At 45.2% G+C, this 125937-nt stretch overlaps 1 protein-coding gene, 4 long non-coding RNA genes and 1 pseudogene across 8 annotated transcripts; 5 read left to right on the top strand and 1 right to left on the bottom strand.

Annotated features, from left to right (window-relative positions):
- Nucleotides 1-15136: 15136 nt before the first annotated feature.
- LOC309333765 lies at nt 15137-37028 on the top strand. Its single transcript, XR_014152681.1, has 3 exons — nt 15137-15273; nt 33115-33225; nt 37001-37028. It is a non-coding gene; the product is annotated as an uncharacterized lncRNA (long non-coding RNA).
- On the top strand, nt 37029-41745 carry LOC309336385 (hyaluronidase-4 pseudogene; annotated as a pseudogene). The gene is made up of 3 exons (XR_014161653.1): nt 37029-37964; nt 40000-40089; nt 41187-41745. The product of XR_014161653.1 is annotated as a hyaluronidase-4 pseudogene (transcript).
- An 8-nt stretch (nt 41746-41753) lies between these two features.
- On the top strand, nt 41754-46691 carry LOC309333792. Its single transcript, XR_014152690.1, has 3 exons — nt 41754-43807; nt 44235-45465; nt 45755-46691. It is a non-coding gene; the product is annotated as an uncharacterized lncRNA (long non-coding RNA).
- Nucleotides 46692-47258: 567 nt separating this feature from the next.
- TWF2 (twinfilin actin binding protein 2) lies at nt 47259-112187 on the bottom strand. Of its 3 annotated transcripts, XM_081847409.1 has the most exons (12): nt 112031-112187; nt 92999-93076; nt 76907-77085; nt 73645-73740; nt 70929-71033; nt 66178-66192; nt 61313-61345; nt 57154-57210; nt 54111-54236; nt 53816-53966; nt 53103-53224; nt 47259-52090 (listed from the first exon to the last, which is right to left on the bottom strand). In XM_081847409.1, the coding sequence occupies exons 1-12, from the start codon at nt 112053-112055 to the stop codon at nt 51923-51925; spliced, it is 1155 nt and encodes a 384-aa protein (XP_081703535.1). In that variant the 5' UTR covers nt 112056-112187; the 3' UTR covers nt 47259-51922. The 3 variants fall into 3 exon arrangements, with proteins under 3 accessions (XP_081703535.1, XP_081703536.1, XP_081703537.1); XM_081847410.1 differs by lacking the exons at nt 57154-57210; nt 61313-61345; XM_081847411.1 differs by lacking the exons at nt 57154-57210; nt 61313-61345; nt 66178-66192 and having other exon boundaries at nt 112031-112186.
- Nucleotides 94666-98586, top strand: LOC309333798. Its single transcript, XR_014152692.1, has 2 exons — nt 94666-96705; nt 98260-98586. It is a non-coding gene; the product is annotated as an uncharacterized lncRNA (long non-coding RNA).
- LOC309333783 lies at nt 110860-117267 on the top strand. Its single transcript, XR_014152687.1, has 3 exons — nt 110860-111442; nt 115391-115528; nt 117191-117267. It is a non-coding gene; the product is annotated as an uncharacterized lncRNA (long non-coding RNA).
- Nucleotides 117268-125937: the final 8670 nt, after the last annotated feature.

Below are 125937 nucleotides of genomic sequence, written 5' to 3'. Positions count from 1 at the left end.
ATAGCTAAGGATTTGGTATGTTTGAATAACTAAAAATTGCATAACAGTAGGTGAAAAGGAATTAGTAAAGGGTTTGTCAAATCTATTTAGTGGGAAAAAACATTCCAACCACACATTGTCTACTTGTATGCTGATAATCCATGCATATATTTGACCCAGTGCTCAAGGGTTGGGGGGTGGAATCAATGGGGGCATGCAGGTGGAGCTGGCACCCACAGCCCCCTCCTCCTCTCACACCCTCTCTCTGCCCCCACCTTTATTTCCCCAGGTGTTTTTTTGAGAACCTGGATAAGATTATAGTCAGACTATAAACCCTATCATCCATTGCTTGGCTAATTTCCCAGCTCTATGACTGCTTCAACAGCTCAAGTTTTCAAACATACTTACCATCCAGAGTCTTTCATTATCTGCATTCCCAAATCAAATTCCTAAGTGGAGGGTGGATATTGGTTAGCAAATATTAGGACTTATATTCCTCCCCCCCCCCCCGCACATTTTTGAATTCAAGTCAAAAAGGATGCTAGCAGCTGTTTTATAAAACCTGGGCGGATTGGCCTGAATCCAATAAACCAGATATTATTTTAACCTTTTGTGTTTTGCCTTGGAAAAAGGAAAATCCTGTGAGAAATTAAGCTGTGTTCTGAGGGAAGATGATCACATTTCTAATGCCAACTTTCCAATGAACTCAGAACTAAGCATTGTTTGAGCTTTATAGTGATCCTGTGAGGCAGCTTGTCTGAGGGCCATTGTGCCCTCCAGTCACAAAATGTTAGTGATAAATAGCAGGCCAAAGGACATCTGTGCTCCTTTCTTGCATTCAGTTTTCTCTGTGCTTACGAAATATAATTTGGCAATATGTCTGACCTCAGATATCAATGGTGAAAGGCCAGCGACAGCCCTGCCATTAGTGAGGCAGCCCGTTTGGGGTGTCATGAAAGGCCTGCACATTAGTAGTGATTTAACGTATTGCTTTATTCTTACTTCCTAGGCGAGATGCTTGTGGGATTTTTCTAATTCAAGCATCAAAGTAACTTGGTCAGCTTTGGGTACTATGCACCTTGCTTGGGGGGAAAGGGGCAACCATTTGCCATTCCATCTCAGGCAGAAAAATGTCTCGGGCCAGCCTTGTTAAAGGCACTCCTGAATCCAGTTTGGAAACCATGCTGATTTCAAGCATGTGGTCTTGTCTATGGCATAGAGAGGACCCTTTTCAGCTGTGTTGCTCTGCAGCTCAGTACACTATAAAGGCAAAAAAGACCACATCAACAAGGCCCCAGAGTAGGTTTGTGTGCAGTATCTTATATTTCAGAGTACTGCAAACACTGGTCCCTATTGGTTTATTGGAGGTGGTAGAGAAACGGAACAATGTTCTGGCCTGACCACTGAGGGTTCTGCATAGGACCCCTATGAATACTAGTCTGGCAAACGCTGAACTTAGGAAACCAGGTAACACCCACCCCGGGGGCACTCGCCCCAGTGTATGTATTGACAGCATGAGCCATATTTTCCTGTTAACAAAATAAACTACAGTCTCAACTAAACCTCCTTCTGCCAGTGTCAAGCTTCGTGGGAAGAGGGGAACTGAGGGAGCGTGTATTGCGGACCTGCAACTCCCTTTGTGGAAATATTTCTTCAGTCCTGCACTCTTTAAACTTCTCTTCTGATGAAAAAGAAAAGAGCAGCTAAAACAGTTTAGATTTGTCTTCGCTATATAACCAGGCAGATGAAGGTAGAAATTAGAAGCCATTTTTTTTGGCCTGCTGTTTCTTTCCTAACATGTGTGGTGCTCCTGCCTTGCTTATGGTATATTATTTGCACTGCACCTGCCATTGGAAATTGATTGGTTCCAGAACACAAATCACTTGTCGTTCTTCATTACTAGATAAGGCACTGAACCCTACATTGTTGCAGGTTACAATGACTTTGCATCTCACAGCTGCTATAATAATAATAATAATAATAATAATAATAATAATAATAATATTTTTTGTTTGTGTGTTATTGTTCAGAACAGTCAAACAAAGATGGGAAGGACAGATGACAACTCTGACCCCATTCCCACCCTTGTCCTCCCTCATCTTTCTGTCATAGTAGCACCAGAAGCTGCTTCTCTTCAGGAGAGGGCCTGGAATCTGGACAGCTGCCACGGTCTTCCAACAGGTCTTCCAAGGCATCCTCCACATTTCAGATATCAAAGCCAACCAGACTGTCACATGAATCTTACTTCGACGCTGGCAATGGGCAGAATCCTCTGCTGCCCAGCAGTCTCACTTGGGGGCAGATCATGTGACGTACAGTTCCTCCGCTCCTCAGCATCTGCTGCCATCTCACTCTGCCTAATAGTAGAGCCGGCCCTGCACTTCATGGATTTCTCATTTTCTCCTCAGGCGGCAGTGACTGCGCACTTATCAAGTGATCCTCTCACTCCTAAACTGTTTTAAAAGCGTGAAGAGTCCCACTCCTTTCTGGTCTCTTCACCCACCCAACCCACATTTTCTCTCAAAAATATTTTGTTTTTCTCCTTCCACTTTGCTTCTGCTTCAGCATGGACAGAGGACAGAAACTGGCCACACTCCACGCCTAGACTACAACTGAGGAGAAAAGAAAGGGGAAGGAAGCACCTGCTCTCTCACACTCTGCTACTGCTACTACTACTAGGTGGCTGTTCCGGGCTGCATGAGCCCAAAACTTTCTGTTATCCCTTGGTTGGGCAACAGCACCAATAAAATCATAAAATCAGAAATGCATCACATTGGCCAGCCTAGCGTATGTTCCCACTTACGATCTTGCTTGACTCAGGGTTGACCCTATCATTAGGTCAAATGGCACAGCCATCGCAGGCGGCAGATGCTGAGCAACTTAGAGCAGAATGGGATGTTATGTGCCATAAGCCAGTCTGCTGAACTCAGGTATGATGGAGGTGCTGCCCATAACCTGTGCCAGAGTAACATTCAGCTGCAGTCTTGCCGACTTCTATACATGGAATAAGGAGAGAATCTTGCCTTTTGCCTCAGGCAGCATAATGTCTTAGGCCGGCCTTCCTTGGGCTTCTTGTTACCATGCAATGATGTACAAGTTGAAGGCTGCAAGAAGGGGCTACAGCCCTCCTCAAAATTGGTTGGGAGGTGGCTGAGCACCCCCAGGAATAATCAGGGAAAGAAGACTGTTGTTGAAATCAGGGTTTAAGTGATGCTCTGTAATGTTATTTTAGTTGTACTCCAATCAGTTACAAGGAACATGATGCCATTCTTTCCTTCTGCCAATTAGCCCTTTCAAATTGACTCAGAATATTAGTTAGCCATTTATTTGATTTATAACCCCTACTGTCCCAGTGACAAGTGACGTGTTTATAATTTTTTAAAGATAGTGATGAAACCCTTCCCATTTTAACCAGAGGGGTTCAACAATCCCTCTTCCCAGGCAGCTCTGGAAAATGTAGTTGTGTGAGGGGAATCGGGGTCTCCTAACAACTCTCAACACTCCAAACAAACTACAGCTCCCAGAATTCTTTGAGGGCAACCATGACTGTTCAAAGTGGTATCATACTGCTTTAAATGTCTGGTGTAAATGTGGCCCTAAGTTAGTCATGCTTATTAACCATGTGGGTGCATTGAGGAAGACTGCAACACTATGTTGTAAGAAGTGAGCTTCTCTCTTCATTACATATTTGAAACGTGCAAATGTTTGGAATATTATGACACTGATGAGGCTGTTCCTGCAAGTCACTTATCTGATATACAAAACACACACACACACACACACACACACACACACACAAATATAAATATAAATAAATAAAATAAACACCTGTGTTTACACGAGAGCCTGGATGTTATGCATAGCTGCCTCAAGCTACAGATGTATTATTTTTGACATAGGGCTGATGAACTGGGAACAAAATTTGCAGTCTGAAAGGGGGTCCCCATGATCTGTGTCCCCCCCATAATTTATTGCTCCATTTCATAAATGAAAATGCCCCTAGTGGTCATTGAGATAGCTTGATTTATCAAGAAACCACTTGTCACAGCCACCCAGGTGGGTCCCAGCTCACGAGAGACCTTACTCCGTTGTAGTTTACTTACAGGAAAAGTTTATTGAAGATAATTGCTTCTTTCACAGTTCAGCATTGTGGCTGTACGTCTGTCACGTTAGACCGCCGAAGTCCCCCTCTGACTCCTCCCCTCCTCCACACCAACTTAATAGCCTGGCTCTAGACCACCTCTTCCTCTCCTTTCTTTTCCGCAGGGTCTTTCTGCCCCCCTGGGTTCTCTCTTTCCGGGATTCGCCTGAGGCTGAATCCTCTGCCGCCTCCTGCCCCCTCCTTCTGGCTTTGGGGCCGGGCTCCTCCTCTGAGCTTTCCCCACTTCCGCGCGCCTCTATGTTTGAACTTGGCGCGCGTACGTTGCTTTTGACCTTTCCTTCGTCCTCTATACTGCCCCCTGTTCCACTCTCTACCCTTTCCGGCTGAACACCTTGCTCCAACCCCCTCTCTCTGTTTTCTCCTGTTCCTCCTCCCTCCGAGAGGCTGACAACTCCACCCCCTTTACTCCGTTCCGGCTGAGACCCCTCTGACAGCGTCTGTGCTTCACTGGGCTTTCTCCCCTCCTTCCCTGACTTTTCACAGCTTCTCTCTTCTCCTGCTTTTCGCCTGATCATGCTAGCTCCCTTTTGGGAATCCTCTGACTCACTGCTTAGGCTCATAGATTCCCTTCGAATTCCGTCATCTTCTTCCTCGTCTCTCTCTCCCTCCTCCCACTCGCTTTCCGTCTCCTCTGCCATCTCCTCACTTCCCCCAGAAACCCTGACATCCATCCCCCCCTCGAAGCCCCCCCTTCTCCCCTCCCGGTCGCTGGGTGCAGGTTGAGGGAAATGTGGTTCTTCCTGGGTCGGTTCAGGATACCGGGTGTCCACGTCAATCTTCTCCTCTGGCAGCTCCGTATACGTGTGTTCGAACTCGGGTTCCCCCCCTGAAGGCATCACAGTCTCTTCCTCCCTCACTGCTTCTCCTGGCGCTGCCTGCCAAGGACCTATCATCCACCTCTGACTCCATACCTCCCTTGGCTGATCCACCCACCAATAAGGGTTTGTCTCTCCCCCCCCCAGGCGGGGATCCCTGGTCGGGCTTGTTTTGGGCGTAGAGCCCTCGGGCGAGGAGAAACCCCCGAACGTGCTGCCCGACAAAGTGGGCGTGAAAAGCCAATCATCAAAATACTCCTCGGGCATGGGTTTGTGCGGAAAAATTGCATGAAACTCCTCCTTCAACAGGGGTTCGTCCAAAGCGTAACCCGGCACCCAGCTATTTGCAGAGACTGGAGTGCCTTCCCTGGCGAGAAAATATTCAACTCCCTCCTCCCCCCATCGTGAATCCAGTATCTCTGTGACCTCATTAAGAGGTTCTGGTCTTGGCGACTCCCCTCTCTCAGGCGCCCTTCTACGTGGCTCTGGAGGTGCTTCTGACTCTTGAAACCTGTGTGGGGCTTTGTAGGGAGTGAGCACCGACCTATGAAAGACCGGGTGCACCCTGGAGCCCTCCGGAAGGGCTAGGCGAAAAGCCACCGGATTGATCTTAGCCTCAACTTGATATGGTCCTAGCTGCCTGTGTTCTAACTTCTTTTTGGCCAACGACCTGGCCGGCATCGCGTGGGCTGCTAACCATACCCAGTCCCCAACCTGAATGTCTTCCCCCGCCCTTCTGTGTTTATCGGCTTGCACCTTATACGCCTGCTTTGCCAGCTCCAAATGTCTCCGCAGCTCCTCGTGCACCTCTTGCAACTCTGCTGCAAACTGGTCGGCATTTTGAGGTCCCCCCCCTTCAGGTGCTGTAAAGCTCGGGAAGGTTCTGGGATGACGTCCATAGTTCGCGAAGAAAGGCGTCACCCCGGTGGATGCGTGCTTCGTGTTGTTGTAGGCGAACTCAGCCATCGGCAGGTAGTCCACCCACGCCGCGGGTCGCTGGTTGGCGTAACACCGTAGGTACTGCTGCATGATCGCGTTGACCCTCTCCGCTTGACCGTTGGTCTGTGGATGCCTCGCCGACGTCAGGTTGATCTTGACGTGCAAGATACCCAGAAGCTTCCGCCAGAAAGTGGAAACAAATTGGCGCCCCCTGTCGGACAAGACGGACTGCGGTAGTCCATGCACTCTGAAGACGTGATCGATGAAGAGCTTTGCGGTCTGTTCTGCCGTCGCCACCTTGGCACAAGGAATGAAGTGCGCCATCTTGGTGAACAAGTCCACAACCACTAACACCGCCGTCTTACCTCTGGAGCTGGGCAGGTCTGTAACAAAGTCCAACGCTACCCTCTCCCACGGTTGCTGCGGTGTCTCCAGCGGTTCTAACAATCCCGCCTGCTTCTGATGCACTGGTTTGGACCTCTGGCAGATATCGCACCTGGCTACGTAGTCCGCCACCTCTCCTCTCATCTGGGGCCACCAAAAGTCCCTTGCCACCAACTCCATCGTCTTCTCTTTGCCGAAATGGCCCGCACTCGGGGCATCGTGCAATTGTTGCAAAACCGTGGCGCGAAGCTCGTCGGTGGGCACGTAAAGGGCGCCCTTGCGAGTCAAAAGTCCATCCTGCAACTGAAACTCATTGTTGTCAGGCGACCCTCTGCGGAGCTCCTCCATCTTGGATTGTGCAAACTGATCCTCTTGCAGCGCGCGTCGCACCGCGTCCAGGTCGACTGCGATGGTAGCGCACGTCCACGCCTGCGGTGCGAAAATGTACTTCGCTGCGATTGGAGCTACTTCCTCCAGGTATTGAGGCTTTCGGGACAGCGCGTCTGCTATAACATTGGAGTCTCCAGGGATGTATTCTATTTTGAAATCGAAATCCGCAAAGAATTCCGCCCAGCGCATGTGTCGTTGGGTTTGCAATTTAGCCGTCCGCCAATACTCCAAGTTCTTGTGATCCGTGCGGACCTGCACCGTGTGCTTGGCTCCTATCAAGAAGTGTCGCCACGCTTTGAAAGCTGCATGAATGGCCAACAACTCCCTGTCCCATATGGTGTAGTTGCGCTCCGTCTTGCTGAGCTTCCGGGAGTAGAATGCACCCGGTCTCCAGTTGCCTTGCGAATCCTCTTGCAAGAGGACGGCCCCAACTGCTCTGTCTGATGCATCTGTCTCTACCCGCATGGGCCTGCCAGGATTCACGTGCAGCAGCTGCTCCTCGGAGGCGAAAAGGCTTTTAAGCTTCCGAAAGGATCGCTCTGCTTGTTCGGTCCAGACGAACTTCTTCTTCTTGGAACTGAGGGTGTCAGTGATTGCCGCCGTCGCGTTTGCAAAACCTTTAATAAACTTGCGATAAAAATTGGCAAAGCCGATGAACCTCTGGACCTCCTTCCGATTTCGAGGGCTTTTCCAGTCCAACAGCGCTTGGACTTTAGTCTTGTCCATGGCCAGTCCCTCGTCGGACAGCTTGTAGCCAAGGAAATCTACCTCTCTCACATCAAACTGGCACTTCTCCAACTTGGCGTACAGCCTGTGTTCCTTCAGCCTCTGCAGAACTTCCTTCACGTCCTTATCGTGATCCTCTGGCGATTCCGAGAAAATCAGGATATCGTCGAGAAAACAGACACACTTCTTGTAGAGGAGACCTGCCAGGACGTGATGCATGAATGCTTGGAAAACATGGCTGCCATTTTGTAGACCGAAGGGCATAACTCTGTATTCGTACGTGCCCAAAGGAGTGAACATGGCCGTCTTCCACTCGTCGCCCTTCCTGATGCGGATGAGGTTGTAAGCTCCACGTAAATCCAGCTTGGTAAAAATCTTCCCCCTCCTGACTGTAGCCAAAAGGTCGTCAATTTTGGGCATGGGGAAGGCCTTGGGCTTAGTTAGTCTGTTTATGAACCGGTAGTCCACAATGAGCCTCTTCTGGGGCGTGTCTTTCTTTTTCACAAAGAAAACAGGACTGCCTCCCGCTGCTTTAGATTCCTGGATGAATCCGCGCTTGAGGTTGTGTTCTATGAACTCCCGAAGCTCTTGCAGCTCGTCTTCCGACATGGAGTACAGCTTGGCAGTTGGCAACTGCGCGCCTGGCACTAAGTCAATCGCGCAGTCGTAAGGTCTGTGAGGCGGCAATTTGTCAGCTTCCTTTTCGCAGAAAACCTCCAAGAACTCCGCGTACTTGTGAGGAACCGCTTGCACCATACTCAGATGCAGCTGCTGTTCGGCTTCTCCTCCTTGATCGGTTTGGATGCAATTCTGGGCGCAATACGATGAACAAAAGGTGATCTGCCTCTGGTACCAAGCAACCGCGGGACTGTGCCTGTCCAGCCAACTCATGCCCAACACGATGGGCGTGTCCGATAAGTGGGTGACATTGAAACTAATAAGCTCTCGATGGTCTCCAATTTGCATCATCATGGGAGGGGTTTGCTGCACCACTTGCCCCCCCAGCAACTTCCTGCCGTCTACCGTGACCACGTTCAGAGGCGTCGTTGCAGGCAGGAGCGCTATGTTATGCTGCTTGACGAACTGTAATCCCACGAAATCGGCGTTGCTTCCCGAATCGATGGTTGTTGGAACCTCGAGAAGTCGCCCATCAGGCAGCTGGAGTGTTGCTGTGAGTAAAACTGCTGGTTTGGGAGGTAAAGGGTCCATGCGCTGCAAGGATGCTGGGGACTTCTCTACAGATCCGCCTGGCTGAGCCCCAGTAGCTCTGCTTCCAGCCAGGCACTGCAGTTTCCCTGAAGCTGCTCCTCTGATTGCACCTCTGCTGTCACAGTTGCTAGTGCTGCAGTGTGCTTCTGGAGCCTCTGGGGGCACTCTTTCGCCATATGGTGTGCACTGTCGCAGATGTAACACTTCCTGGTCCCTCTAGGAGGCTTCGCTTTGGCTGCAGCAGGGATGGGGCTCTGGGATGGCTTTTGAGCCCTAGCACCACCAATCTCCATTGGCTCTTCGCCTTCCTTCCCCATTGGTGAGGGGTGCGCACGGCTGAAATCCCTGTGCACAAAAGGGAGAGCTTTTGCTTGCGCGCGCGCTTGGGGCCCCCCCTCCTCGTGCCACGGACGTCCCTCATGTCGAATTCCTATAGCCAAAGCCCGTTGCACCACGTCTTCCAGGGTCTGGGGTCTGTCCCCCCTTGCGATCTCATCCTTGACGGAGGGGCTCAATCCCTCCCAAAAAAGATCCCTGACCGGTAGACTGTCCTTCGGCCAATCTAAGGCGGTGAGCAATGCAAAAAATTTAGAATGATATTGGCGTACAGTGGCTCTCCCCTGCCTCAGCCCGTGCATCTGCCGGCGCGCAATGTCCTTATCCACAGAGGATTGAAAACAAGCATCCATTGCCTTGATAAACGCATCTGCATTGCGACGGGCTGGTCCATCTTCGCGCCACAGATTGCGTAGCCAAGCCCTGGCCTCCCCATGCAGGTGCGAAACAATAAATCCCACTCTCTCCTCCTCATCTCTAAAATCATGACGGAGTAAATGCAGTGCATACACGACATCTGCCCTGAAGTTGGGATAGTCTTGCAAGTTGCCATTAAAATGCGAAACTAGGGCACCCCCCCCTCCTTCCAAGCGCAATGCCCTCCGCTCTGGAGCCCGGGGTCCCCGCCTTGTCCGCATTTTCCCACCTTGCTTGCAAATCCTGGCACGCTTTCTCCAAGTCAGCATTCTTCTTCTGCGAAGCAATGACTGCCGTTGTGAGAGTGGTAATCTGATCCCGGAGTGCAGCCAGCTGTTCCTCAGCACTCATGGCTGCCCCGTTCGTGAGCTTCGCAAAAAAAAATTTTTGCTTTCAGAGGGAGGGGGACTTTCTGTCACAGCCACCCAGGTGGGTCCCAGCTCACGAGAGACCTTACTCCGTTGTAGTTTACTTACAGGAAAAGTTTATTGAAGATAATTGCTTCTTTCACAGTTCAGCATTGTGGCTGTACGTCTGTCACGTTAGACCGCCGAAGTCCCCCTCTGACTCCTCCCCTCCTCCACACCAACTTAATAGCCTGGCTCTAGACCACCTCTTCCTCTCCTTTCTTTTCCGCAGGGTCTTTCTGCCCCCCTGGGTTCTCTCTTTCCGGGATTCGCCTGAGGCTGAATCCTCTGCCGCCTCCTGCCCCCTCCTTCTGGCTTTGGGGCCGGGCTCCTCCTCTGAGCTTTCCCCACTTCCGCGCGCCTCTATGTTTGAACTTGGCGCGCGTACGTTGCTTTTGACCTTTCCTTCGTCCTCTATACTGCCCCCTGTTCCACTCTCTACCCTTTCCGGCTGAACACCTTGCTCCAACCCCCTCTCTCTGTTTTCTCCTGTTCCTCCTCCCTCCGAGAGGCTGACAACTCCACCCCCTTTACTCCGTTCCGGCTGAGACCCCTCTGACAGCGTCTGTGCTTCACTGGGCTTTCTCCCCTCCTTCCCTGACTTTTCACAGCTTCTCTCTTCTCCTGCTTTTCGCCTGATCATGCTAGCTCCCTTTTGGGAATCCTCTGACTCACTGCTTAGGCTCATAGATTCCCTTCGAATTCCGTCATCTTCTTCCTCGTCTCTCTCTCCCTCCTCCCACTCGCTTTCCGTCTCCTCTGCCATCTCCTCACTTCCCCCAGAAACCCTGACACCACTCTTCTATTTTGCTGCTTCTTTTCTTCACAGCTTTTGCCAAAATAAAAAATATTTTTAAAGTTCACAAAACCTAAAAGCACAAGCACCATGCGTAACGCATACAGTTTCTACAGAACGTTGTTAAAAAAACAAGAACCGACGATGTTATTCTCTCTCTTGCACATTGAGCAAATACTGTACCCCAACAAAATATATTAGAAAAAATGAACTGCGGTGTAACAACCACAGTAGCACACTTTTGCAGCCTTTTTCCAACACATCAAGCCATTTCCACACATAAGGGCATCACTTTATTTGGCACACATGTTCCGTCATTTGACATACATTTAAGGTGAACAGGACACTGCCCCAGCAACCTCAGTCTGCCCTTTGCCAATCTCACCTGCCAGTCTTCTTACTTAAAACCCATCCTTGGGGGGACGGGGGGAGCACTGGCTGTGTGCTTTCTCATTCTCCTTAATCTCAGTCCTCCTGTCCTTGTAGAACTCAGCAAGGAAGATGACGAGACAAAGGTAGAATTAGTTGGCTCTGCCTCTCAATGACTCTGGCTCCACCTACTGTTGGTTTCTCTGCCTTGCACCCTACTAGTCCCAATGGGCTGCAGCCGAACAAATACAGCTGTCTTTTGACTATACTGTAAGTCACCTGGCTGCAGTCCTTTCATCAGAGGGATGAAAAGGAAAGCAAGACTATTCAGAAAGTCATTTTTCTGTTCTTTATGCATTTGGACACCTCTCAAGATATCATAACCAGATTCTGTGTGATAGTTCCTGAGCTCAAGAAACAGGTTTTCATCTAATTTTGGGTACAATTGGACACTACAGTGGTACCTCAGGTTACATACACTTCAGGTTACATGCACTTCAGGTTACAGACTCCGCTAACCCAGAAATAGTACCTCAGGTTAAGAACTTTGCTTCAAGATGAGAACAGAAATCGCACGGCGGCAGCGCAGCGGCAGCAGGAGGCCCCATTAGCTAAAGTGGTGCTTCAGGTTAAGAACAGTTTCAGGTTAAGAAAGGAATAGGTTAAAATTGATTTTTTAATTGGTGAAAGACGAGAATTACAGTATATTAAGATAAATTATTAGGATAAGTTGGAAAGAATTTGCTGAAACATCTAATTGAACTAGAATACAAAAAAGGGAGGTGTGGAGAGGTCAAGGAAATAAGCAAAGGAAAGAAAGTTATGTAAAGGTTTGAGCTGGGGTTTTTTCTTTTTCTCTAACTGTATTTTTTCTGTATTTTTTCTTATTTTTCTTATTTTTTTGTTTTTTCTAATTTTCTTTCTGTAATCTTTAAAATTTGAATAAATACATTTAAAAAAAAAAAAAAAAAGAACAGTTTCAGGTTAAGAACGGACCTCCGGAATGAATTACGTATGTAACCAGAGGTACCACTGTATTGTGAATCAAGATACTGGACTGAAACTTTCTAAACTGCACTGATTTTGTTGTTTCTTAGAATACCTAAGCAATGCTGGGCATAAGGCTGCTCATTGCTTATAAAACAATACTGGAGTAAGCTGTTCCACAAAGCACCTTGTTAGTTATTTTCCCCAAATTGTCTATTAATTCTCAACAAGGCAAATACTAAGTGCTTAAGGGAAGGGTTGCCCAAATTCCCGAGGCATAAGCGCTTTGGAGAAACTCCCTAAACTGAAGGTCTAAACCTCCCTGTGGTCAGCCCTTGTGGGAAACTGATAACAAGGTACGCTGTCCTTGCATTCCTTTGCCTTTGTCTATTTCTTTGTCTCTACAAAGAAAAAAGAAACGTTTTCCTGCAAAACATAGGATTAATATTCATTTTAGTAAACTATGGAGAAGCATAATTGCCCTTTTACTCATGGCTGAGGAAATCTTAATAATTTGCATAGCAATTGTGTTGCCATGGCTACACCAGAGTTTCCTGCAGCCAGCCTGTGTAAAGTGGGGAAAGGCAGAGCACATTCCTAAGCTTCCGTTTCCACACTCCTGATATGCAGAGAGGCCTAAGGTTCATTACAGCCTTATTAAAGCAGAGTGGCACAGTGGCTGAAGTGCTGAGATGTGGATGCGGAGGGGGGGACGGACAGACTAAGGCTCAAATTTCTGCTCAGCTGTTGAGGCAGAGCAGGTGGCTTGGGCAAGTTACTACCACTCAATATAAGCCACCTCACAGGGTCCATTGTGAAGATAAAATACTTCTCACAGCTTTTGTGAGAGAGAATGGAGTATAACTATACCAAGCAAATAACCAATGCTCCTAAATTGTGTTTTTGCAACAATTTATTTCTGATAAAATGATCTGGCCCACAAGAGCCTTAAACCGACAATGTGGACTATGGCATGTGCAAGCTTCTGCCATAATAAATTTGTTAGCCTTTAAGGTACACCAAGACCTAGTTGTTGCTGTTATTTTTGCTACCACAGGATAACATGTGGCTACCCTTCTGGAAACTGTCAAGGTAAAGGTAAAGGGACCCCTGACCGTTAGGTCCAGTCGTGGACGACTCTGGGGTTGCACGCTCATCTCGCTTTACTGGCCAAGGGAGCCGGCGTACAGCTTCCATGTGGAAGTCATGTGGCCAGCATGACTAAGCCGCTTCTGATGAACTAGAGCAGCGCACGGAAACACCGTTTACCTTCCCGCCGGAGCAGTGCCTATTTATCTACTTGCACTTCATGCTTTCGAACTGCTAGGTTAACAGGAGCTGGGACCGAGCAACAGGTGCTCACCCCATCGCGGGGATTCGAACCGTCAACCTTCTGATCGGCAAGCCCTAGGCTCTGTGGTTCAACCCACAGTCCCACCCGCATCCCTGCATGCCAAAGTTCACATTTACCATAAGATGACTGTCCTGAAAAAAGGTCAACTGTCTTCAGAGCAGTCCTGTCAAAAGTAACTGACCCCGATATAAAATTACAGTATAACGAAATGTTCCATAATTTATAAAGGGCTGTGACATGACACGTCAGCAGGTGGCGCTGCAGAATCACAATATTTAGGACTCTCAAGTCAAGACCATTGATACTTTTCATTTTGAGCAGCTGAAACAAAAGTCCTTGCAGGAGCCTTTGAACTACTCTAATATTAATCCAGTACTGTCCCCCTACTGTAACTGGTGTTTGCTTCCTGGGGGCTCAGGAAGGGAATCTTTCCCAGTGCTGCTTCTCTTCATTGGATGTGCTATGAGTTGAACCTAGGACCTTGTGAATGAAAAGCTTACACTCTGTCACTGAGCTATGATTCAACAACTGCTTTCATTCATGTTCTTTCTGATACTTCACACTGGTTCAGGTGTGCCTGGGTGTGCGCAGCCCCCACCCCATTTTCTTTTTTTTCTTTTTATATAATATTTTATTAAGTTTTCCAAAGAAAAAAGTTGACAAACCAACATAAAAATCCACAGATATTACAGAAAAAAACAAAAGAAAAAGAAAAAACACATAAAAAAGCAAATTTAGCATAAAAAACTCACTTTCCAATTTATAACCTTCAAGACCTTATTTCCCTTACTTCCACCCACCTCCCATTCTTGTATTCCACTTAAAAATAATTCAGCAAGATCATTCGTTATTCATTTTCATCCTTTATCCCTCCCTTTGTACTCTTATTTATCTTAATCACTAGAACCCCTTCGTTTCATTTTCAATGTCCTCAGCATTCATATATTTTACAATGTTTTTGTAAGTAGACCTTGAACTTCTTCCAGTCCTCTTCCACCTGCTCTTCTCCTTGATCTCGGATTCTGCCGGTCATTTCTGCCAATTCCATATAGTCTATTACTTGCATCTGCCAATCTTCCAGGGTGGGTCCACCCCATTTTCTAGTATGGGGTTGTTCCCTGGATTCAGGTAAAACACAGGCTGCTCCATCAAGCTAGAATTCCCCCTGCCTCTTCTGTTCTCCTGGTGTCTTAGGAGGGTGCCAAATGCCCTATGGTGGGTGCAACTGCTAGCGGTTGCTGTGGCTGAGTGGCCAGTAAGCGGTTTGGCAGTGTCTGCAATGTGGGCCCGAGTCTCAGGGACTCCATCTCTTTTACCCTGAGTTGACCTCCCCCCCCCCCAAGAGAAGCAAAAGGTGAGTGTTGCCCCCCGCCCAATTCCCCTGGTGGGGCTGAACTGTTTCCCAGACCCATACCATGCAATGAGTCATGGTGGGGTGTGTCGGGATACCCAGATTGTCACAACACCGTGGGCTGCTTCTGCATCCATGTGTCATGGCTGTAGTGTCAGCGCTGATTCCTGGTTAGTTGGCTACGGAGCAGTTTCTTAAATTCAGTTTTGAAGCTTTCAGTGCACAACTTTCCTGGCAGGCAGCCCCATTTATTTTAGGAAGCAACCACCCCGGGCAAAAGCCATCGAGGCACCTGCAGTTGCCACCTTATTTCCCCTTGATCTTCTTCTGTGACTGCCTCCCTCCCTTTCCCCATGTCCCACCCTCCAGTTCACGAGCCTTTTCCTGCTTACTCAGAGATGAGTCACAGGTGAAGACATCGTTGAGCTGCTCCCAGAAGCACCAACTTCTGACGACTCCCGGGCCTGAGCGGGCAGGGTTCGCGGCCAGGTGAGGCGGGGGGCGGGGCCGGTGCTGGGTGGGCGGGGCCAGCAGGTGAGGGGCGGTCCTGTGCCCTTCTCCCCCAGGTAAGAGGCGCCGGGGGATCCGGCGGGACTCAGGCAGCGGTCCAGCCCTGGATGCCTGGACGGGGAGAGATGAGGACGCGGCAAAGGTACGTTTGCCTCGCGGCGTCTGCTGGGTTGGGAAGAACTAAGCCGGTCCTTCCTATCTGTTGGGAGCGGAAACCTCCCCGCTCCCTTCCTCTCTCGAGTTTCTCAGTGACTCCTTTGTTTGCAAAGACTTCGGGCAATAGAAATACCAGCGTCCTCTTGGGAGCTGAGTTCAAATCCAGGGGGTTGCTGTTCTACCGGTGGGCTTCGAGCGTTGCTTCGCGGTGGGTCAACTTTTTGGAGACCTCTTCCTCTTCCTCCGCCTGCCTTTCCACTTCCTTCCTGCCTTCTCCGGGGCTGCTTTTCCTAAGGAGCCCCTTCTCCCCGCGCCCCGGGTCTTTCCCTTCCTGGTGTGTAGATCCAGGTGTGTAGGTCCGCTAGCGCCGCGCCCTTTGACATTTGCATCTCTTAGCCCGAGAGCAGCAACTCCCTTGTCGCCTCTCAAGATCGCGGCGAGTGAGATTACCTTGCTGGAAGGGGCTGGGGTGAGGGACGGGAGAGAGAGAGAGACGGAGACACGAATGAAGCCCACCCCTCAGTTTGCTTCTGGAATCAACTGGCAAAATCAACGGGGGGGGGGGCATCGCAGCAACCTGTTGAGTCTCTGCCCTGTCCAGCAACTCCACCCTAGGTATTTATTTCATTATCTGTGCTTGATAGTTGGAGTGATTGCCATTCTATAGAGAAAAAATTCACCCCATCTCTTCTGAATATTGATGGTTCCCCTGACCACAGCACCTGAACCTTGGTATGTGTGTGTTTAAGTCTTGTTTTAGTGAAGACACCCTAAAGCTGTTGGGTAGGCTTTGTATGCTAGATGAATTTCAAACATGTACTGGTTGCCTGTGCATCATGTTGTACCCATTACCGAAATGACCAAGCCTACTCAATAATGTCCTGATTCAGTCAAGCAAAGATGGCCCTTGATGGCCCTTCCAACTCTGCAATTCAGTGATTCTAAGATGGGGTTTGCAGGTACCTTCTCTCATCTGGGCATTGGGCAGACCAGACCTCCTTAGCTTCAGCAAAATCATGACCTCATGTGCCTTGAGCACAGATACCTTGGGGGAAACTTGGATATGTAATTCCCATTTCCCTCTCCAGAGTTCCTTCTGTGCCAATCCTTACATGCTGTCCTTGTTCAAGTGTCCTCTCTTAAAATACTTCTGTGGAGATCGCCACATATGTGAGCAAATACTCAAGGAGGAGGGGTGGGGGGAAACTTCCCTAAAAACCCGGCATTTCTTTTCCTTCATTATGCAACCCCCAGGACTGCAGATGATCTGCCAATCAGATTTTTATTTGCAGTTTACAAAGGGTTTGCAGCAGCTGTGTGGAGCTTGCTGTGTAGAAGATGCTGTTCATCAGCTGAACAGTTTGTGGTGGCTTTTGCCATCACTGAGTGCAGGGCATGGAGTAGAACGGTTTGTCTGCCCCAAAACACCATGTACACAGAGAGTGCCATTTTCAGTGAAGTGCCCAAAGCTGATCGACATGTGACATCCACAGGTATCTTGAGCTCATGCAGCTGGCCTGGACATCACCAGGAGCTGCCTGAAAAATGCTACTGCTCTAAGCACAAGGTTCTTATGTGCACTAAGGATTATGGACTGTGGAGTTCATGGAGTGTGCTGGACCAGCTTAGACAAAAGTTCCACTTCTCAGGCATGGTGATAGCTAAAATCAGCTTCTGTTGGATATAAACTTGCTTGTTTGACTTCTCCCCATGATGATCAAAAACCCTTTCCTATCAACATAAGCAGACCTGCCAACATTCTCTCTAGCTCTTTGGGAAATGGGCTGAAATGCAAGTTTTACTGGTTAAAAAAGCATTCACTCTAATCTTAGGTATTTAGTGCTAGTAGCATTGCCTGGTAGTATACTATAATCAACTGAAAATGGTGAATATAACTGCAATGGTTATGAATGTAGATGGTTATGAACAGAAATGGTCCTGCCAAATTGAGCCTTGTTTCCATTTTGGTGCATTATTGTCAACTGGCAGCAGCTCTCCAGGGTGTTAAAGCAGAAAGGTGGTTTTGTCCTCAACATTCACCCAAATGTCTAGCCAAACTACAGCCAGAGGCAGGCGCCGCATGTGAGCTTCATGGCTGAGTGGGGATTCAAACCCTAGTCGCCGAGGTCCTAGCCATGACACCACACTGGCCACATTTGTGGCCATAGTCTAAGTATTAAACTACAAGTGATGGCAGCAGATCATGTACTTTTACTCTGATTCCCTTCCTCAATTTGGGGCAATTTAACCACAGCTGTAGAAGCGGCCCTGCAAACATGCCCCCTTTCTTCCTCTCCCCATATAAACTCTGTGATTGGGGCAAATCCATGTTTTAAACACATGAATCTATGGCTGCCATGTGTACTTTGAGCCTTAACTGCTCTTTTGATCCATAAATACTCCTTAGTGTAGGAATGCAAACATTCACAGGCATTTTACAATATACAGTATATATAACGTTATAGTCCTTTAACAACCTCGCTAAGCCAGGTTAATGCAAGCAATTTTATCATGAATGAGAACAGGCTTACAATCTGGGTGTGCATCTGTTACTTTTCTTGTATTGGTTTAAGAGAGGAAACAAGTTGACTGTTGGATTTGTCTCCCACAAATTGCTGTACCTGTTCTGTTCTGTGAGTAATGAACACATCATTGTTTAGGTTTTAAAAGAAGCCTGAAATGATAAAAATATTTACAACCCGAGTAAGAAATTAGTATTTTGGGATATGATCAAGGAAAAACCTGGTACCTTTTGAGCTCCTGCTGAAAAAATGTTTTGTGCAGTCTTCTGAAATGTAATCGGCCATCTGACAGATTAGACCCAGACCTGGAAACTGCTAGATAACAGCAAGGCAGGCTGATTGAGCGGAGTGTTTCAACATTTGAGCTTATGAATCCAGCTGTTTAAATCATTGCAGGATTTGTTTAGCTATGAACATGAAATTATGATGTCAGTTTGCTAATCCAGAGTGAGTGCTCTTTCCTGATGCATAACCTAAATATATCTGCATGAATTCATTTTCTGGAGAAGTAGGCATGCTTAGGAGAGCTTGATATTTAAGGGAAGATCGGTTAGCAGTACCGCCTCAAGCTGGAGAATATTATTTGGAGATTAGTGTCAGCTGCTACCAAGGGCAAAACTAAACTGACTGTAGCAGCATTGTAGTCTTTGCTACATGGGTGGAAATCTACAGCAAATGAATGCTAGGCAGCTATTCCAGACTGAAACCAATTTGACCTGAAATCCAACTGAAATCTGCTGTTGTCATATCTGCTCAGAGTTGCCTCCCCATTCTGTCCTTTGCCCGGATCCTTTAATGTTCAACGGATTCTATACCGCCTTTTATGGTTTGTTTACTTCCACGCATGTCAAAAGTGCCTTGCAGTGCAATTAGAGATGTCAAAACAGTTCAGAGAATGGGGTTCATTATCGTGGTCTCCTGTGGATGGCTGCCTCTGCAACGAAGCCAAAAGAGGAGGAGGAAGAAAGAAAAGGAGCTGTTGTACAGTACAAGCGCAGCCCATTAATTCCTCCGTGATGGTGCTAGCCAACTGAAATATGGCCATTTTTCTTAATAGGAAATTTTGAATTGGACGCAGAACACAAAGCTACCTCTTCTAGCTGCTCTTTATATGTGGGATGCTTCACTAGAACCTAGTTGTGATGGAAAAGTTCACTGCAACTAGGGAGTTCTGCACGCGTTCCTTCGCACGTATCCACATTTTCACCTACAGTTGTTAGTCAGCTCAAGTGTTGGCAAAGCCTTGGGCTGCTTTTCCCCTATCAACTCACAACAGGTTCTCGGGGCTGGATAGGCCAGTCCTAAACCTGTATACACAGCAGGAAGTTGTAATGAGTTCAGTGGGACCAAGTTTCTAGTAAGCATATGGTTAGGATTGCTACTTGACTCTATTGGGTAAGGACAAAGAGAAAAACAGGCTAGCTTGGGCTTGTTTATGGATTAGGGTGAAACTTTCCACTTTCTACAAATCTTGCCTTTCTAAGATAAATTAGAGCCAAACTAGACACGCCACATAGCTCGCTCTTTACAGTTGGTTTTACAAAATAAATAGCAAGTGTGTTTCCTCTCATTGTGAATGGCAGGTGTAGTTTGTGTGTGTGTGTGTGTGTGTGAGAGAGAGAGAGAGAGAGAGAGAGAGAGAGAGAGAGAGAGAGAATCTATTGGATCCCATGAATCTTTGATGTGGATGGTTATCCCATTTCTTCAAGGAGGAGCTGCCAACATGTGACAAAACCTCAACAGGAAATGGTCTAACCCTGACAGCAGACTTATTTCGGCTCACACTATATGCAGATGCTTTCTCCCACACCTTGAGGCAAAAACAAAATAGAGGATTCTACGCATTGGGCCAGTAACAAATGAGAGGGCCCTATGGTTGTCATGGTTGCCATGAAGTCTCAAGTCTGCCCATCTAAGGCAGCCTTGGAGTGAATGTTGAAGACCCACAAGACAAATGTCTTACAGTTCTCCAGTATCACAACTGTTCCTTGCTAGTACTCTACCAGTTATGTTTAGTCAATGCTTGCTGATGTATATTTTGATACATCAGTGTCGCTGGCTGGTGGGCAGGAGGAAAGGCTTTGCAGAGAACCTTGTATAGTAAAGGATAAACGCATCTCTCTGTCTCTCCTTTGAAAATTGCACATAGAAAGCTTTGGGCTTCTGGTGCTGTTTACTTATTCTCTGGGCCATTTCTAAATAATTTTTTTACCAGGGTGTCCACTGTCCACCTACAATGAAGCCATGTTAGATTGATAGTCAACAGATGTAGGTTCACTCACACTCTGAGGCTGGCAATACAAGGAGTGGAAGCAAGCAGCAGAGCATCATTCAGGGTCTTTTTGAGCTTTTACTGCAGGAAACAACTGAGCAAGGGGAAGGTTTCTGGGCACTGCACCAGTGGCAGCCTTAGAACGCACCTGTGCAGACAGCACCAGTTTCTCTGAGGCACAGAAGTCAATCAGGAATAGCTGCATAGAGAAGAGCTCTCCCTTTCAAGTCTCTTCCTACTCCCACCCCACTAAGAACAACTGGGGAGGATTTGGATGAGTGGAAGTACAGGATATTTCCAATGTCCCCACCAGTCAGTCAGGAATAGCTGCATAGAGAAGAGCTCTCACTTTCAAGTCTCTTCCTACTCCCACCCCACTAAGAACAACTGGGGAGGATTTGGCTGAGGGGAAGTACAGCATGTTTCCAATGTCCCCACCAGTTCTCATAAAATCATAACACTTCTTGGTGTGCAGTAGCACCTGGGGCACCTAGCTAATGCCACAGAAACTGTGCCCACAAACAAAGTCACACAGCAAGAAGGTCCAGCGCCGAGGGCCTTCTGGCAGATCCCTCCCTGCGAGAAGTGAGGTTACAGGGAATCAGGCAGAGGGCCTTCTTGGTAGGGGCGTCTGCCCTGTGGAACACCCTCCTATCAGTTGTCAAGGAAAGAAACAACTATCTGACTTTTAGAAGACATCTGAAGGCAGCCCTGTTTAGGGAAGCTGTACACTGTATTGTGTTTTTAATATTCGGTTGGGAGTTGCCCAGAGTGGCTGGGGAAACCCAGCCAGATGGGCGGGGTGGAATTGATAAATTACCATTATTATTAATAATAATAACATTACTACTACTATTATTAGTGAATCCCACCCTTCCAATTAACATTTAAAGGTTCTCCCTAGACCTGAAAATTTAGCAGGTTTCTTATCTAGGGTACCTTTCTCATGTCTGCTGTTTTCAGACTAGTTTTCCTCATAACAAAAAAGGAGAACCGATTACTCCTTTTTTTAACTAACCTCAAAACTGTAAACACCATCCTCACAGGAAAACCATGGCAGTTATTCACCACCTTGGATGCCTGAAAACTCCATCAAATTCTGCCAAAAAAAAAGTACAGATGTGATGCTGATAATACCAAGGTTACAAGTTTGACTCCCCAATATGGGACAGCTCCCTCCCTCCCTCTGTGCATCTGAAGAAGGCCAGCTGAGAAAGGAACATGGGAAACAACCCTCAACCTGGGCAAACCTCAGGTTGTTTTACAATCTCTCCCTGCAATTGTGTGAAGGAGATTCCCCAGGCAGCTGCATTTCTAGGCATTTATTAGCTAGCATTCTGTATCACAAAGGGAATCATCAGGCACACAAAGGTAGTGGAGACGTCCTTGGTTGCAATCTATTTGGAGGAAATTCTTCCATTCTGCTTTGCATGACTGTGCTCTCCAAGGTGGCCTCTTTTAAGAGTTACTGGCCACAAGAAAACCCTGTAGTCCTTCCCTTTGGTATTTTTATTAGTCAGGAATCTCTAATCCTTGCTCCTTTCCTTCCTGAAGAGAACACCAGTTGCTCCTATTTTGCTGTAGCAGGGCCTGCAAAACAGGGAAGGCTAGTCTTGATTTTCCCCCCATTTAAAAATATTTATTTTATTACTTATTCCATAAAATGTATACACCGCTTGACTGTTAAAAAGCAGCAACAACCTCAAAGTGGCTTACAAAAATATAGAACCAAAAAAGTTAGGAATTTCCCCCCAGGACATTAAAACATATAAGAAGTTAAAATACTAAAAGCAGATTAAAATCCACATCAGCATTTCTAAGCATCTGGTAGGCCAGTCTAAACAGGAATGTTTTTCGCTGTACTCCTGATGCTCCATCATCAGGGTCTAATGATGGCGTTCTTGCTATGTTCTGTTCACTTCCCTTGTTTCCCAACCTGTGTGTGTGTGTGTAAGACTCTTAACTGAGACATTCTTCTGGTATACACTCATAGAATCACAGAATTGGAAAAGACCATGGGGGTCATCTAGTCCAACCCCCTGCAATACAGAAATCTTTTGCCCAATGTGGGGGCTTGAACCTATGACCTTGAGATGAAGAGTCTAGCTAATGCCACATTCACAAGATCCAACCCTTGTACTCTGCACAATTAATTAATCTGGGGGGGGGGAAACTATCCCTGATATTGTATATTCTATCAAAAATTGAATTAAAATCTTGATGAACTTTGAGGTTAACCAAATTCCCAAATATTTAATTTTTTTAACTACTTTTATGCTCGTTTGTTGTTGCATCTTATCTACCATTTCTTTATCCATATTTTTAATTAACATTTTTGTCTTTTTTATATTTAATTTAAAACCTGCTACTTGTCCAAATTCTTCAATTTCCTCTAATCCTTTCTTAGCACTGACTAACGGTTCTTCTGTTGTTACTACCAAGTCATCGGCAAAGGCTTTAACTTTATGTTCCTTTCTTCCGACTGCAATTTTTTAAACTTCTTCTGTTTTCCTTATCTTCATCAGGAAGACTTCGAGTACCGATATGAATAGTAGTGGTGACAATGGACACCCTTCAGGGTCATCAAGTTTTAGGAATAGCTTGTCATGGCTTTGTGTAGAACTATCACACCTGTAACCTGTATTCCAGCGGCAAAGGAAAATGGCTGTGGAAAAGCCATCACTTTTTCTTATTTTCCAAAAGCTGGCTGTTTTTGCTTCTTTTGATCACCACATATTTTCTGATTTCCAGAGATGTCCCCCAACTCATCTAGAGCCCAGTTGGAACAACTGCATATAATTGTTGCCTTTTGAAATTTGTTAGCCAATCGTTGCCAGAGACAATCAGCTTGATTTTCATTTTGCTGCTATATCCTAGAACCATCAGGCTAGAACCTCCTTTGGCTTTACTGAAACGATAGTTCAAGATGGTGGGTACCTGAATGAGGAGGAATTGCTCAGCTGCCAGCGCTGGGTATGGGACAAATGTTAACATTACAGTTTTCAAGTAGTAACCTGCATGTCAGTGCAAAAATCTATCATGCGCCAGCTCCTCTCCGCTTGGTACATGTTAATGAAAAAGCTGTAGGGGGTATTCCTGCCGCTGAACAACACATTATATGCGTGCCAAGTTAATCAAAGGGAATTGCTTTTGTTCTGATGAAGCTATAAATAAATAACGAATGCACATCTGGCCAAATTTAAATTAGGAATAGTTTTGGATCAAATATAGTTGAGTGCATTTGCCTGGGACTCCTCTGGGATGTCAAGGATTCAGTTAAGGCAGTTTTTATCACCGAGAGCTGGTGAAACGTAAGAAATCACCTTATACTGTCAGACTGTTGGTCCATTCTAGAGTAAAGGCCAAAGCCCTGAGGTCCACTAATTGGGTGCAAAGCAGTGTATTGAGGAAGGAGAGGGGAATGGCATGACTTGCACTTTGAATTAAGGAGAGGAATGTTCCTGAGCATGTGCTCAGGCATGAAATGTGGCCTTAAGAGCAGAGGTGAGTGCACAAATTCACACAAAAATCCACTCCTGCCCCTCCACCCCAGGTCTGATGTCAGCAACCTAATTGGGGAGTGGTGGGGGGGGGAGGAAGCCATTTTGTTTCTGCTGTTGTGAAACCATCCAGCAACAGCTACCACAAGATGTAGTGATGGCCACCAACTTGGTTTAAAACAAATTCATGGAGGATTAATCAACCACGCATTACAAGTTCCGGTGGTTAAATATTGGCTCCCATTATCACTGTCGATATGCCTTTGAATAATGAGGAACGAGAATGGGAGAGGGGCCTATTGCATTCAGGGCAGGCTTTTTGTATCTGGATGGGTTACTATGAGAACAGAAGGCTGGCCTAGATGGGCCTTTGGTCTGATCCAACAGAGTCCTCCTTACATTCTTACTTGCCAATCCTACTGCAAACCACCCAGTCAATCCCAATCTATGTTCTACCCACCACTGACCAGGGCTGCAACTGAACTTCTTTTCTAGTCTTCCTGCCTGAGACTTGTCAATGGAGTGAACCTGAGACATTCAGCATCCATGACATGTGCCTCTGGCCCTGAACTCCGGCCCCTTTGTAAAGCTAGGCGTACTGAGTTAAATCTAAGCTCCCTGATTCAAATTGCACTACTGCCGCTAATGATGTGCCAAACCTTGGGGAAAGCATGATCCACAATACAGGGATGCTGCAAACCTACCTTACAGGTAGGTTGGAAGAATAACTGAGCAAATTTATGCGAAGTGTTTAGATTGCTCCAAAACACTAAATATTATCATAATCCATTAACTAAATTAATCGTACTGTTTGTATAGCAGGTGGTATTTTCCATTGTGTTTTTAAAAGGGGATAGTGGCGCTATTTCCTCCCCCCCTTTTTTGGGGGGGGATTCCATTGGAGGGAAAGCAGCAGCAGCCCTGGAGTAGTTCTTGGATTCTTGCGGCTTCAAACTGCCTCTGCTGAACTTGTACTGTACATGCCTTCTCTCCCCCACTCCCGCGTCTTCCGCTGTCGAAAATGTTTTGAAGTCTGTTTTGCTTCACGAGAACCGCGAGCAAATCGGGTACCCAAGGGAAAAAACCAAATAGCTACCGTTTCGGTCTTGCTGGATTGTGAAACGAACCACAGCAGGTGGGATGGGACTGTATATGCTTCGGGAAATTGCAATTCCCAACGGTTCATGGGGATTCTCATTTAACTCAGCATATTCAAGAGCTGCTTTCGGAGGCAAAGCTTTGGAATGAGCACCGTCCCAGCAGAGCCAAATTATCACCAGCCCTTTAGCCTGAGTCTCGACAGCTGAGGACCAGGGGAAACTGTCTGGTGAAATGAAAGACTTTGGGATTGGCAGCAGCACTTGCTAGCCTCCAGATGTCTGCCTGTCACTTGCCAGTATTTGCGACAGTGAAGCCATCTGCACTGATAACTGCGAGAACTACAGGAAGACAACAGGAATGTAAAATGTTGACAGATCTTGCACGAGATGGGTTCTGTGCCATTTAATTGTTGCATGGGATGGAGTTTTGTAGCAGGCCTGGCTTTTCTGCCATAGTTAAGTTAAGAGAAATTACATCTGTCAAAGTTCTCCTTTGTACACAACTGTTAACAGATACAGGAGCCTTATCATATGTAGAATTGGCAACTTAAAGCGTGCCTCCCCATACATCCGTAGTGAGTCTTCTAACTTGTTAGTATTAATTAGCTGGTTTAAACCAATCAGCCTTACCAACCTAACTGTTTCTGTGTTATAGTCTTGGCCCTAAATTTCTTAATACGGTTCAGGAAAAGAGCTGGTCCAAAGAGCAGATTTTTCTGTCCTTGCGCACTCATTTTAATAACTCTCTGGATTCACCATGTTGCAATCTCTTGTGATTCTTCTGTAGAGTGTGACTCCTTGTTTTCTGATCAGAATGACCAAGAAGCCGTTTGGGTCAGGTTTCCCCAATTCTCTCATATGCTAGATATCCTTTGGGACTAGCAAACTGAGCAGGACACATCGCCAAAGTGATGTTTCAGTTATGCCTACGCCTGGGACCGCACCCACACACTTTTGTCACGCTCACTTTGTTTTGTTACTTGCCGTTCCAGAACAGACCACTTCCTGTTTTTCCTACATCTGCTGGAGTGGCAAGCTTGGGTTTTTAATTAAAGAGTAAATTTGAACAATTGCACGCATATACCAAACCACCGCCGCACAAGGATTTGCAGAGTATATACATGCTTTCGGAGAATAGGCACACCAGGCACACATTCACTGTTTAAGCATAAGGAATTCGCCCCTTTGCATTTCCACTGAAGCATTGCACAAATATTGATGCCTAACGGGGCTGGCCCTACCATTAGGCAGAGGAAAGCGGCAGCCTTGAGCAGCTGATTTGGGTTGTGTCAGGAAAAGGCAGCAAATTGTCAGCTATTGAATTTATTATGACTGCACTTTTACTGCCAAGGAGCTTGAGAGGCACTTGTGGGATTCTCTGCCTCAGGTGCCAAAATAACTTGGCCCCTCTTTGGTGATGTGAACCTTGACCAGCGGGGAGGGGTTTCCATTTGTTGCTTTACCTCAGGCAGCAAAATGTCATGGGCTGGCCCTGATCACTAGCTGAGATATGGACTATCCTTCCTTGCGCCAACATGGCAGATTGTAGATAAATCAGCCATACTGGAAACTCACACTGATCTGTGTAACAACCTGTGTAACAAGAGAATATTAAACTGAGGGGGAAAGGGGGGTGGGGGAGACCCACTATTTTAAGGAGATTTAGAGATGCATGCTTATGCTCCACTCTTTGGCCTGTCAATCTTTCAGCCTGGTGTTGTTTGTTTCACCAATTTCCTGTGTGTAGCCACTAGGTGAAGCAAGGTAAACTAAAATGCTGTCATAATGTATTCATTCATGCTTTGGGTTGCTGTTATGCCTTGAAGAGAGGCAGCAGAGCAGTTAGGTAGCTTTAGACTCTGGACTGTATTGTCTTCCACTCTGTAAATAGTATGGTATGGTGTATTGATAAACCACCTTTTAGCCCCAAAGAAATATACAATAAAGGTATAATACGTAAAAGACATAAATGAAAACCATATAAAATAGCTGTTGTTCTCACTGAGGTTTTTTATGCATTGTATTTTTCTGTATTACTTTGCTATGGTAATGTGTATTACTTCAGAATGTCCTAAGCCAGTCCTACGCTCTGTGTGCTTTATTGGCGGGGGAGGGCTACTCATTCTGCAGAGTGAGGCCCTGGATTTCTGCCCCAGAGGCTCTTGCCCAATAGGCACCACTGCAGGGGAGGGATGCGCCTTTCTTCCTGTTGTGGTGGAGCAAACGTATTATGATTTGTCACTAATGCATTATAACACCATTACATGTGCTGGGAATCTCTGGCAGAGCCGTTTGACCACTCCTCTTCCTCTATGCTGCGCTGTTCTTTCCCTCCAACCAGATGGCACCTGATGCCTCGGGGGACTGGCAATGGGCTAAGGTAGCTTTTAGTCCAAGTGCCGTTTCTCTGATCCAGACAGCCAGTTGTGAAATATCTGGCCGTTGTTTCCTGTCAGTTTTGCTTCAGTTGCCTACTTGAAATTCATTGGAAGGTTTGGGCTTGATTCCCACCCTGCACCATTTGGTCCTCCCAGAAATGCTCAGGCATGGAGGCAGTTTTGAAACTGAACTCTGGAAAGACATTCCATTTAAGTAGGTCCCAGGATCAGAAAGCAATATAAAAGTGGGGTTGTAGTTAGTTTTCGGTGCCAGTCTGGGACATTTTGCTCCCTGAAGCAGCGGGGGTCTTCTCCTTCACCCCCACCGCACCAGGGCCAACACTTAAAAATCTATACCTTGGCTTTCTAGAGCAGCATCAGTAGCCTTTCTTGCTCTGCACCTGTGTTTAGGTGTACCTAAGAAGAGCCCTGCTAAGTCAGACAATCGATCTAGTCCTGCATCCCATTTTGCACAATGGCCAACCAGATACTAGGGATCCCACAAGTAGGGCATGAAGGCGACCTCTCTGGTTACCTAATCCTAACATGTGCAGTAGCTCTGACAGATTCTACCTCCAGAATATTCCTCCTTTGGGGACCATCCTATGAATGATCTACTGTTTCTGGAGAGGGTAGGGACAACCTATAAAAGACTGTCTGACACATTCCCAAGACAACCTCATTGTCGTGCAGTAGCAGAAGAGCAGTGTGAGCTTCTTTGGGCTCATGAATTCTAGACCAAGATTTTCCTTTAAAAAACATACATTCCAATTCTTATCTTAACTGATCCTGGGACTTAAAGTCTCAGACCTGTTGTCAGAGTTGGCCCACATGAGGCAAGGTGAGGCAATCGCGTAGGGTGGCAGGACCCACAGGGACAGCAGATCCTGATGTAGATCTTTATTCCTTTCTCCGTAGTTTCTGATGTAGATTTCCACTCACCCCTTCTTCCCTGGCAGGGGGTGTGTGTGTGTATGTGATTATGTAGTTTGCTTCAGGCTCCAGATGCCTTAGGCCAGGCATGTCCAACAGGTAGATCTTGATCAGATCACCAGTAGACCCCTGAATGTCCATTGTAGATCACTGGTAGATCACTGGCTTCCCCAAAGAAGCTCAAAAAGTTTGCCCTGCATGCCTAAGAAACTGTGCTTTTTCTCCTCTCAAAAAAAAAGCTCAACAACTTTGACCTGAACCCCTCAAAAGGGGGCGTGGGGTAGATCACTGCCAGTTTGAGTAGATCGCAGTCTCTTGGGAGTATGCCACCCTCTCCAAGGTTTGCAAGTTAAGACGCCGCCTAGCACTCCTGTTCCGAACTGGCAAGCGCAGCCTATTCGGTTTGGAACTTTGGAGCGACTGTCTCTCTTGGCAGCCCGCTGGGTCCCTTTGCACATCACAGCTGCTTTGGGACTGTAAAATGCATCGGAGCAAAGGAAAACCAGGGAGCTACAAAGGGCAAGGCTGCTGCCGTCTGCTCAGAGAGGCTGTGAAGACAGGACAAAAGTGGCTGCCGCTGCCGCTGCCCGGCCGTCCTTTCTCACGGGGTCGAGCGCAGGCGAGCTTTCTGTTTGACTGAATGAGCACACACGGCACTCGAGCACGAGGTTAGCCTGGAGGAGGTGCTCACAATAAACACAGCTGTCCACAGAGCACACAGACATGGGCTGTACCACTTCAGATGCAGGGGAGAGCAGCCACAGGTAGTTCCCCCTCCCTTCCGGGTCCCTTGGTCTAGGGAACCACCTCCTGGGTGTCTCTGAGCACAAAACTGATGTGCAAATGCATCTGGCAGGGATGCAGGCGAGAGGCACTGAGGCACCCTGAGCAGCCTGAGCAACTAGAGGGCTTGGTCCTAGCCAGAGGGGACCCACTGAGGGCGCTGGCTTAGCAGGTGCCCTCATCTTCCAGGTCTGAGCCTGACTCTTAGGAGGCAGACAGAGCACTGGAGGGGCCAGGAGGAGGTGGCTGGGTCCCATGGCTGCAAAACTCTTCAGGTAGGTGCCCCTTCCCCCCCTCCCCACATGTTTTCTTTTGTTTGGCTGAGCAGTTGTTTTTGTATTGTTCTTTGGAAAAGAGGTGGGAAATCCATTAGGGCTGCGCTGGAAATTCACCTGTCAGAGCTAGCAGCCAGCCAGAGCCTCGTCTTTAATCCAACCGCTCACATGGACATGGGGGGGGAGGGAGGTTTGAAGTCATGAATTGCAGAGATGCAAGTTTGCCACAGGCTCTTTAGTCTTCTGAAAGCCTGCCTTTTAAAATCAGAGTGGGTTCCCATTCTCTTCATTCATAAAAGTGGCTGATGGAATGAAGACACAGAAGGAGCTTGGCGAATTATAGCTTTCTGCTTCTGGTGCAAGCAGCCAGGATATCTTGAAGCCTTTGGAAAATTGCTGCTTCCTTGCTTTTAAAGTATCTGTACTCTTTTTCCTCTACTCCTATAGTCTAATGATGGAACATCCAGGAAAGAGAATCTATGTCTCACTTTCTGATCGCATTCTTTCTGTGGCTCGTCCTACTGCTTATTTAATGGATAATTGTAGTTTGTAGAGCTTCTGGAATTTTATGTGACTTCCTTCCCTTTGAAATGCAATTGTTAAATGACTGAGGTAAAATAGCCTGCCTCTTGTTTGCCATGAAATGCATAAGAATGAGAGAGAACAATTCTTCTGTATACACGTGTGTACACACAAAGACACACGCCTGACTTGTGTCCTCCTATAAACAATTTGGTAAACAACTCCAATTTTTAAAAGCAGTTTTAAATGTTTAAACTGTAGCATTGTTGTGAGTAAATTCCTGTTTCGTAGTGTTTATTTCTCTGCCTTTTACTTCAGAGGGAGACCAGAATCTATGAAAATAAAATACAAACTTCACGGGACCCTCATTTACAGACATGGAGATGCTTAGCATTACTTAAGTGTGCCCCCCCCACTTTCATAGAATTCAATGCATCCCTTGTTTAAAACATTGATAATTGAATATTTGTTATTTATATTCTTGCAAGCCCAGAAAATGCTGGAAACGTGTGAAGAATAAAAAGAATGTGATGGTGGTGAGAGGAGTAAACTGAGAAAGAAAGCAAAATGTTTTCAAAGGCATCAAATGTATCTTGTTTTTTCTTTATTCTTTGCATTACACCAGTGATCCTGCTCTGTTTGACATGTGTGGTTGCATGAGTCCTTAACCTTTGCTGGATCATGTCCTAATTTATTCTTTAGCAAGCAATTTCAAAGCACTCATCTGGCAGGCAGGATGCTACCCTAGCACAGGGGGGGTTGTTTTTCTTACAAAGTTTCTTCACAAAGTTTTCATACCGTTCAGATGTTAACATTTTTGCTATATTCTACACCTGAGAATACTTACTGTTACCTAGTTTTCAGCATGATGTTTCAGGCACAAATGTAATATTAATTCTTTTAAAAGGATGGCTGAGGGCAATGTCTGATGAGCTAAGAGCTTTATGGAAAACAGGATCATGTGGGAGGCAGTCTTCTGTATCTGTCATAGTCTCTCCAGAAACTCTACCTGGATTTACAGCTTAAAGAATCAATAGCTGCCCCAGAGCATTGATGCTACCATTCTCTAAAGAGCAACTGATGCTGAACACACACCCTCCTATATATCATTGTATAGGATCCACTTAACGGCCATCAGAACTAAGTGCCTCAACACGAGGCCCCTGAGGGTCAGTGGGCCCACACAGAATTGGCAGGAATAGGTAATGGCCATTGTGACAGAGTAATTATTATGACAACCTGTAGGTTTGTGTTGTAACTGTAAACTTGGCCCAGGAAGTTACATTAGCACAAAATGCTGGTTTGCTGCTATGGCACCAGTAACACAACTGCCATTCCATCACAAGGCCTCTTATTTTTCTCACAACAAATTTTCTCATTAATTTGTTTGAAAGGGGAGAGTTGGCACAGGCCAGGATTTAGGGATGACTTCACCATAGACTCCTGCAACAATGGTTTTGGCACAGCCCTATGCACGTTCTGTAGAATAGCAATTTTATAATTAACGATGATTGGCATGGGACCTTTCGCCTCGAGATGGAAGTGCGCATGATGCTGAAACTGTCACTTGAAGGTGCATCTTTGTGCAAAACCTTAAAACAGCTGGTGGGGGGGGGGACTCGCCAGGCTTGCAGCATGGTGGGCTCTATCCATGACCACCATCTACAGTTCTATGATCCCAGTGAAGGTTCTTCCTCTCCCCCAGGCTGCTGATAGTCCCAGAAAAGTGTTCCCATGGGCGCCACTTCTGTTACACTGGGAGCAAGTCTTTCTGGCTGCTCTTGTAACTGCACACAGAGAAGGGGCCACGGCTCAGTGGTGGAACATCTGCTTTCTGTGCTGAAGGCCTCCGGTTCAATTCCCATCAACTCCACATAAGACTTGGGACTCAGCTATACAGCAGCAAATAAGGTGTTTTGAATATGTTGTAAAGTGCACTATACAAATGTGACACAAGATGGCGACCGTGAGCTATGCCAAATTCAAAGTATTTTTCAAAACGTGTTGTTGTTTTTTCAAAGCATTTTCACAGCATTTTTTATATGTGTGTAGGTTCCACCTTGGAAGTACACAAATAATCCGGCTCTTACAAGACAGGGAAACTACAACTTTGCATGTGAACACCCCCCCCCCGACCCCCTTTTCTGGTTCTTTCACTTTCCTGTAGCAAAGTCTTATCTTTGCCTTGCAATTACATGGCAGGTGGCTCTCTGCCGCTATTCTCTTCCATGATCCATTTCTGCAACAGGAATTGAGTGGTCCAGGAAGAAGTGGTGGGCTTGGCAGTGGAAGCATTACCAACCCTTTCCTTTTGGCATGTTTCTGCAGTGGCATTTCAAGCTGCGATGCTGCTTTTAACTCATTTATATTGTCACATTATCATTTAAGCCTCTGTTGATTTACAAATAAATATCACAACTTCGCAGCAGTGTGGTTATTGCTGGCTCTCTGGAACAAGCACATCAAGATTGGTCTGTGTTAAAAAATTTCCCCTGAATTAAGCCAGGTTATCAAACAAATGCAATTCTGTCTGCCCTCTCCAGTAAATATCCCAAGAGTAGCATCACAAATCCGTCCCCTCCCCCGAATACCTGTTTACCCGTGTAAGACATATGAACATGCATATGTATGCATTGGCACACTAGGGAGCAACATGTTATCCTGTTTATTGCTCTGCCACAAAGTTGCCTGGCATCCTTCCAGCAGCCTTCTCAGAACTTAAGTGAGCTGGCATCTACAGTAGCAAGAGCATGAATTATGAGCAGGAAATCTCCTTAAGCTCTGAGCTCACTGGGTGGCCTTAGGCATGCCCTCCTCTCAGTCTTCGCTTTCAATCTGCGAAATGGGGATAATAATGCCAGCACTTACAGGGGCGCTGTAAGGATTACTGAGATACATGAGAAGCACTTTGAACATTTCAGGGGGGAAAGCACTATAATTAAATATTAGTGCATTATTAAATAAAATTGGTGCATGGGATGTGAATCACATACACTACCCCGGTGAGGAGAAGAAACTAGCTGGCAAGTATTTAAATGCTGTTTTCATGGCTTCCCTGGAGTAGATCCCTCTGGTAGATTTACTCACTGTTTAGGAACACTCCTGAGATGTAAATTATGTCTTGGGAGTCAAGTGGGTGAATTGCTATGCCATTGAGACCGAAGGCTAGGTAGTATTTAATTATAGTTTGTTCTCCATCCCCACTGCTTAGAGAGGAGGAGGGGGGAAGTCTTTCTTTTGGGAACAAACCCCCCCCCCACTCCCTCCCATACAATCTGCTGCACTGAGACCTTTGACTCTCCAGAAGGAAGTCTTAGCTCTGTATCCAGTGTTGCCATTTAATCTTCCCTGGAGGTCTAGTTAGTGCTTCTGAAGCTTGGGTTCAGATAAAAGCAACTTCTCCTTTACAGCTTGGGGGGGAAAGCTTATTCTGCTCCTGGGTTGCTTGGTGAAAGTGGTGCTGCTGTCCTTAAACAGAGGGCAGCATGGCACACTACGCTGGCGCTGCTGTGAGCTTGTGATTTTTGATGATTTCACTGTAGATCCAAGGGCTGGAGAGGTGCTGAGTGGCTTACAGGATTTATCTGGGAGATCTAAACCCCAGACAGAAGCAGGAAAAAGGAAGGCCCATTTACAGGCACTCTGCTCCCCAAGTAAGTTAATTGGTGGTTTGGCTATTGCTTCCTATTTTCTGGTCATCTTCTCTGAAAAAGCCACTAAACTCCCATTGTGATTGCTTTTTTGGCATTTCCCCTTCTAAATATGCAAATACACCTTCAGGGCCTTTTCAGGTCTGGATGAAAGATCTGGTGGAGATTATGAGAAGAATAAATAGGGAGGAGACAGGAAGAGGAAAAGAAGGTATTGATTTTTCCTTTCAGGCACTATGGCATCATCACTTTTCATCCTGCCTTTCCTCCTTCTTTACAACAACCCTGTGGAGTAGCACTCAGGAAAGTGGCCACATGGCTAGCTCAGCAGTCAGGCAGGATCTGAACCAGGACCTCCCTGTACAGCAGAGTTACAACCACCACTGCCTTTGATTTCTCTGTGCCCCCTGCCCAGCCTCCCTCCCTCTGTCCTCTGCCCATGTGCAGAGTTTCAGGCTGGGCACGCTCCGCTGGCTCCTACCCACCCAGAGGCCTCTTTCTACCCTTCATCCTGGTTGATATTCTGCCCCCCCCCCAGTCCCTCAATAAGCCTCTGATTCCCCACTCTGCCAAAGCTCACATGGGGGCGCTTTGTTCCTCGCCCCTATCTTATCAAATGTTACGAACTTTCTGGCTTTCACGCTGCTTCTGCCCTGCCATGTTATACAAGGTTTTCTGAGAGCTCTGGACATTAGTGGGGTAATGCATTTGACGAAGAAGCGCTTCACCTCCAGGGAAATACTAGGCTTTAATGCAGGTCAGCAATGATTGAAAGCTGTAATCATCAGATGTCTGCTCTGTGGCCTATGCAGAATGAGGTTAATGTGACTACTCAGTTCCTGGTGGAATTGGCCTCACTGAGCTGGGGAGCATGAGAAGGGGAGAACGGGATGCTTGCAGTGGTAGAAGGGGGAGGGAGCACCTTGAAGGTGCCAACAACAAACTGGAGCTTCTGGGGCCTTCGATTCAGAATGTATATCCATGTTATTTTATAAACCCTAAAGTTGCATCAGGATTTTTTATTTTTTTTAAATCAATGGATTAAATTATAAACTGGGCTAGGGAACATAGAATCATAGAATCAGAGTTGGAAGAGACCACAAGGGCCATTGAGTCCAACCCCCTGCCAAGCAGGAAACACCATCAGAGCACTCCTGACATATGGTTGTCATGTGGCCCTCTAGGCTGTATTCCAAAGGTGGTTGTTGGACTCAAGCTCCCATCATCCCTGACCACTAGTCATGCTGTCTGGGGCTGATGGGAGCTGGAGTCTTGCTAATGCAGGTTCTCCATCCCTGTTTTAAACAGAGAAAATGACAAAACAGACAAGGCTATAGCGACAGGGCAAAGTGAGGCCACCATTTAGGCACTTGGATAAATAGCACTGGGAGCAGATTTGTGACCCTGGAGCCGGGTGGCCTCTAAGGAGTAGCAGCAGCTCTCCTTCCCTCCCTCATGTATGCTGCAAATTGAATTACTCTGCAAATTAGCTTGAGGGAAACCTCTTGCAGCCGTGGCAATTAACAAAAAGGCAGCTTTCCTTTCAGACCTGATTTGGAGACAATGGAGCCCTTAAAAAGCCACCACTCACCCATTGTCCTGAGCTTGCCACCATTTTCCTACCCAGTCTGCTTTTGACCCCTGACCCCGGGATGTCAGACAAAAGCAAGGGAAGGGGCAAGGTTTCATTTGTGCTTTTTCCAGCTGGAGTCTTCAGAGGCTCTGTGATGCTCAAAAGTGAAAGGAAGAACTTTATGATGAAAACAAAAAATTCCTTCCAGTAGCACCTTAAAGACCAACTAAGTTAGTTCTAGGTATGAGCTTTCGTGTGCATGCACACTTCTTCAGATACAAAGTGTGCATGCACACGAAAGCTCATACCTAGAACTAACTTACTTGGTCTTTAAGGTGCTACTGGAAGGAATTTTTTGTTTTGACTATGGCAGACCAACACGGCTACCTATCTGTAACTTTATGATGGCAAGAGCTGTTTGACGGTGGAACAGACTCCCACAAGGGGTGGTCAGGCTCTCCTTTCTTGGAGGTTTGCATTCACTGCCTTCCAACTCTACAGTTCTATGATTCTATGTAACGTGGCTGTCAGATGAAAACATTTATGATAAAGAAGGCTTTACATATATAGCACTAGTTAGTGAGGCAGGAGGCAGGGTGGCCAACAGCAGGCTGAGCCAGGGCTGAAGACAGACAGAGCAAACTAATTCTAATTTTGCCCCATCTTCCTCTGCTGGGTTCTAAGAGCAAGGAGGTCGCTGGCAGCCAGTGTCAACCACTAGACTGTTTGCAAATAAGGAGGCAGGCAGGCAGGCAGGCGGTGGTTAAGCGTGGTGGGGCAGTGCCCCACTTGCCCTAATGGATCAGCCTTGGGATGACGGGAGCAGTCACACTCTGTGCAGTGTTAGAAACTCAGTTGCGCCAAATGGCACCTTAAACTTAGGTTGCGCTTGTCTGTTTGCCAGAAGGTTGCTACAGTTCTACATTTCTGTGATCTCAACTACTTTGCTTGACTGTAGCTTGCTCTTACAACAGTTCATTTGTCCCAGTATGCAAGAAGGAGAAAGACACACACAAGGGAAATGGAAATAGTATTAACTGTGGGCTAAGGCAGAAGTTTTTAAACTGTGATCTGAGTTCCATTTGGGTGACTTGTGGAAAGGCTGCAACGCAGTCACATATATCTGCACTGACTTTCCTTGATGGGATGATGGAGGCCTAAGATGCCCAGCAAAGGGTTCATGGTTCGCACAGAGGAACAAGATGCTTGTCTTTTGCTGCACACAAGTTAGCTGGCTCGATGGAGATGTCAATTGCCAACATGGTGCCCAGAAATCTCCACGTAGATTTCTGCAATTGGGCCTGCAGTTGTGGGGGAATTAAACACCTGTGGCGTTTGACCCTTTAATCACTTTGCTTTCCCCCAAAACTATACAAGACACACTCTTTTAAAGCTTAAACAACGTATAACTTTTACTTAATGTACTCGCAACTTGCAAACTAAAATATGCAACGTAGGTAGGTGTTAACTTACATTGCTAATACATCTTACATATCTAAGATAAATACTATTACAGACTAACTCTGAGACAGTCAGCACAACAGTTCAGCTGCTCTCACATGAAAGACTAACTGCCATAACTGTACCAACTGAAATAACTGCCTCTGGGCGTGTGACAGCACAGATTTCTATAGCCCTTGTGAGCATTAACCCATATAATTAGCATGTTGGGTGCTTCCATCCCACAAATTGGACCCGTGGCAGTAGCAAAATGCACCTGGGGAGTTCCGAACATTGCTGCATGGGGAAACTGATTTGTTAGCTGTTAACCAAAGTTCCAAACTGGAATACAGTTGGGTTTGTTTTAGAATACCTGGCCAGTCAACATCATGTTCATGTAACTCTTTTTTTTATTATTATTAATATTTATTGAAATTTTCCAAATAGTACAAAGACAAAAAACAAAAATTAAAAGAACAAAAAATATAAAAAAAGAAAACAATTAAAAAACACATAATATTTAAAAAACCTTATTTTCCTTCACCTTGTTTCTCAGACCTCCTCCCCCCTCCCCTTCTTGTATTCCAGTTTATGTTATCCGCTCAACAAGTTCTTATCTTATTTCTCAACCTTAACTTAATAATTTGTTTAAATCATGCTATTATTTTCCTTTTCTTCTTTCTTCCGTTCCTCAATTTATTTTTAAGAACCTTATATCTATTCATGCTCATGTAACTCTTGACAGGCCTCTTGTCTTTCCTGCAGCATTGCATGCGACGCAGCACCCTCGTGCCAGCCCTTCAGCCGCCATGCCCTCCTGCTGCTCCTGCTCTTGTTCCCAGACCTGCCTGTGGCATCTCCCAACCTGAAGCCGTCCTTGCCTCCCATTGTCAAAGAGAGCCCCTTTCTGGTGGCCTGGAATGCGCCCACCGCCCGGTGCTCGGCTGCCTACGGGGTGCCCCTCCGCTTGGACTCCTACAGCATCCTGGCAAATGCCCAGGAAGTCTTTGTGGGCGACAACGTCACAATCTTCTACTACGACCAGCTGGGCTTGTATCCCTACTACTTGAACACAACGGTGCTGCCCACTGCTGTCAACGGAGGCTGCCCTCAGAACGCCAGCCTGACAAGGCACTTGGAGCAGATGGAGAGGGACCTGACAGCAGCCATGCCCTCCAGCTCCTTTGCGGGCCTCTCTGTGATAGACTGGGAGAACTGGAGGCCCCTGTGGGTCAGGAACTGGGACAAGAAAAATGTCTATCGGAACATGTCTGTCCAGCTCGTCAAGCAAAAGAATCGCCATTTGTCAGACGCCCAGGCCGAAGTGCAGGCTAAGTGGGAATTTGAGACGGCCGCCCAGGAATTCATGTCTAAGACCCTGCAGCTGGCCCGCTCTCTCCGCCCCCAGGGCTGGTGGGGCTACTACCTCTTCCCAGAGTGCTACAACTACCACTATTTGGATAGCTTTGAGAACTTCACAGGGCACTGCCCTCCGCTGGAAGTGCAGCGCAACAACGAGCTGATCTGGCTCTGGGAGAACAGCAGAGCCCTCTACCCTTCCATCTACATGGAGGAGGCCCTGAGGACCTCTCCGCAAGGAAAGAAGTTTGTGTGGGCCAAAGTGGGGGAAGCCCTGAGAGTGGCGGAGCTGCCTTCTGTTCAACATTCCCTCCCTGTCTTTGCGTATGCCAGGCCGTTCTACACCTACACGCTGAAGGAGTTGTCTCAGGTGAGATACTTGCCCTCTTCCCCACCCTTGCTCCTAAACTGCACAGTGTGTGTGTGTGTGTGTGTGTGTGTGTGTGTAGTGTCCATGCTTTGAGGCCCAGTAGATTTACTGCTCAGCGATGTTGTGAACACACCTGAGTCTTAGTTAGAGCTCTTGATCAATGGTAGCCAGTGAAGGAAGGAGCCTTGTGGCAAAGAGGAATAGAAAAGAGATAAGGTGTTAGTTGATTTCTGAGTTTATCTCAGGACTGTGTGAGTTGCCACCAACTTCACTCCTGGCCATGGTGATGCAACCAAATAGAGGGTAAGAGGGCTATTGGGAGAGACCTTTGGATTAAAACACAATATTTATTGCAAACATTTCAATACCCTCTTCATCTAAAGTGACTCCATGATGAATGGCATCCTTTTTTTTTTAAATGTAACTATTACAAGGGGTTGGAAGAGATGACACTTCCAATATTAAAACACACACACACACACACACACACACACACACACACACACTTCCTTCAGCATGTGAACATCCCTTCTCAACATACGCTATTAAATCTGATACACATGGCACTAATGTTGAACATTTAATACCTGCACTCAGATTTCACACCACTTTACTGGCCATGCTTGCCGTGGTTTTCTTCCCCTCAAATTACATGCCAATTAAGTGTTTCTGCATGAGCAATTCTCAAATATTTTGGGCCCTGTGGCAGGAGTAGAGATCCATTAGGAATCTTGATTTTCTATGGTGGTGTAATACTCAGTCATAAAAATGTTTAAAATGTGTGTGTGTGTGTGTGTGTGTGTGTGTGTGTGTGCGCTGTGTTGGGAAATGCCATTCCATCTCTCTTCAGGGCTGGAAATTTTACTGTTTTACAGGATAACAAGAACTGCTTCTGTTGCACAGAAAGCAAAATGGATTAGGTTTATGGTTTGACAATAAACGTACTCGTACTCATGCTCCATGAACACACACACACACACACACACCAGTCTTCCCTTACACTGTGCAGTGTCATTTGCATCAAGTGAGACTGATATTCCTGTCTAGCCATTCGAGCATCAGCAGTGGCCGTATTGGGCTATATACAATGGTGCCATTCTGCTCATGCAACAGGCTTCTGTTTGCTCAGTCGAACTTCCTTCTCCTTTCCTCTGCAGCCCCCGTGTACCCTCAAAATCCACCCAGAGGACCTTCCAGAGCATTTTTTTTTTTGGGGGGGGGAGGACGTGCAGGGAGAGGATAGGATGCCCTATTGTGTTGAGCAGAGTCCCATTACTGCAGCACTGGACACAATACACAGCTTGGGTGTTTGTTCTTGACTACAGCAGGAATAGAGGATATCCAAACTGCAAGCGAATATCAGATTCCTGGTGGTCTTTGCTTTTAATTCAAAAGGAGCTGCGATCCAGAAGTCGCTTATCCATGGGGGCAGTACCAAAGAGAAGGCAGCAGTGGAATGTGGTGCCCTTGCTAAAGCTTTAGTGAATAGCTGGGAACTGCTACCAATACTCTTGGCCATTCTTTCCCAGCCCTTGCTGCCTGTACTGACTACTTCTGAAAAACATGCATTAGAGGGCTTGATTTCATACAAGTAGTGTGTGAATTGCCTGTATGTTTGTAGCCCTCATGGCTGAACAAAGAGAAATACTGGTAAATGTCTTGAAGCAGGGTGGCTAACCTGGACCTGGGCCCTCCAGACCTTATTGGATTACAGCTCTCATTATACTGACCACTGGCCATGCAGGCTGGAGCTGAAGTCCAACAATATCTAGAAGGCTTTGTCCCAAAGCTTCAGAACGAGAAGTCAAACCTGGATTTGTAACTGTGTTTATTCAGTTGAGCATCATAATTCATAAACTCATGTAGAAGCTTCCTTTCTTCATAAGCCAACTGACTCAGATCTTTGTATGTATGGGGAAAAGTTCTATGAGAAACGTTATACCAAATATATTCTGGTGCCCGACATCCACCAGAAACAGCTTAGGTATTTACCGTAAACTTGCAAATTAATGTGTGCTGGTTTCTGTTGTTCTAGACAGACTTGGTGTACACCATTGGGCAGGCTGCAGCCATGGGGGCTCACGGCATTGTACTCTGGGGGGAAGCAAAGTATTCTCGCAACCGGGTAATTTTAATAGTAGCCCTTGAGGCTGCTTTTCTTACTCATTCTTTTATTTTATCTGTCTTGTTTATTTTTCTGCATCAGGTTGATGGGCAAAGGGAAGAATCAGAGGTTCTACTTTGTAAACTGGCTACTTAAAAGACTAGCAGAGAGTACCATGGGGTATTTAAAATGTTCTAACTTCACACACTGCTGCTTATTCTGAAATGTTGAGCTTGTCAGTCTTCTATATGCACATCTGCAGATGCACAAATTGCTTGCATGTTAAAAAAAATAATGTCAGGGAGAAGGTTTCTAGACTAGTCTTTTCCTTGACATCCTAGCTCCTGATATGCAAGGGGTATTTAAAAAAACAACCCTTTTCCTACAGTCTGAAATGATGCACCCCTGATACAGATTTGCCACTGTCCTGAGAACTTTTGGCCTAGGCATTGGTATGCAGCCAGTGTTCAGGTGCTATATTTAAGTTACAGAATGAATTACGAAACCTCTCCTGTCACAGACCCTCCCATGTAATGCTAAAGGAATAATTTTAAGGCAGAATCAACCCCTTTGTGAGAATTTTGTGGCCTCGGTCCTGTATACCTGAAGGAGCGTCCCCCCCCCCCCATTGTTCAGCCCAGACACTGAGATCCAGCACCGAGGGCCTTCTGGCGGTTCCCTCACTGCGAGAGGCCAAGTTACAGGGAACCAGGCAGAGGGCCTTCTTGGTAGTAGCAGCTGCCCTGCGGAACGCACTACCACCAGATCTCAAAGAGAAAAATAATTACCAAGCTTTTAGAAGACATCTGAAGGCAGCCCTGTTTAGGGAAGTTTTTAATATTTAATGCTGTATTGTTTTTAATATTCAGTTGGGAGCCGCCCAGAGTGGCTGGGGAAACTCAGCCAGATGGGCGGGATATAAATAATAAATTATTATTATTATTATTCAATTCCACAGGACCCCAGCCTCAATTAGGACATTTTAAGCGCTAGTCAAATAGGAATAAACAAGTCCCCAATACAATTAAATTCCAGTATTTTCTAATAGATTTATTTAGTTTTGCAGACTTTCTGGCATTTGTAGCTATTAACTCTTTTAATAACTGTTTCCCTCACAGACCAATTGCTTAAAGATTCAGGACTACCTGAACAGCACCTTAGGCCCTTATATTGTCAACGTGACCATGGCGACCAAACTTTGTAGCCAGAAGATCTGCAACAGCCACGGCCGCTGCATTCGCCGATGGATGGACTCGGACAGCTACTTGCACCTCAGCCCTGACACCTTCCAGATCCAAACAATAGCAGAGGGCAACCAAACCCGAGTGCTGGTGAGGGGGCAATTGAGACGTTGGCAGGAGGACAAAATGAGAGAAGAGTTTGTGTGTCACTGTTACCAGGGCTGGAATGGAGAGCGCTGCTCTGCCCGGGGGCGGGGCTTCTGGCTGCGGACAAGTGATTGGTTAATTCTTGGGGTGCTCCTGTCCACACTGTGGGGGTGTTGTTTGTGAGCCATTTGGACCAGTTGTGATACATGTGGATTTTTTGTGTGAAGCCCACAGAGGTGAAGTGAATCCCATGACCCTCTGCATAGTGGTGAGAAGGGAAGACCAAGACAAGCATAGCGTTTGGTGACAAAGGTGTTGTGAAGTGATCTGTGGCTCCCACTGATGTTCCTTCTCCAACAACTTCCATGACCTATGCAGGATTCTATTCTTCCAACACACTGAAGAGTTTCTTTTAAAGTTTTGTAACTCTCTTCACCAGCATAGCTGCAGCTTTAATATTCAGCGGTGCATATTTTCCTAAACTGTGACAAGAACAGTAGTTTTCTAATTGTTTTTTCTTAAGCAAAAGTTAATTCAATCAGGATCTGATATTTATAACAGTTAAATAACGGCACAGTCACCTTTAACAGCACTGTACTGTATTTAAGCAGATTATTTATACAGAAGAAACATTTCCTACTTGAATCAGATAGAAGTCCTCCAAATGTGATTGGTACTGTTTAACTGATGTGTGTCTGTCTGTCTGTTTGTATACGTCAAGCTACCTCTCTTATTAAGCGGGGGCAAGATTAAAAAAACTTTTTAAATTAAATATTTTTCATGTGACACCGATTGACCTAGCATTTCAATATTGTCACCTACTGAAAGCCATAACCACCGCTGTTCAAGATCAGTGGCTCTCAGACCTCCCCCCTTACCACAAACCCATGGACCATGTAAAAATTGGGTGCATGGAGGTTCTTGACAGACCGTAAGAGTAGCCTTTGTTTTCCAGCTGCGATGGATGCGCCTGTTTTTCTGAGCGAAGTTCTGTAGTCTCAGGTGTCATTTTTTTCAGCTGTAATCTCAGGTCAAAAGCCTTAATCTCAGTTGCCACAAAGAATAAATCAATTGCAGAGCCAAATACAGATACTCTAAACCGTTTGGCAACCTGAATGGAGTTTGTGGAGCACCACATGAGAAACTATGATCTAGACTGGGGTGGGCCACCTGCAGACCTAGCCTAATTCCAAAGGCCTTCTGCAAGAGAACCAGGTTAGACTCCTGGTAACAGCAATCTACTTCTCCAGCAGCCAGCTGAGCAGGGAGAAAGGGTGGAAGAAAAGAAGTGGTTCTTCTCCCCTGCTGGCCTCAGCCCTGCCCACAGCTGCCCTGTTTCCCTGAACAATTACCTGTAAGAGAATGCAGCCCTCAATAGCAAATGTTCCCCATCTTTCCTTTAGGGATATGGATCGTGTAGTCCAGAAACATTTGCAGGACCACAGCTCTCATGATCCATGATCATTCGCCATGCTGGCTGGGGCTGATGAGACTTGTAGCTCATCAACATCTGTAGCACAGTTTTCAGGAGCTGCTGCCACTGCCATCGCAATCTCTGTGCATGGTGCTGACTCAAATCTAGAGAACAGGCACATAGCTCTAATGTTGCAGAAGAAGCACAGACACAGCTCCCTTCAGCAGGTCCTCTCCTGGTTTTATCAATTCTCCCCCTGCCCAGGCCCAGCCATTTTTGTCTGTGCTATACAGCAGGGATGGGAGCAGGAACAAAACAAAGGGTCATGAAAAGGAGGAGTGAGTAGAAGGATCTTTGCTGCCACCACCTTATCCTTTGGTCCTGGGCTGCTGCTACATATAGGAAAAGAGGCAGACGGGGTGGGCAGCAAGATGCTCCCCCAAGGATCAGCCGCAAGATTGATCTAGATCAGATAGTGGAACCTTGTGGCCCTCCAGATGATTAAAAGCTGCAACTTAGATTTACACAATATTTAATCATCCATTTAAGCCATGATGGGAGAATAGTAACACATGAAAGATGGCCTGGAAAATGTTGAGATAGCAAGCATTCACGTTCAACCCATCGCTATTTATTTTATTTTTGGTTGGTTATACGCCACGCAATTTTCAGTATTCATTCAGACAACGTTGAAGTAGTTCCTCCGCCTGCCTTAACAAGTCAAACTTTTCTGTCCTATGCTTATGAGATCAAAAAACAAAGGATTAGAGAGGAGGTCCAATCCTAGCTTCCATTTTTAACAGGCATGGGAAGGGGAGGGGCTTACCACACCTTTTGGTCACAATCGCCAGGGAAAGTCAGGTATTTATTTTCCAACACAAGGCCAAAAAGGTATGTTCATTTCCTTGCTGGCACTGATATACAAACATCATCAAATGAATTATTCTTCCACTTCCTGGATTTTGCAAGAATTGTTGTTGTTTAGTCGTTTAGTCGTGTCCGACTCTTCGTGACCCCATGAACCAGAGAACGCCAGGCACCTCTGTCCTCCACTGCCTCCCGCAGTTTGTTCAAACTCATGCTGGTAACCTCGAAAACACTATCCAACCATCTCGTCCTCTGTCGCCCCCTTCTCCTTGTGCCCTCCATCTTTCCCAACATCAGGGTCTTCTCCAGGGAGTCTTCTCTTCTCATGAGGTGGCCAAAGTATTGGAGCCTCAGCTTCACAATCTGTCCTTCCAGTGAGCACTCAGGGCTGATTTCCTTCAGAATGGATAGGTTTGTTCTTCTTGCAGTCCATGGGACTCTCAAGAGTCTCCTCCAGCACCATAATTCAAAAGCATCAATTCTTCGGCGATCAGCCTTCTTTATGGTCCAGCTCTCACTTTGCAAGAATACATTGGCAAAAGCTGGGAAAGTGGGAGGGGGGGGGACCCATTACAAGGCTGGCATTCTGGGACATGATGGTGTGCGAGTGTAAAACCTGGTCAGAATACAGAAGTTGCATTTATCCCTGCATTAGAAGACAGCAGACTCCCCCCCTGCCCCTAGAGAGCATCTGTCCCCTGTAATCATGAAAAATGGTTCCAGGGCCTTATAACCAATTTATGTAATCTAAGGGGCAACATTATTTTCCACAAGATGGAATTACAATTTGTTATCTTTGCTGTCTCGTGGATAAAGTCTTCAAGCAACTAGGTCATTACCTTCAAGACCCAAAAAGACTGAGAATGGAAGGTTTTGCTAAATACCAATAGGATCAAGATGCAAACATCTGGTGTGTGTGTGTTGCTTAAAAAACAACAACATGCAACATACCTGTGTCTTCAAAGTTTGAAGTCCATTCATTTGCAAAGCCACCTTACCTCCTTCCAGTGCTCCAGCTGAACTGATTGATATTCAGATTTACCTTCAAAAGCAAGCTAAGCAGCACCAAAATCTACCCAGTAGGCAATGATTGCTATCTCCTTTTAAGCACCGAGAGACCCCAGGATAGAGACTGAGAAAGGGTGGCAATCCCAAATGGAAAACAGAAGCTTCCATAGCTGTGTTGACAGGCAGGAATTCAGCATGTTTCGCATTCCCCATCCTTGGCAAAACCTATTTAATGCCTGGTTATCACACAGCTGCTGAAGGCATGGAGGCTCTCACGAAAAGAAGGTGGCACCCCCAGTTATAGCCATAATACAACCAAGGCATGCAGCATCAATGAAAACAAGAGTCTGAAGCAATGGGCAGGAAGACTTGACTGCGCACAAGCCAGCACTTGCTGTTTTGTGGAACTGGCAATCACATTCCTTTGGCTCTGGCCCTCCCACAGAGTTGCAGCGAAGTTAACGATTATACACTGCTGGTTAAGTTTAGAGCAATTAGGGTGATCTTACAAGCTGCCTACAGACAATATCTCCCTTTTTATGAGGGGTCTGCATTCCTGCCTTTGCTCCGACTTGTCCCTTGCACATTCCAGAGACACAAACTTGTATTCTTGTCATCAAGCTGGCTACCACAAACGCTTAAGGAAAAGGCTTGACTAACTCAGTACAGTGACCTTTATCTAGAAACTGAACGCATGCTTATTGGCTGGCGTTGATTCATAATTTACACACCTGCTTGCTACACACACATTGGGGTTTGCAAGGCTGAACACCAGAAGGGGTGATGGGGAGACGTCCATTTCCATACACACAATTAGGCAAGTGGTTGGGAGTCCCAACCTATTGGCACACAGTCATGTCCTGTTCCCCCAACCGATGGGAGATGCACACTGCTGCTTCACCATAGGGAATACCAGTAGATACACATGGTTGAAGTGTAATAGGTGAGCGGACATGTTAGCTTGAAAATTAATGCCCCTGGAGGTAAAGCACACTTTTTTTTCCAAGAGTAAAAGACAATTTTTTTACAACCAATATGAAAGACAACAAGAGTGCATTTTCCAATCTAGAAAACAGGCCACCATGCCACACATAATAGTTTACAGGAAGATTAAGTAAGTAGGTAAAAGTGGAGGGGATATTGCATGAATTGAGCCCTCAAAGACCCATGGCCAAACTGGGGTGGTAAGAATGTGGGCTGAAAATAAGCTGGGTTGAGTTGCAGTCCTAGCAAAGCAGTTGGGGGGTAGCTTTGCTATGAGGAGACCTTGCCACTCAACCCATATTTCTTATGACCTCACCTGCCAGACTTGCTATCATGTGCAGAACATGTGAACTTCTGTGTCTTCCTCCTAGTGTCCCCCTCACTCACCTCAATGTGCCAGAATGTCACATCAAGCTTATTAAAGAAACCCACATCCTATCACACCTATGATGAAGTAGACTGGTCTACAGTTGCCTAAAACTAGTTAGCCACAAGCTGTTCTTAGTGCTGAGAATAAAGAGATTCAGAATGAAACGGCTCTCATACAGGAACAAGAACAGGATCCATAACCGTGTCCCATTATGTGCATGGCAGCTCTGGCTTGATTCTGGGAACATGAACAGGATTCATATTATGTATTTATTTATACCTCACTCCCCCCACCCCCCAAATGGGACTCAGGGCAGCTTATAGATAAAAACAATAATTGCTAAAAACAAGGGGGGGACTATTAAAAAACAATTAAAAATTAATAGAATTAAAACTTGATAGATATATATAATTGGTTTTAAACATACAAATAATCACACACAAAAAACCACAACACCAGCCCTTTCATTAAAAGCAGTCAATTTTGCAAAACCTGTTGGAACAAGGTCTTCCATTTGCTAGTGGAAAGACCGCTAAGAGGAGCCAGTCTACCTTCTCCAGAGTCTGGCAGCAGCCACCCAGATTACATGGGTGAATGCCTCCATCCACTCACTTAGGAACTTATCTTACATATTACAAAATTCACAGCAAATAGAACTCTCAGAGCAGGAATACTCATCAAAATGTCAAGTTTCAGCTACTATTAAGTTAAGTACACTTGGGGTCAAGTGTGTACATTCTATTTTACAGGAATATTCTTCCTCCTCATGCTCTTGCAAAACACCTACTCTAACTTGGGCAAGTTGCTCTCAGCCTTAAGCGCATGCTGATGATGAACAACTTTTCTATGCAGTAAATCAAAGGGATATTTTGTGATTTTTCTGAGCAGCTGCGAAACAACAAAGAAACAGATCTCACATTTCTCCGCTTGCTGTACACTCTGCTGTGCTGGAACCAGCCAAGAAAGCAGAAGAACATCAGCAACATTCTCGAAACGAGTCAGTTAACTGAGCAGTGACAGAGTTTGGGAGATGGGCTGTTAGAAGCAAGTGGAGCACCATCTCCCTTTGGTGCACGGAAATAGCCACCGGAAGTACCACCTCGGTACCACCAATGACTGAGTCTCTGCCAGGTTGTGGTCTTTGCATAGTGAACTTTCAAGTAGCCAACACAGGGCAGGCAGCTGCCTCAACCTACTAAAGAAATACACAAAAACCAACTGTTTTAAAAATACTTTTTATTTTTTAGAAAATACAGCATTCAGTACAGTGTGCCCTGCCTCCCCCATAATCTACAAATCCACATCATCACCCAGTCCAATCAGGAATGTGCATTTCCTAAGTTTCTCCAAACCTCTGGTGCTCATGTTAAGATTCTGCATGCTGTTAGTGTGAATAAGGTAGTGGTAGTTTCTGGCCTGCTTGTCACTGTGGCAAGTTACAGTCAAGTGACGGCTGTGATCACTTTTACCACGCTGTCCATTGGCCCTGCCTTTCAGCCACTACAGCTAAGCACCTGCTAGAGCAGTGTGTGCACTAAACCTATCGCAGCCTCCACTGAGCATGTGCAGGAATACTCTACCGTTCTTCAGTAGTAGCATAGTCTCAACGCTCTATGGGCTCCTGCCACTTTGGGGCCCTTCAAAACATTGCCCCTGGGCTTCCATATAGCGCTAAAATGATTCAAGTCAAAACAAGTTCCAAATGAGAGTACAGCAACTACCTAGGCCACCATAATGATGCAGTATTAGTGGGCCCACTAAAATAAACTGAAACATTTTAAAAGGGGAGAAACCATGTCTTCTGTTTCTCTGACTTGACTCCTAGATGGCAAAATTATGATGTTATATTGACTCATTGATTCTGATCCAGCCTAATAAATTTGGAGACTGTTTTAGGGGTGGGAAATTTCCACAGGCAGAGATACCTGAGGATACCCATGGGAGGAAGGATGTCCCATGCTCTGAGTAATATTCCTCTCCAGCTTAGAAGCGTTCCAGTGCTGGGGTGTTTCTTCCAAAACAGGTAAGGAGTGTGGGGGAAGCTTTCTATTGTGCAGATTGGATGGATACTTGTGAAGGATGGGATGGGGGAAGGCTGGATATTTATGGGATTGTCACATGATTGTGATCTTCATCCAGCATGGCTGACTTTGAAAGTCATCTCATCACCTCGGAAACAAGGGTTACCCCTCCATAAAAAAGAGAGGCTCCAGATATTTAGATCGCATAGTGGAGTAACCGCAGGCACCAGTCATGTTCATGGGTCAGTGGGTAGGCGGTGGGAGACACAACGATTCTGTAACTAGTCTCTCTGAAATCCTGAGATTTGGCCTTTAGTGTTAGTGGAGAGGAGAAAATGAGACAAGAAAGAGAGTACTGAGATGTAGGCTACCAATTCTTTTTCCTTCATGGAAGTTCTGATAGGTCCTTAAATTATAACTGATAAATCTGACCAATCTAATGGACTCCAAATATCACACAAGGCCAAGCTAGGTCTTGGTTGCTTTAGCCACCAAATTCCTTTGGGACATGTTGTGGAATAATGAACATGGGGCTAATCCATTAAACAGAACATGGCAAAGAACATGTCAACAGTGACCTTGCTAGACAAACTTAAAATGGAATGAAATCCTTGTTTTATTAATCTTTGGCAGTGGTGGGGGATCCCAAAGAAATGTATCCTCTGTGACATGCTGGTTACCATCTTCCAGCTACAGAATGGAAAATGCGTCTGAGTCAGCAAATGCTCACATCTGGATGTCCCTTTGCTTGGGCCTTGGGTAGATGCTCTTAAAAATGTCTGACTTCTTGCACATTCCTGAGGGAATGGGATGACAGAGGCACCAGTATGCATTATCTCAAGACAAGAAAGCTTTTTGCTGATTCACTATGTCTCACAGTGGCAGTAAAAATGCCGACAGAGGGTGGCAACATCCAGAAGCACATGAATGAAAGCACAGGTGGGCTAGATAACCCCACACGTGCATAGCACACTCCACCTAGAATGCAGACTCGCCCCACAGGATTGTTACCGGGAGGTGGGGGGTTAGGGATAAGCCAAATAATGGCAGCTGGGGAGCCTAGAGCAGGGACAGCCAGTGTGGTGTCCTTCAAATGTTGTTTGAATGCAACTCCCATCATGCTAGCAGGGGCTGATGGAAATTGGGAGTTTGACATGTGGAATGCACCAGCTTGGCAACTCCTGGCCAACAGTTACGGTGTTCCAGGAACAAGAATTGGGGGTGGAGGAGTGAGACAACCTACCACTGCAGTCCCTGAATGTAGCTTGACAGTTTGGGTTTTGGTCACAGAAAATATAGGCAAATGAGAGAGGAAACCCCCCAGTAGAGGATTTCATTATCCCTATTTGAATCTGGATCCTGCTGGCTGAACATGACATGCTGAGCTAGGCCAAACTTTGAACCTCATCAATGTCTTCTGAGCGCTACATACTGGAAGCAAGGCCTGCTGCCCAATGTGGAGGAAATTCTTAAAAGTTAGAAGAGACTGTCCTTCCAATTCCTTCCAGCATACCTCTCAGGAAAATAAAAATATTATGGGAGAGTTAAAATCTAGGTTTCTCCTCTGAAATTATGGCATGAGCTGTTCTGTATTCTTTAAATCATTTTTAAAAAGCCAGATACTTGAAACTGCCCTAGGGCAGTGTGCTTTGAACTTGGAGAAACCTGCCCTTCCTTTCTTGAATCGTAGGCCCAAGTCCCAGCTGTTTCCACCATGGGAATGAGCGAGCTAGAGAAAACCCAGGCCCTTTCCTTCACAAGTGTTGCAGCATTCTTTGCTGCTTAACTTATCTGCCTCTTCTGTAGACTTCAAAAGAATACACTGACTTCATAAAAGGGGGGTGGAGGGAGGGGCAGGGAAGAAATCACGATTCAAAGCCATCAAGCTAACACCACACAATTGGCTATGTAAGAAAAGAAAAAATGAAAAAAAGGGAGAAAAAAGGCTTAGCATTTGTGTGGAGTTTTTGGGTTTTTTTTTTTATGAGATACAAAACAGACCACTAAGAAGCTCCCCAGGGGTCATAAGGAGAAGTTTAATCATGCACGTTAAATTCAGTGACCCCCATGGAATGAACACATCGTCATCTACTACAATGGTTGTCAGAAGTCCCCAATCCGGGTCACATTGCTGGCTTGAGCTGAGTCAGGGCCTACTTCTACTCTTGCATTCAGAGCGGATCGAGAAGACTTCTTCCACCACCAACACCCCCTGGCAATGCAACTGCCCTTCCATCATGAGCTGCTCCAGCCCCCCTGCACATGGGTAACACCGTCACACCAGCAGCTGCCCCTTCCTTCCACCTGGTTTACATGGATCTGCAGCAACCACTCTGGGGCACAGAACATTCCTGCCACAGTGAACAACATCTGTCATGGGGAAAGTGCATCCCATGAAGAAGACAACCCGTTCAGCGTTCAGTATCCTGTGGAAGTGCCAATATTCCCTTAGCTTGGCAAAGCTTTACTGTATAGCTAAGGATCAGCCTGGTTTTGCATCGTAACCTACAGGTGCCAGTGCAGGTGTCACGATTGAGGGAGGAGGACGACACTTGAGCAAATACATCACTGGGCCAAGGAGCCCAAAGGCTTCATAGCCAACAGCCAGCTGAATGCAATATTTGGAACATTCTAGCTTGAGAAAAGGCAGTTCCTGTAAGTCAGAGCAACAGCTAGGTAAGTTGACATGGCCATTTGGCTGGGAGCCAACTGCAAGGTGAGGCGCTGGTGTGGCAACGTGTGGTAAACCATACCAGAGCTATACATGGAGGTGACACGAAAAGAAGAAGTGGCAGCCTTAAATTAAGAATGTCAAGGAGCCAACCAAGAGGAACTGGGCAGGGATTGCACTTCCTGATTTCTAATTGCTCTCGTCTTCTCATGTGGCTGCAACAGTGTGAGGCAATGAGCCATCAAAGTGAGGCAGAAGAGGTTGGGGGAGAAACAGCTTTACAAAACTCATAAAAGTGGACAGTGACATCCAGGACCTGTGTGTGGATTTGTGGCGCCACAAACAAGGCTACCTGGTAAGGCCTGGAACTGGACGCCAAGCCTCTTCACTGGTGAAATGAGAGCCACTATCAGGAACTATCAGCCTCTCCTTCAGCTGCCTGGAGATGAACAGCTTTTCTACATCCAAACAACACACCTGTGTCGTTTGAGCAAATCCCACTAACCTCTAGCATCTCCCCCACCAACTCCATGGTTTTAAACAAAAAAGGGGGAGGGGAGATCCTGCTGCAGTGTTAATCCCTGGAACACACTCCTTAAACCTCAAATAGTGAGTACTGAGTCAACTCCTAGGCAAACGTGCCATCTTGGTAAAACATGACATTAACGGTATGGGAATTTCCAAAGACTATTGATGCACTGTTTTGTAACGGTGAGAGAAAAGGCATTTGGAGGGTTTTTTGTGGGGGGTGGGGGTGGGTAGAGTTCTGCTCTTTGCGTGTGAATACCCCACCCCAGATAAGTGGTGAAGAAAATCCTTTGAGTGGTGCCGTTTCCAAGTAAACCAGGTCACAGCATGAAGCAGTAAACAGGAGCATCAGTTTTAAGAGTCATTTCAATCTAGAACAGTTATGGTTTCCCCCCCATCCCAGGATTTACACAACGACAGAGCAAAAAGGAAGAGAAATGGCTTGGGGGTTCTCTCTCTTCCTCCCTGCCCCCAGATTCCTACCCTCCCTCCCCCTAATGAAACCAGGTGGAGACGACTTTGAAAGAAGAGATGGAGGAAACAGCTCTGGAGTTCGGTGGACAGGCTCAGATGCCGAGAGGTGGATTTGGTTGGAGCTGCGATTCCGGAGGCTGGTAGGCACCCGCAGCCCCTTTCCTGACCCGTCCTCCTGTCCACGAGGGTTTAACTGTCTTCACCATTCTCGCCTGGTCCTTTGATAAGTCGCTTCTGTCCCCTCTTTCCCACAGGCCCCTTGGGTTTGGCAAAGGCCTGCTTGAAGGCATGCTGCTTGGGGTGGACCTCATCATACAGGAACTCTGCTGTCAGCTCAGCTCCATCATCAATTTCAATCTGGCAAAGAGGAAAGAGGAGATGCAGTCCTCTGCCTTGGCCTCTGAAAACACCTACATCTCAGATGAGACAAGGACTGTCTTCCTCGTAATGCCACTCTTACCTCCCTCGTCCACCTCTTTCCCCAAAATCATTTCTACCATCCAGCAGCAACTCTAAAATGTTGCTTCCAACCAGATCTACTTTTCATCTCCAGAATCTGAGTATCACAGCTCCTCATCTGAGCAACGAGCTTTTCATCATTTCATAGGTCAGCCATGCAATTTTGAAATTTCTCTTGGCCAAGAGTTCCTTCATTCCTCTCCCCCCCCCCCCCGTTATTCCTATTCTCCAGTTATTATTATTCCAGTTATTATTACTCCAGTTATTATTCCTCCAGTTATTCCTATTCTCTGCTTCCTTTTCCTTAAACCGTTACTCATCTAAGAGAGGACCTGTCCTCTCATCCCATGACTGCAAAGAACTCTTTTTTCAGATGCTTGGTAATTCTATCCTTAATAATGGTTTCCACCAGTTTCCCCAAAACACAAGTTAAGCTAACTGGCTTGTAATCCCTTGGATCCTTTTTTAAAAAAATCAGCAATTTTCCCATCTGCAATCTGATCTTAGGGACAAGGCACAGTTTCCTTAGATGGCCAGGATCTGCCCTACATCTTCTGCTGGGAAGACAGATGCAGCTGATTCATTCAGCTTTCCTGCAGTCTCTTTTTCCTTCTTTAACACATATTTGACACCCTGGTCATCCAAAAGCCCAACTGCCTCTCTAGCTGATCTTCTGCTACTAAAGTATTTAATTTTTTTAAAAATGATTGGTCTTAAGGTTTTTAAGACCAACGTCGGGACACTTCCCCAAGTTATATACTGGGTCCTGAGGAATTCCTCCGGAAGAATCTTCATCTACTGTCCCACCAGTCCTTCACACCATCCACAGCTCCTAGTGTCCATATGGAAGGAGGAGGATTTCATCAAATATAAATTTAAGGGTCAAGGGGTGGCGGCAGCCTAGGCTTACCTTCTTTGCAATCTCTAGGCAGAAATCTTGTTCCACCGAGTCAAGCAGTCGGCTCTTGCAGCTGGAGTACAACATGCGCTCCTTGATGCTACATTTGTAACCAGGCATGGAGTAGATAAATACTGCAAGGAAGAGAAAACAGGGCAATCAGTCATCCCTGGGTCTGGCCATGATTAATTCCACAAAACTATAGGGAGCAAAACCATGCATGCAACAACTATAATGGGAGGAAGTGCAGAACACAAAGAGTAGGAAAAAGTTTTGCAGGATTCTTTGCACTAAACCAGTGATGGCCAAACTTGACCCTCCAGCTGTTATGTGACTACAACTCTCATCATCCCTAGCTAACAGGACCAGTGGTCAAGGATGATGGGAATTGTAGTCCCAAAACAGATGGAGGGCCAAGTTTGGCCATCACTGCACTAAACCGATGGCTTATGAGGCTTCTGGCACTGGAGAAATTGCATGAGCAAATACATATCAACAGAAAGGACTTAACAGGCACATTCTCACAGTTCCCCAGATTCATGGGCAAAAGAATCTGCACTGGTGGGGAGAACCCTTTGATACATTCAGAAAATAAATTCCTATGCCTCTCTAGAGGGAGGGAAGGAAGGATGAATGAATGAAAGAAAGGACAGGCACAGATACAGAAGCAAAATTCTGGTCTGTAAAAAAAACAAAGACAGGCTGTAGATTTGGCCAGAGCTTACCAACGGACTCCAGATAATCTCCCTCGTGAGAGTGCTTATACAGGAAGAAGTGGTAACGGGCCGAATCCTGAGGAATTCTTTTAGGCAGCTCTGCTATCTCAGTGGCGTTGGTGTGGACCAAGTCTATGGTCTCCCGTTCCAGGTCCAGCTTCTGTATAAACAAAGGCAAGAGGACACAGTTCAGAACAACATTTGGCTCGGGGGAAACCAAGAGCCTTTGAACAAGCAGGGCTTGCACAGAAGTCCAAGAGATGTTCAAAAGGCCAAACTGAATAGTGAAAAACGGACTTCTCACCAGCTGGATGTAATTGATCTTCTTCTGTTTTAGTAACTGGATGGCCTGCTGAGCTTCTGGCTGCAAAGGAAAAGCCAGTCCCTGGAGGGTCTGGTGTTTGCTTTCGACGCTGATTTCAGTCTTGACCTGTTTAACAGGGGTGGGGATGGGGGAAAAGGAACAGAGGTGAAATGAAGGAAGGAGGAAAGAAACAAAGGTGACAGCAAAACACAAGCCATGCTGCTGGGACTCGGGGCGCTCAGAAGCTGATGCACCCTGGAAGGGAAAGAGCCTGTGGCAAGGGGCTGCTAGTAGCTGCCATGGCACAAGGGGATGGAGCCTGTCCACAATGCTGGACCAAGGAGAGGACCAGTGGAGAAGCCTGGTGCCCTGCTCCCTAGACTGATGCATCAGTCTGGAGGCCAGAAGAAGAATCCTGGGGCAGGATTTGCATTGAGGCACTGGCAAAGTTTGCTTTCAAAACACCACCACCAGGTGGTGGTGTTTCCTGCTTGGCAGGGGGTTGGACTCGATGGCCCTTGTGGTCTCTTCCAACTCTATGATTCTATGATTCTATGATTCTAGGTTTGGTAGGCAGTTGCAAGCAGGGGCGCTTCTCAGTACCTAAAAAACCCTCTGGTAACTGGAATATGAAATAAATTTGCGTGTGCTCTATATATGCACAAATTTAGGTCTCTGAGCAAATTAAGACGGTGAGTGGCTGGGGTCTCGCCAGCACTGTGCTTTGCAATAAAAGCAAAGTTTAAGTTGAGGAAAGGGGCAGAAGATATGGGGCCCAGCACAAAAGACCCAGAAATCAGGCTTCCTGAGCTAGCCCCTAACATTAGATCAGCTGAAAAGAAAAACACATGCAATCCCTCCCCAATTTTTGGTCAAGTGTATTCCATAGGTTCTGAATAGAAGCATTCATTGAAAATCAAATTGTACATCTGTTCCGATCTTTATCCAACCCCTCTCCACCACACACACCATATTCTTTTGTACCTGCCCATATTTTATCTTGTTTTTAAATCAGAGAAGTTTTTTGTGGAGGGGTAGGACAAGATTTACAGAGGAGAAAGGAAGTTTCTCATTAGATTTATGAAACTGGTTAATTGTTGCAGTTCAAATGTCATATTTTTTTTAAAAAAATAATTAAAATACAGTCTTAAGAAGGGGAAATGTGACTAATTCTGGCGACTTTGGTGCACTAACACACACACATCCTCGCAGTCTTAGCTTAAAAATAATAATAATAAATTCATTCCAAAATAACTGCAAGTGGCTGTAGACCACAGCCTTATAAGGCTTTGCACAGTGTCACCAGAAAAAATCATTAGCTGTTTGCTTCCTGCTTTGTAGAAGAGCAAGAAATAGGTCACACGCTTCATTGAGTAACTATCAATATTTCACTTTCATTCTTGATAAAGGAGTGAAAGCGAGGCTTTGCTTTTTATCATGAGAGAGAAATGTCATTTTCCAGTAGATGAAAAACTATTAAAATCCCCGCTCTGACCATATATAATTTGGAATATATTAAGTATCAGAATAAGGAACTGGTCTGTAGAAGAATCCATGAGTGACACAGTTAGAAAGCCGGAAATGTGGAATGCCTGAAAATAATACTACTTAAAATAGATCATGCTATATTATTTCAGGAGTAGCCAGTTGGGTCACGTTGGCTGGGACTGAGGAGAGCTGGAGTCTAGCAACATCTGCAGGGCACCATGTTGGCTACCCCTGTATTGCTTACTACAAAGGAGGCAGAGAACCCAAAACTACAAGACAAATTTATGAAAACGCCGTTTAGGACAGACATAAGAAAGTAGTTCTTCATTTAAGGAACTTGCAGCCACATGAGATGGTGGTGAATGGCACTTTAGATGTCCTGAACAGTCCTATGTAGTATACACAGAAATTACAGATCCTGCCACAATTGGGATTCCTCCCCACTTCTCAAGTTGCAATCCCGTCCTGCGAAGGAAGCATCAACAGAAGCTTTCTTCCTGAGGGTAGCAGCAGATGTCTGGGGACATTTTCATTGGGACTGCAGCACAGGAGAGGGTGAAATCTCCCTCTTCACATGGTATAGTCTCAATCCTGATCACTCACTTCCATCTCCATGGTTGTTTATTCAGAAGGTGGTGGTGGTGGGGATAGATATGTTAAACACAACCACACATTTAACCTCACTTCAGTTTGCTGCTAGCTTCTAACCAAGGCCTGGAGCTTCCCCCAATCTTTCGAAAATGCTCTGAAGGCCAACATTTTGTCTCAGCCAGCCCCAGCGTTCGGATGAGGATCAGGATTTAAAATGGAAGCCAGGAGATCACATAGCAATCTGCTTGGACTTGAGACTACAGGGATGGTCTCATTCAATGCTATGCAGTAAATAAGTAAGTTAAACTCTTGCCCACGGTGTAGGGAACACTCTCCCAATCTCACCTGCACAAATCCTTACTATACAGAGGCATTATCTAAATTTCCAAAGCAGCCTACTAAGTTTATCATCACGAGACAGAAACTGGGAGAGGCTTCCACATTCTTTGGCAGAATTGTAAGGATTGTCCAGATGTCCTTCAAATTCAAAAATAAACACCCCCTTTAACATATTTATCTTGAATTCCTGTGGTTTGTTTTTTTATCCAGGAGCACTCACTCTGTGCCACATTTATCACGATAGCATTTAAGCAATTACATGCGTTACAAGGAATCCTCCACAGAATAGGCCCTGAATTAGTGAAGATCTCTAATGCCCTATTAGCAAAACTCGCTCACCAGTATATACCAAAACCACTCCAAAAAGGAAGGCGGGGAATCAGTTTCTTTCTGTTAGAAATCCACATCTCCCATTAGGGAACTTATTTCTCTCAAGGCCATTTAGAAAAATGGGACCCACGCTCACTTGGTGAGCATCACAGGAACGGAACTCTGGTTTGTTGGGAATGTTTGTTTCTTTGAGAGAACACAGAGAAGGATGCAACCAAACTGGCAATCAAGAGAAAGAATCCCCCACCACACCCCCAGCGAGAGCAGAAAGCAAAATGCAGGCAACGCCGCCTACCTCCTCAAGGTGAGGGTATTCAACCACTGATGGGCAGCAGCAACAGCCCACTACCATCTGTCATGCAGAACGTAGGGAAACGGAGTCACATTGTGACAGAGACAAGAGAAAAGAGTTACCTGAAAGTCTTCACATATTGTGGGCTGAGCTAATAGCCAAGAAGGGCCGCTAAGCACTCCAGGAGAACACAATCCTTAAAAAGGGGGTGGAAAACATCTGCCCCATGGGTTAAAAATGCGGCCCTCTAGGCCCTTGAAACTTTCCCCCAGCTGTGCCCTCCCACCCATCTCACTGCTCTGCCTCACCACAAGAGTGCCTTTGCCTGCCTGGAATGTGTCCTTGTTTGCAGGATGATAATAATAATAATAATTTATTTATACCCCGCCCATCTGGCTGGGTTTCCCCAGCCACCTGGGCAGCTTCCAACAGAATATTAAAATACAATAATCTATTAAACATTAAAAGCTTTCCTAAACAGATAGAGAGCAGTGTGGGATAGTGTCAAAACCTCTGGCTTTTGTGAGGCTGGAATCCAGCCTGCTGTTACATCCATTGCTCAGTCTACCTTTGCCTCTGGCCTGACCCACCACTGGCATGTGCCCACCCTTCCAAGGTTGCCTGTAAGGTAACATAGTCTTCAGGCTGAAAGAGATTCCCCACTCCTGGTCTGAAATGTTGCCAACAGGTATACCACCTCAGATACAGAAGAGCTGCTTCACTAGGCGCAGATGCCCATTTTTTGGAGGTGAAATTTCTGCAATGGGTTCTGCCTTGACTTTGGGGGTGGAAGGAACCAGCCAGCTTTTCAAACCCCCGCTGAACTTAAAGATGATGGCTTCAGTCCCACAGTCTTGAGCATGCACTCAGTGGGGCCAAGCAAGCGTACGTGACTGATTGCACAATGGCTGGGGAAGTGGTTTCGAGTGTTGCTTGTAGGTTTTTGTTTCATATTGTGTGCAAAGAGGATGTGGCCATTTTTCAATGGAAAGCACACAATTACTTTTTCTGTTGACCAGTATAATAAGAGTCAAACATGGGGGGGCAGGGAACGCCATCCAAAAATGTTGCCAAATGCTTTCGGTTGGACAATGGCCCTGGGAAGCCAAAGAGGCTGAGGTTGTGTCTGCAAGGCTTTGCCTACATCTGCATGGTGCAGAAGTGCAACAGGAGGGCAGCATTAACATCTTCCCACAATACACACTCACACTAAATGTCACATTATGCACTTGCATAAGAATGCCATTTGCTATTCAGGTCAGCATTCCCTTTTCTAGAAAATTTCTCAGTTGATATTATAAGAAGGCAGCACTAGCAACATAATCTGTCCCACTTTCACAGGGAAAGACCAGCCAAGAAAATGTACAGGCATTCAGCCACATATCCTCCACTTCACTGTATAAACAAAATTCCCAAGCAAATGAGAGCCAGTGTGGTATGGTGGATAGAGTGTTGAAATAGGACTGGGAGCCCAGGGTTCAAATTCCCATTCATGCACAAAGTTACTGCATGATTTGGGGCCAGTCACAATCTCTCCGCCTCCGCTACTCTACAAGTTTTGATATACCGTATTTTTCCCTCTATAACACGCAGATTTTTTCTCCTAAAAAGGAAGGGGAAATGTCTGTGCGTGTTATAGAGCGAATGTGTGGTCCCTGGAGCCGAAAAATGAGGCAAAAATCAAATCGCGACGCTTCAAGGAAAAGCGAAACCTGAAAAGAGGAAGCGGCTGCTTTCCTGCATTCTGCCTCAGGGTCTTACTGCCCACCCTCCTCTGTTTCGTTGCTGTGTTTGCTGAAACGGAACAAAGAGCAGGGAAAGCCCCTCCCCTCCAGGCAAGCTCCGGTGCTGCTGGGGGAGAGGGAGAGAGAGGGGGGAAGGGAGAGAGAGGGGGAGGGGGAGAGAGAGGGGGGAAGGAGGGAGGGGGGAGGGAGGGAGGGAGGGGGAGAGAGAGAGAGAGAGAGAGAGAGAGAGAGAGAGAGAGAGAGATGGCTGGCTGGCTGGCTGGCTTGGGTGGGGGAAAACTTTTGCCTTTCTTTCCTCCAACCGGTTAAATCCCTCTCCTGCATTCTTAGCCAGCTGCTTCTCTGCACACCCCTCTAATGTCCCTTCTTTGTTTTTCCTTCGCTCCCCACTTAAAATGTGGTTACAAAGCATAGATCCACATAGATCCTCAGGATCCTTGCATTGGGTCACCCCAAATTCACCATCAGATCACATAGCATGTCCATGGCTACAGCCTGCCCCACCAAAATCACGCACCCACTGTTGCCTGGGGCTGCAATGGTGCAAAAACGTGGTTAAAAAGCATGGATCCACAGGGATTCTCAGGATCCTTGCATTGGGTCACCCCAAATTCACCATCAGATCACATAGCATGTCCATGGCTACAGCCTGCACCAAAAAAATCACGCACCCACTGTTGCCTGGGGCTGCAATGGTGCAAAAACGTGGTTACAAAGCATGGATCCACAGGAATTCTCAGGATTTTGGCATTGGGTCACCCCAAATTCACCATCAGATCACATGTCTGTGGCCACAGCATGAAGCCCAAAAATGATACATCCACTGTTTCATTCAGAATGTTTTTTCCCTTGTTTTCCTCCTCTAAAAACAATGTGTGTGTTATGGTCAGGTGCGTGTTATAGAGCGAAAAATACGGTAGTTCGCGTTGGGGTGAAGACTATGTATACTACTTTTGAGGTGCTTGAAGTAAAATGGACTATAAATACAATCAAATGAATAAACAAACTAGGTAACTTACTATGATACTTGGTAGCTCAGAAGTGAGTTTGTACTTACTTTAAATGTAAGGTAATAAAAACAAAGGCTAAAAAGACTCTTTAGCCATCACCTTCTTGCAATGGCACAAAAGAGAGCCAGCAGGCTGAGAAATAAGGAAGCCCTAGAGTCCCACTGATTCCTGACCTCCCCACCCCCCAAATTACTCTATAGTTAAATGATAAATTAATTCCACGACTGTCAATCTTATATATACCCAACATGGCAACATCCATGCACAAGGGGGGAGTGTCAACAGGCTTGGGGAAAACTCAAGGTTTACAAAATATTTTAATGAGGCTAATTTATATTTCAGTATTTACATTGCTCTGTGCTCCACAAAGATTGCATCAGTAATGTTTAGGAAACCCCAATAAGGCATTTGGAGAGAGAAACAGAGGCACAGAGAGGGGGGTGGGGGTGGCATGCCTGAAGAGACGTTGGCTGACTTGAGACTGGAACTTCTCACCACACCATGAGGGACTACAATGGATTAACTCAACACACTGCTGAGGCAGGAAGGAGGCAATAAGTGTTTACTATTTCTGAAAATGGTTGCATTACAAGCTGCTGGGTGAAGTGGCTTCTATAGAACGACAGTAGCTCTTCCTCTTAAAAAGAGGCTTTGAGCTTGAGGTGAGAGTTGGCACATGCAAGAGAAGGAGCTCCATAAGGAAAACATAACTGTGAGGGAGGAGGAACACACATCACCAAGCCTACCATCTTCTCAGTGTAAGACTCCTGGGAATCTGAGTACCGTATTTTTCGCCCTATAGGACGCACCGTCCCATAAAGCGCACCTAGTTTTTTTGGGGGGAAATAAAGGGGGGGAAATTATTTCCCCCCCAGGCGTGGGGCTGGGGCGGGGGAGGCCCGAGCTTCCCCCGACCCCAGTCCCCAAACAGGCAGCTCTCTGCAAGCCGTGGGAGCCCAGGGCTGGCTCCCGCTGCTTGCGGAGAGGTCCGCGAAGCCTGGACGCGCTGAGCTCAGCGCGCGCAAGCTTCGGCATGCAGGCACCTCTCCGCAAGCAGGGGTAGCGCTCCGCTGCTTGTGGAGAGGTCCGCGAAGCCTGGAGAGCGAGAGGGGTCTGTGCGCACCGACCCCTCTCGCTCTCCAGGCTTCAGCGAAAGCCTGCATTCGCCCCATAGGACACACACACATTTCCCCTTCATTTTTTGAAGGGAAAAAGTGCGTCCTATAGGGCGAAAAATACGGTACGTACTGAGGGCATGTGAAGAGAAGAAACAGGAACAGCAAATAAATGCAGAACCATTTGAGAAAACAGTTCATTGTAGAGGACAATGGATAATGCTATATACAGTGTATTGGGGAATTGTCACCAAAAAAAGTGAAATAGACTTTGAGGAAGACAAGGGCCTACCATCTCACTGCTGGAGGCCAGGGAATGAAGATCCTTGGAGCACATGCAAAACAAAATGGCAACAAGGTTAGCTCTGTACTAAAGCCCTCCAGAAAGGAGGTTCACCAATACAGAAATGGATCAGAGTTTGAGCCACGCTAAAGAAAGTCTTTGCGGTATCTAAACGTTTTAGCAAACCCTGACATTGTGCACAAGACAGTAAAATAGTTTCATGCATTTACCACAGGCCTTCTAATGGAGTTCATTCACACAGGGTTAATTTCACAAAAACTAGAAGGAATGCCACACAATTCCTTCATACAGAAATATGCAGAGAAGATGAAGAAGAAAGCAAAATACAGAATGGCCACATTCAGATTATCTTATTTGGCTTAATAACAATATTATTGAAAGGACTTGATTGCTATATGAACATATTATAATTGCTAATTCCATGAATAACTCTCTTAAATTAATGATAATGTTTGGTTTTGCTTATAATATGTGTATGGTATTTTCAGGCCTTCAGTAACCTATACTTTGTTTTGTTATATTGTTTCTTTGGGGGAAAAGGTATCATTGAAGAAAGACACAAAGAACAAATTAAAAAATAATGAGCCTTTTGGCCATGCACACAGCACTTTGCTCGTCCCTGTGAATGGACTACAATTAACCAGGAAGTCTCTACTTAACCACAGTTTCATGTTTCCTCTGATCCAAGAAACTATGTTTACCAGTTACAGAACAAGTCAGGATCATAAACCACAGGTTGCAGTTGGTTTAGAATCTTCCATAACAGATAAGATGTGGTTAACCTGCAATGGAAAACACTGGGATCTACTTTTTGGATAATTTCCAAAGAAGACCATGTTTGATATACTGACTTGTGGACTAGCACAGTACAATAAAGTACTGACTTAAATTGAATAAGCGAAGCCATCGTGCTTTAGGGTTCAGAACCACCTGTCAGTCACAGACTCTGCAGTGGAACGAAGAGGCCCACTTGGTTCAAGCGACAGCATTTATTGACAGAACAATGTTTTTCGAGGCAACATGACCCTGAGCATCAGCCAGTTTTCCTGAACGGAGACATGGACTATGGGTCAGCGCATCAACCTCCATCTCCTAAAAAGAAATCTGCCAGCAACTTTTGTTACCATAAATGCTACTTTCTCCAGACACATTTCACATCTAGTATGGCAAGCGGGTGAATGGGTGGCTGGTTTGGGCCCCTAGTTGTTCACAGTGTGATCCTATGTACCGTATTTTTCGCACCATAACACGCACCCGACCATAACACGCACATAGTTTTTAGAGGAGGAAAACAAGAAAAAAAATATTCTAAACGAAACAGTGGATGTATGATTTTTGTGGTTCATGCTGTGGCCACAGACATGTGATCTGACGGTGAATTTGGGGTAGCCCAATGCAAAAATCTTGAGGATCCATGTGGATCCGTGCTTTGTAACCACGTTTTTGCACCACTGCGGCCCCAGGCAACAGTGGGTGTGTGATTTTTTTGGTGCAAGCTGTAGCCATGGACATGCTATGTGATCTGATGGTGAATTTGGGGTGACCCAGTGCAAAAATCCTGAGGATCCATGTGGATCCGTGCTTTGTAACCACGTTTTAAGTGGGGAGGGAAGGAAAAGCACTCAAGGGACAAGGTGCACGCGTGGGGTGGGTGGAGAAGGATGCTGTTAATAATGCAGAAGAGGGGTATAAGAGAAGGCTCCTCTCCTCTTCCGCTTTGCTCCTTTAAAGGCTCTGCTTCTCTCCCTCTTCCCCAGCTCGCTGAAAAACTTTGCTGCTATTTAGCCCGCTGAGTGGGGAGGAGAAGGGACAGAGAGCCTGCTTGCGAAAAAATTTGCTGCTATTTAGCGAGCTATTCTCTCCCTCCTCCCCAGCTCGCTGAAAAAAACAGCTCCCTCCTCCCGGCTCGCTGAAAAACTTTGCTACTATTTAGCCAGCTGAGTGGGGAGGAGAAGGGACAGAGAGCCTGCTTGCGAAAAAATTTGCTGCTATTTAGCGAGCTGTTCTCTCCCTCCTCCCTGGCTCACTGAAAAAAACAGCTCCGGACTCGTGTAAGCGGCTCCTCTCCTCTCCCGCTTTGCTCCTTTGCAGAAGCAGGCTCTCTGTCCCTCTCTCCTCCCCACTCAGCGGCTCTTCTCCCGCTTTGCTGTTTCAAAGCGAGCCACGGAGGAGGGAAGGAAGGGGAACCATGGATCCTCTGCTGACTGCAGCAGATCCCCCCGCCATCCGTAGGCATTCGCTCCATAACACGCACAGACATTTCCCATTACTTTCTAGGCGGAAAAAAGTGAGTGTTATGGTGCGAAAAATACGGTATGTCTACTCAGAAGAAAGCCCTATTGACTTTGGTGGGACATACAACCAGGGTTGCAGCCTTGGACCCTGAAAAGGAAATGCTAAACTGTTCTCTCTCTGTCTCTGAAGATAAACATTGCAATAAAAAGTTCTAAGAGAAACTACAATTCTGTCTTAAGAAATCACTCCTATGTTAATTTGAGCTAAAGAACTATGCAGGTTTCAGATGGGCTAAAGAACTTTCAAGTGCATTTTTATGTTCTGTTACAAGAAACCAGAATAAGATGGAAGGGTTTAATGCTGAAAGTCCGAAAATTCCCAAGTCTTAAGCCTGCCCTTGGAACTCAGCCGAATATGGTATCAGTCATTTCTCTACTTTGGTAAACATCCACAATCAGAGTAATCTTAATGGTATGCACTAAAAGCACAAAATATTGCCTCCCCAAAAGAGTCAGTAGCACCTTTACACCCAAGATTTCAGAAGGAAATCTGCACTGGTGTAACATTTGGATTATTTGACAGCCCATTTTTTCTAACTCTATTGAACAAGGTATACGACTGAAGTCTTCGCACTCACTCTTGGGTATTTCTGAACTAACACAAATTACTGCCATTTCAGAGACACCGTCCAGTACTGCGTGCCACACTCCAAATACCTTGCACACTTGCCTTGACACACACATTGAAGTCCCCATTTTTATTTCTATGCCTCTCCAAATTAACAAATGTTTTAAAGTGATATAATTGTCATAATTGCCAAATGATTTATTATACAGAGTAGAACATTTCAATGGTGGCCGCATTCAAAAACTTTCCAACCGGGCATGCACATTCTAGTGCATGTGAACACACAGCCGTCATTCAAAACGGTTTTTAGATACTACATAGAGTTTTCATATATTCATTGTAGAGAATGATCCCATGAAAACCTCACAGCTTTCTCTATGATGCATTTTAACCTCAGCTTTTTTTCCAGAGTGAACTTGGCAGAACGCAGTTTCAGCACCTCTCAGGTGGGTGCCATTGCCATTCTAAGAGAAAGAAGGAGGCATTCATGGTGAGTTCCAGCACCTCTTTTTTGATAAAAAATAGTACTGATTTTAACCAAATCCATCCTATGGAAGGCAGGGGTGCCAACTTGAATGAAATATTTGGCGGGGGGGAGGGGGGGAGCTAAGCCTCACACCACATAACTGATCACAAAACACGATACATGCCCACCATCTGAATGGCAGTGCCCATCAACTTTTGGGGGATGGCCCCCTCAATTATTTTATTAGAGGGGTGTGCAAAGGTACCTTGGTCTCTAGGAGTTGGCTCCTATGATCCATGGGCACTTCTAATTTGTGATTTACTACTGCTTTCAAAACCTTTGAAATTTGTATTATATTTAAAAGTGATGTGTGTGGGGGGGAACCCTCTTAACGTCCTTTGGATTTGAAGAACAGGAGTGCAAAAGGATTTGGCCTTCAAGCATTTCACATGGGCAAACAGCCATGCACAGCCAAAACGATCTTACGCAAGAAGACTGACGCCTTTTTTGCTGCACAGGGATGAAGGGATATTAAGAATAAAACCTGGGAGCAAGTTTTTAGTGAACTCAAAGGGACTTAGTTCTGAGTAAACATGCACAGGGTGGTCTGTTAAATTGTCCCATTTCTTTTAGGCTACTTACACAGCTTGCTTTTCCAACACTGATGTGACTCTGATGCAAGAACATGACAGAGTACTACGACAGAGAGCTTTTGAAAAGAACAAAACTAGTTTTGAGAGCATTCAACCTGAACACTAGAAGGTTGGGAAAGAAACGCCGAGATGTGCCTAATGGGCCACCTGAATGCCGTCCTGGGAAGTCAGGCAAGTCACAGAAAAGCAACACTCCAAACACTCAGCAACCTCTCTCTTGGGGTGAAAGAGCACAGAAGCACTGCACAAACAGGCACTCATGCATTAGGCACAGAAAGGCAAGTATGGAAGAAATACAACTCACAGCACACTGATTTCCACCACCACCCTTTAAAGAAGCAGAGCCCCCCTTCTAGCACCAGCTAAAATCCACTGCTTGATTATGAAACTTGCAGTCAATAACGTGTGCCATTTTCCCTACTGGTCCAGAACTGTTATCACCAGCCATTTGCCTCCAGTAAACAAACAGGTCAAGGCTAGCAGAGGCTTATCAATGGGGATCTGCTAGCGTTCTTTACCTAATTGTCGAGTCTAATAAATTCTGCCCCTCAGTCTACTTTGACATGCCAAGGGCACTTGAAAACTAAGGCAGAGGGAGAAAGGGGCAATCTTAAGTTTTAAAGGGCTTAGCGAAGCCGGGGACAGGGATGGGCCCTTACATGTTAAATGCCTAACATGATGCTAGCACCTTGAGATACAAAGATTGCCCAGTTAAACCTCTCTCTGTGTGTGCGTCACTAGTACTTGAGCCTATGGAAAAGATACCAGTACTAATACGTATTTCAGGCTTTTGTCGTCAGAGCTCTGCCCTTCACTCAAGGAAATTGGAAATACAGAGAAATGATAGAAAGCAAGCAACAAAAAGCACTTACCTGGGCTGTTTTACCCTGCAAGACACAGGCAAAAAGCAGCTTAAATCAAACAAAACTAAAATAAGGCTCGTAGCAAGGCAACTCTGAACAAGAACATTGCTACTTCTGTAAAACAAGACAGAAGGCACAAGCCTGCCTGGACCTGGGCTTTCTACCCAGGCACCTCTTAGGCCAGTTGTGATGGCACAGTGGCAAGAGAGAGATGTTCTGTATGTGCTCAGAAGTGCTGTCTTCTGTAATAACAAGTTAAGGAATAACAGGAGACTTGGTTTCTGGACTGAAAATCCATTCCAGAGCAGAGTTACATAGCTGTTGTCTCATTAAGCAGCAAGGCAAGAATTGTCCTTAATGAGAGGCATCTCCACCCACTAACATGCATCAGGAGGCAATGATACCCGAGTGCTTGCTGGATGGGACAATCCCTGCACCTTGACAAGGGTGCAATAAATCCTTGGCAGTGCTAGAAAAAAAGGGGCAAAATGGAGCATGATAGGAGGGATTTAAGAGAACTGTCCCTTGGCTTTGTAGCATCAGTTCCAAAATGGAAAACTGGGAGGATGGAATCAGAGCTTCTGATCCCCACAGCCCAGAAATGTGGATGCTTTAAACAATATCTTGTCCTTACAGTTGGGCCACCAGCATGAATGTCTTTCCAAACGGAGAGCATGTGGTGCAGCACAGCGCATAAGCTCCCAAGCTCAATTCCTCTCTCGAATAGAGGGTCAGCAGAGACCTTGGCTCAAGAGCTGGGAGAGAAGCTGCAAGGACTCGCTAGGCAAAACGGAGCAATGCCTCAACTCTGTACCAAGCAGCTCCTTGTGGGTTGCATCCAGTTGGTGTCCCCTCCACTAATAGAAGGCCCCTTCCCCCCGTGACCCCCTCAAGCTGGGCAACAGTCTGGGAGGTGGAAACTGCTGAGGATGGCGTTGATCCCTCTGACGCTGACAGGAGACTCTGGAGTGTCCCAGGACAAGGGGACAGAGAGAATGTATCTGCCTGACCAGGGAAAATTCATTTACTTCTGTTTGCGCATTATGGCATCCAACCAGGAGCACGAACAGTTGCCATCGCAGACGAATTCTGTCTACAAAGTACTCTCTCTGTGTTGTCAGGAGATGTGAGGGAGGCAGGGAGAGATGCCACTGTTTAGGCTTTCACCGGTGATAACCAATTCTGACATCTCTCCTGCCACAGTGACAACAGAGGCCCTGCACGCTGACCCAGGAAAAAGAAGCTCTGAACAGAGAAGGACTCTCTGTCCTAACAACTCAGCCGTGCAGGGATGGCGATGGGCAGAGGCAGAGCTGGGCGCCTGTCAGCAGAAATATCGACATGCATATTCAGAGAAGGGTGCAGAACAAGAGGGGATAACTGGGCTGGGATAATTTCGACTGACTTGCTGAACAAGGAAATGAGAGGTGGGTGGGCAGAAAGAGGCTGTAGGGCTGTATCTTTTGTACATGGGTCTGATATGTTAGGGGGCTGGTTGTGATGGAATGGTGGTGAAATAATGGTCTTCTGCACATACTTGAAGATATTGCCTTCTGCAATATGTGGAAGTGTAATGGGCAGGGCAAAGACAAGGATCGAGGAAGGCAGGAACTGCTGGGGTGAGCTGCATTTTTTAAAATGGCAAACTCTAAGTTGTGTGGAGTTGATCAGATTTATCCATTCTCTGAGTGTCAGTCCTTATGCAGCCAAAACAACCCCATCTATGCACAAAAAAGGACCTAACATCAGGTCTGGGTGAACCCCAAAAGTTTGCAAATGTACAAAAAAGGGTGCAAAACTTAAGCGGGGAAGTGAATCTCAAAAAACAGCCCAATGAAAACTAAACACGCTCAGTGGCCATGGAATGGGGGAGAGGAGGGAAAGGAACTAGGGGAGAAGAGGGAGGGGAATGGCACGGCCAGCATCGTTCCACGCTGCAACACTTTGCTGCGGATGCTATCTGCATATACTGTGAGCGATCTCAATTTCTCCAAGCTCAAGAGAGAAACATCAGTGGGCTTGGGGAAAAGTTTGCAGAATGACAAAATATTTGGTGGTGGGAAGGAAACCCTTGCTAGGGAAATCCCTAAACAAGATTATGCATGCTTAGTCAGCTGGAATGCTTACTCCGACTATGTGGAGGGGGGGTGGGTAGACAGAATACTGGGGGCAGCGAGGGTGGAGTGGAGTGCCTTGAGAGAGCGTGTGACTAGAAAGGCTCACTCCACACCGCAACATTTAGTGCAAGCTCCAGTAGTCTACATAAAATGACATTTGGTTTCAATATTTATGGAACTTTCCCAACATACAGAACGTTGAAATCAGGTACACACGAAGCTCTAGGTAAACTCTGATTATTAGAGAAAAATGGGTGGGAGGGAGGGACATTTGTATGTTTGGTGCCTAAAATGCACACCCCCACCTCTAACTTAGAGGCAAGATTGCTACCCAACTATTAGCATCCCAATCCTCTACGTGGTTAGTACAGATACTGAGGGGGTGTGGCAAACAAGTAACACAGACAAGAAATAAGTCACTATTTGGAGCACTAAGTTTAGGGAGGGAGAAATTATTCTGCATTGGTTTTTTCCAGTCCACACCAGCTGAACGTCAATCCAAGTAACATCCCCCAGAACAGCAAATCCTTTTCAGCGTTTCCAGCAAAACACGATACAATTTGGTGCTTCTCTTGCACTCCTAACACCGAGCAAAAGGTATAATTTTTTTAATGATTTAAATTTAGACCATGACAGAAGCTTAAAGACGGAAACAAATGCAGAGGAATTTGGGAGACCTGACTTAACGAAACTGAATTTAGAGAGAATCCATTTTTGGGGTAGTTCTTCCACATCCTCCCTCCCTCGACTCCAAAGCAAGTGTTCCTTTGCCATCCTCCCTGCCTTCCCATGTATTCCACCCACTCTAATTCTCTGCTTTTTAACAGACAGAAACCTTTTTCTTTCTTTTTTTACAAAAAAAAAAAAAAAAATGACTTCTCCAAACCAACTCTCTTCCCCAGTCCATGTCCCTCAATCTCACTGATGTGGTGCAGGCGTTGTTGTTTTAAACACCTCTTGTCCATTCCTCTGGCTTATTCCTGGGGGGAACCACTGGCCCCACCTCAGTCCATGTCCTTCATCTGCAGTGGGGACAGGGCGTTCCTGGCTCTTCCCTGCTTTCCCTTTTCCACCCACTCTCACCTTTATAAAAACACAATGTTAAGTCTCCCGGAAAGTGCTTGCCGCACATTTAAGTGTTTATCTTACTGCACTTAAAAGCTCATTTTAGAAACAGCTGAAAGCAATTTATTTCTGCCTGTTTTCAGGCTTCTGCGTTAGCCCTTCTGGGAGAGAACGATAACATCCCAAAGGCTTAAGTCAGTGCAAACGACAACACTGGCTGCCGCACCAATAGCTGCTAAATCACCATTTGAGCTGACCATCATCTGTGGCTGGGAGATTGGAGCTGTCAAGAGTCAAATCCTGTCAGTTCAGAAAAACTGTCTGTATACTGTATGGACATATTATACTAAAGAAGCAAGTGGCAATGGAAAACAATGCATGGAAGACTCAAATGGTGAAGGCGATAATGAAATAATACAAAGTGAGAATTCTATTATTGAACAGATACTGCATTTGTGTAAGGTAATGGCCCATATAACTTTCTAAATCCCTGTAAAGTGCTGTGGCATCACCTTAACTTGGATAGCATTTTTTGCTTAACCTTGGAAGGCTATCTGATTCTACACCCCACTCTCAGGCACAGAATAGGACCTCAGCTCTGAACCAATTGATAATTTATATCAACCGCAGTTCCATGAAGGTCTCAGATTGCCTTAAAGCAGAGATGGGGAAACCTGTTCCCTTCAGATGCTGTTGGACTCCAATTCCCATCAGCCCCAGCCAGCATGGCCAATGGTCAGAGATCATGGGAATTCTGCAACAACTGGAGGGCCAGAAATTCCCTGCCCCTCTCAGGATTAATTTCTCCTTCTTCACTGCTTACCCCACAGGAGTAGGATGCCAGCATTATGGCTGTGAGAAGGGACAACTGTACGGGGAGACTACTCAGTAGAGTAGTCAGAATTAACTGATTGACTACCAAAAATGATCTTGGCCGAATAAACCCAGAAAGCCATCGGAAAGCTACAGGAGCACACTTGTCCCATGTTTGGTTCAGGCAGATTAAATGCTGTGCCCTAAATTAGTGCTGACATGATTGCTGTGTAGAATTTGGCTGCACAGTGGTTGCAAAGCTCCTACTGGACAGCGCCTGTGACGGAAACTGCACTGGGTGGGGGCACGGATTCATCTCCCCATATGGCTATGGTCTGGGACCAACAAAGGTGGGCAGCTGAGAAAACACAACAGCGAGGCATGAAGCAGATAAGGAGAAACTGCAGAAACAGACTCTGCAAGGGGGAAATGGCACAGGAATGGAAATTTGGAGGCCGGGAGGAGAAACTATACCCATAGTAGTTTGTGCCTTGAGAAGCTTTCCAACCAATACGTATTGCAAATTTTCAGTTTCCTTAGCCAGTGTGCACAGCCCAAAGCGAGGTGGTGGTGGAGGGGACACTGTTATGGCCACCCCTCTCTGCCACCAGTAACAAGTCTTTATCCCTCAGTCTAACAGAATGCACACTGGAAGTCGTTCTGCTTGCTCTATGAGGCACAATAGTGCCAAAGGAAAACCATGATTAGCTGGGCAGGATCACCAAGCAATCGTTTGGATCAGTGCCACGATGTGCTGCCTCTCACCTCATTGATGCGGATCTGCTGGAGCTCTTGTTCAGCTGCAGTCAGAGGAGCCGGAGCAGAGTAGGACGACACGTGCTTCTGGTAACCACTGAGCGAGATGTCTTCCTGTAGTCAGACAGAGGTGGTGATGTAGCAGCCACAGATATGGTTCAAAGGACAACAGAGATGAACGGGGGCACATTTTCTTATGGGCTACATAGGTCAGGCAGCCCATAAGCTTACACACAAAGGCAACTCCAGTCAATGCTATCAGCTGGCTTTGTTGTGCAGGGCCAGGAATAGCAACTCACTGTTAGCATCAACACTCTTGACAAGCTCTCATTTAAAACTGCAGCATAGCACACATTGCTAAAAGGGGACATCACCTATTTCCAACATGAGTTAATGCATTAACTCATGGGTAGGCAAACTAAGGCCCAGGGGCCAGATGCGGCCCAATCGCCTTCTCAATCCGGCCCACGAACGGTCTGGGAATCAGCGTGTTTTTACATGAGTAGAATGTGTCCTTTTATTTAAAATGCATCTCTGGGTTATTTGTGGAGCATAGGAATTCATTCATATTTTTTTCCAAAATATAGTCCGGCCCCCCACAAGGTCTGAGGGACAGTGGACTGGCCCCCTGCTGAAAAAGTTTGCTGACCCTGCTAACTGATGAAAGAAAAAGGAGCAGTAGTGGCTGGCAGGTGGTGAAGGCAGGATAGTGTTGCTTACCTGGCTTCCCAAATCTGTGCATGACGCCTGGTTACTGAGAGAAGAGGGGCAAGGAAGCAGGTAGCTCAGCACAGTGCGGCTGCAGCAGTGGAGTCGACCCAATGCTCCGGCCACTGCCCCTACACAGAGCTCTCCACTTCTCAGTAATTGGCAGCGCCATGAGCCACTGAGAAGTCAGGTAAACAATGTCGCCCTGCCCTGACAGCTGCTACTGGAAAGGAGTTCTTCGGTCAGTTTCACTACGATTCAGAAACAAGGGCATGGAATGCATTTGTATGAAATGCTGGACCATGGTGTGGTGCAACAAGACTGAGCCTGTGCAAGTCACTGGCACATGTGTTCTCCCCCCCCCCCCCCGCAGAGCATCCATGAGAAAAAGTGCAGAAACATCTGTTCTTGATTAACCAGGGTAAGCATAGAAATCTAAATGGTGGTTCAACTTAACTATGGCTTTCTAAAACAAGCCAGCTTAATAAACCATGGTTCATCAAGCTGGTTTTATTTGGAGCAAACCACAGTTAAAATCAACCTGCTGTTTGCCCAGGTTCAGACCTAATGCTAGGCTGCGCTTAGAGAAAAATGGAAGCAAAAGCTTTCCAGTTCTTCCCTGTGGCCAACCGCAGAGACTCCTCCACCCAAAGAAGATTGCAGGTGTTGGCAAAAAGCCCATACAAGTTCGACTCTGCTTCTGGAGGCATGGGTACCAGCCAATGCTCAAACTGGTTAACAGCATAGAATCACAATGTTTTCAATGTAAAAGGCATAGCTTAAAAGAATAAATATGCCACCACTGAGAGGAACTTGTCCAATGTTAGCTGGTCAAGTACACTGGGCTTAATATTAGATTTTCTGTCAAATGACAGGCATGTCTTGAGGATTTCACAGTTAGATATAACTACTGAAAGTTGCAGACAAACAAAAACGCAAGATTCCTCCCACGCAATATAGTGTGATCTCATTTCATGAGCAATGCTGCCACCTTATGGTGCTTTCCTAGAAAGCCACAGTGCCATGAAAACCATGGCTAGCAAACCAGGGTTGGCTATTGCATCGTGTGTAGAATCATGGACTACCCAAGTTTCATATCAGTACACCCACACAAAAGGAAGTGCTCAAACTTGATGTTAAGCCTATGCACCTCCTTTCCTTTCTGTCTTTCATCCATCTATCCATCCACCTAGGAGTACTGCTCTAATTATGGAGAGGAAAGGTAGAGACAGGGCCTTAATGAAGACCATACAGCCCAAACTCTGACCCTCAGCAAGTGTGGATCCAAAAGGATTAAAAATAATAATCATCACAAATTAAATAAATCTGTGGTGGGGGGAAATGGTAAACACTGACAATCTCAGTTAGTTTAAGAACTTAAGAAACCTGTTGTATCAGGCCAAAGGTCCATCATCCTGTTCACACAGTAGCTACCTTGATGCCCATGGGAAGCCCAAAAGCAGGACATGAGAGCAACAGCGCTCTCCCTACCTCTGCCAGAGGAATACCGCCATAGGTTTTTTTTACCTATGTCATTTTAAACTCTGATATGAATGGTGTATTCTTAGTTTTAGATTTTGATTTTTGTGGAAATTGTTTCCCATTTGGTTGTGAATTTTTTTTTATGTGGTTTATTTATTGTTTATGACTTTTGTAATTATGTAAATCTTGTTATGCTGTAAGCCGCCTTGAGCATTGTTTTTTTTAACTGTGGAAAGGCGGCATTCAAATAATAATAAAAAAAGATGATAACAGTGGAGGTCAAACACAGCCATCATGGCTAGTAGCCACTGATAGCTTTATCTTCCAGTTTCCCAGAAAGCTTTTATTATTACTATTAACACACTTGATTTTCTTCTGCCTTAAATACCCAAAAACTACTCAAAGGGGGTGTGGGAGAGGGGGTTAAATTGACCCAGAAAAATGCCTGCCTTCTAGATGTAAGGTTCTGAGCAACACGGTACAAGACAACAATGGCTAAGGCTCTTCCTGACGGCCCTGCTGCATATTGCCGTACCTTAACTGTTCCAAAGAGCTCGTCCTTCACATGTCCTCCTCCAAACTCTTTCTTCACTGTTGCTCTGGTTGCTGCATAGAGCATCTTCAGTCTAACCTGGACATACAGAGAGAAACATCAGTGACAAGGACAAGTCACTCCATGACTATGAAAACATAAGAAGAAGAAGAAGAAGAAGAAGAAGAAGAAGAAGAAGAAGAAGAAGAAGCCGCCTATCAGACAACTCTGGGTGGCTCCCAACACAATATTAAAAACAATAAAACATTGGCCATTAAAAACTTCCCTAAACAGGGCTGCCTTCAGATGTCTTCTAAAAGTCATATACTGAATTATCTGTCTGACATCTGACAGGCACCACTACCGAAAAGGCCCTCTGCCTGGTTCCCTTTAACTTCACAGCTCACAATGAGGGAACCGCCAGAAGGCCCTCAGAAATGGACGTTGGTGTCCAGGCTGAACGATGAGGGTGGAGATGCTCCTTTAGGCATACAGTGCCGAGGCCATTTAGGGCTTTAAAGGTCAGCACCAACACTTTGAATTGTACTTGGAAATGTACTGGGAGCCAGTGAAGATCCTTTAGGATTGGTGTTATATGGTCCTGGCTGCCGCTCCCAGTCAATAGTCTAGCTGCCGCACTCTGTATGAGTTGTAGTTTCCAAGTAACTTTCAAAGGTAGCCCCACATAGAGCACAATGCAGTAGTCTCCCAATTACAATGGTCATGGAATGCTGTAACTGCAGGGTTTTACATTTGTGGGTTCTGAGCACATTCTTTATTAAGGAATATGTCCCCTTGCTAATATTTTTAGATAGCCATCTTCAAACTACTGTTCCAAAATACATTCAGACAGACTAGAAAGTCAACCATGTGAGGGCTTGCAAGTATAAAATCTATAGGGCTGCCAATATAAGCAATTACACAGAGTCAATTGAACTGGCAGCTATTCCCCAGGAGGTATTATGGATGATCTTATCACAGAGTTCAACATCAGGACTTGGGGGATGGTTAGCAACTATTGTTCCTATTACTGTAACCTTTTTACCTTAACTGCCTTCACAGCTAGCAGGGTTTTATGTTTTAATAACTGGGTGAAATATTCAAGTTTATTGATACTTGGGTTAACCTCCACCCCCGGCCGAGGGGAAAAAATCCCTTGACCCTCTCTCATACTGTTGGTGGCTATGTATGAATGCTGTTAGCACAGGTAAGACACAGAAATATACGTACTGTTTTTCAATATAAAAATATTTACACTCTGCCATTTGAATTAAAAATAAAAATCTTCAAAGCAGCTCAAATTTAAAATCCAAATATTTTTTAAACTATGAATAAGGCAAAATGCCACAAGCAGAACAGAAGAAAATTAGTAACTCATTAGTTAAATGGTAAAAAGATAGTCAGCAGGACACACCTATTGTATTCCCTCAAACTCAGTCCTGCAGACCTTCTGAAAAAAGCACCTCCTTTGCTGCCTGTCTAAATGTTAGCACAGTAAAACTTCCCAGGAAGGAGTTCCACAATTCTGGCAACATTTTTGGTGCCACTGTTAAAAAGACCTTGTTCCAGAGAGTAACCATACACTACACTGAAGAGAAGAAAAGGCTCCAGATCAGAACCTCCACGGAAAATCTCAAAATACAGGCAAATTCATATGGGAGCCCCAAGGATTCACAGCAACCTTCCCCAACCTGAGGCCCCCTTAGATGTTGCTGGACTCCAGCTCCCATCATCCCTATGCTCCAATAGGATGAGAGTGTTGGAGATACGTGCAAATGTGTATGTGAATCCGGTCTTGGGTGTTTGATTTTCGTTGTTGTGTATACTGTGTATATACGGACAATGACAATAAATTTATCTAATCTAATCTATGCTGTCTGGGTCTGATGGGAACTGGAGTCCAACAACATCTGAAGGCCACAGGTTGGGAGAGGATGATTTAGGAGTTTTATGATTTTGTATTATTATAATATTTATCAACTTCACTTTCATAGAAAATGTAACGAGGTGGTGATTTAAACACGGGTGCCGATTTAAACATGGGTGCCATATGTTCCCCTTCAGCTAACTATAGTCAGAATTCTGGTGGTGTCAATCTCCACACAACCCCTCCATATTCTAGCCATCGAAGGTTTTAACTATGCAAAAACAATTTTAGAGTAATGTGTGGTCTGTGTTTTATTTGTTTATATTGCCCTTCCTTGTGTGTGTGGTGACCAGGGTCAGGGCTTTACTTGTGGTGTTACTTCTTCAGCAACTGTGGAACTCCTTCCCTCTTGAGATATGGCTGGTGCCACCATACGTACCTTGCTTTCTGCCACCGTCTAAAAACATACCTATTCACCCCAGGCTTTTGTAGGGGAGTGAGCTTTTAGGTGGAGTTTTGCAAACAGGTGTTTTTAAAAGGCTGTCTTATTTCAGCTGGCTCTGGTGTTTAAATTGTTGGCTTAAGTGTACAAATTGTGTTTTTACCAATTTTTATTGTAACCTGCCCTGTAATGACTTTTTGATGAAGGGTGGCATAGAAATGCATTCAATACATAAACAGGGGAGAATGTTTCCACTGATTTAGCTGATGATCCTTTAAAGAAACCTGGGGTGATCTGGGAAAGAGCTAGGGAAAAAGAATGGGAGCACTTCTCACAGAAATGACAAGCCATGTTAAAACATTGCCTCTGTTGGCCTCCAGATGGCATGCTAGTCTAATAAGAGCAGAGATTATAGGAGCAAGAATTCTGCAAGATTCTTTCAGAGTAGTTCACAACACAAATGCCTGGGAATGCAAGAATGTGTAAATGGCAATAGATAAGTACAACCCTCCATATTTACCCTTGTCCACAGAAATATTATATGATGAAACAATAGGATACGTTAAGTCCCTAAGGTTATCATCTCTGTTTGTAGGGGTTTTTTTTATCAAGTGATGGTCCATTTGACTGTTCTTTGAAGTCTGTTTTGAATGAATGCCTAAACATGGTGAGAAAGAATCACCTCCAATTTTCACATGATATTAAACCAGGGGTAGGGAACCCCTGGCCTGTGGGCTGATCGCAGCCCTCTAGGCCATGTTCCCCAAACTGTGCCCACCTGCCCATCACTGGTGACGTCAGCTGGTGGGCGGAAGGACCGTGTTCAGTCTTGCATTGGCTGCACAATCCTCTTCCCAGCAGGGAAAAGGACCTACCTTTTCACTTACAACCCACTGCATAAACCAGCTACCCATGCCACTTCAGCTCTGAGCCCTAGGAGAAAAGCAGAGGCTTACAGGAGAGTTGTCAGGAGACCAGGAGATGAAGAGCCACTCATAGCCCTGTGCATTCTGGGTGTCCAGGCGGTAGAGGATGTAGCATGGCTGCAGCTCATCCAGCAGCGGCAGCACAAAGGAGTCGTAGTCCTTATCCCAACGTCGAGACAGTTCTTTGTAGGCTCCAAGCACCAACTGCTCTGCAAGTTGGAGGGGGCGGGGCAGAGAAAACGAAAGAACTGTCAGCAAAAAGATGCGGCACTTAAACGCAGCACGGGTCATTTACAACCAGGGCTAAGGGAACCTTCTGCAGCCCCAGAACCACATGCAGGCAACTTTCTGGAGGTTGCAGTACAGTGGTGGGCAGAGCCTTTGTCTTTGTACAGTGGGCTGTATACATCTCAGCCATGCAAGCCAAAAGTTTCTACACCTGCCTACCCACCCTGCAAAAAAAAAAGGGGGGGGGAATTATCAAGGATGCATTCTAGCCAGGCAAAAGCACCTGAGGAGGGTGTGATGAAGAGAGCTGGAGAGAGGCTGGGAGGTCTGGGGGGCTGCAGTTGGGCCACCCAGGCCTGTTCTAAATCAAGGGTGAGGAACTTGCCACCTTCTCCCGCCAACCCAGATTCTTTGGTAAGGCCCACACATGCTTGGTTCATCATCATCATTTGTTGAAGCTATGCTCAAGGCAGTTTACAACATGACAAGATTTACATAATTACAAACATAACAGAAGTAATAAACAATAAATAAAATGCATCAAAAAGTACACAACTTAATGGAAACAATTTCTACATAAATCATAAGATCTGAAACTAAAGATACAACAACATCAATAACAGCAACAGCTGTCTCAACTCCCCGTAAACAATACTCCAGCCCAAGAATCTGTTCAACAGCCTCAGCTTTTGTAGCTGGAGTCAGTCAGCACTCCACTCTCCCAGGCCAGATGGGAAAGGAACAGTAAGGCAGGGTGCAGGTCTTACAAGGCTTACAGCCAATATGGTCTCATTTAAAACAACACAGATAAAAATTAAGAACAGTTGAAAAGAGGAGTCCTCGGTGCTAAGCAGCAGCCACAGTCCTTGTGAAGCCTGTCAAGCCAAGTGGAAGGAGGCAAGGGCAGGGCAGTTAAGGCCCTAGGCAGGCAGTCCTCCTTGGTTGCAATTACAAGCATCTTGGCTTTCCTTCCTTCTGAGAACCCCTGCTCACTCTTTTTGGTCAGAGAGACAGATCTGAGCACTTTGTGGGCAAAAAGTTCTGCCACGTTCCCTATGGCTGAAAAGAGGCGATAGTTCTGTTTCATGGGTTATGGAAAAATAAAAGGAGTTGGGTGCAAAGACAGAACGTCTGCATTATGTATTGGTCTTCTTCACTCCCAAGAGCACAACTTTAGGAACACAGCAGGAATGGCAGACCTGTGATCCTAGAGCCGCTCTCCTTCACTGTTGGGACCCCTTGTTCTCCATCACGGAACTGAGGGGGGAAATCTGTTCATGGAAGTGCCTCTTCAACGGACTGCATAAGGTTACAGAAGAGATTGGAAGGGGCACAGAAGAGATGCAGAAAGTGCAAGGACTGTGTGCCTCCCTCTTCCCCCAACCCCAACATGCTGCTGTCAGACTGCAACTCTGGCAGGGCAAGAGTTTTCAAAAGCGAGACCCATCCCTGACTGTGTTTCTTCTCAGCATATATTGGAACACCCATTTTATGTTGACACAGCTGTAAGGTTCTGGACAATCCCTTTTGAAATACAAAGGGCCATCTGGCAATGATAATAACCTGGCAGTCCTATAGATTACATAATGAAACCAGCTCCTATGTATGCGTATAAAAAAGAAGCCCGGCCTAGAGACTTTGCCACCGACAAAGGGAACACTAATACTCCGAGTCAAGACTTGCTTTGCTACATGCAGAAAATCTCAGGTTCAAATCTAACACTGCTAATTAAGAGCATTGTGTGCCTGAGACCTTCCAATCAGGATAGACTGTCCAGTACATGGGACAACAGTTGGCTCCAATATAAGGCAGCTTCATGGGATTTTATGTTGGGGGGAAACAGAAAACCTTTCTGCTTGGGCTAGATTTCTACATTAGGGAGAAGGCAAAGCAAGATCCCAGAGGGGTAAAGGATGTACCTATCAGCCTATAATCAGAGCTACTGAGTTAGGCAGAAAATATGAAAGCACTCCAGGCCCTGAGACAGTGACCACTTGGCTGGGTAAGTGATAGCTGTCTGTTGCATCATTTGTTTTGTTTATACTGCAGACCCATTTCCCAAGGGCTATGTTTTTCGGGAACCCTCGAGTGCCCATGTTAACTCGCTCTCCGACTCACTCATGATAAACAAAAACAAAAAAGGGGCCAAGAAGGTCACAAGGACCTCTGCCAGAACTTAACCTCATAAAAACATAACAAAATGTTTCTGTTTCAACACAGAGGTGGCCAACTTGAGGCCCGGATGTTGCTGGTCAACAGCTCCCATCATCCCTGATCACCAGCCATGCTGGCTGGGGCTAATGGGAGTTGGAGTCCTGAAACATCTGCAAGGCCTGAAGTCCCATGCCCCTAGGCTAGAGCCACCCAGGCCTCCTGCCTGCTTGCCAAATCTCCTCGACCATTCTTGTCCTTATAAAGCTATCCCCTGTAGTTTCAGGTCAGCAAAAAAAAGGGGGTGGGGAAGAGAGAAATTAGGAATGTGGGTGTCACTGTGGGTGTCACTCAGGCTGTGGAGACAGCCCCGGAAATGTCCACTTCCCTCTAGGATGCAAAACATGCCCTCAGCTAGCAGTTATTTCCTGCCCTTTCATTTACTGCTATTTATGCCACCTTAGCAAGTTTTTGCTTTTACGGAAAGTCGATTTAACCATCTGAGAGCTTTCAGTCTGCTGCTTAAAAACTGACTGAAAAGGTAAGTAAATATTGCAGTTCAATCAAAGATAAATTCTAATTTGACCTCCCGAGGAATGATGCATCCAGCTACACACACACAACTTTGTGGTTCAATTATCTTTGCGAAACACTGTGTGATGCACTTCTACAGTTTCCTGTTCTGACAAGTTTGCCACAACCCTTGATCCCACAATGAAGCAGCAATGCAAACCATCAATGGCCAGCACATGATATGGTGGACCCATGTTTCTGAAATGGAAATATGTATAAAGTTGATGGTGAAATGAAAGGAGCAATTATTAATGAACTAAATGAAAATTCTAATTTGGAGTGCATCCAATCTAACTAGTTTTGTTTGTTTGTTAGGAGGTGGCTGGAGAACCTCCAGTGAACAGCCATATAACTCAGCATCCCTAGTTTAATGCTCTGTTTCTAGATTTTCTTGCACGCAAATTTGAACCTTCTTAAAGACCTAAAAAACTTTCCACCATTAGTTTGGATAGATACAATTATTACCAGTCATGATGCCTCTGTCTATCCTCCTGCCTTTCTCTTTTACTCCTTAAACACACACACACACAGGTATGCAAAGGTACACATGCCCATTTAACATTATGGGAATAAACATAGATGCACTGCAGATACATTACAAATCAGGAACTGCCCACTCAAGCAAGAAATGACATCACGATGGAGAAGCAAATTGCACACTGGGAAATATGATGCATTATGGATCATCTACAACTACACCACTTGGGAATATTGGTGGCCTACCACACGACTAAAGGTTCCCAGGGAGCCAGAGTCCATTGTCGCTTCCCAGTGTATGCCCACAATGCTTTTCTGTTTGTCTGGAGGTGGCCCATCCTGTTTCAAACATTTGTTTATTTGCTTACATTTCTACCCTGCCCTTTCTCCATCACAGAACCCAAGGCAGCATGCATATGGTTCCCAACCAGCCTCCCATCCAGGCATAAGCCAGGCCTGCTTGACCACAGCAAGTGGTGACCTCAAGTGCCTTCAGACCACATGTGTTCAAGCAATGAAACAACAAACCAGGCCTTCAAATATGTTCCTGATCTTGGCCTGTCAATGATCAGTCAATCTGAAGATGAGAAGTCAGGGAATACACTTTCAGGAATCCTCACCAAACCCTGAATTGTCTCTCTAATTCTCTGCAAACAATAGGAAAACAAGAATGTGTCACAAACAAACAATGCAACAGCTTGAACAGCAGCAGGTCAGGCAGCCAACACATGTGGCCTTTTTTAAAAAACCTGTTCGGTCATGTTACAACAGGGACCATGCCAGAATGCTGCTGACCTCCTGCAATCTGCGCAAGCCCCTTCACACAAATTCCCCTTCCACTAAGTTCCACCCTTTCGACAACGTATTATTTCATCGAAAGCAGGCAGCCACCACTTTCCAGAGGAATCATTGCTGCTCAGAGTGAAAACCTATGGACTCTGTCACATGACATTGGGAATGAACCTGCCATACGCGCTGCAAGCTGCTTCATACCAAGTCAGACCATTAATCCAGCCTAGCCCTTTGCCTACTCCAACAGGAGAAGCCCTTCGAAGTCTCAGGCAGCCAGTCTTTCCCATTAACTTATGCATATCAAGCATATCCCTCTCCAAAAGGAATCAAAGACTGGAGTCAGGGCTGCATACACTGTGCACATATGGGCAAGCACAGAAAGATTTCCTGCCTGGAGGTAATCCTGACTCACCACAGGCAACGAGGCAAGTGGCTATTTTCAAGCCTGAGCTATGGCTAGCTCACCTGGTGTCACAGCTACATGCTCCACTCCCTTCTAATATATAACCTTCTTTCTTTTCTAATAAGTAACCCTGTTGTTACAGAAAAGAAAAAGAGGGGTAAAAGAGGGAGGTGATCAGCAAAAGGAGGCCTTGGGTTTGAATCTCTTCTTCTCTGAAACATCTTTTTTTGCATTATTGTATTTATCGACTAAAGATGCAAGTTGCATCACCAGCAAGTTCCAAGATCTAAGTCAGGAAACTGGCAAGTAACCTTGCAGAAACCGCAAGGAGACAGAGGTGTAGTTATGAAACACTTAGGCAACCCTTTTTTGTACTTTATGTCACAGGGTGTAAAGGTGCTGTGGCTGGTTGTTAACATTCAGATCTGCTGTCTTTTTTATTACCTGGCTCTTTGTTAAAAGAAGAATTGTCTTAAGCAGGATACATTAACATTTTGCTTTGCTGATTTAGAGCACAATCCCCCTCTCCTCCCGATGCTAATGACTGGAGGGAGTCAGGGTTGATACACTGGCTTCTTGTCAACAAAGAGAAGATCGTCTGGGGAAGCGAGACTTTACCATAGTGGAGACCACTGTTGTACTCAGGAGTGCAGAATGATACCATCAATGCTTATTCCACCAGTAGAAACAGATGAACTACAGTCCAACAATATATTGAGGGCACCATCTTGGTACCCCTTATTATTCATGGTAAAATCACTTTTCTTTTCATGATCTCACAATTTACACTACCACACATTTGCATAGTCTGAGGCAAATGAAGAAGTTGCCCAAAAATCAAGCATCTACAGGAGAGAAAGTGGCTGGCTGGAGATATCTAGAAATCTACAGTTGGGTACCTCTCAGCTCGCCCAACACCAATCAGAAACACTTATTACCACTATTTTTCAATCCCCACCCCAAAGAAGCAGGTATTTTTAGATTTGCCAGTGTGCCTTTGTAGTTTGGGGTTAGCCACAAGACACAGATACTCAAAGGAGTTGATTAAAACCACACTTACAGTTCTGGTCCCCTCATCGCAAGGAGGATATTGTAAATCTGGAAAAGGTTCAGGAGAAGTTTTTCTCCCTCTTGTACAATACCAGAACCCAGCACCATCCAATAAAATTGAATGTTGGAATATTTAGGATGTAAAAAAAGACGTACTTCTTCACACAGTGGAATTTGCTCCCACCAGATATAGTGATGGCTTGGATGGCTGACTTGGATGGCTTTAAAAGAGTGTGAGACAAATTTATGGAGGGTGGCTACTACCCACAATGCACTCAAGGCCTGTTTACAGACTTCCTATAGGCGACTGGACTAGGTGGCCTGATTCAGCAGGGCTCTCTCTTCTTATGCTCTTATCTGCCACCAGTCAACAGAAGGCTGCTCTGCTTCTTAAACCTGAATTAAGCTGCTCATTGCTCTTCTGTTCTGCAAATCGAAGAATGACAGACTGAGCCAAAAGGAACTTTTACTTCCTGTATAGACTTTGGGGTGTGGAGAGCTGGTGTTCTCAGTTAACCATACTAAAATGGAAAAACGAAACACAGCAGAAGGCACTGCACTGTAAAGCCAGATTTGCTGAACACTTGATTGCTGACAGATTCAGTGTGCAAAGTAGGAAGTGGCTGTGAATCAGGGTAAAGACCCCGTCAAGTTATCATTTGTTAGGCGTGTACAAAAGGCATGAACATAGCTTGTTCAAAAAGCATAAGAACTATAGCTCATTTCGGGGGGGGAGGGGGTTCTGCAGAGATCTGAGTGTCTCTAACACTTCTGGTCACACTCAGGTTTCGGATTTAACAGCCACTACCCACATTGGTGCATTTCTTGCCATATGGCTTGCTGCTTTCACAATCCAAATGTAACCTTTGTTGTTGTTGTTGTTATTCGTTTAGCCGTCTCCGACTCTTCGTGACCCCATGGACCAGAGTACGCCAGGCACTCCTGTTTTCCACTGCCTCCTGCAGTTTGGATCTCCTGCCATTTAACTTGGCACCCTGGTAGTGGCATTACCACCCACATCCCAACTCCCACTGCTCCCACTTTACATTTTTTAAGGTTTTTGTAAAGATTCAAAAGACTGGATTTAAGTTCTAACCTCCACTGGAACCAATGCAAGCTTTTGTGACTCACTTCACTCTGCAGATACCCAGGAACTTATTTCTCAGTTTGGAACCACAGCCCTTCCAATCTACAAGCCGCAGGCAGACTTTGTTACTGTGCTAGAAGCTAAAGCTACACTGGGCACACCCTGACCTTGTGGTTCAAAGGGAAGTTAAGAGATTAATTCTTAAAAGCACCGAGATTAGAAATAACAAACATTATTCAGGGCTGTGGCAATAGGAAAGGCCTGATCATTCTAGACATAAAACTGCTGTAAAGAAGAATACTTTTTTTAACTACCCAGCTACATAGCTCTGGTGTGTCTGTTCTATGTGCCTCAGGAAGGATGCAAGAGCAAGTCTTCGGCTCACATGCTGCCCGCCTACAAACACCATTCATATACAAGATGGCTTGAGGAGAGGCAGATATTTCTGTCATTCATGCCATCTCTGAACCCTAATATGAAATAGAAGGGACCCCCCCCATTCCCTACTCAACACAAATAAAAAACCTCCCATCTCTCTCTCTACTCAGCCATCTAGCACACAAAATACAAACTAAATAGCTGATTAGTTAATAAAGATTGTCAATAACTGGTCACAGCCCAACCTATATGATATCTCACACACACACTCTTTTTATCATTATTAAATGCTTTATTGAAACTAAAAGGAAACAACAAACAAAAGATTTGTCCAGAAGAAAAGAAAATGGTAATATTTGTTACATCATATCACAATAAGTTCTTCTTGCATTTCTAACCCCATCATGCATCTACAACTTAATCTATCTAGCACACTATTTGTTTTCATTTTCTTTTGTTAATTTTCATCAGTAATATATTCTCTTCTAATTATCCATCATGCCACAAAAGTCCTTCAAGGCCTGCCACTTACAATAGTCCTGAAGAATTTTTTTTTGTACATGTCCCATTTTCTAATAAATGTTTTATCTGTGTCACACACCCTCTCAGCAGATGGAAGAGTCATCAGGAGGGCAAAACTTCATCAAAATCTATAATAAGCTCCATGCTTACTCACCCCATGAGAGCCCTACCTTGTCTTGAAATCCTAAGTAATAATCTGCCAGGGTCACATGAGCAAAGAACATTAACCCTAAATGCTAGCATGGCAACAACCTGACAAGTGCGACAAAACACATGGATAAAGGAGAGTAGACAGCTTTCAAGTGGGTCCTTAAAATGTAAGCTTACATTCCCAACATGCCTAAGATGTCAATCAGGACCACTGCCAAACGGCAGTACAGTGATGCCCCGCAAGACGGAAAACCCGCTAGACGAAAGGGTTTTCCGTTTTGGAGGTGCTTCGCAAAACGAATTTCCCTATGGGCTTGCTTCGCAAGACGAAAATCTCTTGCGAGTTCCTGCGGGATTTTTTCCCTTTCCCCCCCCCTTTTCCTAAGCCCTAAGCCGCTTATCAGCTGATCCGCTAAAAGCCGCTAAACCGCTAATAGCGCTAATCCGCTAAGCTGTCAATGGGCTTGCTTCGCAAGACGAAAAAACCGCTATACGAAGAGCCTCACGGAACGGATTAATTTCGTCTTGCGAGGCACCACTGTAGGTCCTTGGTACAGTTTGGCTGATGTCCCTCCCTGAGACCAATCTTCCTCTTTGTAGCAACAGCGCCACCAATTCTCCTCCCCGCTTTGTTACTTAAAAAATAAAAAATAAAAATATTTGCCACCACAATAGCAGCAGCAGCAGCGCTGGCCCCTTCTCTGCCACCAGGACCATGGGAGAAGGCCAGGGGTCTCCCTCTCAGAGCCAGGCATTCTGGGTGACGTAGCCAGCTGCTAAAAAGAGGGTGTTTATAAAGGCAGTGAGCAAGGGGGTTGCAGGTCAGGCCTTTGTGAGTCCCGGCAGGTCTTTGTCAGTGTCCAGTCTGGCTGACTGCTGGCACCAGGCCCGATATCAATTACTGTGATTCACAGTTTCATCCTCTTGTTAGGGCTCCGGGATAGTAATCCAGTAACCCAGCAGTCTAAGGTGAAGAGCACAATGGAATAAGTGGATTGTATTTTCAAGCACAGGCCTTCAGGGTGTTCTTGGCGAGACTGACTATGAGAACTATCAAAGCACGACGTTATTCTTTTCTTCAGGAGGGCAGGTCTTTAAACCAGTTGAAAGTGCAATGGAACGGCAAATGAGATTTCCTGTAAGTGATACGCATTAGGGGGAAATGCTCCTGTTGCTACATAGGCACTACTTAGGGATCTAAATTGGGTCAGCAAGGAATGAGGTATCTGGGTCATTAATGGAAAGCTCACTCGAAATATCAACCTTATGCAGAACACTGTGGTTCTAAAACCAATCACTACTCAAACGATAAAGGAAAGTTTAATTAAAGCAGTAAAAGGGATGGGACACTCTTCCTAGGAGGGAAGATTGAAAAGCCTGAAACCTTTAGGAGAGAACTAAGGGGGGGGGGGAACCATTATAAAGTCTATAAAATTATAAACAGAGAGAAGAGGGGCACAGTTTGCACTCTCTCCAACTCAGTTTAAACTTGACAGCAGGCAAATTCAAATTGCTTATCCATGTTGCATTCTGCATAGCTACTGTCATGTTCCAACTAGGATTTCAGTCACAAACCCCTAACATGCTATCAGCACTGCCTAGAATAGTAGTTAAATTAGGCCTCATAATTCAAGTTAAGTAATAAAGCTATTTGGCAGGGGTTTGAGAGAGGTGAAAGGAATCACACCTCTGCATGCAAGTGCAGAAAAGGAAGAACACACAGTGGGCAGGCTTGGATGCTCAATTCCCAGTTTGCTAAGCCATAGTTTAGCAGCTGGGAGAAAAGCAAGGGGGCCACAAGCTCCCTCCGCCCCCTTCCTCAGTGCTTGCATCCAGGTTTAATTAACAAAATGATAGCGGTTGCATCCAAAAAATGGAAGGGTGGTGTATCCAACAAGGGGAGAAAGGAAGCAGTAGTCCTCATCCTTCATGTCACAAGCATGATCTGATCCCAGCAAATCCTGGATTTGTTTTACCCAACAAGTAAAAAAGCAAACCATATACGTCAGGCGTGGAGAACCTCTGGAGCGCCAGATGTTGCTGAACTACAACTCTCATCATCCCTGGCCACTAGCCATAATTGCACTGATGGGAGCAAACAATTGGATTACTGCAATGCACTGTATGTGGGGCTACCTTGGTTCTTGATCAGATGCACAGCATAGCAACTAGGTTGTTTGTGGGAGAAGACGATGTAACACTGTGCTTGCAGGATTTGCACTGGCTGCCTATCTGCTATGAGGCCCAGTTCAAGGTATAAGGCCCTACATAGCTCTGGACCAGGTTACGTGAGAGGCTGTCTTATCCCTTATCCATCCAGTAGATTGCTAAGGTCTGTGGTGAAATTTCTCCTGCAGGTTACAAAGTGCTCAGAAGCCTCCTCCACAGTAATTCAGAGCAGGGCTTTTAGCGCAGCTGCCCCTCTTCTGTGGAATGGCATCCCTGTCGAGATATAACAGTGGCCAGCTGTCTGCACTTTCTGGAATCAATTGAAGTCATTTATGTTCTGACTTTGGCTTTCCCAGCTGGATTATGAGGTTTTTACCACAAGCATCTACTTCTTACTGTTTTTGCCTTGTTTTAACAGTGTTTGCTGCTTTTGTGTTTTCAACTGTTTTTTAATTATCTTACGTGAGATGGTGATTTAGAAGGTGTTTAGTAAATCAGTAGTAGCAATAGCAACAACATCTGAAGGACCAAAGGTTCTTCGCACCTGAAACACGTGAAATGCTCTTCTTTACCATCTTTGCTCTAAATTGCTTCCTTCTTTTTCCTTTTTCCTTTTCCTAGAAGAGATGTTTCTGAGGTAACTGGAAGGCATATTTCCCAGCTTAGCACTGTGGTTGGAGGAGAGGAGTCTTAAAGCCATACCCTTCATTTTGGAATCATTCAGTCTGCCAAGGGGAAGGTTGGCTTCTTTAGCAAACCTAAACTTTTACACCCAACGATAGTTTATGCATTTAGAGAATAAATAACTTGCCTCACAAATAGAGCGCAGGATAGGCGATGCTAGGATAGTGAGCAGGATAATTTTACACTAGCGTGAGTGTGGGATATTAGCAAGGGCAGGAAGAGAAATGCCCAAGAGAGCCTTTCCTTGTTTAGTCAAACAGCCTTCTAAGTACTTTACAGTGCAAAACTTTGCATGTCTTCCCTGAAATAAGGCTCACTGGGTTCAGTGGGTTTTACTTCCCTGCATGTAAAGAGCTTGCCGCTTCCGTTTGTCTGCAGTGACTGCTAAACTATTCCACTGGAATAAGTCTACATAGGACACAGCTGGAATACAAGCTGTTCACTGTAAATGATATAAACTGTATTCCTTAACCGTCACCTGGCAAAAAAAACCACACCACCCAGCATTGTAAGTGCTGTTCACACAGACACTTTTTGAGCTGCCTAAGTGTCCCTAAAAAGATTTCCCCCAAAAAAGTTTCATGTTCAATTCCTTGTGTCTCCAGGCAGGGCTGGGAAAAGCTTCTTCAGGAAACCCTGACGAGCCACTGTCAGCTGGTGTTGAGCTGGGTAGCCCAAATGGTTTAAAGGAACTGCTTACGTTCCTGTGACCTTTACTGTATCTCTGTGGCAAAAAGCTATTGCTGGACGGAATTCCTGAATGCAAGGAGCCCAGGAGCAAATCTGCTGGGGGACAGGCAATGCCAAACAACATGGACAGGGGGTGGGGACAGTAGATTTCACACTGAACTTTGTGGGCATCACAGAAGCTCATTACATATTTTTAAGTGCTGAAAACCAAAGATTTAAAACCATTTATTTCACAAGTGGTGTCTTCCATAAGAAACTGACATGCTATAAATACATTTGAAATGACCAAAGAGAATTGTGAAATCTGTGGCTGCTTTTAAGGAGATCATTGCACTGCCATTTAGAAAGATGCCCAAAAGATCAACCCTTCCTTCAAGCCAAGTCATAGAAAGGTCGTAAAGACCTCATTTCATGCAAACCATTCTTTCAGAGCTCCTTCTCTTGTTACTAGTACATCTGCTTTTCTGCTCTGCTAAAGTACCTTTGAATGTTCACATACACTCTGAGAGGAAATGTAAATTATTTCCAAAAAAAATATTTTTGCAGTGCTGCATTTCAGGGGCCATCCATAATACTCTTAATGCACACCAGGCCATTTTCAAGTTGCTTCCCAAAACCCGGAGATACCATCATTAGAAGCAGTTGCATCAAAATGAGAAGAAGAAAAAAAGCAGCATCAGCAGCGAGGACAAGAAAAGCATCAAAAAGTCTTATGTGGCTTAGGCAATGAGTCAAGAAGCACTGCCATATTGAGCAACAGGAGGCCCGAGGAATGAGAAGAGAGCAGGCGGCAGCAAAGGAGAAAGCTTCAAGTAAAATAAAAATAAAAATCTGGCATGAGTCGGTAAACAAGAAAGTTCCTGCTCTTACAAGTACACTGCAGAAAATGTTCTCATCTGTTGGGCCAGACTATTTTGCACGAAAAGAATCCTGCTGTCATGGATAGTGCAGAAGATGGGGATTTTGATGCATCCCCCACATAATGAAAGAATAGTGCAGGGGGAATGTGTCTGAACTCTGATGATGCCTCTTCTTCACCTGGATGGAAGGTAGAGAGGTGTGTGTAGGCAGAAACCTCTGGACTTTGTGGCTGGGATATAGCGCAACTACACAAGAGGAAGAGTCACACCTGCTGTTCTCCCTACTTTTGCATCTGGCGCTGCCTACCACCCATATGAGGTCCCCAGGGAGGTCCTCTGTAAAAAAATCCAACCCCTTCCCAGGCAAAAAAAAAGTTTGCTTTAAAAAAACCTTCTTCCTCTTTCCTCACTACTAAAGAGTACAGAATCTCTGAAACAAAGTTAAGATTTTATTCTCCTCTCTCCCACGGAGTCATCCTTGGTGCCCCTGACAACTGCTCTTTACCAAATATAGAAGACAGAAAGACTCAAGAGGAAAATTCCTTTTATGCAGGCCTCCCTCAAGTTTTACAGCAACGCGTCACATATATAAATATGCCTCAAGTCAGCCATGACTAAGTGTGCAGATTCCTATGCCGCATCCATCCATGAGTATTCACTAGTTCTAAAAAGCCTAACACTGAATCACCTATGCTGGGAGGAAAGAGAGGGCATGTTTCTCATATACAGAATAATGTTTGTTAGATAAATAGATAGATAGACAGACAGATACATAGACATGCAAGGATTCATCCTAGTAAGCTTCTTAGGAGGCATAATCTTTCTAAAGATCATGAAATTGAAGCACCGCACAGTTTTTCCACACAAAGTAATCAACCACAAGTTCCATAGTCCTCTTCTGGAAAATTCTAGAAGCAGAAGCAGACTTCAGATTACCTTCCCAAGGCCAGTGACTCAAGTGGGAGCAGCAATGAAATGCTATTAACTTTCGACTAACCACAAGATCTCCATCCTGCTTGGCAGGGAGTTGGACTCGATGGCCCTTGTGGTCTCTTCCAACTCTATGATTCTATGATCTTTCCTGAACTGCTGGATAAGCTCAAGAAGATTTGGAGACTACCAAAGTCAATTAGTTGACTACATTAGTGGTACAAATTTTCATGGGAGCCATCTAACAATTCAGATATTTGGATCATGAGTATTTATTTAGCTGTAGACACAACTAGGGATGCAGGTGGCACTGTGGTCTAAACCACTGAGCGTCATGGGCTTGCTGATCAGAAGGTTGGTGGTTCGAATGCCTGTGATGGAGTGAGCTCCTGTTGTCATGTCCTAGCTTCTACCAACCTAGCAGTTTGAAAGCATGCCAGTGTGAGTAGATCAATAGGTACTGCTGTGGTGGGAAGGTAAACAGTGTTTCCGTGCACTCTGGTTTCTGTCACGAAGTTCCATTGCACCAGAAGCAGTTTAGTCATGCTGGCCACATGACCCAGAAAGCTGTCTGTGGACAAACGCCGGTTCCCTCGGCCTGAAAGCGAGATGAGCGCCACAACCCCATAATTGCCTTTGACTGGACTTAACCATCCAGGGGTCCTTTACCTTTTACCTTAGACATAACTAAGCTTCTTGCCTGGAAAACCCCTGACCAGTCCATATTCATGCACTAATCTCACCATCCCAATTCTCATCAGCTGATGAGAGTCACCAGCATGTGAGAGTCATGGAGATAATAAAACTAAATTGGAAGAAACAGCTGGTGGGCAGTGGCAGGAAAAAGAGAAGAAGAAAATAGTGAGAGCAGAGAAGGGAATGACTTCCCATTGGAATGTAACTGATATCTAGTAAGCAAGAAGGTACACACATCACTTGCTGGGAAAAACAAAAGCTACTTCTCACTGAGGGATAAAACTTGTATGTGGACCATCCCACCTGAAGCTGCAAGTTCATATAAATTAACGCTTCTTCAGCCAAAATATTACCTCCATACAGTACACTAGTAAGTCATGGAGAAAGACTGTAGTCTAGCCTTGTCCTTGACAAGCTTGCATTTTAGTAAGCCAATTCAAAAACTAGCTTTTAAAAGGGAAATATTTGGAGACTGATTCTGAGCTATCTTTCCAGGAGAGACAGCACAAAAGATGCGGAGTTTTGTAAGACTTCAGCAGCCCTGAACTTCAGGCCCTCCAACCGTTGTTGGACTCAAACTCCCATCAGCCTCCACTAGCATAGCCAATTATTGGTGCATGCATGTGGGGAATATTATATTAGTCTATCTCATGGGTAGGCAAACTAAGGCCTGGGGGCCAGATCTGGCCCAATCGCCTTCTAAATCCAGCTGGTGGATGGTCCAGGAATCAGCGTGTTTTTACATGAGTAGAATGTGTCCTTTTATTTAAAATGCATCTCTGGGGCATAGGAATTTGTTCATTTAGTTTTTTTTCCAAAATATAGTCCGGCCCCCCACAAGGTCTGAGGGACAGTGGACCGGCCCCCTGCTGAAAAAGTTTGCTGACCCCTGGTCTATCTGATTATAATGCTAGTGCTTCTGTCTCATTTTCTAAGGTTCCTTCAGTACTTGTTGCATTATAGAATTGAAGCTTTTGACCAATATACTGGCCTGTTGTGCTAAATTTCATTTGCACCAGTCAGCATGGTGTGACACAACGAGAATGATTGGACATTACTATTCACTCATCCTTTCCACTCAGGCATGCTTCTATTCCCTCATGAAAAGAGCAGGAAGGAACTGTATGCTGGTATACTGCCCCAAATTTCATCACTTCCCTCCTGCAATGTTCTGAGTTAATGCAAACAGATTTTTTTCTGAAAGCAATTAACATGGGAAAGAGTGCTGAACTTCCCCTACATTCCCTTAGATTTCCAAAAGTGACTTCTATTTCATATCTGTATCAAATACAATGTGGAATTTAACAGTTAGGGAAACACTGAGGGAACAGAATAAACTGCCATGTGGATGCAGTCTATCAGGGATGACGGTCGATGTAGTCGAGCATCATCTGTAGGGTCAGAGGTTCTCCAACTATGGGTTAAAGAAAGAAGGCGTTTCACAGGAGAAGCCTACACACTAGATGGGGATTAATCTGTAAGTGGTTCAGTTATCTACTGGCTGAGAGTTGTTCCTTAGTAGCCATGCAAAACAGCAGCACCTGTAGTCATTACTAGAGAATTAGGCTGGAATCTATTGGAGGAGTCGCCTAATGGAAGAACAGGGGAAACAATTTTTGGCAATCTTCCTTTCCCTCTGCAGCCCACCAACTCCCAGACTTCTCCCACCCTGTTCTGGAGGGTCCCTCAACTTTCTTGAGTTGGCTTTCAGGAACAATAGGAGCAGGGGAAGGGGGATCAGTGCAAATTGCTTCCTGTCCTCTTCTATAAGTGGATCATAATCACTTTCACTACCACAAGGGCACCAATTACATTCCATCCCGTGCTTCTTTTGTTAGACAAGTTTTCAACTGCTATCATATCAGACACTCCAATGGCTAACATTGACTACAACCTTTTATTTACATTGTACAGGAGACAAATTTTGAAAGCACCCAGAATATGGCCCCGGGAACAGAACAGTCTATACGGCCACCTCACTTTGGCCAGACAGCAAGTATCTTATTCCATCTAATGGGACTCCGGTCTGCTGCTTCACAAAAATATCAGCAAGCACCCTCATGGGAAAACTTGTTCAAAATATGAAGGGGTTCACACTAGAATCTTCCTCTGGGCAGCTCTAGGCCAGCCACCCACCCTGCCCAAGTTGACTGGTGGCAGCCAGATTAATGAAGTGAAGAAATATTTATTTGTTAATTTTGTATCCTGCTCTTCTACCACTGGTACACAAATGAAGAAGCTGACACCAAAAGACAACAACACAAAATCAATGTAAAACTTACCATCCTCGATGACGATTTTGATGAGGCGGACCGAACCGTTCCGGGCCTTGGCAAAAAAATCCTTTAATTCTGTTGTGGCTAAAAGAATCAGAAACATATTGATCAGGATCTAAAAAGGGAAACCCAAACTTTATTCCACTCTTCAAAACAAGGTAAAGGAAAAAGAAAAAGGAGAAAGAACTAGTACAGTTTTTTTTCAAAAAGAAGAAGAAAGATTTCAGTTGCTCTGATCGACTGTGTGGTGAAGTATTAACACTCACAGAAGTTTCAGAGTTAAATACCGGCTGGGAGGGAGCGCATGTGATCGAAAGAACTTGATACTTGGCTTGGGCGAACATAATATCCCAAATTTAGCAGATAGTTTGGCTTGCAAAGGCAGGGTGGGCTCAGGTGACAGTTTATTAAATATACAGTGCATCCTGATGTATACACAGGGCAGAGGGAAAGGAGCCTGCTGGGATTAGGGGTGATGATGGGCAAAGGCAGCACTGTTTTTGCTCTTGCAATGACGATGTTTTGCTTTAGATGCCCCAACCAGAAACATGTGACACACCCCCCCCCCCAGTAAGCTGCCAAGCAAACAGCCAGCCAGACATTTATAGGATTCGGAACTGGAGCTGCTCTGGCATTCGCCCTCTGCCTGTCCTATGTCGACCCTTGAAGGATAATATGCTATGAACCCGAGAGAAGAGAAGCCAGCAAAGTTCTCGGCGAGGCCGCAGATGCTTGCCAAATGAAAAACTTGTTGGGTTGTGTGTTGCCGACAACAACAGATAATGTCACCTTTATGGACGGCAGGAAGGATTTGAGTTACTTTGGTTGAAGATGATGTCATCTGCCAAACTCTTTCATCCTGCTCACCAAACATGGATACAACAGCTCTAGGTGAGCTGGCTGGCAGGAATTGCATTTTACAGGCCATGCATTTCCCTGTGAGAACAAGTGATAGTAAAAGATAAACTAGCTAAGTAGGAATTAAAGGCTCATTAGCTTCACTGTGTAATTAGAACAATTGAAATAATTGAATAAACAAGGCAGCCCTGGAAAACATCTGATTCTTTGACCTGGAGGAGGCCAAATTTTCACATAACGCTAAGCCAAACTACAACTTAGCATGGAGGCTCCCAAATATGCAATCATGCTCACTTCACTCCTTCCCAGAATTTTTAGCTCAGAGTGGCACAGCTACTAAGCCAAGGTCTGACTTGTGTGTCCTCCAAGTCAAGGGTCACACAGGTCTCCCCTCCTGAGAGCCAGGGTGGTGTAGTAGTTAAGAATGGTGGACTCGTAATCTGGTGAACCGGGTTCGCTTCCCCGCTCCTCCACATGCAGCTGCTGGGTGACCTTGGGCCAGTCACACTTCTCTGAAGTCTCTCAACCTTACCTCACAGAGTGTTTGTTGTGGGGGAAGAAGGGAAAGGAGAATGTTAGCCGCTTTGAGACTCCTTCGGGTAGTGATAAAGCGGGATATCAAATCCAAACTCTTCTTCTTCCTTAACCAAAAGATTTGGTCATGACTAAGGAGAAGAGACCTTAAGCATGAACCCCAGTTTGACTTAGCTGCAGTTTTGCAGAGTTAAAAAAGGAGGAAGCACAGTGGGCGTGAGAACCTCTTTAGGAACCAACGCTGTGCCAGTAAGTTATACTTTGGTTTATCGCAACTTGTGTACTGGACCCATAATGCTGGTTCTCTGCTAACCATGGTGTACAAATCAGCAGCTGGCTTCAGAAATGCACCCTCTCTCTACTCCTCTCCAGCATGCATTGCCCCTCCATTCCCTTCCCTAATCAAACTTAACTGTGGTTTAGTGCTATATCTGCACCAAATTTGGCTAAAGCCTACCACATTTGCATCATAATCAGCATTTGACTCAGGTTGGCAAACCCTGGTTAAGAAGGAATCTCATTAGCATGTGCTTTCTTGAAGTTGTCGTGATTTCAAAAGCAAGGTGTGTTTCTGCACCAGGCTACTGCATTTGTTACCATGATTCACCATCTATGCTTCAAGATCAGCATGGTGGAACTGAAACCTGTTGATCCTATTAGATTAGAGCTGGGGAACCTCTGGCCCACTGGAGTCCAATCTGGCCTGCAAGGCCATTTTCTCCAAACCATGCCCACCTGTCCGTCAGCTGGACAGGAGGGCAGGGTTCGATTCTACATTGGCTGTGGCTATCTGACCCTTGAAGCCACAAAGGTTCCCTACCTCTTAATTAGATTTTTCAGGAGTCAAATACAACATAGGCAACTTTTTGTGGGATGGGACCACTTTGGAGAAGTTGACGCTGATCTTGCAGCCTTCCATGATTATATGGTACCTGGATGTATTGGCAACTGACGCAAAATCCAAACAAAACCAAAGTAATGGCAGTTTGCAGGCTCTGCCCAGGCAAGTCTTGGGAAATGATGTCTCACTGATGGTACTTGTTCACTCTGATTTTGCCAGTCACAGCCTGTCCTGGCTGAATCTTCCAGTTATGGCAGCAGCTGGGAAAGAAGGCTGCAAACCCTTGGTACAGATTAACTTGTGTGATGTTTAGCCAATACAAGATAGATAAATGTACAGCACTGATCAGCAGCGCTGATCTTAGAATCTACCTGGGGCTACAAATGGTACAGATTGCAGAGGAGTGCCTTTGGGTGAGGCACCTCCTGAGGAGTCAATTGCTCCAGGATCTAAAGGTGGCTCTCAATTACCTCCTAAATACTAATGCAATACGCTAGTATTCATTTTAACCTATGAAACTAACTCAGGGAAAGCCAACATGGTGCCCTCCAAATGCTGCTGAACTTCAAATCCCATCAGCCCCAGCCAGCATGGCTATTGGGCAGGGAATATAGGGGCTGTCTCCTAACATTTGGAGGGCACCACATTGGCTACCCTTGCTAGCTCATGCTAAATCCCTACATGATGATCTCCTTCTATGTACCCTTGCTGATCTTACTGGCCATGCAATGCACCCCTAAACAAGCATTTCACCACACAAAGCAGCAAAGTAATCCAATATACACTTTTACCAGTGCAGATTTTTCATTACTCATACAGCCTGATGCAAAGGAAAGACTATGTAAGCCTGTGTGTGACGATACCTTAAAAGGCATTGTCACTGCTTGCTCCTAACAGCTGGACTTCCCCCTTCTGGCTGTGTGCGTAAGTGAACACACACTGGTTTACTTAATCATACACAGCTTCTTCTGGTTCTCTCTCATAGTCACGGCCCACAATTAACTTGCTCCAATGCTGTTTGAGAAGGGCCATAGCTCAGTGGAAGAGCACATGCTTGGCATGTAAAAGGTCTCAGCATCTCCAAGGAGGACTGTGGAAAGACCCCTGCCTGCCTGAAAGCCTGAAGAGCTATGTGTAGATCAGGGTTTCCCAAACTTGGGTCTCCAGCTGTTTTTGGACTACAATTCCCATCATCCGTGACCACCGGTCCTGCAAGCTAGGGGTGATGGGAGTTGTAGTCCAAAAACTGCTGGAGACCCAAGTTTGGGAAACCCCGGTGTAGACCAAGTGTCTGACTTGTGCAAGGCAGCTTCCTATACACCTCTCCCTTTTGGGTGTGATTCAAGACACATTGGCTGAGAGTTGAAGCACCACTGGCCTCTACAGCTGACATGGTTTTCCTTATTCCTCAGGTATAATGCTCTTGGACCCAGTTTGCTGGAAACAGAGCTGGAGAAGTTGTGCTTGACACAAGCCTGTAGTAAGTCTCCACTTTCCTAAGATGTTGGTCTCTTACACCTGCACAGACCAAGAGTGAACCTGCTTCTTTCCACCCCCCCCCCCAAGCTCAACAGCCCATACTGTTGTAGTAGTAAGCACTTTGCAGCTGGCGAGTCCTTGGTTTCCCTCATCCTTTCCCTGCTCCGTCTTTTGTATTTCTCTCTGCGATGCTGCAGCAATAGTACATACGCAAGCCAAGCCGCAACTGCTAGTGTGCTTGAGTAGAATTAGCCATTCAATGGCCCTAGGGACATCATTGTGTGTGTGAATATATTGCTGGTGGGGGTGAGTTTTAAGAGGAGTGCTGCCTCAACCAAGCGAAACATTTTCCTGCAAAGGCTGAGAGCATCACCTTTCCTCATCCCTCTGCCTCCCACTGCTTTTAAGGATGCAGTTCCTCTCTTTGTTTTCAGGAGACAGACTTTATCTTTTCACAGGACCCTACAACATGATAGTAACATGGAATGATTTTCCTTCTGGGAGCAGCCCCCCCCCCCAAATCCCCAAACCCTAAACCTACATGCAACAACTTAAAATATTTGCCCTACTACAGGCAAATGTCAAATGTAATGCCCAGAACTGTGACCTTAGGAGCTTACTTCTCTAGTATGTTCTGTAGATTTGTACACTCATATCAGATGCCTATTTCTAAGGAAGATACTGCTCAGCCTGCAAGATATCTAGCACAGCATTAAACAGGGATTAATTATTTGGTCCTGACTAGATCCAAGCTTCCCAGTATTGTGCTGCCAATGCTCATTATAAGCGTCCTTTGTAATCTGGAGAGTTTTAATCAGACTTAGTAACAGAGAACCTTAACACACAATGCCAGCTGTAAAGGTGGAGAGTGAACGTTCCAAAGATACCCTTTTGAGTTGCTTTACAAAAGGAAGCCATGACAATTTCTCTTATTAATACAGAGGAACTTTGAAAGGCTGCAGGAGCTGTCACTCAGCACGGCTCAGGTTCATCAACTCCAGCCACCACCAGAGCCATATCTATTCCATATCACAGGACATCAAAACCCTCTGTTTTAGCACAGATGTGGCCCAAGGAAAATTATTTACTCTGCTTCCAAGACCCCAAGATATGCAAGCAGTTAAAAAGTCCCACCCCACCCCCCCAGGAACTACTGTGGATCAGAATAGATATCTGTAAGACTGGAAGTAGAAGATCAAAAACAGAACAGGAAGCAGACGACTATATATATTTTTTTACTTACTTACATAGAATACTTAAATCCTGCTCATGTCTTCCAGCTAGACTGCAACTCCCATCATCCCTGCCCATTGGCCATGCTGGCTGGGGCTGATGGAAGTTGGAGTTCAACATATCTGGGTGACACTGGCGTAGCTACCACTGTATTTCTCAAAGAGACTTGCAAAAGTTTATTACAATAAAAATCACATTCAAGTCTTCTGTCAGGAGCAGAAATAACCTGATGCTCCTACGGTGCCAGGGGGCATTTCCTACCCTTATCCTTGGTGTTGTTCTTTAGCTTGAAAGGAATTGTGCAGCCTTAGTTTCCTTGCAGGTGAGCAGAGAGCACTAAACAAACAAACAAAAGTCCACCGTCTGTAAGGAGTTATAATTCAGCAGTTGCACATGAACTGAATGACCAAGAGTTTGGATCATGCTCATCGGTGGATTCCCTGTAAAGGCTTTATTTAGTTGCTAACTGATATGTTTCCATTGTTATAGCAACCGGTTACTACATATGCCTGTTCAGGAAGGACATGACTGTTGTTTTGTTGTGTATTTTAATTATGTATGTATTTTATAATTGATTTCATAGTTGGAAACTGCTTACAAGTCACTCTGGCATGTAAGTGATAGATAAATTAATGATAACAACATGAATTTCCAAATGAGAACCTTTATTTAAATCAAAGATAGGAAGAGTGCGCAATTATTTTCATTTGGCATATTCTGCCATTGACTGTTTTTTCCTCATTATATATTTCAACACATCTGCCTGTTGTAATCTGAACTGGGCATGAATATATCCTGACATTTATGACATATTTGCCTGAGTCTACTCCTGCTACACCAATTCACTGTTTACAACTGTGATCGCATCATATTTTCACACGTACCCCACACCAGGAGAAGAGTGGACCAAGTTTTAGTATGAGCATCTTTTCCTCCATCATCTCATGTCCCATCACCAGCTGGATCAATAATACATGAACCCTGAAATGAATGCCCTCCTGAGTATGTCAAGTCACTCTGTCCTCCTGACAGGAAATCTGAGCCTGTGGCTATCAATCTTTCATTCTCTGGACGTAATCTTTATGTTAAGGAGACTTCAAGTAGTTGGTTTTGTTTCCCATTCACTGGGTTTGAGGAAATAGGTGCTACATTTGGTATTGTGACTAAAACAAATCCCAGAAGGTCATGGCCTTATAGGGTTCCCAAGTAAGGCCATCCTGACCTCCTGGCTAGCTGCTCCTCAGGTGTTCTTGTTCTGAGCATTATTTCATGGCACTCCCAACTCTCCAGATCTCCCCCAGTTGCTGCATTGACACCTGTCCTTTGTTGTACTACAGACACCGCCCAAAAGCAAGAGCAGAAGCAGCCAAATAGATATACACAGAGAGAGTTTTGTTGGTATGAAACAATGCAAGCTCCTTAACATTTAAGCTTCTGTAACAACTTCCTCTGCGCGCACACCAAAAACTCTTCTTATCTGAGGCCTGCGCTAGACCTGTCTCTAATCGCAACAGCCTTGGTATGTTGGCTACTCCATGCCATGGCCATTATGGCCAAGATGAGGTTAGCATCTGGAATGTCTGCAAGCCGCTTTGAGGTTATTTACTACAATCAAGTGGTACATAAATGTTATGAAATAAACAAATAAATACCATCATTTGGTGGAAAGCTTCCATGTTGACATACCACCAGCTTTTGTAAGGGGTACCCAGCAATGGTGTTAAAAGTTTCAACACAACATCAACACAGTAGTGAGCGCTCTCTCTCTCTCTCTCATGCTCTCTCTCTCTCTCTCTCTCTCACACACACACACACACAATGGCCGCCAGGCACCAGCCACTGCATGGCAAGCATCATATACAAGCTAGAAAGTTACATGAGAGAATATTAAAATAACTGTTATGCCCAAGGGAGCAGGAGTGGGTAGCAGCGCCCTCAATACCACCAGCTAAACATTGTGATATATCAACGTATCACAATGTCTGAAATAAAGATGGAACTGTGTAGAGGTGAGCGTCCCCCAAGGGATGAAAAAAAGAGTACTGTTGATATATAACTGGCGTAGAAAGCTGGGTTGAGCAATCGCTTGCTTCTAGAAGTAATTTCTCTCTAAAGATTTATAGGCCACAAGTGCAGGTCAGGCAGGCAATGAATGAAGCATGCCGCTGGCTAGCTTAACTCCAGAAGGAATAGCTGAGGAATATCTATGCCACCAACCCAGGCTAGAGTCCCAATTCCACTTCTGCAGTTTTGTCATGTTTCAGTATGGCTTTTACGCACCTGCCTCAGCTTTTGGGGATGGAGGGTGGCCATGCTTCAGGCCCATCTAATTGAGACACAGTACTTCTTAAGTACCTGCTCCAAAGGCTTCCAGGACTCAGTGCGCCATGGCAAAGGTCAGCATTTCTAGGCCATGTTGTCACTCCCGGCAGGGGTCTTAAGCTTTGATTTAACTGTCATGTTTGGCTTGGATGCATTTTACTGACCTCATAAACAAGTCCCTGATATGGTCATTGAGGCAATCAAAATTCAGGACAGCTGTCCCTGCTTTCCGATGGACTCCCGATAAGAAACGGAGGGGTTACTTGTAAGACAACAAGTCCCTCCTGTCTGAAATCTAGCCCTTGTAGTTCAGCTTCACAAAGAGCCAGAAAGTTCTGCCGGTGTATAAATTACTCCCTGAACTCCAAGCCTGTAAAACAATCTCATAGCTGCTTGTCATTCACCCTCCCAAGAGTCGGGCAATGACTGGAGACGGCTGGATCAGGTGTCAGGTCCCCAGAGCCCAAAGGATGGATCCTGACAATCAGCTTATTACACTAAAAGGTTCTTAAACACACTGTTTCCAAGGGGGTTTCCTCTGCTTGGATAACTTTAAACGCTCAGCTTCACAGGGCCTTAATTATTCAGACAAAATTACAGCTCTGTATCAAGTGCAGCTCCTTTGTTTGTGTAAAAAAACCTCCTCTCCGTTTTCTGAACACACTAGCCTTTAGCACTCTCCACAAAGCGACGGAAAGGACAATGAGAGCTTCTGGTATGGAACGGAGCTGGTAAGAACATTCAAAATAATAATTTGATCTGCCAACCAGATCTGCAGAATGTGCTTGTGTCTGCTCAGGTCCCATTGAAATTAACCATGTTTTGGTTTCATTGTTTTTATTCACCGGTCCCTAAGGTCCCAAGGCAGGTTACATTAAAACGCAGTAGTAAAAACTTTAGTTCGTAAAAGAAGAGCTGGAGGACCATTGGCTCTCCAGATGCTGCTGGACTCTCACCTTCCCCATCACCCCTAGCCAGCATGGCCAATGATCAGGAATGATGGGAACCCACCATCCCTGATGCAGAGATGAAAGAGAGTTTCTCGGAATACAACCTGCTTCACCCATGACACTACATAGCGGTGAACACACATTTGCCACCAGGGTGTAGAGAGGGCAAGAAGCGGAGACCCAATCCTGCCTCTTTGGCAGGTGCAACTGCTGTGCTTTTGCAAAGACCTGCTTGTCATTGTGAAGGGATGCCCCTTGCCTAGATTGAGGCATCTGTGCGCTACCATACTGTCTGCTTTTTTCTTTCAGCTGTATCTGTTGTTTTATTGAATTCTAATGTTGCTCCCCGCTCTGGGATTGTGTCAAAAATGAAGAGCAGGTTATGAATGATGTAAATAAACAAACTGCATTTTAATTAGAAACAGCAATGTATTGACATGTGAAAGGCAAAAAAGAAGTGTGCCCATGTAAAAATGTTAAAGGGCCCTTAAAAAATATACAATTGACCCACGAAGTGATCCAAGAACTAAGCAATGTCTTTCTTATCACAATACATAGCAAGGTTAGCGACTATTTTCCAGCTTGAGGGCCATGTTAGTGGGTGGGCAATCTTCTGGGGGCCGCATGCCAGGGATAGGCAGGGCCAGGGGCAAAAAGTAGGTAGGAATAACAGATGTGACACCACTGCACAGCAGGATACATTCCAGCAAGACAAAAACCAGAGTTTCTCTCTCTTACTTCCATTCGCACACATTATATTATCCACTCAGGCAAGAAAGAGGCATAATCACAGTTCAAGGAACTTGAGGAGGTGGCAGCACAGGACCAGTGAGTGTTGTGGGCCACAAAAAGGGGATATGGCCTTGGAAAAGTCCCAAGGGCCACGTAGTGAGGCCTGGAGGGCCACATTTGCCCTTGAAGCCTGAGGTTCCCCATTCCTGCACTGTAATGTTTACCACTTGCAAGAATACAGAACCTCCTATCTTAAATCAGAAAGGCAATACCAGAACCAAATTCCTTTTCTATTTTAAAATTCCCCTTTCCACCAGCCAGCAAACAAAAGATCTTGAGCAGCGCCACACATGCTTTCCGTTCCAAGAGAAGGCTGTCACTAGAATGTGGTGTTTAAAAATACTTCTAAGAATTTGGAAGATGGGCTGCCAATTGTTCTGTTACACCACTTTACAGCAATGCAAATAAGGTGTTTTATCTACCAGACTGGAAAAGCCAGAGGCAGCCAGATGGAGCACTGGCTACATCACAGCCTTGTGAGAATAGGCTATAGAAATTGGCAAGCCTTGACTAAAGCAGCCCACTGACCCATATGATTCAGGGCAGAGGGACTTTGATTTAATACCTAGCAAATCCATACTGAAGTCACCTTGCAGAAAGGTCTCTTTTGTATTTTCTCATTGCAAAATGTGCTGACAGCAACTGAGCTCTTAGACTGTGCATTGAAGTTCTTCTCCAAGTAAGCAACGGGTGAGTAAAGTACATTAACTACCTAGGCAGCTAAATCAGACAAGTTTATTCACCACTTAGTAATGCCCAACAGAAGATGGAAGCAAGTGGCCAATTTTCATTTTCTACCTCTTTTTAAAAACACTGCACAGTGAAAAAAAAGCCACCAGAATTTTCTATCTACAGAGAAGCAGTAAATACACATTCTCACTGTGTCTTGTCTTCATGCTGTCTAAAGTGCTAAGCTAGGCTTCTTTTAGAAAGCCCAAGTGTTCGAAAACAGAATCCACACCTGGTACCAATTCAAATGTGCAGTAATAGCACATGATACAGTCCTTCCTGGACTATACTATTCCAGAATACAGTAGGACAGCTGCATGATGAAATGCTCCAACATGTTAAAAAAAGAAAAGAAAAAAGGATTCCCTGCACATGGGAAATTAAGTCAGATCTTCCACCTTCCCAGAAAAGTGCTAAAGCAGCACACACTGTTGTGACCCTTACATTTACTCAGGTACCACCTGAACTGCCCTTACCCGTCCATCTTTGATAGTTTGGTTGATGAAAACTGCCAAATACATGATGCACAGGCACCCACAAAGAGCTTATCACACAGAATGGCCGTCGTACAGTTTAGCTTTCCAGTGGCCTTCCTCACCTAGCAGTTGGAACACATGGATCAGGTTATTTGCTCCAAAGTCATGGACTCTCCAGGTGGTGCCTCAATATCTCCAGGCAACATGGTTCGATGTCTTAATTGATTCATTCTATCAGGCTTTATCGTTTGCTTAAAAGTCAGTCTGGGAGTCGGCATTCCCATTGGATGATTCACAGGTGACAACCTACAGATTATCTCTGTCCTGCAGCAAGAGCTCTCTCCTTATACGCGCCACACCATCTGGCCAGTAGGATTTTTATTTTTTTTTAATATATATTTATTGAGATTTTTAAACATAAGTGCAAAGATAAAGAACAATATAACATATATCATAACGTATTTTCTTAACTTCTTTGGACTCCCTCACATCTCCCGCTCCCACTTGCATCATTGTCAATTCTTGCCCGCAATTTATCATCTTGTTTACATTCTTGTGTCCCATTCATTTAAATATAGTCTATTAATTCTCCAAAGGGTATATAATTTTTCCTCAACTTACTTGTCATCTTGATTCCATCTAATTTAGTGGTGCTCAATTATTTATGATCTAGCATCCTTTCTTAACATTCAACCAAATTACAATGTTTTTTTTAAATAAATCTTAAATTTCTTCCAATCTTCTTCAACCCTCTCCTCTCCCAGGTCTCGGATTCTGCCAGTCATCTCGGCTAGTTCCATGTAGTCTATCAGTTGCATCTGCCACTCTTCCAGTGTGGGTAGATCTTGAGTTTTCCAATGCTTGGCGATGAGTATCCTTGCTGCCGTTGTTGCATACATAAAGAATGTTCGGTCCTTCTTTAACACCTTCTGGCCGACAATACCCAGAAGGAAGGCCTCTGGTTTCTTGGTGAAGGTATACTTAAATACCTTTTTCAGCTCATTATATATCATTTCCCAGAAGGCCTTCACCCTAGGGCAAGTCCACCAGAGGTGAAAGAATGTTCCTTCATTTTCTTTACATTTCCAACATTTATTATCAGACAAATGGTATATTTTGGCAAGTTTAACAGGGGTCATGTACCATCTGTATATCATTTTCATTACATTTTCCTTCAAAGCATTACATGCAGTGAAGTTCAACCCAGTGGTCCACAACCTTTCCCAGTCCTCAAACATAATGTTGTGCCCAATGTCCTGTGCCCACTTTATCATAGCCGATTTAACCATTTCGTCTTGTGTGTTCCATTTCAACAGCAAGTTATACATTCTTGAAAGTACCTTAGCCTTAGGTTCTAACAGCTCTGTTTCCAACTTCGATTTCTCCACCTGGAACCCTAACTTTTTGTCATTTTTTAAGACTTCTTTAATCTGAGCGTAATGTAACCAGTCTCGCACTTTATCCTTCATTTTCTCCAAACTCTGCAATTTCCAATTGTCTCCATCTTTTTCTAGTATTTCCCAATATTTTGGCCATTTGGTCTCCATACTGGGTCTTTTTCGGGCCTTAGCTTCCAGAGGTGAAAGCCACCTTGGAGTTTTGTTTTCCAATAAGTCTTTGTATTTTGTCCAGACATTAAACACTGCTTTCCTGACAATATGGTTCATCTGGCCAGTAGGATTATCCACCGTGTGACTTCTGTTTCAGCGTAGACGTGTGCATGCACACGAAAGCTCATACTAATAACTAACTTAGTTGGTCTCTAAGGTGCTACTGGAAGGAATTTTTTTATTTTGTTAGCGCACAATAAGGCTGCAATGTAAGCAAAAGAGCATATTTCGCTTCAGGACAGCAGGCAATATAGCGATGAAAAGCTAGAGAGAAACAGGAGGTGAGACAAATAAAAACCCTTCACAAAACCAACTTCCACATGTGGAAGTTGTGGGGAGAGGCTGTATCTCGGTGGTGTGGCTTCTGTCCAGCATGCAGAAGGTCCCAGGTTCACTTCCCAGGAACAGGAAGTACAGCTGGGAATGTCCAACAGAAATCCTGGAGAACTGATGCCTGCACATGTCAAGTCTTCTGACTGCATTCAGTGGGGCTTACTCCAAAGAAAGTGGGGTTTGGATCACAGTTACCAGAGTTACCTTCCATTGTCTCAACCTAACCTGCCCTCGGAAAAGGCTGCCGTGTGGGTAAAACTGAGATAACTATATAGGATTGAAAGTGGTTTGCCATAAAGGGCAGGTTGATAGAAACCTATACAGTGGTACCTTGGGTTAAGTACTTAATTTGTTCCGGAGGTCCGTTCTTAACCTGAAACTGTTCTTAACCTGAAGCACCACTTTAGCTAATGGGGCCTCCTGCTGCTGCTGCTGCTGCCGCACCGCCGGAGCACGATTTCTGTTCTCATCCTGAAGCAAAGTTCTTAACCTGAGGTACTATTTCTGGGTTAGCGGAGTCTGTAACCTGAAGTGTATGTAACCTGAAACGTATGTAACCCAAGGTACCACTGTATTAGCTAAATAAAATGGAAGGTTCCTCTGCTCTTCTCTAGTAGTTAAAAAGGGTGGAGTGCTAATCCACGTTAATGATTATGAGAACACACCAGGTAAATCAGACCTGGAACAAAAGTCATAGCTTAATTAAGCACTTTAAGAACATTCCCATAATCATGCAATGAGACTGTGGAAAAGCTGCACCATTCTTTATAACGTATAACACACACCCCACGCAAACTAGAAGGTACAGTAGGATTAGGCAATCTGTGTTCAATTATTTTTAGAACTCGCCCTACAGCAAAGAATGATGACTCTAATTAATGTTATTAGCTGTGAGACTAGAACCAGATAGTTATGCTTGGTTAATTTTGTTAAAATTAAGCAGTGCCATTTTATAGATTTTTCCTCAGGTGAGATAACCCATAGCATTTGGGATTTTTTATAATGCCTCATAATAAGCAGCTTCTCTTGTATTCATCTTCAAGTTCTGCAATGCCTTGCGGAGGGTGGGAGGAGCAACCATGCAAGCAAGCCCACGACTTTGATGGATTACCAGCTGTGAAGTGAAAATAGCTTTGGAAATTTAAAGGTGGGGCAATCTGGCATAATAGTCTACTAACCACCACAAGCGATACAATTGATAGCATAAACTCAAGAACCATTTCATGGTGGGGAGGACTGTTTAAGGCATTACAAGCATTTCACTTAAGGTTTTCAGGATAAAATAATCCAGGGCAGGGCAGATCCACGGGGGGGGGGGGGGAGGGGGGGAGGGGCAGCAAAATACAAGAGCTGCAAGGTAACACCTGAAGAGCAATTTGGTACAAATAATAGGAGCATCTATTCAGATTCTGCAAACTGCTAAGTTCTTAATACTTGAGATATATACCTAAACAGGAGATTCCTCTCAACACAGCATGGGAGCACAGAACAATGAAGCCACATTTGGTTCTTGTTTTCTGCTCCAGTCCCCTCCCAGTTAGGGTTAGATATTAACTCTGCAAAGAATTGGGAAGAAGAAGAAGAAGCAGCAGCAGCAGCAGCAGCAGCAGCAGCAGCAGCGGAGGAGTTTGGATTTGATATCCCGCTTTATCACTACCCAAAGGAGTCTCAAAGCGGCTAACATTCTCCTTTCCCTTCCTCCCCCACAACAAACACTCTGTGAGGTGAGTGGGGCTGAGAGACTTCAGAGAAGTGTGACTGGCCCAAGGTCACCCAGCAGCTGCATGTGGAGGAGCGGAGACGCGAACCCGGTTCACCAGATTAGGAGTCTACCGCTCTTAACCACTACACCACACTGGCTCTCTTAGTCTTCATGTTTGTCTTTCACACTGTTCCTTTTCCATGTCATTCACTGCATTTATAACCTGCCCTTCAACGTAAGGTCCCATTGCAAAAACACAAATTCTAGAGGGGCAGTTGCTGTTTTAGTCTGCTACAACAAAGAAACAAAAATTCATTTTAGCACTTCAATGCGCTACAGCACAATCCTAATCATGTGGTTCAGAAATAAGTCATACTGAATTAAATGAGGCTTCGCACAGGTAATGTCTGGATTACTAGACATGATAGAGGGGACAAATTTGAAGACATATCAGTGTTGAAAGTGAATCATGCTTAATGCTCCTTACTTCCTAAAAAGTATATTGGACAAAAGTAGAATGTGATTAGGAAGACAACTAAGGCTGCAAGGCTAACCTTACTGATCTGGGAGTAAGCCCCACTGAATTCAACTTGTTTCTAAGCATACATGGTTAGGATTGCTCTGTAAAGCAGTATTATACACGTTTACCTGGAAGTCATTCATACTGAACTCAATGGGGTTTACTTCTGAAGAGGCACGCATAGGACACAGGATAAAGCTGTCCAATTTCAGCTACCCAACAGAGGAAAATTCAAGATATAACAGCAATTTAAATTTTAGCTTAAAGGCATGAAAGGTTGAGTCCTGGACTCCAAAGTCTGGTGGTCTCATTTACAATCAGAAACAAAGGAAACAGAAATTATATATAGGATTGAGCATTATTAAGCACAACACGCCAGTGCTGACTCTGGTTCTTACCCCTGAGAGGCCAAAGCATGCTTTACTTGGACTTAATACATTTGTGGAGATCATCATCATTGAACCCATGTATCCCAAAGTCCTATGGCACTTTAAATGAGAATATGAAACATGAATAAAAATGTATCAGGTTAGCATTTTCTAAGGATAGTGTCATAAGGAAATCATAGCCTGTGCTCCTCATTACAGCATTTCCAACTTCTCCGATGTACTTGTTGATCAGGAAACTGATTTCCCTTGTTTGCTTCTCACGAAAACTCTTTGTGGAGCAGAGGCCCAAAGACAGTTGGCTCCATTGCCAAGTAGTAGTGGTTGAGCCACTAAGTAATAGGGACCATAAATGTAAAGTTCTTGCCAAAAGAATCTCACCAAGGTGTTTAACAACAGGAAGCATTCAGGTATTTCAAGATCTATTGCTTTGCACAACAGATGCCTGAAGACCGCTGGGGGGGGGGGGACATCAGTGCATGATACACTGCAATTGAAGTGGACAAGTCCTGGAAGAATCTATAGTAGGTAACAATTCTGCATCGTCAAGAGTGGCGACAAAGCTGACCCAGGAGGTCTTTAGCATCTCCAGCTCCTACATACTTATATTGATTATGTTACATAATTTATAGCACATTTAAAACCTCAATTGAGATTTCAAGGTAGTTAAACTATATAGGGGGAAGAGCGATCTACCATCTCTGCCTTCAGTTTGTTTACAAGGAACAAAACCTCAAATGAACCCTTCCCATACCTAGCTACATCACAGCATCCTCTTCTGTAGCAATTTAAAACAATATGCCAACTACCCTAGGAGACATTTCAGCACATAATAAACAGAGACAAGAAAAATTACTTATGTCAAAGCAAAGTCAACCTTCCCCAGGCAAAGCATCAAAGTATTTAGATAACTAAAGAAAATGAAAGCCTGTGATTTCATCAGGTCCCATTTACAAAAAATCCAAAGATGCTGTAGTTAACAGGACTATTAAATTGCAGTTCTTAATCCAAGTCAATAGGCTTGCCTCAGGTTTGGTTACACAAGCAATAAATTCCAGTAGCTTGTGGGCAAACCCCTGTTCTTCCACATTTTCACCTGCTGTGGGTTTGCTTTCGGTTATGGGAAACTGCAAAATCTACTGCACAAAGTGATGAAGGTGCTGTCAAGGTGTCAGAACACCACTCACTCAAACTTTCATCATGTAAACAGACCTGTAGGAAGAGAACAAGGAAGGAGTGGATCGGAGGGTTCAAAATCAGTCCACGATCGTACAGAAGTTCTGTTTTATTCCAGAAGCAACTATAGCTGTCCTGAGAGACATGATGCATCTGGCACAAGATGCCAGACAGTATTTTACAAGAGCAAAGGCTCTAATTAGTTATCTCCTGAAGTCCAGTCCTGTTCTTGGGATGCTGAAATTAATAGACCACCACCTACAGTGTGTGAGGCTATGAATAATTACAGCCACGCCCAGAAAGTGCCTCTCTCAGGTTTCAGAAGGTTGATTCGTCACACCTGATGTCTGCACACTGCAGAAGGCCCATGATACTCCTGTTCTGACCCTTGCTAGTCAAAATGGCAGACCAATAACCAGTAAGATCAGCCCAAGTGGCACAGTCCAGAAAAAAATGCTCAAGGACACCATGGTAGCTGGTACCTCTTCTCAATCCACCCACCCCTATTTTAGTATTACAGTGCTAAGCCAGGAGTAGTGGAAAACATCTTGGTGAGATGAGCAGTATCTCAGGATCTTCAGAACTAAGCTATGTATTACAATTAATGTTATTGACAGTCATGTATCTATTTCCAAGCATGACATTGTACACAAGTGTGTAGCAGGCGTGTGGTGACAGATGATGTGGTCTACTAGTCAAAGACCTGCAGTCGAACCAATGAGATCAAGTTTCAAATCTCCACTCAGCCATGAAACCCACGGGGTGACTATGGGCCAGTTTTTCAGCCTAAGCTACCTTGCAGGGTTATTCAGAAGGTGATGTGGGAAAGGAGAGAAGTATACACACTGCCTTGAGCTTCTTGGAAAGAAATGCGGAAGAAAAATGTAATCTAGTTCATTCTGGAATCAGCTATATGCTCCTTGCCACATATAACTAATTCAAATCCAAGGATATATTTTAATCCAAAATTAATGAAGGACCCTTAAATTACTAGTGTTAACTTGCAAGCCAAATCTGCTTTAGCTGAAGAGGACTTGCTTGTTGTTGGCAGTCGTCTGTCTCAAGAGACAATGGAGTGAACCTCTGGTGGTGAGGTCAAACTGCTGGTGAATCACAGCATCTGCTGCGGCTACAGAGGCCAATAACTCGTTACTGCTCCTAAATGAACTGAAATTGTAAGATCTCTGCAGCCACTATAGAATTACACATGCAAAGACAACAGTTATTAAAAGAGTTTGAAAGCTACCAGTACCCATGCAATTGTTCCCTACAGTAAAATCCAGATGTTTGATTCAGCCAGGTCTTCAGGTACTCCAACACCTACCTTAACAATATTTCTACATTATAAATACAAATTAATTTTACAAATCCTGGCCATCACTTTATCACACTCCTAAGAAACATAATTTTGTGATAACCCTGAAAATCCTCTTGTCAGACATCCAACCCACCCAAAAGAATAGTTCAAGGTTAAAGATGGGTGTGTAAACATGACCTAGGAGAGCATTTGCAGAGTGCTTTCGTAAGAAATTATCCTGGTTCCAATCACATTTCTTGCTGTTCTGTCATATCAAATTGTATCCTCATACCAATCAATCCCTCTTGGATTATTGCAGCCTGCAAAGATTTTCGCAACATGAGACGTCTGCATTTTCTTTGTAGGATTAAAACTGAAACAACACTAGGTTTGGATTAGGCCTGGGGTGACATTCTGCATCCTGATTTTATCTATGGAAATTCTTCGTAAGAAGTTAAAAATAGGAGGAAAAGAGCATAGTTGTTTTTTTTTGCCATGGTTACCAGTAATTTGATCAGTACAATTCACATACATCATACCAAATTGTTTAATGAATTATAGTAATGTACATTCTGCATCACTTTGCCTTCTGAAGTACTGCCATCCTATGCTGCAATCCTGTGCTGCATTTCATCAACATCGTAGCATGCATAAAGAACCTGAGAAGATTAATGTTTGTGATTATCTTTTGTGTGATCACGGGGCGAAAGCTAAAGGCAGAGACAGAGAGAAACACTGAAGCGAAGGAGCTGCCTGCTACGCAGAACGGGAAATGGTTCCTGCAATTATGATTCATGCTGCGGAGCCGAACATGTTAAGAGATAATGGAGAAGCAGAGGAAAGGCTGACACATTTCTGGTGAGAAGAGCTGCTACCTACAGATCCTTTGCAGAGAAATACAAGCTCAGGAAGCAGCCGTCTCAGGCTTGGCATCAAAACAAGTGCTGTGGGGTGCCTTTGCAGCTTTTACAGGAAAGAAGCTGCTGCACAAATATGAAAATCACATGTAAAAGAGAATTTCAGGGCTCCCAAAGAGCCACAGTCATTCAGAACATATGCAGCTGTGGGGTCTAAGGGCTTGGTAGGAAAGATGATCCTCAGACGGGGATTTGGTGGTGGTGTTTTTTTGGAAAATCCAGGCGAGTGAAAGCCAGCAAGGGGCTATGAAGAATATACCAGTTTTTACCCAGAACCAACCGCTCCAGGTAAACTGTGCAAACTCTGTTAAGGAAAACTGGTGTTCTTTACAGCCATTGGACGAGCACCTAAGAAAATGGATACTCTCAGGTGACTGCGGGCTAGTCAGGCATTTGGGAGAAATGGTGCTTCAGGGGGGCATTCATTGCCTGGGGGGGGGGGTACAAGGTCGAAACACCAGAAGCCTGCGAGACCTCCGGGCTCCAAGGCAGCCAGTTAGCCTTCATTTCAAGGCATGTCCCCCAGCCAGCCTGCCACCTTCGCACGGATGCCCCTGGGCTTCAGAAGCCTCCCCAGAACAGACGCCGCCGCTGGTGCAGCATCCCTTTCCAAACAGGCAGCGGGATTATAATAATAATAACAGGATCCAGCTCGTTTAACTGCTGCCTTGCAAAGGGGGATGCAAGGCTGCATCGAGCAAGGCACTGGGGCGAGGAGGGCAGAGGAAAGGCAGATACGGAGCGGGGCGCGGCTGCACGGGTGGAGGGGCAGCTGGCGTCCGGCGGGCCGCTCGGGGCAGCCTTCGGGGTCCGGGCGGGCGCCAAGGAGCTGCCCAGGCGCAGAGGAAAAAAGGGGGGGGTGAGCGGCTCCCTCTGTCCTTACCGTGGATGCCGGTCTGGTGAGTCATGGCTCCGGATCAGGTCCGCTGCAACAGATCCCACCCTGGCCGCTTGTCTCCCGGGCAGGAAACGGCTCCGACTCCAGCACCGCCCGCTTCCGGGTTGCTGCCGACTGGAGCAGGAGGGGCTTGAGCGGGGTCCGCCCGGAGGGAGGGCCGCTCTTCGGCGGAGGGAGCGCGGAGGGGGCAGCGGGCGGGGCGTCGAGGAAAGAGGGGCGGGGGCGTCCCTGGTAGGCTGGCGGGGAGCGGGAGGGGGTCAAGGCCTGCCTGAGTGTCAGCCCCTCCGGGAAAACGGAATACTGTATATATAGAGAGAGTGTGCAGTTTGCTTGAAGGCATTGCTGTGGAAATTACCTAGCACAAACTAGGCATTGTCTCATCTATTGCATTTATTAGAGCCCACCTTCCCAGTACCTCCCAGTACACGCTTCTCCTCCTCCACATCCCCTGCCTCATTTAGTCCCATAACAACCCAGTGAGGTGGGTTAGGCTGAGAGATTGTGACTGGACCAAGGTCACCCAGCGAACTTCATGGCTGAGTGGGGATTTGAACCCAGGTCTCCCAGGTCCTAGTCCAAACCGCTACCCCACATTAGTATTATTACTAATGCTAATAATAATCTGGCAGAGATAGAAACAGCGCCACTAAGGGGGGAAAAACTTATGCCAGCCCTAAGGCTGAGGAGAACCAGAGAACTAAAGAACTCCCAGTGTATTAAAAAGCTCAAGAGATCTCTCACTTAGCTGACACATATGATGCACAGTTTCTTTAAAGCCACAAAGACCATCTATGGGCCAATAAAGCATGACATATGCCCCCTATGCTCAACAGACGGTAAGGTAAAGGGACCCCTGACCATTAGGTCCAGTCGTGACCGACTCTGGGGTTGCGGCGCTCCTCTCGCTTTATTGGCCAAGGGGGCCGGCGTACAGCTTCCGGGTCATGTGGCCAGCATGTCTAAGCTGCTTCTGACGAACCAGAGCAGCGCACGGAAACGCCGTTTACCTTCCCGCCGGAGCGGTACCTATTTATCTACTTGCACTTTGACGTGCTTTTGAACTGCTAGGTTGGCAGGAGCAGGGACCGAGCAACGGGAGCTCACCCCGTCGCGGGGATTTGAACCACCGACCTTCTGATCGACAAGTCCTAGGCTCTGTGGTTTAACCCACAGCGCCACCCGTGTCACACCCAACAGACGGTACCACACTTCAAAAAAATAAAGAAGCTATTGCATTGCATTGGAAATAACATTATCACTTCTGTGAATTGGCCATATTTCCACTGTTATTTGTAGCACAGTACTGCTTATAATGCCGTATTTCTTTTATAAACTGCTTTCTGGTCATTGACCGTATTAAAGATATTATTATTATAACATTATCAGCATCTCCTTAACTGCAACTCCCCCGTAGCTGCAGAGGTTCTCACACAAATCCTGGAAAAACAAATTAGAGATGAGCTTGCAGTATTTCCAAATCTGGGGAAACTATCCCAAATATCTTTGCTTACAAAAAGCTTGGCCTATCGCTCAACATCCAAAAAACCAAAGTACCGTACCAAAAAGCACAAAACAAACCCCTCTGCAGCGCCACAAATCCAACTCAATAGTGTAACATTGGAAAGTGTTGATCACTTCTCCTACCTGGACAGTTATCTTTCCACAAGGGTCAGCATTGATGCCAAAATCCAGCATTGCCTGAGCTCTGCGCATGCAGCTTTTTCCAACTGAAGTGCAGAGTGTACGAGGACAGGACATTCGCAGGGAAACCAAAATGCTTGTCTACGAAGCTATTGTACTACTAACCTTACTGTATGCTTGCAAAACATGGACCACTTATAAACGCCGTCTCCAGCTCCTTGAAAGATTCCATCAATGGTGCCTCTGAAAAAAATTACATATCACTTGGGAAGACAGGTGAACTAATGCCAGTATACTGCAAGAAGCAAAGATCACCAGTGTCGAAGCAATGATTCTTCAACATCAACTTCGTTGGACTGGTCATGTTGTTTGGATACCTGATTATCGTCTTCCAAAGCAACTACTCTATTCCAAACTTAAAAATTGAAAGCTTAATGCTGGTGGTCAACAAAAGAGATTTAGAGTTTGGATTTGATATCCCGCTTTATCACTACCCTAAGGAGTCTCAAAGCAGCTAACAATCTCCTTTCCCTTCCTCCCCCACAACAAACACTCTGTGAGGTGAGTGAGGCTGAGAGACTTCAAAGAAGTGTGACTGGCCCAAGGTCACCCAGCAGCTGCATGTGGAGGAGCTGGACGGGAACCCAGTTCTCCAGATAAGAGTCCACTGCTCTTAACCACTACACCACACTGGTTCAAGGCAAGTCTTTAAATATGTAGCATAAACACCAACAACTGGGAAACAATGGGAGCCTGCAAGTGCTCCCATTGGAGAACAGCCTTTACCAATCAAATCAGTACATTAAACACCATATTACTCAGAGGTGGGGGAGATATAAAGTAAAGGTAAAGGGACCCCTGACCATTACATCCAGTCGTGACCGACTCTGGGGTTGCGGTGCTCATCTTGCTTTATTGGCCGAGGGACCCGGCGTACAGCTTCCGGGTCATGTGGCCAGCATGACTAAGCCGCTTCTCGTGAACCAGAGCAGCACACGGAAATGCCATTTACCTTCCCGCCGGAGTGGTACCTATTTATCTACTTGCACTTTGACGTGCTTTCAAACTGCTAGGTTGACAGGAGCAGGGACCGAGCAACAGGAGCTCACCCCATCGCTGGGATTTGAACCGCTGACCTTCTGATTGGCAAGTCCTAGGCTCTGTGGTTTAACCCACAGCGCCACCCGCATCCATGTACTGTCACACTAATATAAAGTCTGAATCCTATTTTGTCAAGTGCCCGAGAGAGAAGAAACCCTCAACCTGTCTACCAATATAGATGAGGGCACCTGGTAGGCCTCACTCACCATACAGAGAGCAAACCCAACACACCTGGCCACACAAAACAGCAGGCATCATGCAGGGGCACGTGTTGCCATTCTCATGCAATGCGTGCTGGCATGGCCACTCCTGTATTACAGCATTTGTTTGAGCAATAGCAGGCAGGTGCTGGGCAGATCAATGAGCAAGTGGCGGCAAGGGCTCAAAATACAGGGCAGTTTGTGTGTACCCTGCACCCTGTAACCAAGCCTGCTCTCTTGTGGATGACACTCCCCATGGCCTGTGCTGAAGTATGATCCATCGGCAAGGCTGCTTGGCTTCTGTATGTGGGGGAATGAAAGGGGGCTTCTCATTGGCAGGAAATGACATGCTCTCTCTCCATCTTCTTTTCTTTTCTGTTTGCTTAAAAGGAGATACCGGTAGTTCATGGAGCATTGGATTGGATATGACCCAGATTGGGTACAAGCCAACTAAAGACCACTACCCTACAGAGGAATATGCTGCAGTTTCATCTGCAATGCACAGGGATTGCACAGCAGACGCATTGGGGTTCCTCCACAGGTACATGTGAAAAGTCTTCTCTAGGGGTAGGGAGATGCGTTGGAATAGAAGCGGGAGAGCTTTGTTATCTGGGGAGTTTGCCTGATGCTCGCAATTGCCCCTTTAACGCCACAGCTTTGCACCTCACAACAGGCTTTGCCTGTATCTATTGGCTGTGGGTCCTGGAAGACCTGCTCCCTGCCTTGTCAGCCTTTTCCCATCTGGCTCGGGAGGGTGAGGCCTGGTTGATGGATTCCAACTACAAAAGCTAAGGCTGCCCATCGGACTCTTGGGTTGGAGTATTGTTTGGGGGGGGGGGTTGTTAATTTGTTGTTGTTGATACAGGCAGAGCCAATTTTGCATGTGTCCAATTGGCGTGCGACCGCTGATGTGCAGGTCCTTTTGAACCCGGAAAAGGGCAGGGTATAATGGGGTATAATGGGGGCAAGGCAGGGTTATGTGTTCTCCACCAACGCACATGGGGTAAGGTACAGAACCCCACACAAAATATTCACTGCCTGTAATAATTATTGTATCCTTTTTTTAGCTCTTGATGTGCTTTATGTAGGAATTTTGTCTTGTGCTTTTTGATGTATTTTGTTTGTTGTTTATGACTACTTTTGTACTTATGTAAATCTTTTCATGTTGTAAGCCACTTTGAACATGGTTTTATCTATTGAAAGGTGGCATTTTATTATTATTTTAGTTATTTCTTCCTCCACCTTTTAGGGCAAGGTCTCAGAGGATGCTTTACCACTTTAGCATGTGCAATTTCAGATGTCGCGTTAGTATCTTTGTCAAATATATTTTCATAAACTTGCTTTTAAAGGCTGCCTTTACTTCAGGCTATAAATTTACATCCTCTCTTCCAGTGGTTGTATCTCTAGGATTCTCTTATTGCTGTTGTTGGAAATAACAATTCTTTTCTGATACTGATAACTATTCTCTCGAGCACCAGTGGAACATATTGCCCCTAGTACCACATTCATACCAGCTGAACAACATTACTGAAAGGGGTGGCAAAGCATACTAGGAAGTTGTGTTTATTGTAAGCAACACATTATACTAATTAGATACAGACTATAAGAATAAATATATGATAAATAAATATTGATATATTTTATTTAATTAAAAAAGAGTGCACTGATTATTCTGTGCCATTGCTAGGCAAACCAAACAAGGACACTAAATCCAATCATTAGTAGTTCAAAGTTTTCCCTTGGATTTCATGATATCTTTTGCTGGACACTGAACAACTCAAGAGAATTTGAGTCTGCTTTGGGGTCTTGCTGCCATCTGGTGGACTGAGAGCACTTTGCAGCTCCTGTAATTTCAACAACCAGGTGCCAATAGGAAGTGTGCAGTTTTAACCTGAGACTTGAATGGAGTCTCGATTGGATTGAATGGAATGGATTGGGGAAAATAAAGCAGCCTTCTTTGAGATGCTGAACTGCTGTTTGCTCTTTTATAGAATAAAATCACCATCTGTATTTATTATTCTAACCATTATGGTCATTGTAACACAGCATCAAGGTAGTAAAGCCATGCAGTGCTGGAGAGGGGAGTATGTAAAATATAGCAAACACAGCGCATGGTTCACATTGCATGGCCCAGCCTAAGCTTTCACGATGAGCATCTTGTCTAAAGTGGTGCCTGATTAAATCAGGAAACTTTTGTCATTAGTTTACAGCATGGGTAGGCAAACTGCCTCCTGGATCCGGCCCAACTGCCTTCTAAATCCATCCCGCAGATGGTTCGGGATCAGCATGTTTTTACATGAGTAGAATGTGTGCTTTTATTTAAAATGCATCTCTGGGTTATTTGTAGGAATTCATTCATTTCTCCCCCAAAAATATAGTCTGGCCCCCCACAAGGTCTGAGGGACAGTGGACTGGCCCCCTGCTGAAAGTTTGCTGGCCCCTGGTTTACAGGCTGTTGGAATAAGTAAACATTGCTTTGCAGCCCTAATTCATAGTGCTAAAAGACAGTTGGCTCTACCTACCTCCACAAGGTCAGTTTCCTTATCAAGAGATAAGGATGCTTTCAGATATGTGTTTACTTACAAATACAGAGGAGGGTGGACTCGTAAAGCAGGCAGTGCAACCTCTAATCCTGCGTCAGATTCTGCCAAAGGAATAGATAGCTGAAACCCCCGAAAGGCTGAGCTCCAGCTCCAGGAGTTAGCCTAGTCCCCTTTTAAGTCCTCTAAGCTAGTGGGCACCCCACAACATGTACCAATACCTTGAGTACTTTAAGTGTGTGAAAGACACTTGGGTCCATCCTGAACCTTCCATTCTTCAGCTTCATTAGCTGACCCCTGGTTTTAGTGAAAGCAGAGAAGGAGAGAAATGTCTCTTTCTGCACATCATGCATAATTTGGTATCATTCGTTCTTTGCCTTTTTGTTCTAAATATGCACCAGCTATGTGTGAATGCAAAGAAACACACACTGTCTGGCTGAAGACAGCGGCCTCCCCAAGGCTGGAGATAGATAGATAGATAGATAGATAGATAGATAGATAGATAGATAGATAGATAGATATTGTTGAGTGCAACCCCAGTCTCCAAGCAATGAGTGATGCCAGGGCTTCCTGTTCTTACTCAGGGCTCAGTTATGTTGGAGTGAAGGTACTATACAGTGGTACCTCGGGTTAAATAATTCATTCCGGAGGTCCAATCTTAACCTGAAAGTGTTCTTAACCTGAGGTACTGCTTTAGCTAATGGGGCCTCCTGCTGCTGCCACACCTCTGCCGCGTGATTGCTGTTCTCATCCTGAAGCAAAGTTCTTAACCCGAGGTACTATTTCTGGGTTAGCAGAGTCTGTAACCTGAAGTGCATGTAACTGAAGCGTCTGTAACCCGAGGTACCACTGTATATGGTTTTTATGTAAAACCTGAGCTCATAGCATTAACACTCCCCAAAGTCCAGCAGAGAGCAAGCATGTCTGTCTCTTGGACATCACAACTTTTGGATGTGTCTTTAAAAAGCTCAATGATTTCCGTGGTTTCCTAAAAGAAAGCTAAACAATTTTGAGGTGTCCTGCTTTTTACTTTTTGAAATATGGCAACCCTATCCTAGGATGATGTGGCATCCAGCCAGGTGAGGTGAGAAAAAGCCCACCCATTTGTCTCTATGGCAATTTCTTTGGACATGTAAATTGCAGTGCTTTAATGGCCAGCTGAAGCCATTAACTTAAAGGAACTGGTTTGGCTGGTTTCTTGTTGTAGATTCTACCCCACATACAGAGAATCACATGGAAGGGACCCAGGGTATCATCCAGGCTGACACCCCAAACTCATAACAATGTATATATAGTGATTAACAACAGTTAAGTTCTTTATTCAGTTCACAATAACTTTGTATTAGTGCAATGTATTTTTATCTTTTTTTTCTACTTAAATACACTTGGTTTCATCTCTACTCACACTGGCAACTTGCTCCCAATATTCCCCTTAACTGCAAATTTATGGGCATTATTTCTTATAATGAACAGCCAGGAAAGAGTGAGAAAGCTACACTGATCACGTTTAGCACATTTACTCACACTGTTATAACGCAGACACTGACTGGCAACACAAACATTGCCAGCCTCACTTCTTCAGCATCATTACCTGCCAGACTGATTAGCCCCTAAGTTGTGAACTAATTTGTGTTACTGTGAAGCTAAGGTTAAGATATGTCTAGACCTGCAACAAACCCAGATACCAGTTTCATCCTCATATCCACTCAGACAACTCTATTACAGCACTGAATAGCAATCACTGTCAGGGTGCCCATGAATCTCTAATGTGACATATGCTGCAGGTCAATCACAAAGTTAAAACATCAATCTTTATTTTTCAAATATAAATGGTCACACATCCAACATAAAAAACAGCAATGTTGAGGGCCAAATGAAATTTGATGAGGACCATCCAAAACCGGATACAGTGGTACCTCGGGTTAAGTACTTAATTTGTTCCGGAGGTCCGTTCTTAACCTGAAACTGTTCTTAACCTGAAGCACCACTTTAGCTAATGGGGCCTCCTGCTGCTGCCACGCCGCTGGAGCACAATTTCTGTTCTCATCCTGAAGCAAAGTTCTTAACCTGAAGCATTATTTCTGGGTTAGCGGAGTCTGTAACCTGAAGCGTAGGTAACCTGAAGTGTATGTAACCAGAGGTACCACTGTATGTGCTTATTTCTTTCCAGAAACTCACCCTGGAATAGTTTGGATTTGGGATGTGGTACTATGGGAGGGGCCTTAAATCCTACCATTGCAAGCCAGTTCCCAGATGCATATCACAATCCCCTCTGAGCTGTTATTGCTCATGGGGTGCAAATCATATGAGCAGAAGACGAGTGTCCTGTTGTTAATAGTGACTATGAGGAGGTCATCTGTACAGGCATAGGTGTAGCCATGGGGGGCAGCTGCCCCCCTAGATCCACAAATATTATTGAAAAGCATTAAAGTACTCAATTATTTGAGGCTCTGCTACCCCCCACCCCCCACAGCAGAAGCCAGCCCCCCTGTAATGTCCTCTTCATAGGGTATTTTGATTTCCCAACTTTGATTTCCTAAAAGAAGCTCAACAACTTTGGCTGCCCCACCCCTCAACAAAAATCCTGGCTATGCCCATGTGTACATGGAGAAATAATTAAAGTTGCTTCGCTGGTGACATGGCCCTGGTCCCAGCTGGCCTCCCCATGGCTTTTAGAAAATGGAAAAGATGTTGGGGAGCCAGTCAAGATCTCTCACGTCATGTTATGCAGGACCACCAGTTTGGCCTCAGGAACCAATGAGAGAGCATGAATCTTCCGAGATCCACTTCAAAGTCATCACACTTCCCAGCACTGGGGGAAAAAAAAATTAATGGAGATTTTCGGTGTGAAATTGATTGATCAGCATTTTTGATTCTATTAATGTAGGACCCAGTCAATCAAGACCATGGTGTTAAATTGGTATAGCAAAGCTAGGAAGATTATATTATTGCAGTTACAGATAGGTAGCCGTGTTGGTCTGCCATAGTCAAAACAAAATAAAAAAATTCCTTCCAGTAGCACCTTAAAGACCAACTAAGTTAGTTCTTGGTATGAGTTTCGTGTGCATGCACACTTCTTCAGATGTATCTGAAGAAGTGTGCATGCACACGAAAGCTCATACCAAGAACTAACTTAGTTGGTCTTTAAGGTGCTACTGGAAGGAATTTTTTTATTTTGTTTATATTATTGCAGTTACTATTGTAAATGGCCACTGTGCTTACCTTGCAAAAAACTGAGGTGTGGATAGACAATTCAGCAAGCCTCATAGACTTACTCCCAGATCTTTATTTTCTCTATATCCATGCTGAGATCTGCCACCTGAGGATAGCACTGTATTTACCTGATTGTCAAGGCTGGAGTCAGTTGCAGGTCAGCACAAAGAAACAGAGTCAGTTGTCAGTGAAGTTAACTATTCAAGGAAACAGCAGGCAACTCAGCAACACTCCCCATTTGTTCTTGCACCTATAGAGTTGCTAGGATTGAAGGTCTCTGTCTACCATGACTTCTAAGAGTCTTCGTCTACCAGATGTTTCCCAAGTAGTCTCAAGCTGTGTCTGAGCACCTGTAGTCTAGGTTCTGCCCTCATTATCCTGTGTGTTCTTGGAGACCAGTAGGAAAGGGAGCTGGTCACAGCCAGAGAGGGAGACTCCCAGGATACTTCAGCAGCCTCTTGACCCCACCTCCTCCTTCAGTCTTGGAGTCTGGTTCCTCTTGCTGACTAAACCCTGTTGTCCCTCCAGCACCTCCTCCCAATCTTCTCCCTCTCATTGTCCCTCCACCAATCCCCAGGCTCTGAGTCTGGGGTTTCCCTGGAGGATTCCGTGGCTGGCCCTTCCAGCCATTTCTCAGCTCCCAGCCAGTCCCTGGTGAGCCAGTGTGGTGTAGTGATTAAGAGCGGTAATCTCGTAATTTGGGGAACCAGGTTTGTGTCTCTGCTCCTCCACATGCAGCTGCTGGGTGACCTTGGGCTAGTCACACTTCTCTGAAGTCTCTCAGCCCCACTCACCTCACAGAGTGTTTGTTGTGGGGGAGGAAGGGAAAGGAGAATGTTAGCCGCTTTGAGACTCCTTCGGGTGGTGATAAAGCAAGATATCAAATCCAAACTCTTCTTCTTCTTCCCGGACACTGATTGAGGTAAGCTCTATTCTAGTCTATGAAAACCTTTGCCACAAGAAATGTTTTCATTTCTAATGTGTGACAAGACACTCCTGTTTTGATGGCAATAGTCCAAAATGTCTTCTCTCTCATGATACATTTTGAGTGTTTATTTGCATTGCTTCAAAACCTATCAGTTTGAAGCATGTGAAAAGCGATTCATTCACAACAAAACAAAGACAGTGTGTGCATAGCTGCTTAAGTAGCTGAAGTAATCATGTGATAATGAACTGCTAAGATTCTGTGATGTTGACTTGGAGCAGCTGGCTGGAGAGAGGCTCTTGTTCCAGGAAGGTTATGGCAGCTTTTATTTTCATAAAGGGTGTAATCAGAAAGCAAAATTTACACAAACCAGAATGCTCATCTGCGTTGCTAATGACCCACCTCTGCTTTCAGTTCCACATGATCAAACCTTCATAGCAAGAGGTGGGAGAATCTCAGGGGCAATCTAACCCATTGAAATACAAAAGAAAGCAAAGTAATTCCTATGTGCTGTTAGCAGAAAAATCAACTTTTCCACAGCATCTCAATCCTCTGCAGAAATTCAGTGAGGTTTATTGACTCACACGTGCATAGGGTTGCGGTCTTGGTTTATTTTCCCCTGTTTATTTTTACTCGCTTTGTTGCCACTTTTGAGGCATGGTGTACTGGTGGTCAGTTTCACTTCCCAATTCTCTCTCTTCATAGTTATTTGGGGTTTGGAACATCTAGTACTGTCTGTCCCTGTTGGTTCTACAGAAGCAGAGACATACAGACAGTGACGGAGCTTCATGCTCCAGGGGGCGGGGGCAGAGAGCAGGCAGTGGTGGGGCTGGCGCATGTCCTGGGTGCGTGGTGCACTGCCCGGGGGGGGGGGACACAGCCGCAATGTCACCCCACCAGGATTGCGCTGCTGGGGGCGGTGCGCTCCCCCAGCACTCCTCTTCCTCCACCATGTGCATACAGACTCAGAAAGATTGCGTAATGGATTGGACCAGGCAGTAATTTAAGGATTGTGGAAGCTTTAGAATTGCACCGTTGTTGTTTTTTCATCTTGGCATTTGCGCACACATGAAGGAGGGGGAGTTTGTCCAGGTCCTTTCACTCTACTTGCTGTGCTATCTCATTTAGGGATTAGATGGTGCTGCAGAATATATTGAGAACAAAGTAAAAGTTTATGATCCAGTCCTCAAATGGTAGGATGGAAGAACTCAGATTCCTCCTCTCAGGATGAGTATTAGGGAAATAGGGGTGGTATGTGTGGGAGATTAGCAGCCAAACCTGACAAATGCGTATTATTGCTAGTTAGCATGTGAAAGGGCTAAGTCCACAGAACTGTACTGCTGACAGGCAGACACTCTGTGTGATGTCATTTCCCCTCTGTTCCTTCTTTCCCCCCTTCCTTTCTTTGACCAACCATGAGGGCAGGTGTACCCCGTGCATGCTCCAGATTTAGGTATGTGCCTGAAACTGGTTATACTGTGAATGTAAGTATTTTCCCTGCATAGTTTTTACAGCTGCCATTGCTGTGAACCAATGCATGATTTTAAAGTAAGTAAACCTTATTTGAAACTTACTTCCCAAGTTGTTTCCTGATTCTTTGTGAAGCAGGGTGAGAAAGGGAGAGCCACTTTACTTCATAGCTGGGCTTGCTTAAAACAATATTTTACAATCTATTTCCTGTGCTTTTAATTTTTGCTGTCCACGGTGGGATTTTAAAACTCTATTTAGCCCACATATGTGGGAGCCTGGAGGGATAAATTGCAATTACCTACCTATTAAAACCCATCCCACAGTATGTGTGTGAGCGAAAGGTGTGGTGGGGAAGGAGAGGAGGAATAGTTCTGTTACACTAGCAGGGGTCCTTGCGCTGGCTTCTGTTGGTGCAAATACATGGTTGACTCCAACTCATGGTCTTTAGAAGAGGCTCAGCTGTCATGATTAAAATACAACTAGGAGGGTGATCTTTATTTACTGCTGTAGCAGGATTCCCCCCTCCCACCGCCACAATGAAGAGAGAAGACCCCCATCTAACAAAGGAACATACCGGTACTTTATACAGTGCTTTAAATTTAAAATACATGAAACTACACTTCCATTGGTTACATCACAATACAGTGGGAAGATCTTCCAATTAAATCCACTCTCTGTGTTACCAGCATGTTTAGCTGTACACTGTTATTTCATCTGCAAGCGCCTCTTCCAAAGATAAGAGGACTGTGAGCGATTCAGAACATTTCTCTCATGTTCCCTTAATGCCTTGAAAACCAAGGCTCCCTAAGAACACAGCTTCAGGGTTTTAGAATGGGAAGGGAAGGGTTTTTCTTTTTATAAGGGCAACCCTAAGCAGAAGCAGTAGGGCCAACTTATTTAACCGTGCAAGTTATTGTTTGTCAGAGGCCTTTTTGTTTCATATATGCATAGTTAATGCTTTTAAAACACGTCTCAAATTCTATGCTATCATTTCATTATTAGTAAAGCTGTGTTTTTGAAGTTTTTGGCTTTCCGCAGGAGATTTAGCCTGGGAAAAGTCTGAGCTAACCACATTCCAGAGGTGGGAGGTGTGTAAGAGTTTGAGAGTGGTTTTAGCTTACAGGAAGGGTGAAGGGTGAAGAAAGGTGATGCAGGCAATCTGAATTCTTCTCTGCTTTAAGAAAAGTTCCTATGCATGTGGAGAGACCAGTTTGGCTGTTTCTTAGTAAAGACTCAGGTTATCGAGCCTGGGCTTCCACAGCCACCACCCACCATGAACCACCATTCGCAGAATTGGCAACAACAGCTGCAGATGTGTTCTATCTTCATGAATATTCTCTTGCTAATTATGTTGTTTTAAATGTGCATTTTATATTTGACTTCCTTTAGTCATGTTTTCTTTTGCAACGTTAAAGTATCCCCCCCCCCCCCCCCGTTAACTTTGCTGCATTTAATGTGCATTCTGTACTTTACCTCTTTTCACAGAATCATAGATTTGCAGAGTTGGAAAAGACTCTGAGAGTCATCTAGTCCGACCCTCTACAATGCAGGAATCTCAGCTAGATCATACATGACAGATGGCTACATCTATTCTTCAGACTGCATCAATTTAATGTTTTGCTTTGAAATCTTTTAGATAATATTTTAGTATCCTGTTAATTATATTGCTTTGGATGTACTTTATAGTTGACTTTCTTCTGTAATATTTTATTTTGGATTGCTTTGTGACATGTTTTGTGCCATGTTTTAATGTGGGTAGTAAAATTTATTTATTTTTAAAAATGAAGCAGTATAGAAATGAAATAAAAATAATAAAAATATCAAGATGATCAAAACCTGGATCTTGGCAGGGAAGAATGCTGTTTTCTCAAGCCTATTGGCATTATGGATTCTGGGCGGGGGGGGGGGGCGGGGAACACTTTTGTTCACCAGGAAATGTGCATATATAAAGTCTCCCGTCAATGACAATTCAGAACCAATTCACAAGAAGAAATTCTGAGAATATTGCACAGTAGACATTTCAAAAGTCAAAACTTGACCTCATTGCTTTGATCTCATGCCTGCCTTGTTTCTCCTATCTTTAGAAGACTCCCTAGCCAGGATCCTCTTTTTTGTGTGTGTATTTTTCCTTTTCTTGGTGTGTGGTTAGTTTTGTTGTAGGGCAATTCCTTCATTCCAATTTCTGTTCCACTTTCCAGGTTTTCTCTTCACAACAGAAATAACATCCTAAGCTGTATAACATTTTATAAGATGATAAAGCTTTGAACTTGCATTTTTGGTCTAACCTGGTTGTTTATCCTGATATCCTTGCAATCCCCTTGCAGAGAAATATCATTCTGAGCATTAAACACCAATCCTGGTCCACACTTTGAATATTGTGTACAGTTCCAGTTGCCTCATATCCAGAAGAATGTTGTAGAGCTTCAAAACGCTCAAGAAAGGTCACCCACAGTGATCAATAGCATGGAGCAACTCTCCAGCACGGAAAGGTTACAACTTTCTGAGCTTCTCAGTTTACAGAAAAGGCAAGTAAAAGGAGACATGATAAGAGATGTACAAAATGATGCAGAAAGCAGATAAAGTGTTTCTTCCTTTCACATAAGCATTTGTGGACGTCCACAATGTTGGAATATTCGGTGCAGGCAAAAGAAAACACCGCACATAGTTAAAACTATGGAATCCGCTCCCAAAGGAGGCACTAGTGGCTTCAAGAGAGGATGGGACAAGTTCAGGGAGCATAAGTCTATCAGTGGGTACCAGCTCTGTCAGCTATGTCCTGCCTCACCTCTGAAAGCAAGCTGC

The sequence above is a fragment of the Podarcis erhardii genome, assembly GCF_964252035.2.
Source record: "Podarcis erhardii genome assembly, chromosome: 2".
In the NCBI taxonomy this organism is placed as follows: Eukaryota; Metazoa; Chordata; class Lepidosauria; order Squamata; family Lacertidae; genus Podarcis; species Podarcis erhardii.
Note: the sequence above shows the minus strand (reverse complement) of the source record. Positions and strands in the feature narration are given on the sequence as shown.

Excerpts from the sequence above, each read along its gene's own strand:
- TWF2 (XM_081847409.1), bottom strand. The coding sequence starts at position 112,055 with ATGACTCACCAGACCGGCATCCACG. Across the intron at positions 77,086-92,998 it reads CAAAATCGTCATCGAGGATG|AGCAGTTGGTGCTTGGAGCC; the intron begins GTAAGTTTTACA and ends TCCAACTTGCAG. Across the intron at positions 52,091-53,102 it reads GCCTAGAGATTGCAAAGAAG|ATTGAAATTGATGATGGAGC; the intron begins GTAAGCCTAGGC and ends CCTCTTTGCCAG.